The 122,356-nt window shown below is 48.3% G+C and overlaps 3 protein-coding genes and 1 pseudogene across 18 annotated transcripts; 3 read left to right on the forward strand and 1 right to left on the reverse strand.

Annotated features, from left to right (window-relative positions):
- Positions 1–27,778: 27,778 nt before the first annotated feature.
- TEX44 (testis expressed 44) lies at positions 27,779–28,879 on the reverse strand. Its single transcript, XM_068543661.1, is given in 3 exon segments — positions 27,779–28,116; positions 28,119–28,371; positions 28,373–28,879. Coding segments are annotated over 3 exon segments (1,098 nt in total).
- A 41,124-nt stretch (positions 28,880–70,003) lies between these two features.
- On the forward strand, positions 70,004–79,852 carry NMUR1 (neuromedin U receptor 1). Of its 2 annotated transcripts, none has more exons than XM_068544222.1 (3): positions 70,004–70,193; positions 72,452–73,321; positions 75,983–76,353. In XM_068544222.1, the coding sequence occupies exons 1-3, from the start codon at positions 70,191–70,193 to the stop codon at positions 76,259–76,261; spliced, it is 1,152 nt and encodes a 383-aa protein (XP_068400323.1). In that variant the 5' UTR covers positions 70,004–70,190; the 3' UTR covers positions 76,262–76,353. The 2 variants fall into 2 exon arrangements, with proteins under 2 accessions (XP_068400323.1, XP_068400322.1); XM_068544221.1 differs by having other exon boundaries at positions 70,005–70,193; positions 72,452–73,337; positions 75,983–79,852.
- A 5,040-nt stretch (positions 79,853–84,892) lies between these two features.
- LOC137765055 (nucleolin-like) lies at positions 84,893–106,282 on the forward strand. 15 transcript variants are annotated; one of them, XM_068544231.1, is made up of 7 exons: positions 84,893–85,440; positions 85,663–85,771; positions 88,593–88,800; positions 90,509–90,595; positions 94,665–94,788; positions 102,714–102,871; positions 104,089–106,282. In XM_068544231.1, the coding sequence occupies exons 1-7, from the start codon at positions 85,370–85,372 to the stop codon at positions 104,223–104,225; spliced, it is 894 nt and encodes a 297-aa protein (XP_068400332.1). In that variant the 5' UTR covers positions 84,893–85,369; the 3' UTR covers positions 104,226–106,282. The 15 variants fall into 15 exon arrangements, 8 of the variants coding, with proteins under 8 accessions (XP_068400332.1, XP_068400324.1, XP_068400325.1 ...); XM_068544223.1 differs by having other exon boundaries at positions 104,618–106,282; XM_068544224.1 differs by having other exon boundaries at positions 85,666–85,771; positions 104,618–106,282.
- On the forward strand, positions 105,233–106,282 carry LOC137764586 (general transcription factor II-I repeat domain-containing protein 2B-like; annotated as a pseudogene).
- Positions 106,283–122,356: the final 16,074 nt, after the last annotated feature.

A 122,356-nucleotide genomic window follows, 5' to 3' on the forward strand; every position in this document is an offset into this window, starting at 1 on the left:
CTGAGTGAGAGCGGTGGTCTCCTCAGCAGAGGATGTGCAAGGCCGCATTCCCGTGGCCAAGTCGGTGTAGCGGTTAAGGGCACACGCAGGAGCACTGACTGCCGAGGTCAAACTGTGTGTTCTTGGGCAAGATGTTCAACTTCTCTGGGCTTCCTTCTCCTACTTGGGTAAAAACCCTCATAGGATTGTCCTGAGGATAAGATTAGATAATGCATTTAAAGCACCTCATACAGTGCCTGGCACATAGCAAGTGCTCTGTTACCACAGCTAACTTCTCTGGGTGCTGGGGATACAGCGCTGAGAAAAACCAAGCCCCTGCTCTCCTGGGTCTTCCATTCTGGAGAGGAACCTGCTAGACAAAGGAACACAGGCCATTATCAGATGACAGTGCACACTAGGAGAAAAGGAAGCAGGTGAGGGGCAGAGAGGGAGAGGTGCGCCGATTTGGCTGGTCAGGGAGGGGACATCCGCGCAGAGACCGGATGAAGTGGTAACCATAGGAACCGTGGTTGCGTTATGCTGATGTCCCTCCTGCACGTTCCCCTAGTGCTGCACTTGGTCAGCCCTTTTCTCGTCTGACGGTGAACGGGGACCACGATGCGGACATAGGGGTCCCAGGTTCCAAAATGTGAGTGAGGGTGGTGGATTAATCTGCCTTTGATCTTTCTTCCATTCCTCTCTGCCTCACGATTCCACAGCGCCACAAAACAATTCTTAGGACACTCCTCCGGGAGAGGAGCTTACTACACACAGCCTGAGAGGGGCAGTTGTGCTTAGGGAAACTGGTTGGTTCTACAGCTAGAGGGTGAGGCCCGGGCTGCAAGGACCAGAATAGAAGGTCTAAATTTAAACTGTGTCTGGAGGCTTCAGGAGCCAGGGGCCTACGGGCCCTGGGGCGGCTCCCTTCCAGGCCGGCCTCCAGGAAGGCAGTGTGGGCCTCCTGCCCTCCTCCCTCCTCCCTCCTCCCTCCCTCCTCCCTCCTCCCTCCCTCCCCCCTCCCTCCTCCCTCCTCCCTCCCTGCTTCCTCCCTCCTCCCTCCTGCCCTCCTCCCTTCCCCCCCACCCCCCCGGAGTGGAAACTGTTTCCTTTCTGGCTGCTGAGAGCTGGTTTCCTCCCAAGGAAATAATGTCTCACCGCAGCTGAGGCAGGATCTGCCCCCTGGAATTTCCCTGGTGGAGAATCACCAGGCTGGCAGAGCTGCTCCGAGATGGGACACACCTAGAGCCTGCTTGTGCACCACCCAGAGCGGGCCACGCCCAGAGACACACAGATGTAAACAGAAACAAACACGCTGGGGAAACCCTCAGGGACCCTCAGGAGCCCCGTTCTAGTTCCAGCTCTCTCTCCACTCCCTGTGTGGCCTGAGCAAATCAGCTCCTTTCCTGAACCCATTTTTCCACCTCTACAGTATGAAAATAGATCTCTTGAAGATCAAAATAGAACAGAACTCTAAAGGAATCACCCCAGAAAGTTCTCTATTCCAAAGATGTTGCTTTCATTGTGCAACATATTTTTAAAGTCTTTTTTTTTTTTTTTTTCCTGAAAAATTCCTTTAGAACCAGTTTCAGGCACTCACAAGTCTGCCTGGTTACGTTTCCAGACATTTCATTTTTGCCTGGAGGGATCAGTGCCCACGGTACGGAGAGACTTTGGGCTCGTTCCAAATATCGAATTCAAAAGATTCCTGGGAGGATGGTGAGAAGTGTCTGGAGGGGCCCGTCCACTCTGCAAACTCTCAGCCACAAGCAGAGTCCTGCTAGGGTCTTAAACAGTCTACCACTCAAACAGAGGGGTCTGCACACTTACGGCCAGATGGAAACTTGCAGTTTTAGTCCCAACCTCCAGGGTCGGCAGCTTGGGAGAACCCCAGCTATGCACCACGTGTGCTTTTGGGCATTTATTCACTGAGACCAGAGGACAGGAGCTGTCACAGACCTGATTCACGTGGGGATGGGCACAGCCCAGATGCTCACGTGCAGGTTGTACCCAAAGACTTTAGCAGGAGAGTGCGCGGCGTGCTAAGGGGACACACCCAGACACACTGGGTTGCCCGGCAACACGGAATAACAGACCCAGGGAAACACACCAGCCCTGGGATGACACACACATACTGTTTCTGCACAGGCAGAATGCATGAAGCAGGCTGCCCCATGCACACCCTCCTGCCACACGAATATGCCCCCAGGGAAAGCCTTCAAGTCAGAAACAGCTGTGTGACTAAAGAGCCTGCCCGCCCACCCACCCCCCAAAACGCTTACCCAGATTTAGACACTGCTGAGGCAAGCCCCCCAAAACTTCTGGTCACACCTCAGTGACACACACACTCTTCTGAGTGGCTAGAGTCTAGAAGCCTCACATCCTTTTGTTTCCTCTCGGAAAAGCTTTGGCTTTTCCATTTTAATCAGCCAGTGACCAAACGGTCTATTTCTGTAACATTAGCTAGAGATTGTTCTTTTGAAGTGCCTATAGTAAGTTGCAAAGAATGCCTCTGACCTTCGTTTTCAAATTCAACTATGCAAACACAAAACACACAATGTGAAAACTTAGAGGACAGTTTTAGATTTAAAATTCACAAACTGTGCTGGAGATTTTTTTCAGCTTTTGGATGTAGGAGAAAGGCAAGTTTACCAACTTTTAAATGATTCTTAAAATTCCACCCAGGTAAACAGGAAAACAGCAAGAACTTTGGAGTCTTTGAAAGTGTAGAGTGAACAACAGGAAAAGACTCCTGGACAGCACCCGCCACTAATTAGGAATTGAAATGAGGATTTGACCTTCTGGTTTTCACAGTCTGGCCTCATTTGTGATTAGGCAGAACTTCCGGTGTGGTGTTTAGACTGCCTGTCTAGGGGGCAGCTGTGCCCTCAGTTGGGTCCAAAGACTACCCCCTCCTGTAGATTCTGTCCCCTTCCCGGGATGTTTCAGACACTGTGTTGGTTTTTGTGTTGTTTTTTGAGAGAGGCCTGGGCAGGCAGGCTTCTCTCCAGTCCCATCACTAGGCGGGACCAACCTAGAGACGGATCTACACACTGGGTCTGGCCAGGCCCTGCCCTACCATCAAGAACCTTCCTCCCTCTGTCCTTTCCCCCTTTTTCCCCCCTCCCTTCCCTCACCTCGGGCAGGAAGTCCTGGGTGGGCGTGGAACAGCTACCTTTAGTGAGCCACAAGCAGCCTCTCCTCCCAGAGACTGTCACCCCTCCCTCAAAATTCCCTTCTGTCCTTACTGTTTATACCTCAGTGCCGCACCCAAGACTGAACTAAAGCAAAAAAAGCCTATTAGATTCAACTTTTTTAATGAAAATTTTCTATGTGTCAAAAACCACAAACAAAACACATTGAAAAGGCAAAAGACAAACTTGAAAAATATATTTTCCAGAGAAATGTGGCAACAGAGGCAAATATCCTTAATATACCAAAGGCTTTTACAAAGCATAGGGCACCAAAGAAAAGATGGGAGATGTGAGCAGGCAGATTCATCAAAAGAGTGAAACAAATGGTTATTAAGAGAAGAAAAATTTCACCTTCCTTAATACTCAAAGCAAGGCTAGATAAAACCCTTCGAGATAACATTTCCCCTTATTATGTATCAGACTAGCAAATGGATCCCCACTGTTGGGTAGGGGCTTCCTTATTAATTACTTCTCGGAATGCCCAATAATTGGAAGAGCTTTTTTTGAGGGAAAATTAAGCCTTAAAATTAACCGGTACCTTTTGACCTGTCAATTCTACTTCTGGAGGTTATCTGGAAGGAATCTTCAAGGTGTCCAAAATGCACGGCTACAAAAGTGCTTGTTGCAGTACTGTTGTTAAAACAAAAAGAAAAAAATGCATTTATAATTTTGTCCTCACTTTCTTGATTGTATACCCAATGCTCCTGGGCCTGTTTTATGTTACATTTATTTAAATTCTGAACACGTGTGCCAGAACCGTGATACTGTATTTCACTGTCTTAATGAAAAATTCAGTTGATAACTATTCTGAGCCAGGGTGAACCTGAGGGCTAACTCGGCCCCTCCCTGGTCCTGTCGTCTGTGGAAAGGGTCTTCCTCTTCAGTTCCTGCTCTGAGGTATGTGGGACCTTGGGTTGAATGAAGCCCATGGGATGGGCAAGGAGGCTGTGTGGAGAGAAGTTGCCAGAAGAGCAGGAGGGGGGCTCTTGGGAAGAAGCTTGGCGGTTGGATTACCAGTAACTGGAGCCGTGGTGCTGAACCCTCTGTCTGGGGTGAGAAGTCCTTTACAGGAGGGGATGGGCTTGATAGGCTGCATTAGGGTCTCACACCCTCTGCCTCTCCTGTCACCCACGCTGCTGTCACCGTGGTGCTGGGCTGTCCCAGGCCTTCCCATGGTGAAGGTCTCTTGGAAAGGAAAGGGAACACAGAGAAACCCTTTTAGTGGAAAAGCTGCCCCATCACCCGAACTTTCCTCTGTGAGTTCCCTGAGTTCCCTCCTCCCACTGTCCTCCTGGAGCTCCCTACTACGGCCAGGACTCTCCAGCGGCCTTCTCCCCATCAGCACAGCTGCATCCTCAAGGTGGCCGTGAGAGCAGATCTACCCTGGCCTAGGGTTTGAACTGCCGTTCCCTGTCATCCCCTAACTTGGAATCTTCCCCAAAATATGGCTGCCTCCGGACGGCTCTGCCTGACAAAGCCCAGCTCTGAGGCGCAGGCCTAGGGCTCATCTTTCTCACCGCCCTTTGTGCATCCCCAACAGTCAGTCATTTCCTCTGATTCTTCTCCTAAAATGTCTCTTGGCCTGGCCATTTCTTTTCCCCTCATCCTCCGCATCCTGGCCCTCCTTCCCTAGGGCCCAGGCTATCTCGTGTTGCCTCGCTGCCCAGAAATGTGCTCATGCGCAGTACAATCCAGTTTACTTCAAAGTGACACAACCACTTCCATTCTCTTATTCTAGCCTAGCGGTGTTCACACTTTATTTTTAGCCGTAGACCCAGGTTTTGGCTGCCCCCCACGCAAAACAAAAATGCTGAGCTGCCCTGGTCTGGAGTGGGGGGGTGAGACCTGGACCCCTGCGCCCACCCCCAGCAGAATCCTTACAGAGGTGGACCCGTTACCATCACCATAGAATCGTTGGAGGAACTAAACAAACAGGAATTCCGAGCCCCCGCCAGGCCACTTCTGTGTGTGTGTGTGTGTGTGTGTGTGTGGTGTCTCTGCTCCCCGTGGCTTGTGGGATCTTAGTTTCCCGACTAGGAATTGAACCTGGGCCCTTGGCAGTGAAAGCGCCGAGTCCTAACCATTGGACCGCCAGGGAATTCCCTGGTGTCTCTGCTTGTAGACAAGCCTCCCGGAGACTCTGAAGCAGCTGCTCAGTGGCCTGCACCACCTCAGGGGCCAGTTCCTCTCCAACAGGGACCTCTCTCAGGCCATGGGGGTCCTGCCGCCTCCACGACCCGGCACACCTTCCCTTTACTCCTCAGCTCACCCCCTGGGTGAATCCTACACCTGCCTGACCCTTCTCTGAACAACTGGCGCTTACTGTCCGTGCTGCTCAGAGGGTCTAATATATTTAAGCTTATTTTATTTTATTTTTTTAAATTTATTTATTTATTTTATTTATGGCTGTGTTGGGTCTTCGTTTCTGTGCGAGGGCTTTCTCTAGTTGTGGCGAGCGGGGGCCACTCTTCATCGCGGTGCGCGGGCCTCCCACTATCACGGCCTCTCTTGTTGTGGAGCACAGGCTCCAGACGCACAGGCTCAGTAGTTGTGGCTCACGGGCCCAGTTGCTCCGCGGCATGTGGGATCTTCCCAGACCAGGGCTCGAACCCGTGTTCCTTGCACTGGCAGGCAGACTCTCAACCACTGCACCACCAGGGAAGCCCTAAGCTTATTTTTAATTTCACAAGTAATGTAGGAGCACATCGTTATTGTAAAACAATTCAGGTGATCCAGAGGGAGTGACGCTCCTTCACCCTCCCCATCCCCCAGTCCCACCCCAGGGTAACTCCGGGCAGGTGGGGTGTCCTTCCAGACCCTTGTCCATGGATTTGCTACCTAGTTTCCAGATGTGGAGAGAGAAGAACCATCTTTCTTCCCACCAAGGCCACTCTTCTGCCTGTGCTGAGATCTGGACCCTGTAGCCTCCCCGGCAGGCTGCGGCCTCGACCACACCTGTCTCTTCCCAGCTGCCCTCCCCTCCACAAGCCCTCACTCTGGGCCTCTGTGTGGGCATCTGTGCACACACACGCACACAAATGCACACAGGTGTTTCTCTTCCTGAAAATCATCAACTCTTTCTGGATCCTTACATGCCTTTAAACCCCCTCTCCTTTCAGTTTCCTCCCTCTCGAGCCCAACTGCTTCACCCGATGGGCTCTCTGCCTGGATACTGTACATCACACCTGCAGCAGGCTGATCCCGGGCTGCATCCCTCCTGCCGCATCCTCCCGGGGAGGCACTGACCCAGGTCAAGGGGGTGGAGGCTCCTGTTAGCACAGTGCTGTTCATTCCCCTCCCCCACAGGGGCAGAAGTGCTTTGGCCTTGGAAGAGGGCCTGGCCATCCAACATCTGGACTCTCCACTCCCAGGCAAAGCCCTGCGACATGGGCTGGACCCCAAACCATCCATGGCCTCTTCAGGAGGTGGATGAAGGGGCCGGGAGTGTCTTGGGGAGCTCCTTGTGCAGGGCCTCAGTTCACCTCTGCAGTCACCCTCAGACTTCTGTGAGCTTCCAGCAGCTTTTGGGGAGGGAGAGAGCAGCTCCAGACATTCTCCTGGAGTGCATCTCCCCCAAACGCCCTGGACACGTTCTGACCACCAGGCCTTCCAGAAACCCCAGGGCCCACTTGAGATGGGCATACAGCTCGGCCTCACCTAAGAAGGTTCCCGAATAGCTCTATCTCCTGTGAAGGGGGAGGGACAGGAAGACAGGGCTTAGGCCTTACCACCAGTCTCCTATGAAAACAAACAAATTTTTGAATTATGAAACATCCCCCCAGAAGTACTGGATTAGTTTCCTATTGCTGCCATACCAAGTTACCATGAATTTAGTGACTTAATACAGATTTGTTCTCTTACAGCTCCAGAGGTTCAGGAGCCTAAAATTAAGGTGTTGGCAGTGCTGTGTTCTTCTGGAGCCTTCAGGGGAGAATCTGTTTTCTTGCCTTTTCTCAGCTTCTAGGGACCTTCTTCATTCCTCAGCTCTGGGCCCTTCTTCCATCTTCAGAGCACATCCCGCCACCCTCTTCTTCCACTGTCCTGTCCCCTCTTGCTGGCTCTGATGACTCTTCTGCCTCCATCTTATAAAGACCCCTGTGGTTACATTGGGCCCACTCGGGTAATTCAGGATAATCTCCTTATTGCAGGATCCTCGACTTAATCACATGTACAAAGTCCCTTTAACCACATAGGGTAACATATTCACAGGTTCCGGGGACTAGGCCATGGATGGACATCTCTGGGGGCCATTATTCGGCCCACCACAGGTACAAAAATGTAATATGGATAAACATCTGTATCTACCACCAAGAGTAATATCTTTGTACTTGTTTTCTGGAGCACCTGTGCCAAAGACCTTGGCGGGAGACCCGCGGAGGGGGCGTGTGGCGTGTGCTATACACACCCTCAGTTTACTAGGACTGCTATGCAGTCCCCACTACCTCCTGGCAACTGTGTTTAAAAGAACCCATTTCCCCCCTCCCTCAGCAGCATCTGTTTCTTTTCAGATTTACTCTTTTTTAAAAAATGATTTTTCCTTCCGTATTTCCAGTCGATCTCATTTGCTCCCAGTCTGTTGTTGAATGTTATGCAGCTGGAACCTTTCCTCCATCTTGACTCTGAAGGACCATCCACCCAGGGCCTTCTGTGCTCTGCTGCACCCCCTTCCCAGATTCCCTCTCTGTGGAGTTTCATCTGCGCCAGCCCCGGAAGAGCCTTCCCAGGTACGGTCCTGAAGCTCTGCTCTCCCCACCGAGGCCAGGCCGTGGATGTGCAGTGGGGCTCCCGCTGGGTGGAGTGAAGTCTTCTGCATTACTACCCTTCAGCCTAAATGAACGAGGCATGTCTAACACTGAAGATGCGAGTAAATCAGGCCCAAACGCCAAAAAAATAAATGGCCATATGTTTCCTGTCCCTAAGGGTATTCTGAAACACATACCTGCCAATGAATGAAAACTGTATCCCGGAAAGCGGCAGGATGGAGGAATAAATCCAAAGGCTGACATTTCTTCCCAGGACAAGCCTCATTTCTTTATCAGCCTGTGGCTTTTAGATACCAAATCTCCCTCCCTTCTAGGTTTTTAACATCCCCCCCCCCATTTTAAGATCCAGTTAAAGTAGCGGGCTCCCTCACCACAGGGAGGTCATCTCTGATTACCTGGCCCTCAGAATGACCCATCTCTCCTCCAGCTGCTCCCTAAACAGACTGAAATGGCATTGTCCTCAGGGAGCTGTCTTAAGCCAAAGAGATTTCTTAGCTATCTGGTTCCAACCTGACAGTCTTTTGAACTTTGTGTATACCTGTTAGCTGTATACGCCCATTTTGTATATTCCCCTACGCCCATTGGCGATGGCGTTGCCCGAGATGTATCCCTGGAGAAGATGGGGCCCAGAGGATTGCTTCCCAAGGGGGCTCAGTCACCTGCTTCACGGGGAACCCAGAGTGCTGTCAGCAGTCATCCATAACCTCCTGCTGCAGAACAATGGCCGGTGGGACGAGTCTAGGGACCCTGACACCTGCACATTTTAGCCTTCGGAATGAGTCCCTTGCTCAGTTCTAAGCACGAGACGGCACGAGAAGCTATCCCTTTCCTATAAACTAATAGTTTGCGCTTCTAATGCTCAACCCTGTGCCCCCTTGGCCGACCACTCCCGGAATTGAGACGGGAGAGGAGGATTTCACAGAGGCCAGCATGGCATGCGTCCCATGAGTCACCTTCTGTCACCTGAAGGGTACACAAAACCGTTTCAGCTGTCTACGAGAAGCAGCCTTCCGGAGAATAACCCAGACCAAGAGCCCAGGTGGACACCAGTCCTAATTATCCTCCTTGTGACAAAGACTGCTGGGAACTCAAAATGCCGACAGAGGTGCCAGGAGGCAGAGTGACAGGCCAACCACAGAGGAAGTCACCAGAAACCCAGAGTCGAAATCCTCTTCTCAAGTGCTTGTTTAAAAAAAAACCAAATGTTTCGTAGTGGAGCTCGGAGGGGGTCCTGGGCAGCCACCAAGGCGGATCATTTGACGATGTCAGCCTGGGCTGTCCATGGCTTCTGAAGAGGACCCGGGAAGTTCACGGTCACACACCTGCCTGTGATCTCTCTCATTAGGCTCCGCTCTCCAGGTTTTGTAGATCCCTGAATTCTCTTTGGCTGGGAAATTTGATCATTTGAAGTTTTAAAAGGAGTTAGGTGAAGATTTTTTTTTTTTTTTTCCTGGCAGAGCAGTCTAAATCCTGTCTTGAATTAACTCCTAATTATTCGATTAGAAATTAAGATATTGTTTCTTCAAAACAAAGTTTTTATTCTTCAAAAATGACAGTCCACTAATTAGCTTCTTAAAATCACTTACCCCCTAATTTACCTCATGACCCTACCTAGTTTTCTGCCACACGCACTTCTCAATGACTCTAGGACAGACCTTCCCAACCTTTAGTCTTATATGGGGAGCAGGTAGGTCGGAGACATACATCCATTCCACTGTGGTGCTTGTTATACGTGGCTTCATCTTACTCAGAAGTTGGTTAGGTACAATACAATGTAAGAAGCAAGGTGTAATGTATTGCAATGTAAGACACCTTTGTGTGCGTCTGGCTGTGTGTTTGATGATGTGCACATAACTTTACAGTGGCGAGCTGGAGGTGGCTCTCATCCCTCACCAATCGTGTGCATTTCTTCTCAACTCCACATTCACTGACATCACATTAGTAGCTTGACATCAGCGATGGTGGGAGTATTTATACCAGGAAAATTGGCAAACATTACAAATCAGGCCATTTTGTTGGGTGGCCTGGGCGGTGGGGAGAGGAGTGCTTAAAAAATGTTTGGAAGAAACAAGAAACCCAAAATAGTTACCTGTACAGGGTGGGATTGGAGAGCAAGGGTAGCAAAGAGAGTTTCTTTCTTGCTTTTCGAACTTTTTATCATGTGCATCACTATTTTTTTAAAAGAGAATTTTCTTTCTTTTTGAACAATAAAGACTTCCTACAGTGTTTATTAATCCCATACCATCAGCTGGAAACTGTCTGGGCTGAGCTGTCTGGTTGAGGAAGAGATCAGAGCCTGGAGATGTGTCAACACAGTGGCCTCAGTGGAGGAACATCCTGGGGAATGGAGGAGAGGCAGGGCCCTGAGGATGGACAGAGTGCAGGGCGGGCAGTCCTTCTAGAACTTCATGCTAAGTCTGAGAGGGGACCCAAAGTAATGACAGGCCCACAGCCAAGATGTCAGGCCAAAATTCGGGTCATCAAATCCCAAGGATCAGAAAAATGGGTGTGAAGATAGGACACCCCAGATGGTGCAGCTCCAGGGAGGATGGGGGAGGCGGAGACCTGATAAAAAAGGATACAAGGTTCACAGGAGGAGCTTTTAGATTATGGGGCTGAGGGGCAACTTTTTAGGTCATTCCCAAGACCACTTCTCCTGCAGCCTAAGTTAAAAGGGGACATCAGCTCTGCCCAGGAGGGAAGGAAGGCAAACTGGGGCAGTGAGGAAACAAGTAGAGACAGGTTCCTCGACACTGGGGAAAGGCTTCCACAGCTCCCTGGGGGAAGCTGTGGTAAACAAGTTCCAGGGAATGAAGCACAGCTCCAGGCGGATTCCAGGAACCTCATCACACTGCAAAAAGGCCCCTAGAGGCCCTGGTCAGTGTCGGGAGGCGGGGTGGGGGGAGTGGAGGTTCCCACTGGAGGATTTTGCAGTGGCTTGGAAATTCTGAGCAGAGATAATGGAGGCCCCAGGTGCAAGGATGGGCCACAGGCAGGAAAATCCATCCGAGATGCAGCAAGAGGCAGGACTTGGTGGGCAGCCCTAGACAATGCTGGCAGGACCCCGCTGATGGGGGAACTTGAGGCAGCATCCCGTCCTTCCCTGAGGGCTGGCTACTTGGGAAAGGAGGCTCTCAGGAAACTGAGCACACGGGGGCCATACATTGCCTGCGATGGCCAGGAAATTAGGGGAGGGGCAGTGGGAGGATGGAGTGGGCTGCTCCCCGTGGCAACACCCGAATGCCACCGTCTGTGCCCTCCATGTTCCTGAGACATTTCCAAACTCCACCTGAGAGTGTGGGCAGGCAGCCCCTTTTGAAGTCTTGTCAAGTAGGGCTGCCACTAGTTACAAGGGAATTGAATATCCCACCTTATAAACACCTAAGGGTGGTAACAAGCAACAAGGACTAACAGGGCCACTACTTGGCCCCCTTTCTTTTTCTATTTTATATATTTTATTTATTTATTTATTTATTTATTTATTTTTGGCTGCGTTGGGTTTTCGCTGCTGCCCACGGGCTTTCTCTAGTTGTGGCGAGAGGGGGCTACTCTTCGTTGCAGTGCGCGGGCTTCTCATTGCAGTGGCTTCTCTTGTTGTGGAGCACGGGCTCTAGGCGTGCAGGCTTCAGTAGTTGTGGCTTGCGGGTTCCAGAGCGCAGGCTCAGTATTTGTGGTGCAAGGGCTTAGTGCTCCGTGGCATGTGGGATCTTCCCGGACCAGCGCTTGAACCCATGTCCCCTGCATTGGCAGGCGGATTCTTAACCACTGTGCCACCAGGGAAGTCCCCGGCCCCCTTTCTTTTTAACTTGCTGCTAAAGACCTTCATTTTTTATTTTAAAAATTAATTTATTTAATTTTTGGCTGTGTTGGGTCTTCGTTGCTGTGTGCAGGCTTTCTCTAGTTGCAGTGAGCAGGGGCTACTCTTTGTTGCAGTGCTCGGGTTTCTCATTGTGGTGGCTTCTCTTGTTGCGGAGCACAGGCTTCAGTAGTTGCTGCACCTGGGCTCAGTAGTTGCGGCATGCGGGCCCTAGAGCGCTCGGGCTTCAGTAGTTGTGGCACATGAGCTCAGTAGTTGTGGCTCACGGGCTCTAGAGTGCAGGCCCAGTAGTTGTGGCGCATGGACTTAGTTGCTCTGCGGCATGTGGGATCTTCCCAGACCAGGGCTCGAACCCATGTCCCCTGCATTGGCCGGTGGATTCTCAACCACTGCGTCACCAGGGAAGTCCCTTAAATTTATTTTTAATTAATTTATTTTTTTGGTTGCACCGTGAGGCTTGTGGGATCTTAGTTCCCTGACTAGGGACTCAACCCACGCCCTCGGCAGTGAGAGCACGGAGTCCTAACCAATGGACCGCCAAGGAATTCCCAAGACCTTCATTTTTTAGATAAATTAGATGCATAAATCTCTTATCACTGGCACAGGATGTTCCCTATCTCCTTCCATACTGCTGAGAATTGAGCAACCTTAAAATGCTGCTGAACCTACTGATTAATTACCATCAGCCCCGAAAGCCCCACATCAATTACAGGTAAATTAAGTCAGTTTCTGCTGACATTCTCTGTCAACATGCTGAATGTTGAGTTCACATGGACATCACTAAATCATAATATCCAACAGCTTCAGCTATCTGGGGGCATATTTCATAGTTAACTCATCCCCCAAAGCCTGTCAAGAGGGGAGGCTGGCAACTCATCAAGAGATAATCAGAGGAAGACCTGCCTAGCCTCGGTCACTCGCTTAACCAACATTGAGACTTGTGGCTGCTGTGTGTTGTGCTGAGCTCTAAGGATACAGAGAGGGCCTGGCCCTGAGTGGAAGAGTGGATGGGCCCACGACAGCCATGCCACCACCAGGCTGTAGGCCCCAAGGACAGCCCTGTGCTGTATTTGTGACTGTATCTCTTGCACCTAACAGGAGGCCTAACACTTAGTAGGTGCTCAATACATAACTAGAAATGAATAATATGACATAATGCCTTTGACAACAAACACTTGGGAAATCAGGAGGAAGCAGTTAATTCTGCTAGGGAACTGAAGAAGGCTTCACAGTAGAGGCCACAGGACCAAGCTGGTCCTTGAGTGTAGGAGTCAACAGGCAGAAAAGGGAGAAGGGCAGTCCAGGAAGAGGGTAGTGAATGGGAGGGCATGGTGTCCCAGGAGGTCAGGCAGGATGAAGAAGGATCTTGAACTAAAGGTAGGTCCAGACCCTACAGACTCTATGCTCTGGTCATAGATTCGACTGTTCCATATGACAAATTCTGCTTATAATCAGGAGCCAAGTTGCCTCTTCAGAAACATTACTTTCCTTTTGTCCTTCCTTTTGTCCAGTGGTGGAACCATGCTGTGTTTCCTTTATCACCTTGAGTGCCGGGAAGCTCCTGAAGTGCTGGGTTTGCCCCCTAACAGTCCCATGGAGGACTCTTCACCCAGTAGATCATGTGTGAGTTCTCTGTTGCTGTATAACAACATAAACACAAACATAGCGTCTTAAAACAGTACATATTTACTATTCACAGTTTCTCACAGGAGTCTGAGCTCCTCTGCAGGGCTTCTGTGAAGGTGTTGGCCAGGGCTGGGGTCTCATCTGAGGCTTGACGGGAAGAATCTGCTTGCAAGCTCACGTGGTTGTTGGCAGAATTCAGTTCTTTACAGGTGTCAGTTCTTGCTTGGTGTCAGCTGGTATCTCAGTATCTTACCCTCTCTATAGGCAGTCCACAACATGGCAGCTCACTTCTTCAAAGCCAGCAAGGAAGGAGGTATCCTAGCAAGACGGTTGTTACAATCTTGTGTAACATAATCACATGCACACGATCACACCTCTCATCACCTTTGTCCTATTTTATTGGTTAGAACAAGTCCCACATATAACATGCCTCCCTCCCACATTCAGGGCATGAACCAGGAAGAAGGGTCATGGAGCCACCTCCGATCTGTCCACCACAAGTCCTCGTCAGATAGTAACCGATCGTTAATAGAACTACTCCTTTTGGCAATTAAGGGCGTCACGTCACACAGACATACATACTGTTTCCCCAAGAAGACAGTGAAGTGAGCGCTCTTTCTGCTAAGAATGCTCCCCCTGCCTCCACGGCATCTACTACAATGTTGGGCACAGACAAGTTGATAAATATGAAATGACGAAACATTATAGGATTCCCATTACTGCTGGAAAGACCTAGACTTTTCCCCCAGCAAGGTGATTATCTGATTGTCATAAATTTCTCAACTTATGACAACCAAAAAAACCCATAAAACAAATTTAACAGCCATAAAGTGGGAACTAGGTCAGACATTACTGTTATAAATGTGGCCCTTCCCTGAAAAAATGTCTCCTAACCCCCAGCAACTATTGTTTTCCCCTACGTTACAGATGAGCTACGTACATTAATACTGTTTCCCGATTCTGTTAGGGCAAAATTTCACTAGCACAGTATGAGAGCCTAGGCTCTGAGGTCAGGTGACCAGGGTTGGCATCAAGTTTAGCTACTGACTGTGTGACCTTGGACAAGTCGCTTAACATCCAATAACGATAGCAAATGTTTGTTTATTATCTGCTATATGCCAGGCTCTTTACGTACATGAAATTCATATAAATTTATTTAACCCATATAACCACTCTGGGGGGTAGGCACCATTATTAACCCCAGATTATAGATGGGAAAACTGAGGGATAATGGTTAAGGCCAGGGCCTAAGATTCTCAACCTGAGCAAGAACATGGAGATTGAAGGGTCAGTGGTGGACAAGACAACTGGGGACAAAGGAAAAGCAAACAGAATGCTAGTGCTAGAGGATTCTCTTTCTAACCTGCTGTCCCCACTGCCGACCCCGGCCAAGGACTGGTAGAAACCCCGTGGTGCAGGGCAAGGGGCTCTGCCTCAGCTTCTGGAACTTTCTACCAAATCCACAAGGGCAAGGGCATCTGAGTTAACCCCTGAGCAGGAGGGAGCCCAGGGACCAAGACTTCCTGGTACTAGGATGACTAGTGGGTAGGGGTGGGCAAAGTTCAGCCTCTGAGAGTAGAGAAGAGGGGAAGGGGCTGGAAGGAGGGAAAGAGCGGGCACAGCTGACAAAGACAAACCTGGAGAAAGCGCCCTTTCAGAACAGTTGGGCTCCCCCTTGACTGCTTAGGAAACAAGGTAATGCACCAGGGAAGGGGTGGGGGAAAGGAGTTGGCACTCAAAGGAATCTGGGGACGCTCCCTCCCACTCTCCACAGTGAGGTGGCTTTGGGCCTCCACGGATCTGGGGGTTCCTTACCCTGCACCCTTCTCCCACCCTCATCTCCTGATCTTTAGCCACGTGAGGCTGCCTCCTGCCGGGCTGTGGGGAGGGGACCAGCCAGGGAGTCCAAAAACCCCACAGAGCCAGACACCCTCTTAATCCAGGACCCCTTCCGCTCCCCAGACGCCCCCTCACCCCTGTAACCCAGCCTGGAGGCCACGCTGGGAGTCTGGCTTCTCTGGCAGGGCTTAGCAAGCCTCACTCGGAAGCAAACACCGTGTTTCTTACACTTTTCCCGCCAACATGTCAGGGTAATAGCTGGGAGGCTCCGCTGGTCCGCAGACACATACAAAATGAACGCAGCTCAGTGCAGGATCGGGCTGCAGACACACAGTCCCACGGGGCACATGGAGACTGCGTGCCTGTCCTCACTCCCTCGAACCCCCCCATCTCCCACCTCCCCTTTTCTGCCTATCTCCCCTTCCCTCCGGGGGGAGCGGGGAGGGGATTCCAGGAGCACAGAGGAGTCCCCCGCGCTCTGGAGCGCGTACTGCCCGCGAGTGCGCCCATTTGCCCGTGGGAGCGGGCGCGTCTCTGCCCGGGAGCGGCCGGCGCGCGGTGGGACGGCGATCACACATGGCGACCTCAGGCTGTGACGGACCTTGTGCGCGCCCCTGGGTGCCCCTCTGCGCCGCCTGCCCCTTGGGAGAAATGTGAGGCCCTAACACAAGCTGGGGGCAGAGGCGGCCCGGCTCTGCAGACACCTGACCCTCGCCCCCAACGTGAAGCCCGGGAGGGACTCGGGGCGCCAAGAGCGCCTCAAGAAGCGCGGGAGCGCCAGGGCCGGCTGACGGTCAACTTTGCGCCCAAATACGGGGCTCATGGGCTGCGGGCCTTGGCGGCGGGGACAGGGTGGACGGAGCGGTGGGTCTGGAGAGAGCTCGGCTCCCTGCAGGGGATCTCGGAGTCGCGCGGGGGCCGCAGCTCGGCCGGGGCGCAGGAGGCCGGGGGCGGGGAGGCGGCTCCACAGTGCTCCAGTTGAGCCCTGGAAAAACCCCGGCGCGCGGGAGAGAGGCGGACCAGCTCGCAGGCACGGCCGGGGATGGCGGGAACAAAGACGGCCCGGGGCCGGATGCAGTCATGGAAAAACCCATCGGGGCGCCGGGGCGGGGGCGGCAGGGAGGGGCGGCGCGCGCCCGGCAGCCCTGCCACCTTCGCCGGCCGGCCCGGGCGGGGCTGCTCTCGGACCCCGCCCCGGAGCGCTCCTCGCGGGCGGAGGGGAGGCCCGGGAAAACAGAAAATGCCAGGCGGGAAGGGGAGGCCTGGGGACCGAGAACCAGAAGCGCCCTGGCTCCGGGTGCTGCGCGCCAGCCTGCCCGCCAACACACCCCGCGCTCTCGGCCGGGACGGGAGGGTGGCGAGGCTGGTGCGCGCCGGGTACACGCGGCGCTGCGCACGGCCACTTCGCAGCTGCGGCAGCGGGTGGTGGCCGGCCCCTAGGGGGCGTGCACAGACCACCCCCCCACCCGGCAATGGCGCGGACGCGTGTGTGGCGGCTCACACGCTCTGTACACACATGATCACTTACACGCCCGTGCTACCAGACACGCGAGCTTCCCCCAGCTCCCAGGACAGAGGGAAGGAAAGCGTCCTACCGAGGGGGGCGGATTAGATGCTCGTTAGGCGGTCTCCAGGGCAGGTGACAGAACCTCAGGAGCTGGGGAAGAAGGCCGAGGTTAGGGTCCCCCCTTTCCCCTACATTACAGGTGCATGCCCAGGTCCCGTCTCAGGGCTGGAGTTTCCTTCCCGTTCAGGACGCTTCCCGCCCTGTCCTGGTCTTAGGAACCCGCCTGGAGACCGGGAGGCATACTTTTTTTTTCCTTTTTAGAAAAGGAAAGTGTTGGCGCAAGTTGGCCTCAGTGACTCCTGAGGCCTTTTCCAGTTATGACTTATTATGAAGAAGGAACTGGACCCAGAGGCCATAAAAGGAGTTGGTGGGAGCTGAGAAAAAACCTTGGTGCCTGGTTTGGCCCCAGCCACAGGCTCAAATGTCCACTTGTTTATTTGTGCTTCTGCCTGCTGTGGGATGCCAGGGGGCAAAAGCTGAACCCATGGGGTCCCTGGCGTGGGGAGGGGATGTAAAATAGGACATGGTTCTGGGAGCCCAGAGCCAGATTCTGGAGCAGAAGAGACCTCAGGTTCTGCCTGAATGGGGAGGCTGCTCGGCTGGGGTGGCAGGTGAGGGTTCTTGAAGGCCAGAGGGCAATGAAGCAGGAGCCCACCACCTCAAAAAGTTCAAGTTCAAGAAGGCTGCCTTTATGAGGCCTGGCTGTTGGAATTGCGGGAATACAGTTGTGGTAGGATTTCTAGTCACCTCTCAGAATACAAGGTCAATAGAAGCAGGTACACCAACGACAGGACAGGGTCAAATGAGCTGGCATCTACCTGTGGTCCCCTTGGGAACTGAGGTTGGAATCAAACGACCCAGCTCGACCTCTGCGTAACTTCCTGGTTTGGGGGATCTTATCTAACATCTTTGGGCCTCAAATTCCTCATCTGTAAAGTGGGAACAAGAGCTTCTCCATAGGGGTGTATTGGGATTGAAAGTGGTATAAGTACCCCTTCCATCTGCCTTCCCTCCTTTCCCACTTCTCGAAGTCCTGGTGCTTGCTCACTAGGACTCCTTCCACGTCCTAGTTTCCAGAGAGCAGGTGGGGTCCAGTGGGACGAAGGCTGGGGAGCAGCGCCCCCTGGTGGTCGATGTCAGGAGAGCTCGGTTATTCCGTGAGGACACACCCGGGCTAACCTGCTTAATGCCTGACGGTCTCTGGCAAGTTAGAGCCTCCGTGGGCTGATCCTGGGGCTCCACTTAGGGAGGCTTTTCCTTCTTGCCTCAGTTACCCCCTTGAGCAAGCAGAGGGAATTCTGCTTCCCCACATCATCTGCCCTCTCACAGTCCAGCTTCTCCATCTTTAACAGGCTTCTCTCACTTCTGCCCCAGAGGAATCCATTTGGCATTTATACTGTGCTTTACAGCTTACACAGCACTTTGACACACATTACTCGTCCCTGAGGTGTGCTGTTTCTGGGTGGTGACGGCACTGGATGGATAGAGGATGTTGGTTTGGAGCGTGGCTCCAGCATAGCGGGCTGATTTGGATCCTGCCTCTTCCATCCAGCTGTGTAACCAGGGCAACGTTCAAAACATTGAATAACCAGTGGGACAGTCAGCGACCAATCAGAACAGACCCTGCCCTAAACAGCAGGTACAGCCAAATGTGTGTACCTGCTGAAGATTCTGGAATAATCTCAACTGCACGGGGCCTCGGTTTCTCTATCTGCAATACGGACACGATGATCCTAATAGTACCACATTATAGGGCTGTTGTGGAGACTAAAGTAGTTATTGGATGTAAAAGGTTGAGAAACCAGTGTCTGGCACATAGAAAGCACCCGAAAGTTAGCTTTATTATTGGTCCCGTCTCTTCTCAGACTCAGTGACTCAGTGACTCAGGGTGATTGCCACTCTTAAGGGAGACTCCCCAGGTGAGCCCTCTATATGCGCCCGAGCTCGCCTCCTGCCTCACTTCTGACTTCCCACACCTCCTCATCTAGCCCTCTAGTTATTCTACTCACCAGAAGTGCTTCTCAAACTTTACCATGTATCTGAATTTCTGAGATATCTTGTTAAATTGCAGATTCTGATTGAGGAAGTCTGCGTGGGGCCTGGGATTGCATATTTCCTACTAGCTCCCAAGTGGTACTGATGCTGGTCTGAGAAGCAAGACTCCCGGAGATCACTGCAGAAACAGAAGTGTCAGCTGATTGCGATCTGTAAATATTTATTCAGCACCTACTCAGTGCAAGGCCATGCAAGGATCCAAACAGTCCAAGGGCTGGGTTCCAACCTCAAGCAGCAGACACGTCATCTCGCACAAATACAGGTTAAAACTAACAATCAGGCCGAAGGGTTAACATGTGCCCAACAGTAGGCGATGCAAGTGGTGAATCCATTCTCTTCACTGTAGCCAGAGTGATGCTTTAAACAGGTGAAGATCTTGGCTTTGGCCAAGGCATTTTATTTTCTTCAGTAGAGGGGATCTCCAGAGAGGGCTGACAGCTGAGGGTCCTTGTGTCTGCAGCCTGTACTCCCAGCACTGGGGCACCCTAGTCCTTCAGGGCTGCAGGGGACCTGGATGGTGCAGCACAGTGCCCACATGGGGGGACTCACTTTGGCAGGAGGGTAGGATTCAGAGAGGCTGGCAGAGGGAGCGGGGAGTCCAGCAGGGGCATTTGCAGGCCCTGATCCCAGGGTGGAGATGAAGCAGAGGGGCTGAGGCAGAAGTTCTCTCCCTTGGTTCCCTGAGGATAGAGTGGGATGAATCATGGGTGTGATGTAGACCTTAGGAGGCCACAAACACATCCTTGACTTTTGTTCTTGTATACTGTTTTAGTGTTAACCAGTGCCAAATTATCATCAATCAGCTGCTACACTTCATATTTCATCATCTTATGTAGATGACCCTCAGGTATTTTTTCAAGAGCAAGTGTTCCTCAGCTGAAAATAGAGAATCAAACATCCAGCATTTGCAGAAACGGGCATTTCTGGAAGTGTTCTGTGGTTTTGGCACTTTGATAAGAAAGCACTGGGGGACTTCCCTGGTGGCGCAGTGGTTAAGAATCCGCCTGCCAATGCAGGGGATACGGGTTCGAGCCCTGGTCCGGGAAGATCCCACATGTCGCGGAGCAACTAAGCCCGTGCGCCACAACTACTGAGCCTGCGCTCTAGAGCCCGCGAGCCACAACTACTGAAGCCCACGTGCTTAGAGCCTGTGCTCCATAACAAGAGAAGCCACCGCAATGAGAAGCCTCTGCACCACAACGAAGAGTAGCCCCCGCTCGCTGCAACTAGAGAAAACCCCCGCGCGCGCAACGAAGACCCAATGCAGCCAAAAATAAATAAGTAAATAAATAAATTTATTTAAAAAGAAAAAGAAAGCACTGGGTACATCTCCCCCCCGCCCCCGCCATGTAATATCTTGTGGGCCTCTTTGAGGACCCTCTAGATGCCCACATTGTGTTGAATGGATGGTTAGGACAGTGGTCCTGGAAGCAGCCAGCAACAGTGTGGCGAGAGGCCAACAGATGGACCCTGAGAGAGGGAAGAGATGGGCTGTGCCCGGGAAGGAGGCTTGCTTGGTGTCTAGGACACACCAGCTGGCCTGGCTTCTTGAGCCTGCAATCGGTGCAGTCCCACAGGGCTCCTTGCTTGCTTTAATGCTTTGCTGTCCCTGTCTTGACATTTTTAATACTTTTTGAAGAAGGGGCCTTGCATTTTCATTTTGCACTTGGGCGCCATAAATTATGTAGCTGGTTCTGCTCAACAGCTTTGGTCCCTAGGCCCAGGGCCCATTCCCGAGGGGTCATCTGGGACAGACCAGGGAACCTGGGCGGTGGGGAGGTGGGCCTGGGTGAATCCTTGAACATGTCCTATGTGTGAATCTGGGATCATGGAGCCTGCTTCACCCAGAGGGGAGGAGAGGATGAGGGCTGCAGGCTTTCTCAACTGAGAATCCGGCTGTGGAGATTCACTGCCCGGGAAAGCCAGCCCTGCGGCTGCTCTTTCAGAGATGCCAGATGCCTCCTGCCCTCTGAGCCCCCAGTCAGCTGTCAGACTGTTGACAAGAGACATGAAGATTCACAGGGATGGAGCAGATGCCTCGTTTGGTGGGACAGGCAGAGTGTGCCCTGGCTCCTGGGTCAACAGCTGGTCTGGATGTCGATGCTTGGCTTGTTCTCTGTGGCCTGGGTTCATAAATCCATGTCCCTGAGTCCAGCCTGGCCTGGCCCATTGGACAGGGGGAGGTGGTGGTGTCTCCCTGGAGATAGATTGTGAGAGGCTTGGGTGTTACCCTGTTTTGACGGGTGCCATAACGAGGGAGGAGCCTGAGAGGCCTGGATAGACTGCGTCACTTAAGTCCCAAGACCCAGTTACAATGCTGAGTTCTGAGGGGTCCCCCAGGCGGGCCCGGGCCAGCTCTCAGGCCCAAATTTAGGTCACTGCTTTGTCTTTACGCACCCGCTGCTCTTTCTGCACCTGTTGTGCCTTGTCCCTCACCTTCTGCCGCTCCAGGTTTGAACGTTATCCTCTCTCCTCTGTGACTGACGCTACCTGCCTCAGTTTACCCATGTACTTGTCACTTTCACTCTCTTGCAGTTTACTCTCAGTGGGCAGCACTGGGGCCTGTTCCCTACCTTGTCCCACCGTCATTTTTGGACAAGGGGCCCCTCATTTTATTTTTGCATTGTGGCCCCCAAATTATGGAGCCGGTCTGCTGATCGGCTCACCAGGGCTCGAGATCAGAACCTGACAAGGGTTTCTGAGTGCTGGAGGCGTCTCGCAGATCTGAAAGGGGAGCGAACGTCCACGGTCCCACGGAAGGGCCGCGCTGAGAGCCCGCTGTGTGCCAGTGAGGGTGACAGTGCGGGCCGGGATGCTACAGACAGAAGCGCTTTACTTCAAGGAGTTTACCCAGCAGGGCGTTTATAAGTAGGACAAAGCCTGGCGGTCCAGGGGCCGCCCGGGCAGGAGCGGGGAGAAAACCCCGAGCGGCAGGGAGCGGAGTTGGGGCGTCCGGCTTTGGGCGCAGACCCCGCCTCGCCTGGGTCGCCAGTCTCCGAGAGCTGAAAGGGCCTCTGTGTTCCGTCTCCCGCCTGCCCGCGGGCCAGGAGCGCATTTCCTCAGCTGCGCCAGACCCCGGAGGCTCCGCAGACCCTCTGGGGACAGACACAAATAGTTCCCGGCCCAGCTGCCTGGTCAGTTACCTTGGGAACCAAACTCAATCGCCTGACGTCACTGGGCCGTTGCGTAGCAACCGGCAAAGACTCTCGCTCCAGCTCTCCCAGCCTCCGCGGTGAGGTAGCCGTCGCCATGGAGACGGCGGGACTGGGCAGGGCGGTGGACGACCCCGCCCGGCCGCGCGGTCCTCGCCGCCCCGCGCCCGCCCGGCCGCACCCTCTGTTCCGATCCGGAGCTGCTCCTCCCCGCGACGGAAGGGGACCAGCCCCAGCCGAGGAAACAGCGCCGCCTGGCCTCGGGCCGGCCGGTGAGGGCCCCGTGGTGGCCTAAGTGAGTCCCGCAGCCAGCCGGGACTTCTCTCTCCCCCAGAGAAAGGCCTTTGTTCACCGTCACCCATCTGACTGACCCCTTTTTGGTTCCAGTGTTTCTCACCAGGCCCCAACCTGGGTTCCTGCTCTGGAAACAAGGAGCAGGTGGCAGCCCGGGGCGTTTCCATTCCCCTCCCCTCCAGTCGCCTAGGACATCTCAGCCGCGCTTGGCCACCTGCCTTGGCAGAGGAGACAGTGGGCCCTGCTCACGCCACTCTGCTCCCATCCTTGGTTCCCTCCTCCACTCCTGCGCCTTCCCCTGGCGTCTGTGCTGAGGCATTCACTTCCGTGCCTGCCGTGCTGGGCGCGGCTTGGCCAGGCCACCCCTGGGTGGGGGGAGTGGGGAGGGAGGGACCTACCTGACCACTTCGCAGAGTTTCTGGCATGGGTGTTGGTTCCGAGGCTGCCCCATCACCCCGCCCATCTCCATTTCACACCATAGCAGGTTATAAAGTGCTGAATCCCCAAGTGCAGACTGGGAGATGAGGCCCAGAATTGTTCAGGAGCCATCAGAAACTGCATTTTGACAAGCACTCATAAAATACAGGTGGTCAGAAACAAAACCATGTGTTTTAGGTGAATCCTATTTTCTCATTGATTGATATTTAAAATTCAGAGATCCAGAGGAATAATTTTCAATCCATGGAGCTGGAGGGAGAACACTTCACAATGCCTCAGATCTTTCCAAAGCACATGGTTAAAGGAAAGTTCTGATTGTGGGCAGAACATTCACAGACAAGCTCACGTGTAGCGGTGGGCACTCTGCAGGGCTTAGAACCTAAGACTGGGCTCTATGTGGTCTTGTGCAAACAGCTGATCTCATCCGGAGCGCCAGCCTGGTTTTGTGGGAAAAGTGACTATTATTTGCCGGGGGCCTTTCAGATGCAGGTGCGGAGGGAGGTCAGGGCTGTGCCACCTGCCGTGGGGAGCCCAGGCGGGCCGGGAGAGGACACGTTGCCTGGCTCCCTCGTTTTGTCTCTGGGAGGGGCGTGGCTCAGGGTGCCCAGAACTGCCTGTTCAGAGAGGTACCACGGGCACTGGCTGAGGAAGGCCTTTCCAACATGTGATCCAGGCTGGGCCAACCAGAGTCCTTCCCCTTGGGATTTATCAGACTGGAGCAGGGAAACAGACCTTTCCTCTTGGTCTGGGAAGCGCAAGGCTGTGGGCCCAGAGCCTCTAGGAACCTCATTCCCCACGAGAAGCAGAAGCTTGGGGGAGGGGCAGAGTTGCCATGGAGGCAGAGGACACAACAATGGAGGCGTCCTGCTAGCTTTGAGTCCCTGACACCAGGCATCTTGAAAGCCGGTTCCTTCTCAGCCCTTCTCTGCCCAGCCCATCAAATCCATGGGTTTTTGTCACTTTCCGTTAACAGACTCCTGCCCAATATATAGATGATGGAGGTGTCCTGACAGCTTTGAGTCCCTGACACCAGGCATCTTGAAAGCCGGTTCCTTCTCAGCCCTTCTCTGCCCAGCCCATCAAATCGGTGGGTTTTTTGTCACTTTCCGTTAAGAGACTCCTGCCCAATATACAGACAATGCAGAAAACCACAAGGAAGGAAGAAAACTAACATGTGTCACATGCCTACTGTTAAATGTTATTTTTTTATATGCATTCTTGATCACAGCATCCCCGTGAGGCATTCTGTAGATGAGGAGCTGGAGGTTTGGCCATCTTCTAGGACCGCAGTGCCCACTTGAGGACTCCACAGGGAGGGCCAGTGCAGGTTCAGTGGATACTGCCCATCCAGAAACTCCTCGGCCGAGCCCTACCCTTGAAGCCACGGTGTTCCTCTGCTGTCTCCCAGGACTTGTCGGTTTCCTTCTGTTAGCCATGCCCCAGCCGGGCTCAGAGGTTAGGATGTTGTGCCTGCCCCCTGGCTCTTAGCTCAGCCTAAATGTTTCTTTAAGCAGAACCTCTGCTTACTGGCCAATCTCTCAGTGGCAGAACATACAACCAAAAAGACTGTTGTTGATCCTAGAGAAACGCTGATGGCTGTCAGGTGTTAACCCTAACATATAAACCAGAAGGGGTGCGGAGGCACCAGCTTTGTTGGGGTGAATTTATAACTTTGTTGTGCCTCAATTCTCCACACCAGAGAGTACCCTACACACGGCCACCCTGTTATTCTGCCGACTGCTCATTCTTTTTCCCCTTACACACCACCATCTGTCTCTACTAACTGCCTCTCCCCAGTGGTTCAATGGTGGTTCAGTTTTTATTCATCCAACATGGTGGGCTCACAGGCTCGTGATGGGCTGGGTCACCCGCGCTGGCTGATTGCTCCTGTGTCTTATGTATTGCTTCCTCTTGCCTGTAAAATGAGGAATTTCTCCAAGCTCCTGCCTCTGGGCCTTTTCTTTCTCTCTTTGGCCAGAGCTGAGGTGCACCCACTTCTCTCCAATTTGGATTCCTCAGCCCTGAGTGCACAGCCCTGACCTTTGGCCCAGGTACAGTAGCACCTGGCTGCCTGCAGGTCCCACCTGCAGAGAAGATGCGTTGCCAGGCATATTTGCCAACACAATTGTTAATCCCACCGCAAAGAGGAAGGGCAGGAGCAAGCAGGGAAATTCCGTTCTTAGTACATAGCTCCATAGAACCCTTCCGTCCTAATAATCACAATGATCGTTGACACTTATACTGCACTCAATTGTGTGCCAGGCACCTTTCAAGCACTTGACTCATTTAATCCTCACAGCAGCCTGACGCGGTAGGTGTATTGTCATTTTACAGATGAGGAAACCGAAGCGTGGGGGGATGAAAGTAACACAGCTAGAAGGAGGTAGAGCCAGGATTCAAGGCAGCCTGACCCCCAAAGCCATGCCCTTTACAACTCTACTGGCTTTCACACACAAAATGGTGTTGGTCCAGCAGCCCTTCCTGTGGGGAACCCCATTTCTGGGCTGACCCTGGCCTCAGAGGTGGACATGAGGCCCAGGCCAGGTAACGAGGTATTTCACTCCCACAGCCTCAGTGATTGGTTCAGCAGAGAGCATGGGAGCCAAGCCAGGCCTGGCAGTGTCCTCACCTGGGACTCTCCTGCCAGATCCAGTGGAAACAAGGGCCTCTCTCTTTCCAGGAAGGTGGCTGGGTGCCTGAAAATGGAGCCAGCACAGAGGGGCTGAACTGGAAAGACAGAGCCCTGAGGACACGGCTGAGCCCTGGGTCCAAACACGCCTGCACTTGGCAGTTGTGCTAGTTGGCTCAGCCCTTCCCCTGACCTGGGTTGAGCTTGGTTTCAGTCTTTCATTCACCTTTGCAGTCTCAGTATCTAGCAGTGCCTGGCGTATAGTGGCACTTACCTGGTTCGGAAAATATTTGTTGAAAGCATTTGAGGGCCACCCTGGCAGCTCTGTCTCCCATGCTCTGCTCTGGGCTCCAGGCAGATTGAGCTGCTCAGCCGCCCTCCCCCACCAAGCCCTCATCACGCCTGCCTCGACTTTTGTTGTCCATGCCTCTGTCGGGGACACCATCTCTCCTCTCTTTTTAGGTCTGACTCAAGGAGGCCCTGATACTGGGGTCTGAACTGACAATCTCCCTCCTCTGAATTCTTTGCTTTCACTACATGGGGACAGTTCACATCTCATCTACAGAAAGTGGCAGCTCCTTGAGGGAAAGGGATAGACACACCTGGTTGTCTTTTCATCCCCTTGGGGCCTGGCATCAGACTTCCTCACAGGAGCCATCTGCCGGGTAGGGGTGGTAGGGTGGTAGACGCATGCCTCTGGGGATCAGGCAGGCAACTCAGTACTGACGTAGGCCAGGTAGTTCCCTCTAAAGTGGGCAGCTCAGCTGCTGGTTGCCCAGAAGAAATAAGGCCCCTAGGTTTCTCAAGAGAAGCAGAAATCCATGTTTCTATTTAAAATCTCCTGGCTTTTCAATGTTAGCAACTAATTCCCAATTTAAGAAACACTGTGTAGGGGGACTTCCCTGGAGGTCCAGTGGTTAAGACTCTGCGCTCCCAATGCAGGGGGCCCAGGTTCCATCCCTGGTCAGGGAACTAGATCCCGCATGCTGCAACTAAAGAGCCCGCATGCCACGACAAAGATCCCTCAAGCGGCAATGAAGATCCTGCGTGCCGCAACTAAGACCCGGCGCAGCCAAATAAATATATAAATAAATATTAAGAAAAAGAAAAGAAAAGAAACACTGTGTAGGGCAAATCCATCAGTGGGCTGGTTTCAGCCAAGGTCTCCCATTTGGAGACTCTGCAGGGAATGAGGGATGGATGAATGAAGGAATCCACAGCCAGGGCTGCAGCATGAAGGTGTGTGGGTTGTGACCTGTATGAGGCACCCAGCCAAGGGCAGGAGTCGGGGTTGATGTCCAGCCAGATCTTCACTCACCAAGTCATGTGGCCAGCATGGCACTGTGTCTAGCCAGAGGGTGGGCTGGTGGCTTTCCACAACTACTGAAGCCCGCACGCCCTAGAGCCCATGTGCCGCAACTGCTGAACCCATGTGCTGCAACTACTGAAGCCCATGCGCCTAGAGCCCGTGCTCCGAAACAAGAGAAGCCACCGTAATGAGAAGCCCGCATACTGCAATGAAGAGTAGCCCCTGCTCGCCGCAACTAGAGGAAGCCCACACGCAGCAACAAAGACCCAACACAGCCAAAAAAAAAAAAAAAAAAAACCATGTAAAGAGACCCGGGTCTAGGGTGACCAACTTACCCTGGTTTGCCTGGGGTTGTCTTGGTTTTAAATCTGAAAGTCCCATATCCCAGGAACCCCAGGCAAACCGGGCTGGTTGGTCACCCTACGTAGATCCCTGATCCCATTGTGTCCCCAGCCTGCTGGAGGATAATAATCATGGCAGCTGACGTGTGTGAGCTTATTAAGTGCCAGACATCATGCGTTAGGACCTGTGTTGTTTCCCTTACATCTCATAACATCTTCATGGTGTGGGTTCGTTATTTGTTCTACAGAGGAGAGTTGGAGGTTCAGAGGGTGAAGGGATTGGCCGACGGCCAGCAGCCATGCTGGGGTCTGAGCCCACACTGGTCTCCTTCCCGACTCTCAACCCCACACTCTCAATCCCACGCTCAGAGAGCCCGGCTGGGCATCCTGAGCCTGCTAAGCCAGTAGGCCCTGGGGAAGGATCAGATCTTACTTCCTCAGAAATGCACTTACCTGGTTAGAGGTCCAGCCAAGATCAATTTCTGCAGGTCTGAGCCCCCCAACGCCTGGCCTCCCAGGCCTGCCCAGGCCCCTCTCTTTCTGCACTTTGGCCCCCAGCCCCTGAATGGAACAACCCGAGAAGCCCCCAGGGGACACCTTTCTGTTTCCAGAACACTCTAGCCCCCTCCTGTCCCTCCACCCTGTGCCCGCTGCACAGACAAGGTATGAGGCTGGCGCTTGGAAAATAAACGCTCGGCGGTGATTTATTGCCCAGTCTGGGGAGAGCCGTCCAGGGTAGGGATGCGTGAGAGAGTGGGGCATGAGTGTTCCCGGGGTCTCAGGAGGCTGCCGAGCACGGGGCCTCGTCCGAGTTGGGGCCGGCATGGGCCTGGCGTGGGGTGAGGTGGCTGGTCAGGTAGTGCATGGCTGAGCGGATGCCCTCTACGGTCCTCCGCTCCACCGATTCGAGCATGTGGGTGATGGAGTGCAGGGCCGAGTTGGTCCCCACTGCCAGCCCGGGGGACGAGGCAGAGCTGGCACTCCCCAGGACGCTGGAGATGGAGCGCAGGCTGGGCCCCGTGTTGTGCAGCAGTTCTGTCACGGAGCCGTGGCCGGAGGCCAGGATGCCCGTGGCCATGCCCATGGCAGTATCAGACCACACCAGGATGTCTGCCGGGAGCTGATGGACCCCTCACCCCCGCCCAGCAAGCTGGTCATGGAGCGCATGTAGTTGTTCTCACTGGCCGTGGAGCCCAGGGGCCTCCTCTCCACGGCTGCCGCTCGGGGTCCCGGCGAGGCAGGGGCTGATGGCAAAGCATCAGTGTCAGGGTTCAAGGCCTCCTGACCCTCAGGTTTCTCCTCAACAGCTTCAGCAGTGTCAGCAGCCCGAGTGTCAAGCTGGTCATTGGCATCTGCTGTGCTCACGATGGGCTTGAGCCTCCACATTTTGCGGGGACTGTACCTCAGCGCTTGGGGTAGATGGAGCTAGTTCCTGTTCCCTGTCTGGGATGCCTGCCGCTTGTGGTGTCTCTTCCTTAATCAGGGAGTAAAGTTGGAAAATCTGAGGATTCTGAGTCATACTCGAATCCTGTACCAGCACTTTCTGCGCTAGGTTCTGGAAGCCCATGGACCTTTGCAGGGCACCTGGGGCCAGGGGGGCAAGCAGGGCTGTGGGCTCCTTGGGCTCCTGGGCATGCCCCGCGGAAGCTTCATGCTTGTCCTTATCCCCAGACGCTGACGTGGCCCCCAAGGTGGCTGGCTTGGAGGCCTGACCTACATCCTGCTGTTCAGCCGATGCTGCAGTGTCGTGAGCTGTTGGGACATCTACAAGGAGGGGGACCTGACTTTGGGATCTCACTGTTGGGATGTCTATAGAACTGCTATCACCATGTGTGGAGTTGCTGGAGGCTCTGGCCTCTCCCGAGGGCATGGTGGTCATCTAGGCCCTCTGTCACTTGTGCTGGTTGAGGGAATGGCCATGGCCCCACTGGGCTGAGTTGTCCAGGTAGTGAGGTCACAGGGGGCTGTTGAAGCTGGCGATGTCACAGGCACCTGCAGAGCAAGGGTCCTGAGCCTCCGGAATGGCTGCCCTAGAGGGCTGAGTCTATGGGACTATTTGTAGCCAAGTTTGCTGGTATCTAAGGAGAGAGAGGCAAATGTCTTGGAAAAGTATGGAGGTTATATACAGGTGCAGGGCCCACAAGGAGTCCGGATGGCTGTGACTCTGATGAAAGAGAATGGGATGCAGGTGTTGATTTATAATAAATGTTATAAGGGACCACTCCCAGCACCTCTCTGTCCACACTGGTGAATGATTTGGCCAGTCTTTCTGCAGACACAGTTTTGCAGCAGTGGTGAGTAGGAACAAGTGAAGGCTAAGGGCCTAGGCAGCTCCCAGCCCTGACTGTCTTTGGTTGTGGGGAGCTACAGACTGAATGTTTGTGTCCCACCCCAAAATTTATATGTTGAAAGCTAATTCGCAACGTAATAGTATTTGGAGGTGGGGCCTTTGGGAAGTGATTAGGTCATGAGGGTGGAGCCCTCATGAATGGGACTAACGCCCTTATAAAAGGGACAACACAGAGCTCCCTGGCCCCCTCCTCCATGTGAAATGCAGTGAGAAGACTGCTATCTATGAACCAGGAAGCAGGTCCTCACTGGACACTAAATCTGCAGCCCAAATGAGCTAAGACAGAGTTTTACCCTGTGACTCAGGATAAACAGTCTCCATCTTCTCCCTGTTTAACTAAGCTGGGAGGGCAGAGAATAACAAAAGATCTGTAAACCCTCCAGTATTCTTTGGAAACCTGTAGACCCAGATAAACCTACTTGTGCTTGTGTTCTTCATTAAGAAGGTGGTTGGAGTGAAGTTTCTAGTCTGTTGTGTCTGTGCTTCCCCTGGGGTTATCAGCTAACATTTCGTGCCTGCTTATCATGGGCAGGAGAAGGAGCTAAACATCTAATCCTTCCAACTACCCCGTCATCTCTAGGTAGTTGCGGATCCATTATTATACCCATTTTATACATGGAGAAGCTTAGCCTCAGAGGGAATAAGTGACTTATTCAAAGGCACACTATTAATAAGCACTGAATCTGGGATTTGAACCTTGTCTGGCTTCAGAAGTCAAGCTCTCCAGCACTATTTTACACCCAGAAGGGATATTAAAATATTGAATGACTGGCGTGCTAAGGATACTGGCTAACACAGAGAGAGGCCTGCCATAATCCCACCACATCAGTAGTTAACAGTTGCTGTCACTTCTCCCAGCACCAGGCTCAATGCTCAATAAGTATTTCTTCTCCCCATGTATACTCTGTGGCCATCTCAGAGGTCACAGGGCAAACCCAATTTTGTTGGGGTGGGACAACCCTGTACTTTGTGAAAGAATCATGGAGAAGACTGCTCGCTGCTCATTTGAGTAGCCCTTCTTCCTTAGGATCAGAAACCCAGTTTTATTCAGGGTGGCTATGTGCTTTGACAAATAATATATTTCCCAGTCTCTCTTGCAGCTAGGTAAGTTCTGGTCAATGAGATGTAAGCAGAAAGTATTGAGAGGAACTTTAGAAAGGATCCTTCAAAGAGCAGAACACCTTTTTGCTCTTTCCCCTTTGCCATCCTGTTATCAAGAATGTGAAGGCTGGAGCACCAGCAGCCATCTTGATACATGAGGTAACCTTGAGGTTGCAGGGACACACAAAGTGCCACACAATTTGTGGAGCACAAAGATAGAAGGAATCTGGGCCCCATGGTTAGAGATGCCACAACAGCCACCAGACTGTTGCTGTCCTCCAGAATTCCTTTACATGAGGGAAAATAATCACATATATGCTCAAACTATTGTTATTTTGGGTCTTCTATTACATGCAGCTAAAGTTAATCCTTATCCAATTCTGACAGTTATGAGATTCCTGTCAGGTGGTTGTTCAGTGTTTTTTGGGATATCTTCTTGTCCTAAAAATCAAGGTCTGCATGTTGTATTGAGTACCTGGCACTGTACAGGCGTTATTCTCCCACTTTTCAGGTGAGGAAGCTGAGACTTAGAGAAACTAAGTACACAGCAAGTTCTTGATGTCACCTAATGGACAGCCTGTGACCCACTACAACCATCAGGCACTCTTCATAGGCATTTAGGTCAAACTCCTTGTCCTCACCTTCCATTTGGAATTCGATTTTTGATTCTACATGTTGCACTTTACACTTACCCTTGTTAAGTTTCACATGTCTTAAAAATCTGTGCTGAGGAAAGACAGAGGAGAATAAAGAGGGATTCATGTCAGAGAGCAGAGAGGATTATTAAAATTTGGGGACAAAAATATTGTCTGTTTATAAATAAATATTAAGTAATATTGGTGTAGAACATGATGTATATTCTGTTGTTACATGAAATATACATATATACACACAGATATAAAAGAAAATATATCTAAAAGAGCTTTTTTTCTTAGTTTAGTTCAAAAATTGCCTGCTTTTGTTACGTAGTGTTCGGAAGAGGAAATTTGTCTCAAAAAATTTGTCTTTGATTCCTTTTCAACTCCTGTCTCATAGAGACAATGAGTCTCCTATTAAATAGATATTCTTATTTTAGGGTAAACCCAGCTTATGGAGTATTATGCCACTGTATGAAGCTTACGTAGACACATGGCAAAATGCTTGTATATGATATCACCCTAAACACAGGATATAATATATAATGTGCACTATGTAGATGTGTTAGTACTCTCAGCTGGAAGGAATGGAAATCAACTCAAACTGGTGTGAGCAAAAATAATCCAAATAAAGGAATTTATTGGTTCACAGAAACTTAAAGTCTAAGGGAAAGTTTCTGCACAGAGTTCAGTCATGCTGTCAAGATTCAGTCTTCTCACTCCCTCTCTTGGTTCCCCTTTCTCACCGATGTCTAGATTTTTGGGAAGATTCCTCCGGGTGCAGGCTGCTAGCAGCTTCAGGCCAGTGCAGACACCCTGGTCCTCACTAGTTACGGCAGACCTCAGGCCCTGAGTCTCATGGGTTCCTGTGGCCTTCTCTGAAGAAATCTGTACAGCTTGGGGACCAAACCCTGGTTGGTCAGGCCTGGAATGGGGCATGGGGTCAGCTCCACTGAAACATAAGGCCTGTAAGTGGTAGTCAAGTTGGTCCCCAAAGGAAATTGGGGTGCTGTTACCAAAAGAAGGCAAACTGGATGCTGGGCAGGAAACACAGACAAAACCTGCTCTATGATGATTACAGATATTTAAAGAAAATCTATTTATTGGGGAAAAGCATGGCAGGAGATAAAGCCCAGAAGAGATTCTGATTATTGTAACAAATCAGAAAATACATATAAGCAAAAATAAGTAAATAATGGAGTTCCTTGGTGGTCCAGTGGTTAAGACTCCATGCTTCCACTGCAGGGGGCGTGGGTTCGATCCCTTGTTGGGGAACTAATATCCCACATAACGTGTGGCCAAAAAAATATTAAAGAAAAAACGTAAATAACAGTAAAAATAAAAATCACCCTAAGCAATACGGTGGACCGAATTGAGTGGGAAGCCTGTTACCCCAGCACACTCACATTTATACATACACACACACACACTTACACACACATTCATATACACTCCCATCCTTCCAACACATGGAAATGCTGGGTAATAACACAGCCCACGGTGGGTTAAATGGATAGCTAAGCTACAAAACATGGGAGGTCCCCAGGTTCCAGAAAGGGTAGAAGGACTGGGCTGGATGTAGGGTGAGGTCAGGGGTTGAGGACTTTCTAATGTCCTTGTCAGGACTGCCGCTGTGGCCCTGGGCAGGCCTCCCCATCAGTGGGGAGGGCTCCTACAAAGCTCTGCCCATGAGCCAGAGACAATCAAGGCTGCCTGCTCAGCCCAGCTGAGTGGGCGTTAAACTCACAGCATAGGAGGAAGCTTCTACCTGACGCGGTGTTCGGGCGTCCTGCAGTCAGTGCAGGACAGGCCAACCCAGTACGTCCAACTCCACACTCAGTGACAGCAGATTGGTAGCTTAACATCTGCCTGGGTGGGATTTTTAAAAAAATTTTTATTGGAGCATAGTTGATTTACAGTGTTGTGTTAGTTTCAGGTGTACGACAAAGTGAATCGGTTATATATATATATCTCCATTCTTTTTCGGATTCTTTTCCCATATAGGTTATTACAGAATATTGAGTAGAGTTCCCTGTCCTATACAGTAGGTCTCTGTTAGTTATCTATTTTATACATAGTTTATATGTATTTTATACTATATTTTATATATAGTGTGTATATGTTAATCTCAATCTCCCAATCCATCACTTTCCTGGGTGGGATTATTTACACCACAGAGAGTGGCTACAAATCCGGGCTTTGTTTTTCTGCAGTAAATTGGTTGTTTACCCGCATCCCCACTGTACCCGATTATGCTCTGTTTCCCCGACAGGGAGGCTGTCTGCCCTGCCTTCTGATGGGAGCTACACTTAGGGTTCCTTTCTGAGCAAGACCACGCTCCATGATTCCCCAGAGTCCCACACAGCAAGGCAACTGGTGTTGTGGAGCTGGAGCTGAGCTGCCTGGGTTCAAATCCTGCTGTTGCTATACCTAGCTGTGTAACCTAAGGCAAGTTACTTAACACCTGTTCCTCGGCTCCTCCATCTGGAAAATGGGGATAGTAAGAGTCCTTACCTGTGGTATAATGAAAAATATATACTTGCTCCTTGTCCTAGGTTTCTGGCACAGAGCTCCTAAAACCTTTGGAATTTCCCGATAGGAGTGTCTTGTGTTATTCATAACTTTTGGCCATACCTGAGTTTATGCTAATGAGGTGACTAGGTAGCTTCAGGATGGGATCTGGTTGCCAGAGGAGCCAGTCATGTAGTTACAGGGTTGGAATTTTCAGCCCCATCCCCACAACTCTGAGCAGGGAGAGGGGCTGGAGGTGGAGTGAATTAATCATCAATGATTGATTCAATCCTACCTACATAATGAAACTTTAAAAAAAATTAATTTATTTATTTTTGGCTGCGCTGGGTCTTTGTTGCTGCGCGCGGGCTTTCTCTAGTTGCATCGAGCGGGGGCTACTCTTTGTTGCGGAGCACGGGCTCTAGGCAGGCGGGCTTCAGTAGTTGCAACACGCAGGCTCAGTAGTTGTGGCACGCGGGCTCTAGAGCACAGGCTCAGTAGTTGTGGCGCACAGGCTTAGTTGCTCCGCGGCACGTGGGATCCTCCCAGACCAGGGATCGAACCCGTGACCCCTGCATTGGCAGGCAGAGTCTTAACCACTGAGCCACCAGGGAAGTCCCCATAATGAAACTTTGATAAAAACAACAGGACCAAGGAAGCTTCTGGTTTGGTGAACACATCCGTGCACAGCGAGTGTGACCATCCTGGCTCCACAGGGGCAGGAGCGCCCACACTCGGGACCCTTCCTGACCTCTCCCTACGTACCTTCATCTGGCTGTTCATTTGTGGTTTTCGTAATAAACTCTAGTCCTAAGTACAACATTTTCCTAAGTTCTGTGAGTCGTTCTATTGAACCTGAGGTGGGCCTGGCAGAAGTGCAGTAGTCTGGGGACCCCATTTGCAGCTGGCACCTGAAATGGGGGCAGTCTCGCAGGATTGAGCCCCTAACCCATGGGGTCAGTGTTGACTCTGGTTAGTGTCAGAACTGAACTGAATTGTTGGCCATCCAGTTGGGATCGGCCCAACAGCACTGATGCCCGAATGTGGGGAGGTAACAGAGATACAGCTCTTGGGCAGTACAGTCTGGGGAGTGTTAGACAGCATGATGGCAATGATGGCTTCTGTTTTCGACAGGCTGCCTGCTGTCAGGGGCTCATGGATCATTTGCCCTTTCAAGGGTCTCTTCACCAAGTGAGCCCAAGATTCCCTTGGCTGGGACAACTGCCTACGGTGACCCCCCGAGTCATTTCCCAGACCTCACTCACTAGAAATTCAGCCCCTGCCCCATGAGTAATATTATTGTAGTTGCTGCAGTGAATGAATAATTCACTTGCTGGTAGAGCACCTGCAAGAGTGCTCCAGGGCAATGGCCCTTTCACCAGGTTCCCTGGGGATTCTGGCAGTGTCTCCCAGTGCCTCTCCCCTTTGAGACTGGCTTGCCCAAGACCCTCTGCTGCACTAGCATGTGGGTGATGGGAAGCATCGATTTGGAGTACCCGTAGTTAGGAGGATGCATAGTGGGGTTGAGGGTCCAGCTCTGAGATTGGGTCCTGATGGTCTAAGCCATTTCCCTGAGGGGTGACTGGATCAGGCACAGGCTTTCCTGCAATGCTGGCCATGGAGTCATGAGAGCCAGTGATCTGCCAGGACCTCTGGGAGGTTCTCATTAAGAGACACAGGAAGATGTGGTCCTGCTCTGCTCTTGTACATGAACATATTTAGTTGGGCCTCTTAGGACCACGAGGGCACCTGGCCTGAGAAAAATCCTCACACAGAGAATGGTGGAGTCAGGCGGATCAAAGGAAAGTAGGGCAAAGCCTTGATCAAACTGTACCTGCAGTCACTCAGCCACCAGATTTCCTGTGATGGGAGGTGATTTGTTTCCAAGTTGTTTCAGCAAATTGAGTCAGGGCTTTCCATTACAAACAACCGAAGGTACCTTAAGGAATAGCAGCCTATTCCTTAAGGTAAGTCATCCAGGGAACCTGAGCCATGGAGGCCCCACCATCCTATCCCTTCAGAGCACCCTGGATCCTCTGACCACGATGACCACTGCTCTTGTGTCACCTCCCTCGTGCCTGGGCTTCAGACCTCTCCATCGTAAGCAGAAATCACCCCACAGGGTCCCTCCTACGCCCTCCCTTGGGCTCCTCCCTGGCACTGGCACTCAGCTAAAGCCATCACAGTGGAGGAAGAACGGCAGGGCCCCTCATCAAAAGAAGCAAAAACTGGGGCTTCCCTGGTGGTCCAGTGGCTAAGACGCCGCTTTCCCAAAGCAGGGGACCAGGCTTTGATCCCTGGTCAGGGAAGTAGATCCCACATGCATGCCTCAACTAAAGATTCCGCATGCTACAACCAAGACCCAGCACAGCCAGATTAATAAGTTAATATTTAAATATTTAAAACAACCACAAAAAAAGCAAAAGTTGTCTTTTCTCCCCCAGAGTCTACACTAATGAGTAGATGGGAATTCCCTGGCAGTCCAGTGGTTAGGACTCTGTGCTTTCACTGCTGTGGGCCTGGGGTTCAATCCCTGGTTGGGGAACTAAGATCCTGCAAGCCTTGCTGCAGGGGCAAAAAAAAAAAAAAAAAAAAAAAAACCAGAGAGAGAGAGAGAGAGACACTAATGAGCAGAAAACTATAAACCAATCCAGCCAATAAGCATCTGCAGTGGGATGAATTGTGACCCCCCCAAAAAGATATGTCTATATCTTAACCTCTGGAACCTTTGAATGTGATCTTATTTGGAAGAGTCTTAGCAGACATAATTTATGGTCTTGAGATCATCTGGAATTAGGGTGGGTCCTAAGTCCAATGATTAGTGTCTTTATAAGAGAGGAGGAGTGTCTTAATTGTGTTTTATTAGATTCTGTGTGTCTATTTGGCATCCATTCATCACCAGGCCAAACTATCGACCAAAGAATTTACCTCTCTCCTGCAAGTCAGCTTGCCTGGAACTCTCCTCTCCTGGCAGGCGGGCTGATCCAAAGCTTCTTATCTGACTCTCACACAGCACCCACCTTCTTATCTGACTCTCACACAGCAAGCCCATGCTGCCCCTGCCCCAAGTCATCCCAGGGCCAGGTACCAGGCAGCTAGAGACCACCCCTGTAGCTCAAAGCCCGCTGGAATTATTCACACCAGCCAATCCTAAACTGTTAACTCTGCCTCGCCTTCCCCACAGAAACTCCAGTATAGGTTCTGCCTGTGTCTTCCCCTCTCTCCTTGCCTTCTGTGTGCCGACCACGCGGACGTTTCCAGTGTGTCCTGTGTGGTGGGGCATGCCCCTTCCCTCAGGACATGTAATACATTCTTCTTTCAACGACGTGGACCTCTCGGTGTCACCATTCAGTCACCTCCATAAATTAAAATCCCGTGGGTATGAATGACACAATAAGGGAGAAGGAGAAGGGAGAGGACACAGATACAGGGAAGAGGGCCACGTGAAGACAGAGGCAGAGACCAGAGTGATGAAAGTCAAGGAAGGCCTGGCGACCCCAGAAGCTGGAAGAGGCCCTCGCCCGGAGCCTTCGGGGGGAGCGCGGCCCTGCTGACACCTTGATTTCAGACTTGGGGCCTCCGAAACTGTGAGAGGATAACTCTCTGTGGTTGTCAGGCACCCAGTACTGTCACCCCATTATACAGACGAGGAAACTGCAGCTCAGACAGGGGAAGAGCTGGGGTGTGAGCCAGGCTTTCTGGCCCAAGCTCGCGCTCTTAACCGCTGCACGATCGTGACGTTGAGGAACCAGCGCCCCGGTCTGCTCTGACCAGAGCAGGTCAGAACTTTGTTCCCACAAACCTGTGTGATCATATCTGGGGCAGCACGCCTCACCCACTGCCCCTGTACCTGATGTTGCCACTGGCTTTCTTGCTTGCTTTTTAAAAAATCATCTTTATTTATTTGGCTGCACCGGGTCTTAGTTGTGGCAGGCGGGCTCTAGTTCCCTGGCCAGGGATGGAACTCAGGTCCCCTGCATTGGGAGCGCTCAGTCTGGACCCCCAGGGACATCCCCTACTGGCTTTCTACACCTGCGGTGATGAGCCCGCGTTAGCATGGTCACTGCTCTAGCTGCTGCCACCTTGTGGTGGCCACTGGGATTGGGCCGCTCCCCAGCCTTCCGCAGCTGCTCCCGGGAGCGTGTGCCGGGAGTCTTCCGGAGCACTGCAGCCCTGCGCACGCATCTCCCCCGGAGCCCTGTGCAGGATGACGGTGGTGCACGTGGCCTCTGCCCGCCAGTGAGACCACTTGGGCTGCTCCTCGGGCGGGGTGCTCCGTCCCAGCTCTTGCTCCCGGGGCAGCCCCTCTGAATATCAGCGCTCTAAGGGGAGACTCCAGATTCTGTGTCTTCCCAGAACTCCGGCTTCCTCCATTCAAGACACTTAAGGACTCAGAGCAACCTGGGCTCCATTAGCAGGTGGCATGGGATTCTACTTAGAAGCTACACTGGATTCGCTTGGGAGAAGCAGGTTAATAAGGCCCATGGGGTGGGGGCTGAGACCCCAAAGGCATTCTCAAATGACAGAGGACGTTGCTGCGCCGCTTTCTAGGAGGTGGACGCTGTTACCCAGAGAGGAGAGCCTGAGTCTGGAGAGAGCTGGGTTTGGGCCGGGGCCCTACAGCCCAGCTGTTCTGCGGGAGAGAAGGGGTAAGGGGTTTGAGGTTCCTCGGCTGCAGTGAGAAGGGGAGGAAGGTCAGGTCTCTCTGGGGATGGAGCGGATGAGGCGTGGGGTGAACAGAAATATCTAGGGGGAATTTTTAAATTGTTTGTGTTGAGGTCTCCAAGGTAAACCCCTCTCCTCCACATCAAAAATCACACCTTGTTTGCAAGTGGTTTTGTGTGAATTCTGGCAGCCAGGGAACTGCAGGCCCAGGGGAGGGTTTTCTCCTGTAGGTTGACTTGGAGCAGACTGCCCTGGGGACACAGAGCAGGGACTGTGGAGGGCTCAGTTACAAAATGGTGCTGGGACAATTGGTTAACTGTTGGAAAAACATTGGGTTAGTTTCACTTAAACAGGTAAATACAAAGAAAGAGAGAGAGGTCATAAGTAAACTGAAAATACTTGATTTTGGGAAGAAGTACTTTCTTAATTTAATTAATTAATTTATTTTTGGCTGTGTTGGGTCTTCATTGCTGCACCGGGCTTTCTCTAGTTGTGGCGAGCAGGGGCTACTCTTCGTTGCGGTGCGTGGGCTTCTCATTGCGGTGGCTTCTCTTGTTGTGGAGCATGGGCTCTAGGTGCACGAGCTTCAGTAGTTGTGGCTCGCGGGCTCTAGCGCGCAGGCCCAGTAGTTGTGGCTCACGGGCTCAGTCGCTCCACAGCATATGGGCTCTTCTCGGACCAGGGATCGAACCCGTGTTCCCTGCACTGGCAGGCGGATTCTTAACCACTGCACCACCAGGGAAGTCCCAAGAAGTACTTTCTACATATAAAAGCCAGTAAAGAAATGCCAAGGTGGAAAAATCGATGTAGGCCAAAAAACAATCTAAAACTTTTAAGAACAAACCACAAACGGAAAAAAAGCTTGCTACAGATACCACAGAGGGTTAATATCTATACTATATAAAGATCCCAAACAGATTGATAAGACACCATTATATTCCAAATAACACAATATGCAAAGAATGAGAACAGACCATTCACCAAAGAAATGTAAATAACTAATAACCATGGGACAATATTCAAAAGTACTAGTGGTCAAAGAAATACAAGATAAAAAAAACAAGATAGGGACTTTCCTGGTGGTCCAGTGGTTAAGACTCCATGCTCCCAATGCAGGGGGCCCACGTTCGATCCCTGGTCAGGGAACTAGATCCCGCATGCTGCAACTAAAGATCCCGCACGTGGCAACTAAGATCCTGCCTGCCGCAACAAAACCCGGCGCGGCCAAATAAATAAATAAATATTAAAAAACCAAACAAACAAGGTATCTTTTGGTAGTGGGATTATAAGTGACTTAAATTTTTTTTTTTTTTTTTTTTGGCCAACTGCATTTTCTGATGTTTCTCTAGTAACATTTAGTACTTGCATTAAGAAAAGATTCTGAAAGTTAAAAGCACACGGTTCGGTTAAATAACAAATGAGGAGCCAGTATCAGAGACTTTCAGTTGTGGTGGATCATGAGCAAGTTTTTTCTTTCAAGCTTTTGTGCATTTTAAAATGTATACAATTCATCTGACCTTTCAACAATGAGTAAATATTACTTGACGCATTAGAACAAATTTGCAAGTTAAAATAAATTCCTTCTCCCTAAACTTCCAGAAGCCTGGGCCCTGTATGCAAATAGGATTCCTGGGGCCACCCAAACACCCACTCTGAGTGGGAAGGCAATTGAACTGAGAGGCCATCTCTCCCACCTCCATCTCCAAAACAAAGGGGTGCTTCAGCCCTCCACACACCACACACTCCCCCCTTGGACTGCCCCAGCCCTTTGGATGCCTTTTCTAGTCCGGCCCCCATCTTCAGGGTCCACCCTGGTGTCTCCCCACCCTCAGGTTTGGCCTGCCGGCTGCTATGAGAGGACTCAAGTCCCTCAGAGGCCTGGTTGGTGGCAGTGCAGTGGCCTGAGGGGGCCCTGAAGGGACTCTGGGGCAGACCAGCTTTGAGAGGCTGTCAGTCAAACCATTATCCCTCTGCCCATGCGTCCTTCCATCCATCCTTCTTATATTACTCCTGGGTGTCTGTACTTCAGAATGTGATTATATTAGGAGATTGGGCCTTTAAAGAGGTCATTAAGTTAGCAGGGGATCATTTGGGTGAGCCTTAACTCAACATGACGGGTGTCCTTTTAAGAAGAGGAAATGTGGACCCAGACACACATACTGGGAGAACGCCATGTGAATGTGAAGACAGCCATCCATAAGCCAAGGAGAGCAGCTGGGGACAGTGCCTTCCTTCACAACCCTCAGAAGGAGTAAACACTGCCAACATCTTGATTTCTGACTTTTGCCTCCAGAACCGTGAGAAAACACACTTCGGTTGTTTAAGCACCCCCAAATCTGTGTACTGTGTTCTGGCAGCCTGAGCGGCTGGATACAGTGCTCTTGAGCACAGGATTAGACCCTCGAATAGAATCACAAAGAGGTTAAAGATAGGTGTCTACCTGCAAAACATTTACCATCCAATATGAGAGACAAGTCACAAATTTGTTGTCACAACGTGGCCTAGTGGGCCCAATGCACATTCCCCAAAGTGTGTGAGGTCCCAGGTTTGGAAGGACTTAACAGGACCGCTAGAGGCCAAACCATGGTGGTGGGGTCACAGGGTTTTGCCCTCAGGTTCCCCAGCTCCCTCCCAGCTCCAGAGATCTGCTAGTCACCTATGGTGTGGGTGGGGGGTGGTGGTAGGGTGGGCGCTGGGGTGGGTGCAGGGCCTTGGGCCACCTCCTGCTCCCAGCTGTGACTCTGCACAGAGCCAGCTTTGCTCCATCCCTGGGGCGTCCTGCGGATGGTTGACCTGCTTGGATGGTCTGTGCGTCCCAGGGCTGGGACTCACAGCTGCTCCTTCTCTCCTCCCACCAGGGCCCCCTCAACACAAGAAAGAGTGGGGAGAGGGGTTCTTCCACCTCAGGTGGGCTTCCAGAAAGTTATTGCTCTACGGAAGTTACTCACTGAGCCTTAGCTCTGAACTAGTGGTTTTAGCGTCCTTAGTCAGGAAGGAACAATTCGGGGAAGTGATGAAAGGTTTGGGCCCTTCCCCAGAAAACTGCACATGCGCAGATGCCCTGAGCCCCACCTCTAAGATTGGAGCCGTGTCTGGTTTTTGCATTCCAGGGACCAGCAGACCCTTAAAATTCACCTGCCAAGTGGCTTGTAGGCCCAGAGTTGTGCACAAGTGGAGGGGAGGGTGGTCAGGGGTGCAATCCAGGTGGAAGACACCAAGGCGGCAAGAGGGCGCCCTGTGGGGAAGCAGTGGGAACACCCTGGCTGATCCCGGAAGGAAGGCCGTCCCTGGAGGCAGAAGGTGTCACTTTCTCCTGGAGGCCGAGGGAGTGGTGGCGGGTTCTGGGCAGGAGACAGGCATGGAGGAAGTGGGCTTTGGGAAGGTTTGGGGAGGAAGCCTCTAGAAGCACAGTCCTGTAAGATCCTGCCTGCCACATTGCTGCGTGAATGAGCACTGCATTTTGCAAACATTCCCCAGAAAGACAGCCTCTGTCTTCCAGAACAAAGCAGGAAGAGCAGGGCAGGAGGCCCAGTCAGGTTTGTGCTTAAAACAACAGAACAGAAAGTCTCCACCTGTCCCAGACAGGAATGTATTCATGGAGGACGGTCAGCAAGGAGTTTAGGGAGGATGGTCAGCAAGGAGTTTAGGAAACGAGGATTTGGTGCGCCAGCGTTATCCAGGGGAGAGGGTGATGTACCTAGCGTATCCCCTGGAGGGGAGGGACCGCCAGCTTGCAGGTACCTAGACGGGTCCCACTCGCCCTGACTCCACGTCCATGCTCAGCCGGCTACCTTGGGTGTCCCTTAGCTTCTGTAGTGGATTGAACTGTGGCCCCCAACAGACATGTCCACTTGCAACCTCAGAATGTTACTTTATTTAGAATTTGCAGATATAATTAAGTTAAGGATCTCTTGATGAGATCATCCTGGATTTAGGGTGGGCCCTAAATCCAAAGACTGGGTCCTTATAAGAGCAAGTGGAAGATGTTAAGAACAAGACACGGGGGGGGGGGGGCGTGTGAAGATGGAGGGGAGATGGGAGACAACAAGACACAGAGGGGTGGGCCATGTGAAGATGGAGGGGAGATGGGAGACAAAGAACAAGACACGGGGGGGGGGCCATGTGAAGATGGAGGGGAGATGGGAGACAAAGAACAAGACACAGAGGGGGGGGCCGTGTGAAGATGGAGGGGAGATGGGAGACAAAGAACAAGACACGGGGCGGGGGGGCATGTGAAGATGGAGGGGAGATGGGAGACAAAGAACACTAAGGGTCCCCGGCAGCGAGCAGAGGCTAGGAGAGAGGCATGGAACAGATTCTCCCTCAGGGCCTCTAGAAGGAACCCATTCCTGCTGACGCCTTGATTTCTAACTTTAGGTTTCTAGAACTGTGAGAGAATAAGTTCATCAAGTTTGTGGTAGTTTGTTCTGACAATCCTAGAAATAAATACAGCTTCCCATGGTGATCATAGGTGTTGGGAAAGGATCTCATGTTTAAATAAATTTGGGAGACACTGTGTTAAACTAGAAGTTTCTTTGCTGAGGAACTTCTCAGAGCCTTTAATAGGCTACAGAGCCCTCTGAATTTTCAAGGAGGGGGATCAGTATTGAACACACATTTCCCAAACTTATTTAACCAAGGAACACTTGTGTATTAGTCAGCTTGGGCTGTCAGAATACCACAGACTGAGTGGCTTAAACAACAGACATTTGTTTTCTACAGTCTGGAGGCTCCAAGTCCAAGATCAAGGTGTCAGCAAGGTTGGCTCTGGTGAGGCCTCTTTTCCTGACTTGCAGATGGCTGCCTTCTCACTGTGTCCTCACATGGCCTCCTCTCTGTGCATACACGCAGAGAGAGAGAGAGAGAGAGTGCTGTAGTGTCTCTTCCTTTTCTTGTAAGGACATGAGTCCTAATGGACTAGGGTCCTATGCTTTTGACCTCATTTAACCTTGATTACCTCTTTAAAGGTATCTCTAAGTACAGTCACATTAGAGCTTCAATATATGAATTTCCGAGAGTGGAGGGTACACAATTTAGTCCAAACATCTTACCTCGTGAGACTGGTTTTCCCCCAGATCTGGGGAGATGCGGATTTAATTGCCTTGAACTTGATCCCAGGGATATAGGGTGGCAGGGGGCACTGTTAGTTGGCAGGTGGCTGTCATTCATCTCTGCCTGTATAAGGATGTCCTTGGTATGACAGGAGAGGAGAAAGAAGATGTGGTAGATATTTTCTGAAGGTCACAACATTTTGCAGCTCCTCCTGTCAAAAGAAGGAGTCTGTTTTCTCCAGCCCCTTAATCAGGGCTTGGCCATGTGACTTGCAGTAGTCAAGGGGACAGTAGGAAACATGACACAAGCAGAAGCTTTAACAGTGTTTATGCATTGGGGCTTGGCTTCTCTTACTCCTTTTGGAGCCCAGCTGCCAAGCGAAGAAGTCTGGCCGGCTCGCCAATGAGATTCATGTGGCCCAGTTGCCTTCATCACCCCAGCCAAATGCCAGACATGTGAGTGGGGCTGTCTGGGATCTGGACCCTTCAGCCCCCAGCCCACCTACCTACTGACTGCAGCCACGTATTGTACCCAGGTGAGAACAGCAGAAGAACTACCCAGGGGACTTCCCTGGTGGCACAGTGGTTAAGAATCCGCCTGCCAATGCAGGGGACACGGGTTCGAGCCCTGGTCCGGGAAGATCCCACATGCCGCGGAGCAACTAAGCCCGTACGCCACAACTACTGAGCCCACGTGTGACAACTACTAAAAGCCGTGCGCCTAGAGCCCGTGCTCCGCAACAAGAGAAGCCACTGCAATGAGAAGCCCAGGCACCGCAACAAAGAGTAGCCCCTGCTCACCGCAACTAGAGCAAGCCCAAGCGCAGCAACGAAGACCCAACACAGCCAAAGACAAATAAATAAATAAATAAACCAAAACCACCCCCCCCAAAGAACTACCCAGCTGAGCCCAGCCCAAATAATAATAATAAAAAATAACAACAACAACAACAACAATATTTTCTTTAAACTTCTTGGTTTTGAGGTGTTTTCTTTCATAGCAGTAAAGCCACCTTAGAAAAGACATATGACTGTCACTGCTTTATATGGAAGTCTTCTCAGGATACTGCTCTCTGTACCAAGTTAACCTTCTCAGTACTGTGGGGAAACATCTTTGCCACCAGTCTTGCTATTAAAGTTTTCTAGTCTTTTAAAGATCAGCATGATGAATATCTGGTGAAAAATCTTAAACTGATACACCACAAAAACAGGATGCGAGTTTTATTAGTTCAGTCCCTGGAATTAGCCATAGATTGGCTACAGAGAAATTGGAAACATGTTTCAAACGATGGAATGCATCAAACATGTAAAAACTGACCTATCTTGAATATTCTTGAATATCCCACTGGAAGGAGCTGGTGAAAAACATAGGTTTGCTTGCAAAGCAATTTCCTCTTGAGAAACGGCACCATCTTCTGAAAATCAAGCTGAAACGACTGTCTTGGTTAGTCTTGGTGTCTTGGGAGAGTCAGGGGCAGGGGAATGCGGGGGAGAGAGCAGTGGATGTGGCGCAGCTCCCAGGAGCCATCTCTTCTTGACCTGGCTCTCTGCTGCCACCCAGTGTTGGTTCTCTGGCATTGCAGGAGGCTGCCCATCCCTTATTCAGGCCCCTGGCTCTGCAGGTGACACCCCACCCAGCCATGTGACAGCATGAGGAAGAGGTTTGTGGTCCACACCTCACTCCTACCCCCACTCTAAAAGCTGCACATTCACTGTTACTCCACAAGGTGTCCAGTGACAGGAGAATATGGATCATTACCAACCACTGCCTCTTCTGGGGCAATTTTATTTTGGGGTCCCACTCACGTTATATTAGATACACTGAAGGCCATCCAAAGTCCACATCAAATGTGAGTTCCATATAATCACAGAAGACTTGACTTTCATTGAAGTTGAGGGTTTCTTTCCCCCCAGTGGTCAAATACACATAACATAAAATTTACCATTTTAACCATTTGAAAGTGTACAATTTAGTGGCATTAAGTACATTCACAACGTAATATGACTATCACCACAATCCAGTTCCAGAACTTTTTCATCACCTCAAATGGCAACTTGTACCCATTAAGCAGTCACTGCATTGAACTTTTTGATGCGTGGTTACAATTTTTAGACATTTAAACATTTATTAACTTTTATTATTAACATCTACTACCCCAGAAGTCACACTTTTATTTTTATATTTGGAGCCAATTTATCTTTTTTAAAAAGTTGCACATATTCTCATAGGACATTAAAAGCTGCTAGGTTTAAGCCTGTGCATGGGGTGCCTGGGTTTAAGGAGACCATGAGAAGTCTCCCTCCACTCCCACCTCTGTGCCCCTCCAGGACCTACTGGGACTCTGGGCCCTGCTGCCTTCCCAGGGCACCCTGCCCTCTATACTGCCGTTGGCTATGGATTCTTTTAAACACACCTGTACTATTTATCTAAATTATAAAAGCGTGACACGTCATTATGGATGAGTTGGAAAATGCAGATGAGCATAAAGGAGAATACCCACCCTTTCTAACTCTACCACCTTGAGATAACCACTGTTAACATTTAGGTGTCTTTTTCCCCCCCAATCCTTTTGTTTCTAGGCAAAATTACCACCCAACTTACCTCAAGCAATATATACAACATATACTTTTATTTACAAAATTGGGATCCTGTACTTTCAGTTTGAAACTTTGCCTTTGTTCCCTTATTAAAAATGATATTTTGAGGGCTTCCCTGGTGGTGCAGTGGTTGAGAGTCCGCCTGCCAATGCAGGGGGCACGGGTTCGAGCCCTGGTCTGGGAAGATTCCACATGCCGCGGAGCAACTGGGCCCGTGAGCCACAACTACTGAGCCTGCGCGTCTGGAGCCTGTGCTCCACACCAAGAGAGGCTGCGATAGTGAGAGGCCCGTGCACCGCGATGAAGAGTGGCCCCCGCTTGCCGCAACTAGAGAAAGCCCTAGCACAGAAACGAAGACCCAACACAGCCAGGAATAAATAAATAAATAAATAAATAAATAAATAAATAAATAAATAAATAAATTTAAAGCACTGTAATTATTTAAAAAAAAAAAGATACTTTGAGAAATTTCCTATATTCTTAAATTTAATATTAATAGCTGAATATATTTAAATATAAATTTTAATTGAAAGTATGACTACATTTAATAGCTGCATTCCCATCATTTAGACACACCATACTTTATTTAGCCAGGCACCTCTTTTTTTTTTTTTTTTTAATTTATTTTTATTTATTTATTTTTGGCTGCGTTGGGTCTTCATTGCTGCGCGCAGGCTTTCTCTAGTTGTGGCAAGTGGGGGCTACTCTTTATTGCGGTGTGCGGGCCTCTCACTTGTGGTGGCTTCTCTTGTTGTGGAGCACAGGCTCTAGGGCGCAGGCTTCAGTAGTTGCGGCTCGCGGGCTCTAGAGCGCACGCTCAGTAGTTGTGGCGCACAGGCTTAGTTGCTCTGCGGCATGTGGGATCTTCCTGGACCAGGGATCGAACCCGTGTCCCCTGCATTGGCAGGCTGATTCTTAACCACTGTGCCACCAGGGAAGTCCCTAGCCAGGCACCCCCTTGTAGGATGGTTTTAGTCAGTTTTCACTAGGTATAGCTGCAGTAACAACGTATCCCCACATCTCAGTAGCTCATGGCCATCAAGGCTCATTTCTTGACCCTCTTACATATCCTTCACAGCTTGGCTGTGGCTTGGCACCTTTTGGCTGTGGGTCAGCTGTGGCTGTAATTCTCCTTTGTTCAAGCCGAAGGAACAGCTCCCAGGGGGGACATGTCAACCTTGTGGCAGAGGACAAGAGCAAGCGAGCGGGTGGAAAAAAGCAACTGCTTTTAAAGTCTCTGCTCTGATGTGCCACAGGTCCTGTCTACACACAGGCCGTTTGCAAACGCAGTCATGGGGTCAAGGCCAAAGTCAGTGGGGCTGGGCGAATAGTTCTTCTCCAGGAGGCACCACAGGTCACACGGCAGTGGGTGGGGTTGTATAATACTCTTTCAGGAAGGGAGAGTGAATAATTGGAAATAATAATACAATTGTTTACAGATGTTTCCATTTTTAAACTATTAAAGTGTTTTGTGCTCTCTTTTTTAATGATATTAAAAAAGATATGCAATTTTTAATGCAATTTTAAAAGTTAAATTTTCACTTTAACCAAGGTAGCACATGTACATGTTTTTAAAAGTCAAATAATTCTTTAAGGCTTACAGAAAACAACCCCCCCCCCCCCAAAATAGCAGCTTCCTTCCAGCCAAATTCCCACACCTCAACAAATTGAAAGAGAACTTTTCCCTAGTCTTATTATGTGCCAGGAATTGTGCTAAATAATAATTTACCCAGGTTATCTCAACTTGATCCATACAACCACCTCAGGAGGTAAATATTATATTTATTTCTCTCTCTAGTAGAGAAGAAATTTAGGCTGAAGAAGCAATGTCTTTGGCCTAAGGGGCCGCTTGCCAGCAGGGGGCAGATCTGCGATTGGAACCCAGGTTGCCCGAGACGCCAGAACCCGGGGAGACAGACTTCCGCATTAGCGGTTCTCGACGCGCGGTCCTCACCCGCAGCATCCGCCTCTCCTGGGACCTTGTTAGAAATGCACATTTCTTGGGCCCCACCGCACCCCTGCTGGCTCAGAAACTCTGGGGTTACGATCAACAGTTCGGTGACCCTGATGGACACAGAAGACTGCCAGCTGGGTTCCACCCGGATCCTCCCCACGCCGGCTTCAGTCATTTGGGGCTATTAAAAACGTTACTTTGCAGGCAGACTTAGGAGCCCCTGGCCGTCCGTGGTCCTCCCCACTGCGCCCCCTTCCCCTACCCCCCACCCACACCTCCACCTCCAGCCAGACGCAGAGCCGAGTGACAAGGCTGCTCCGCTTTCCCCTTTGAGGGGCGAAGGTGTGCACGTGTGGCTTGGGGGCCCGGCTGGTTGCTCGGGGAGGTCTCTGCAGCCCTAACCCGGACTCAGAGCTGCCTGCTGTCTGGTCTGGAACCGGACAGAGGCGTCTTTGCGCTTTTCACCTAGGAAATAAGTGGGAAAAAACCCCCCAAAAACCAAGCCTACAGATGTCAGAGATCTCCAAAACAAGTTCGTCGCTGAGCTTTAGAGCATATATAAAGCTCAGTCGGCTTGCTTAGTTTCAGCCCCCAGCCCGCATGCTGATGGGTTTCACCTCAGCCCTTTGCAGGGGCACCCTCTCCCACTCCACGCCTCCACACACCATTCCACAGAGCTGAGGCCAGGGTGGGAGGGCAGAGGGTCAAGAACCCACCCTGTGGCTGCAGGACTCCTTTCGTCTCTCTGTCGACCCCTGGAGGGTGGCTGCGCCCCACAGCTTGGGGCTGCCCTTGGGCTTGGCCTCTTACCTGATGCTGCCCCGAGGCCCTCATCCTGGGGGCACCTGGCTAGTGGCATCCCCCTCTCGGTCCTGCCGCTCCCCAGGGGGCACTGCCAGGACACAGGAGATGGGGCCCCCTCTGCCCTCAGACCCACTGACCTCCTCTCTCCCCTCCCCTCTCTGCCCATCTCTCCCTCCCGTCCTCTAATCGGGGGAGGGGGAAACCTTGCCCTCCTTCTAGCTGTTACTCTGCCCTTCTTCTCTTTTACTTCCTCAGCAAACCCTCCAAGTTCTCCTAAGGAGGACCTTCGGGGAGAAGGGGCCCTGCCCGAGTGGGTCCCCAGGGGTGGAGTGGAAGGGCAGACATGGGAGATAGTTTGAAGGCTGAATCAACAGGATCTGGTGGCTGATGGATGGTGAGGACAGGGAGAAGTCAAAGCCCAGCCACGCTGGGAGAACAGGCCTAGTCCCCAGAGATGGAGAGGTGACAAATTCGTTCATGTTAAAGATGATGGGGGGACCAGACAGTGGACAGGTCCAGAAGGCCATTTGGAAGGGCTGAGCCTGGATGCTGTTCATGGAGGGCATGGGAGACCTCGGTGAGGACCACTGCTGGGGAGTGAGGTGGTGATCATGCAGAGGGAGGGCAGAGGATCAGGCCGCAAGGTGGAGATGGCTTTATTTAGGGGACTGAGGCAGAGGAGAAGCAGGCAAGGAGGATGGAATGTTTACAAACAGCTAATGGGGACCAGCTGGCCCACAGCCCCACCACAGGCCAAGCAGTCAGCAGGAAAGGGAAGCAGGCAGGCCTGAGAATCAGGCATCAGTGTATCCAATGAGCCTGGTGCATAGTAGGTGCTCAATATGTGTGTTTCTGACTGTAAGGAACAAATGCAGGACTGGAGTGTATTAGTTTCCTGCGGCTGCCATAACAAAGTACCACAGGCTGGGTGGCTTAAACAACAGAAATTAAATTTCTCACAGTTCTGAGGTCTGGAAGCACAAGATCAAAGTGTCATCAGGGTTGGTTTCTTCTGAGGCCTCTCCCCTTGGCTTGTAGAGGGCCATCTTCTCACTGTGTCTTTTGCACGGTCTTCCCTCTGTGTCCTAATCTCATCTTCTTATAAGGACACCAGTCATATTGGATTAGGGCCCACCCCAATGATCTCATTTAACCTTAATTATGTCTTTAAGGAGCCTACCTCCATATATAGTCATGCTAACTGGAGGTTAGGATTTCAACATATGAATTTTGTGGGGACACCATTCAGTCTGTAACAGGGAGCAACTACATATAGTTGGGGAGACAAAATATACACACTGAAGTAATGGACAAAATGGTGCACAATTAATTGTTAAATTGTGTGCTAGAAAGGAACAAGAAAATAAGACTATATATAAGAAATGACTAAAAGTTCTAGAGAACCGACTCCCTCTTGCAAGAGCACCAGAATCGCAACTAACTGCTGAACAATCATCGACAGGAAGACACTGGAACTCACCAAAAAAGATACCCCACATCCAAAGACAAAGGAGAAGCCACAATGAGATGGTAGGAGGAGCGCAATCACAATAAAATCAAATCCCATAACTGCTGGGTGGGTGATTCACAAACTGGAGAACACTTATACCACAGAAGTCCACCCACTGGAGTGAAGGTTCTGAGCCCCATGTCAGGCTTCCCAACCTGGGAGTCCAGCAATGGGAGGAGGAATTCCTAGAGAATCAGACTTTGAAGTCTAGCGGGATTTGATTGCAGGACTTTGACAGGACTAGGGGAAACAGAGACTCCACTCTTGAAGGGCATACACAAAGTAGTGTGCACATTGGGACCCAGGGGAAGAAGCAGTGACCCCATAGGAGACTGAAGCAGACCTACCTGCTAGTGTTGGAGAGTCTCCTGCAGAGGCAGGGGGTGGCTGTGTCTCACCATGAGGACAAGGACACTGGCAGCAGAAGTTCTGGGAAGTAGTCCTTGGTGTGAGCCCTCCCAGAGTCCGCCGTTAGCCCCACCAAATAGCCGGGGTAGGCTCCAGTGTTGGGTTGCCTCAGGCCAAACAACCAACAGGGAGGGAACCCAGCCCCCCATCCCCCACCCCCGCCCATCAGCAGACAAGCAGATTAAAGTTTTACTGAGCTCTGCCCACCAGAGCAACAGCCAGCTCTACCCACCACCAGTCCCTCCTATCAGGAAACTTGCACAAGCCTCTTAGATAGCCTCATCCACCAGATGGCAGAGAGCAGAAGCAAGAAGAACTACAATCCTGCAGCCTGTGGAACAAAAACTACATTCACAGAAAGATAGACAAGATGAAAAGGCAGAGGGCTATGTACCAGATGAAGGAACAAGATAAAACCCCAGAAAAACAACAAAATGAAGTGGAGATAGGAAACCTTCCAGAAAAAGAATTCAGAATAATGATAGTGAAGATGATCCAGGACCTCGGAAAAAGAATGGAGGCAAAGATCAAGAAGATGCAAGAAATGTTTAACAAAGACCTGGAAGAATTAAAGAACAAACAAACAGAGATGAGCAATACAATAACTGAAATGAAAACTACACTAGAAGGAATCAGTAGCAGAATAACTGAGGCAGAAGAGCGGATAAGTGACCTGGAAGACAGAATGGTGGAATTCACTGCTGTGGAACAGACTAAAGAAAAAAGAATGAAACGAAATGAAGACAGCCTAAGAGCCCTCTGGGACAACATTAAACGCAACAACATTCGCATTATAGGGGTCCCAGAAGGTGAAGAGAGAGAGAAAGAACCCGAGAAAATATTTGAAGAGATTATAGTCGAAAACTTCCCTAATATGGGAAAGGAAATAACCACCCAAGTCCAGGAAGCGCAGAGAGTCCCATACAGGATAAATAAACCCAAGGAGAAACATGCCGAGACACATAGTAATCAAACTGGCAAAAATTAAAGGCAAAGAAAAATTATTAAAAGCAAGGGAAAAGACAAATAACATACAAGGGAATCCCCATAAGGTTAACAGCTGATTTCTCAGCAGAAACTCTACAAGCCAGAAGGGAGTGGCATGACATATTTAAAGTGATGAAAGGGAAGAACCTACAACCAAGATTACTCTACCCGGCAAGGATCTCATTCAGATTCGATGGAGAAATCAACAGTTTAAAGACAAGCAAAAGCTAAAAGAATACAGCACCACCAAACCAGCTCTACAGCAAATGCTAAAGGACCTTCTCTAAGTGGGAAATACAAGAGAAGAAAAGGACCTACAAAAACAAACCCATAACAATTAAGAAAATGGTCATAGGAACATACATATCGATAAGTACCTTAAACGTGAATAGATTAAATGCTCCAACCAAAAGACACAGGCTTGCTGAGTGGATACAAAAACAAGACCCATCTATATGCTGTCTACAAGAGACCCACTTCAGACGTAAGGACACATACAGACTGAAAGTGAGGGGATGGAAAAAGATATTCCATGCAAATGGAAATCAAAAGAAAGCTGGAGTAGCAATACTCATATCAGATAAAATAGACTTTAAAACAAAGACTATTACAAGAGACAAAGAAGGACACTACATAATGATCAAGGGATCAATCCAAGAAGAAGATATAACAATTATAAACATATATGCACCCAACATAGGAGCACCTCAATACATAAGGCAACAGCTAACAGCTATAAAAGAGGAAATAGACAGTAACACAATAATAGTGGGGGACTTTAACACCTCACTTACACCAATGGACAGATCATCCAAAATGAAAATAAATAAGGAAACAGAAGCTTTAAATGACACAATAGACCAGATAGATTTAATTGATATTTATAGGACATTCCATCCAAAAACAGCAGGCTACACTTTCTTCTCAAGTGTGCACAGAACATTCTCAAGGATAGATCACATCTTGGGTCACAAATCAAGCCTCAGTAAATTTAAGAAAATTGAAGTCATATCAAGCATCTTTTCTGACCACAACGCTATGAGATTAGAAATGAATTACAGGGAAAAAAACGTAAAAAAGACAAACACATGGAGGCTAAACAATACGTTACTAAAAAACCAAGAGATCACTGAAGAAATCAAAGAGGAAATCAAAAAATACCTAGAGACAAATGACAATGAAAACACGACGATCCAAAACCTATGGGATGCAGCAAAAGCAGTTCTAAGAGGGAAGTTTATAGCAATACAATCCTACCTCAAGAAACAAGAAAAATCTCAAATAAACAACCTAATCTTACACCTAAAGGAACTAGAGAAAGAAGAACAAACAAAACCCAAAGTTAGCAGAAGGAAAGAAATCATAAAGATCAGAGCAGAAATAAATGAAATAGAAACAAAGAAGACAATAAAAAGATCAATAAAACTAAAAGCTGGTTCTTTGAGAAGATAAACAAAATTGATAAACCATTAGCCAGACTCATCAAGAAAAAGAGGGAGAGGACTCAAATCAATAAAATTAGAAATGAAAAAGGAGAAGTTACAACAGACACCGCAGAAATGCAAAGCATCCTAAGAGACTACTACAAGCAACTCTATGCCAATAAAATGGAGAACCTGGAAGAAATGGACAAATTCTTAGAAAGGTAAACCCTTCCAAGACAACCAGGAAGAAATAGAAAATATGAACAGACCAATCACAAGTAATGAAATTGAAACTGTGATTAAAAATCTTCCAACAGACAAAAGTCTAGGACCAGATGGCTTCACAGGTGAATTCTATCAAACATTTAGAGAAGAGCTAACACCCATCCTTCTCAAACTCTTCCAAGAAATTGCAGAGGAAGGAACACTCCCAAAATCATTCTATGAGGCCACCATCACCCTGATACCAAAACCAGACAAAGATACTACAGAAAAAGAAAATTACAGACCAGTAGCACTGAAGAATATAGATGCAAAAATCCTCAACAAAATACTGGCAAACAGAATCCAACAGCACATTAAAAGGACCATACACCATGATCAAGTGGGATTTATCCCAGGGATGCAAGGATTCTTTAATATACGTAAATCAATCAATGTGATACACAGTATTAACAAATTGAAGAAGAAAAACCATATGATCATCTCAATAGATGCAGAAAAAGCTTTTGACAAAATTCAACACCCATTTATGATAAAAACTCTCCAGAAAGTGGGCACAGAGGGAACCTACCTCAACATAATAAAGGCCATATATGACAAACCCACAGCAAACAGCATTCTCAATGGGGAAAAACTGAAAGCATTTCCTCTAAGATCAGGAACAAGACAAGGATGTCCACGCTAGCCACTATTATTTAACATAGTTTTGGATGTTTTAGCCACAGCAGTGAGAGAAGAAAAAGAAATAAAAGGAATCCAAATTGGAAAAGAAGAGGTAAAACTGTCACTGTTTGCGGATGACATGATAGTATACATAGAGAATCCTAAAGATTCTACCAGAAAACTACTAGAGCTAATCAGTGAATCTGGTAAAGTTGCACGATACAAAATTAATGCACAGAAATCTCTTGCATTCCTATACACTAATGATTAAAAGTCTGAAAGTGAAATTAAGGAAACACTCCCATTTACCATTGCAATAAAAAGAATAAAATTCCTAGGAATAAACCTATCTGAGGAGACAAAAGACCTGTATGCAGAAAACTGTAAGACACTGATGAAAGAAATTAAAGATGATACAAACAGATGGAGAGATACACCATGTTCTTGGATTGGAAGAATCAACATTGTGAAAATGACTTTGCTACCCAAAGCAATCTACAGATTCAGTGCAATCCCTATCAAACTACCAATGGCATTTTCCACAGAACTAGAACAAAAAACCTTATAATTTGTATGGAGACATAAAAGACCCTGAATAACCAAAACAATCTTTTTTTAAAATTAATTATTTTATTTATTTATTTTTGGCTGTGTTGGGTCTTTGTTGCTGCACGCAGGCTTTCTCTAGTTGCAGTGAGCAGGGGCTACTCTTTGTTGCGGTGCACGGGCTTCTCATTATGGTGGCTTCTCTTGTTGCAGAGCACAGGCTCTAGGCACGTGGGCTTCAGTGGCACACAGGCTCAGTAGTTGCGGCTCAGCGGGCTCTAGAGCACAGGCTCAGTAGTTTTGGCACACAGGCTTAGTCACTCCACAGCATGTGGGATCTTCCCAGACCAGGGCTCAAACCCGTGTTCCCTGCATTGGCAGGTGGATTTTTAACCACTGTGCCACCGCTAAGGTCCAAGTTAAAGCAGTCTTGAGGGAAAAAAACAGAGCTGGAGGAATCAGACTCCCTGACTTCAGACTATGCTATAAAGCTACAGTAATCAAGACAATATGGTACTGGCACAAAAGCAGAAATATAGATCAATGGAACAGGATTGAAAGCCCAGAGATAAACCCACGCACCTATGGTCAGCTAATCTATGACAAAGGAGGCAAGGATATACAATGGAGAAAAGACAGTCTCTTCAATAAGTGGTGCTGGGAAAACTGGACAGCTACATGTAAAAGAATGAAATTAGAACACTCCCTAACGCCATACACAAAAATAAACTCAAAATGGATTAGAGACCTAAATGTAAGACCGGACACTATAAAACTCTTAGAGGAAAACATAGGAAGATCACTCTTTGACATAAATCACAGCAAGATCTTTTTTGACCCACTTCCTAGAGTAATGGAAATAAAAACAAAAATAAACAAATGGGACCTAATGAAACTTAAAATCTTTTGCAAAGCAAAGGAAACTACAAACAAGACGAAAAGACAATCCTCAGAATGGGAGAAAATATTTGCAAACGAATCAACGGACAAAGGATTAATCTCCAAATATACAAACAGCTCATGCAGCTCAATATTAAAAAGACAAACAACCTAATCAAAAATTGGGCAGAAGACCTAAATAGACATTTCTCCAAAGAAGAGATACAGATGGCCAAGAAGCACATGAAAAGCTGCTCAACATCACTAATTATTAGAGAAATGCAAATCAAAACTACAATGAGGTATCACCTCACACCAGTCAGAATGACCATCATCAAAAAATCTACAAGCAACAAATGCTGGAGAGGGTGTGGAGAAAAGGGAACCCTCTTGCACTGTTGGTGGGAATGTAAATTGATACAGCCACTATGGAGAACAGTATGGAGGTTCCTTAAAAAACTAAAATAGAATTACCGTATGACCCAGCAATCCCACTACTGGGCATTTACCCAGAGAAAACCATAATTCAAAAAGACACACGCACCCCAGTGTTCATTGCAGCACTATTTACAATAGCCAGGTCATGGAAGCAACCTAAATGCCCATCGACAGACGAATGGATAAAGAAGATGTGGTACATATATACAATGGAATATTACTCAGCCATAAAAAGGAATGAAATTGGGTCATTTGTAGAGATGTGGATGGATCTAGAGACTGTCATACAGAGTGAGGTAAGTCAGAAATAGAAAAACAAATATCCTATGTTAACGCATATATGTGGAACCTAGAAAAATGGTACAGATGAACCAGTTTGCAGGGCAGAAATAGAGACACAGATGTAAAGAACAAACATATGGACACCAAGGGGGGAAAGTGGTGGGTGGGGGGGTGGTGGTGGGATGAATTGGGAGATTGTGACTGACATATATACACTAATATGTATAAAATAGATAACTAATAAGAACCTGCTGTATAAATAAATAAATTAAATTAAATACAAAAAAAAAAAAGATCCTGCATGCTGCATGGCATGGCCAAAAAAAAAAAAAAAAAGAATTTTCTCATAAGTCCCACTCAACAATTTCTACTGAACAGTATCTCCTGTTTGGGAAATGCAATTATTTAGCTGGATACATGCTGTATAAATGGTCACTTGGAAAAGCAAAGAAACTAGGATCTGGGAGTGAGGAAAGAGCGAGAAAGGAAAATGGATATTAGGTGGGCAGCTTGCGTCTCTGTTGCAGGTCCCAACCCAAATCCCCTCTATCTCTTACAGTCCGGCCTCCACCTAGCAGTCAGAGCGATTGTTTGTTTGCTTAAATTTTAAGGCAGTACCTTTACAGAGTGGAAAAAAGAAATCTAGCAGTGTAGCTGATACTATAGTAAAAAATGTCCCTCTCTCACCCCTACTCCCCACTCCCTCAGTCCAGAAACAATCTCTGAATTTTCAACATGTGAACCAGACCATAGCATTTTCCTACTGAAGACCCTTCCCTGGATCCCAGAGTCTGCTCTCAGGCCCTGCCCTCCTTTCTGCCCTCAGCTCACGCGGCTCTCCTCCTGGCTCATAGGGGGAGGTCCTCTGGCTTCCAGTCAGTTACTGAGGGCACTGCCCCACAGCCTTTCCCCTGCTGTTCTCTCTGCCTGGAACACTCTTCAGGGCTCATTTCAGTTCCATCTTGTTCGGCAGCAAGTTTTTCTCTTTAGGTCCAACCCTGTTCAAGGTATCCAAGTCCTGTACCCTCCAGTGAGGGGCCCAAACCCCTGCACAGCTGAATTCCATGGCTGTACTGTCAACAACCAAGGGACATGATGGGGCTGGTCCAGGGCACTGTGGGAAGCGGGGAAGGGCTCCTGACCAAACATGGATGAGCTTAGGAGCTGAGGGATCATTCATTTATTGAATATGTATCAGGGGAATTCCCTGGTGGTCCAGTTGTTAGGACCCAGTGCTTCCACTGCAAGGGGCATGGGTTCGATCTCTGGTCAGGGAACTAAGATCCTATAAGCTGTGTGGCATGGCCAAAAAAAAAAAAATTAAAAAAAAAAAAAAAAGAATACGTATCAGGTGCTGTCTCCTATGACCTGGTATCGGGAAGATATAAGAGAATGAGATGGGCATGTTCTCCTGGAACCTCCAGACCAGATCGAGGAGATGCAATAAACAAGAAAATGAACAAATAAGATCATTCCAGGCTGCAATAAGTTCCATGAAGGGCATAAACAGGGGATGTAGCAGAAGGTTTGGGAGTGGAGGAGGGCATGCCAGAATGTGTGATCAGGGAAGCCAACTCAGAGCCCTGAGGATAAGATGCCAGGGAAAGAGCCAGGGAAAGGGAGTCCTAGCAGAGCAAGCAGCACGTGCAAAGGCCCTGAGGTGGCAGAGAGTGGTCTGGCCAAGCACAGGGAAGCAGAAGGTGAACAGAGTTGGGCAAGGCTGAGCTGCAGGCTGACTTAAGCTGGGGTTTATTCTAGGAGGCTTGGGAGGATTTTCAGGAGGACAGTGGCATGATCTGGTTTAATTTATGAGGAAGCTGGCTATGGGACCTGAACTTCATGAGTCCTTTGAGTGGTTTCTGTAATTTTCCATTTGCAGCGCTGTCTTGGGATAGCATTATGGGGGTTATTTTTGGTTTTCTGGCCATCTTGGTTAAACCAACAGCAGGATGCATTTTATGAGTGCAGAGCAGCAGCGCGAGTCTCAGCAAATCTCCTACCTGCTTTTCTATGACCTTGGGGGTTGTCTCCCCAGGAGTGACACTCATGCCCCCTGAATGGGGCACCCTTATCCTTGACATCCTGCCACTCAGCACCTCTCCGGCTTGCCTTCCACTGAGAGTAGATGCATCAATCAGGGCTCTCTAGAAAAACAGAACCAATAGGAGATAGGTGATCGATAAATAGATAGGTAGGTAAGTAGATAGATGGATGGATGGATGGATAGATAGATGGGTAATGAAACCTTTGAGCCAACCTGGGCTCTTTGGCTCTGTTGCTCTGGGCAACTCAGTGTATGTTGGGAGTATTAACATCCACCAACTATCTTTTGCTTGAAGATGAAGGCATTTGACTGAGGCTGAGCAGGTCTGAATTTGGGAAGGAATAAAGTTCCGGGCACCTGGTTCCCAATCTGGGCCTGGAGGCTGGTGTGAGAAGCCTGGTTGAGCCCAAACCTCTCCCCTCTGCTGTTTGACTCTCAGCCTTTGCTCAGTGACTGTTGGTGAGGTTCACTGCCAAAGTGACCTGGGACTCGCTGGGCAGGAGATGCCTCACCACACTGGTCCCTTTGCCTGGGGGACCTCAAGCGGTGTTCCTGTCTCCCTAATTGCAAGTCTTGACTGTGCAATCTTTGCTTTTTCTTAATCAGATACCTCAAGATCACACTCGAAGGGTCTGACCCTTCCCACAGAATCTGCTGAACTCTGACCCCACAGCCCTTCATAACCTCCTGCTTCTCTGTCTTGGTGGTTTGTGTGGTCAGATGACGCCCAGCCACAGAGACAGGAAAAATAAGCCCAAGGGGAAATGAACACGTCCTACATATCCCATCTCGGGTAAAGGGCAGAGGCAGGCCCTGGTTGTTTAATGGTCCCACCACTGTTCCCAGGCCTGAAAGTGTGTGTGTGTGTGTGTGTACGTTAGCATGTGTGCAAATCACACCAGGCTCATGCCACGCATGCTGAGGGGATGACGGCCAGCTCTGTGACTATTTTGGACTTTGGTTCAAGCCTTTGCCCTGGACAGTCAGCCAGTGGGCAGTCCCCCCAGCTGAGGTCCGTATGGATGGGGCTCAGAATCAGCCCCACCCCGGGGGACCTTGACCCTCAACCTGAAGAACATGATCGCTTTCATTTGGGTTCCCTCAAAAGCGAACCTTGAGACAAGAATTGGGTGAAGTAGTTTATTTGAGATGTGATCCCAAAAAGCGTGGGGTGGAGGAGTGAGACAATGACGAGAGGAAAGAAAATCAAGTGTTTATTAACAGACCAGCTCTGGCTTTGGGCAACTAGTGTTCAGTCCTACTGGGGACCCTCTGAGAGACTCTGTGGAACATGCCTCAGAGTTGTTCCACCAGGAGGAAAGGAAGCTGTGGTGTATTCGTTATCTGTTGTTTTTAAATATAAGTTTTATTAAGATATAACTGCCAGGACTTCCCTGGTGGCGCAGTGGTTAAGAATCCGCCTGCCAATGCAGGGGACACGGGTTCAAGTCCTGGGTTGGGAAGATCCCACACGCCGTGGAGCAACAAAGCCCATGCACCACAACTACTGAGCCTGCGCTCTAGAGCCCTTGAGGCACAACTACTGAGCCTGTGTGCTACAACTACTGAAGCCCACGCGCCTAGAGCCCGTGCTCCGCAACAAGAGAAGCCACCGCAATGAGAAGCCCGCGCACCACAACGAAGAGTAGCCCCCGCTCGCCACAGCTAGAGAAAGCCTGCACGCAGCAATGAAGACCCAACGCAGCCAAAAATACAAATAAATAAATAAATAAATAAATTTTAAAAAAGATATAACTGCCATACCATACAATTCACTCATTAAAAGTATACAATTCAATGGGTTTTTTGTATATTTACAGACATTTGCAACCATCACCAACCATAGTCAATTTTAGAAGATTTTCATAGCCTCAAAAAGAAATTCCACACGTTTAACTGTCACACCTATCCACCACCACCCCACCTCAATCTAAGCAGCCATTAATCTACTTTCTGTATCTATAGATTTGCCTATTCTGGCCATTTCATATGAATAGAATCATATAATACATGGATTTTTGTGACCGGCTTCTTTCACTTTTCAAGGTTCAGTCAAGCTATAGCATGTATCTGTACTTCTTTCCTTTTTATGGCTGAATAATATTCCATTGTATGAATATACCACATTTTGTTTCTCCATTTGTCCATTGATGGACATCTGGGTTGTTTCCACCTTTTGACTATCATGAATAATGCTGCTATAAACATTTGTGTACAAGTTTTTGTGTAAACAAATGTTTTCATTTCTCTTGGGTATATACCTAGGAGTGGAATTGCTGAATCATATGTAACTCTATATTCAATCATTTGAGGAACCACCAAACTGTTTTCCAAAGTGGCTGTTCCGTTTTACATTCCTACCAGGAGTGTATGAGACTATTAGTTAGCTACTGCTGCATAACAAATTACTCCAGAACTTAGCAGCTTAAAAAAACAAACATTTACATAACACACTTTTTTCAAGGGTCAGGAATCCAGGAGCAGCTGAACTAGAGGTTCTGGCTCAGGGTGCTAGCTACTGTCTCTCATGAGACTGGAATTATCTGCAGGTTTGACTGGGACTGGAGGATCCCCTTCCAAGGGGGCTCGCTCGCTTGCCTGACAAGTTAGTGCTGGTTGTTGGCAGGAGTCCTTAGTTCCTCACCACATACACCCTCCCCTGAGCTGCTTCAGCATCCTCATAACATGGCAGGTGGCTTCCACCAAGAGCAAGTGATCCAAAAGAGAGAAGGGCAGAAGCCTCAATGCTTTTATGATCTAGCCTTGGATGTCACACACCGTCATTTCTGCAGTTGCATAGTTCAACCCTATTCAGTGTGGGAGGGAACTACATGGGGTGTGAATACCAGGAAGCAAGGCTCATTGGGGGCCATCTTGGAAGCTGCCTACCATGTGGAGCATTTATCCATCCATTCCCATCCCTCCATAGGAGGGTCGTTTCTGGGGAGTTAAGTCCCTGGCACTTTTGGCCTAAACCAGAACACCCTGAAGACACCATCATGCTAAAGAACACCCTCAGGCAGAGAGAGAGATTCAGGAAATTGTCACTGTGTATGAGCTGTATTTGCAGATATTTACAGGAGATAAGGGCAGGGTGCTGACTTCACCTGTTATAGTGATCAGACCCATCCCACGTCAGGTCTCTTGTGTCCTCCTTCCTTGCCGAAAGGCCCACCACCACCCAACACTTGCCCTCATGCTAACATCCCTCCCCTCCCCTGCCTGTGCGTTCTTATCTGTTCCTCCCTTACTTGGTCAACAGCTGTTTCAGCAGATTCCACAGACTTCTTTGACTATTTACTTGATTTTTGTTTGTTTGTTTTATGATTATACAAGCAATACACATTGCTGAAAATACAAACAACACAAAAATATATTACTTAGGAAGTAGAAGTCCCTTATAATCCCACTCTCTAGAAACGATCAGTGTTGCCTGATTGATGTATGTTCTTCAACAATTTCCTGGGCATGAAAACCTACCCTAGTTTTTTTTTAAAAAAACAACAACCAAGTACTATATGTGCCTGGGATCCAACCCTTCCTGCTGCTATGTTTCTTACAGGCTCCTCTTGGCAACATATCTTGCCTGAGTGCCTTTCTAGGGCAACATGTGTAGATCAGCTTCCATCTTTCACATGCATGCACAGTGCCAATTAATATGCGTGTTCCACCATTTATTGTGCCCATTCCCTATTGACAGAGATAGCAGATGTCTTTGGGGTCTCCTGTCTCCTCCCCTTGGCCTGACTCTGATTTCAGCCTCAGCTGGGGAGGGAGGGTCCCTGCGCAGGCACATGCTTTGCATCTTCCTCTTTCTGCTCCAAGACCTTCTCTGGCACACAGGAGCCCTCTGGACTCTTGTACAAACACAGTCAGGAAGTACAGGGGGAGCTAAGAGCTCTGGAGGAAGTCAATTGGAAACCAGTTGTCTGGTCCTTCAGGCAGATGACTCTGGGAGGCATGCAGGGCACTCTGCTTTCAGGAGCTAAGATAAAGAAAATTTAGGTTGTCTCCAATTTTTCATTATTACAGACAAAATTATAACTCGTACCCTCTTACACTTATCTCAGTATTTTAGCTACTATTCTTTCCCATAAATTTTTGGAGGTAAAGTTGCAGGGTCTAAGGGATAAATCTCAATATTTTGGTAGCTATTGCCAATTTGTCCTCCAGAAATGTTGCAATACTCATCCATGGTGAGGGAGCCTGTTTCCCTCTATCTGGGAGGCTGAGTGCAGTGAGGAGGGTGTCCTGCACGCCTCTCAGCTAGAGGAGGGGAGAGGGCAGGGACAGCTCAGAGCTAGATTTGAGTGGGTGAGGCGGCGTCAGCAAGATTGGTTACATACTGAGGGGGGTCCACCTAGTAAGTAAATATGCTGAAAATAACAGAAGGCACATTTCTCACTGTCAGGGAGGGATAGTAAAGGATGAATGCTGTGGCGTTGGGTTGGAATTAGGGGTACTGACGTCAGTTCATGTTTTTCAATGTTTATGGCTAGATATACAAATAAATATTGATGTGTGCATACATGCGTGTTATGTTTACCTACATGTATATTCATGTTTATACATGTATTCCCTAGTTGGGCTTCCTGAGATGGCCTGGGGGCAGCAACACCCTAGTAGTAATGAGCACACATGGCACCCAGATCTTGGTTTCTAAACTCCAGTCTCTGCTAAAAAGAACCAGAGCTCCTTGGAAAATGGCTGATTCCAGACTGGTGCAGGGAAATACATGATGAGCCTGGAATATCTGATTGGGCCAGAAAACACAGAAATATTTATGATGAAGACATGTGAAAAGGATATAGCAGGCAACTTGAAGAGGTTCCCACTGGCCAAATCTGGGACAATTTAAACATGATAAATAATGATAATGGATTATTATTCATTGAATACAATAAGAAATCTTGAGTCCACAAGGATAAAAATAGTGAGAGGAAAATTTTTTATCTTACAGTACAATGCCAACTGATCAATGAAGGAATGATAGAATTAGAAATACCATTTGGTAACCAATAATTAATTCATCTAAGAATCATAAATAAATGCTAAAATTAGTGGGTAAGAGTTTGATGAGAAATGGGATATTTACACAATCTCAAAGTACCCTCCACAAAATACAAACTAATTCCAAAAGGAAACGTACTAGCTTTCCAGAGGAGCAACCTGGCAGGTACCACCTTAATCAAGGGGATAAAATTACCATTTTCAGTAACAGGGCCAATCAAAACTGAGTGCTACCTCATAGGATGCGATGAAAAGGGCAGATCTCCCTTTCTATGATATTCCCGCCCAAAATGTATAACCTGAATGTATCGTAAGGAGACATCAGCAAGCCCTAATTGAGAGAAGTCCTACTAAATAACTGGCTTGTAATCTTAAAAAATGTCAAGGTCACGAAGTCAAGGGATGATTGAGGAACTGTTCCAGACTGGGACACCTGGCAGAACTTGAAAGGGTTTGTGGATTAGCTGGCAGTAATGCCTCAATGCAGTTCCTGAGGTTGATGGCTGTGTTGTGGTGGTGCAGGAGAGGGTCCCCGTTTGCAGGAAATATGTACTAAAGTATTTAGGGAGACTGAGCTTCAGGCCAACAACTTACTCTCAAAAGGTTTTTTTTTTTTTTTTTTTTAACCCCAGCTGAACCGTGCAGCTTGCAGGATCCTAGTTCCCCGACCAGGGATCGAACCCGCAACCTCAGCAGTGAAAGCGTGGAGCCCTAACCACTGGACGGCCAGGGAATTCCCTTTTTGTACTATTCTTGCAAAATTTTTCTGGAATGTATTTTGTCATTAAAAATGCCACATGTACCCCGGAGTCTGTAAGAATTATTTCATCCTCACAGCAGCTGGGGAAAGATGGTTAATGAGGCCCTGCAGCTCACACAGGCAGTCGGGGCAGCAGGGGTTTCAGCCAGGCCTGTGCTGTCCTTTTAGGTCATTCAGTGAGGGATGTGGTTGGTCAAGATCAGGGCTTTGCACTGGGAGTGAGAAGTAGGGAGAAATAGAGAGGATGGCGCCCTCCCCACGGAAACAATACTAAAGCCTGTAAGTGCTCACAGGCCCACGCTGTTAGGCACGATGGGTCCCACCCCGACACAGGGACAACATAGGGGATGGGATCTGGGTCCAGGCTCCTGGCCAGAAGCTCCTGTGTGCCCCTGGTGGCCAGGAAGTGCCCATGCTGGGCCTGGGCAGAGGTTGCCCTTCCATCCCGGCCCCTGCACCAGGACCAGGAGTGGGGGACCATAGGGCAGGAGGCCCTGTACCTGGGGGCGAGGAGAGGGGAGCAGAGCAGGCTGGTGTTGTGGCTCCTGGCTCCTCACACAGGGCCTGGGGATCCTGGGTGCATGGTAGGGCTGACACAGTGGAGAGGGTGACAGTTGGGGATGACAAAATAGCAGCGATACGGAGGGGGCCTTGGGGGCACCAGGGCATGTGACCAGCTGGAGTGCATCTCTGTGTCCAAGTTTTCCCCACCTGCCCTTGGAAGGCTTCTGACCAGGCTAGGCCTGACCCCAATGAAGGGCTTGGGCAGAGACAAGCTACCAGGATTAAGCAAGGAACTGCCTTTTAAAATAAAAAAATATATATGTATCTACATATATAATTATTATAAGAAAAACAAATGTTGACTGTTGAAAAAAATCTGTTTAATGGAAAACAAAAGGAATTACCTCCCCTCCTCTTACCCTAATCCACTCCCCAGAGATAACCACTGTCAACTTCAGAATTGAGGGCTGCTGGGTTATAATATCCGTCTCAAGGCAGCTGGGAGGAGAACTGACATTGTCTACTTGAGGACAGGCTGTTTATAAGTGCGCCATTTTTTAGTCCAAATGGACCAAAAAGGGTTTAAACTTTCAGTTCCTGGATGTGGTTCCCTCACATAGGAGTGTGAACTGGTCCTTCCAACTTTGCATAACTGGAATCTCTTATCTTCTTTGCAGACACGTGTTCTCCTGGGCGTAGTTTTCCAAAAAGGTTTTGTTGACACTTGTGAGCCTGTTGGGACAAGCCACCTCACCCCCAATGCCAGGCTCCCCTGTGCCCATGTGAGCGCCAGCGCCTCTCTCTGATGCTGGTGCATTTGAAGAGGCCTTGAACCCCTGGGTGGCAGAGACTTGTGTGCTTTGTTTTGGCTGCTTGGCAGCTGCCCTGTCTGCCAGGCGCTGTGGATGCCCCTCTGGGCAGGGCATCTGCCTTCTTCCACTCCAGAAGTCCTGAAGGCTCACCTGTCCCAAACAGTGAGAGTGCTGGGGTAGGATCCAACTTCACAGCATCCGGAACGTCACCCCGGGGCAGGGGTCCATCAAGTGTCTCAAAGAAGTAGGGACATGGTCCTGGACTGGGGCTCATGTCCAGGGGACACAGGGCCACACCACCAGCCCTTTCAGCTGCAAGGGGTCTTCAGCTACCTGATGGTCTTCAGGAAACCGTGCCTAAATTAGCCAGAGCCAGTTTTGATATTTGCAAACCAAGATCCTCATCTGGCACAGGAGCCCACCATCACCTGCGACAAGAATTTCAGCAGCAGTATTTCTGGCACGCTGCCTTCAAGCCCTCAGACTCCTGGCCTTCTTTAACTTTGGGCCAACTGTACCCACACTGATGCCTAACCCCCAGCACACACTCTCCGTGTCCCTGTGTTTTGTGCCCTTCGCCATGTCTAACGATTGCTGGTGGATACAGCCAGCACTTTTCACTTACCTTGCGATAACCCTAGAAAGACTCACGCACATGCACAAAGAGCTGTCACTTTTTCACTGCTTTTAGGTTCTTTAATTTATTTCCTGCAATTTAATGTTATTTCCTTTGTAATCCTGAGCCTCTTTTTGCTAGCACTTTGAATACTGCTTTTGTATCTATTGGCTTGAAAGCAGTCTGCCTCGGGAATGGCAATAATTGGGAAGAAAGGTAAAGTGGTAATCAGACCAGCTGGAAGTGGTCTGCTCTCTATAATCACAAAGTGCTGAGTGGAAAGATATTATTCCTGCCAGGCTGACTGTTCCTTCCACCCTCACCCCTTGGTACGCCACTGCCTGTGGGAAGGTAGAATTAATAATATTCATGGAACACTTTGAAACTAAACCAGAACTGAAGTATTAAGTGGTAAAGGGGCATTATGTTTGCAACTGACTCTCCTACAGTCCAGAAGAATTGCATACACATGTATACATACACACAGAAAAGGATTCAAGAAATGTAAAATTTTAACACTTGATGAATCAGTGTCAAGGGTGTATAGGAATTCTTGGTTGTATTCTTTCAACTTTTCTGGAAGTGTGAAATTGTGCCAATATAAAAAGCTGAGAGACTGGGGTAGCTCAGAACCAGCTCATGGCCCTTTGGCAGCAAGGGGCTGGACGGTCCCAAGTGGGCCTCTTCATGGGCAGGAGAGGCGGAGGTCTCCGAGGTCCAGCTGCAGGGCCTGGCCTGCCCATGCTCCCCACAGCTTTGTGTTCTCCTTCCCTCCCACTGGGGACAGCTCTCCCGCCCCAGCTTGCTGGGGACCTTCCCCTCCAACCTGCTGAGTGAAGCTCTCCTGTTTTCCAGCTCCCACACCAGCCCTGACTCCTGGCAGTTTTCTGGTATCTCCCAGAGAATTCTGAGCGGAGTTAAGACCACCATTTCTTGAGCGTGTCAGCCGTAAGTGTTTTAACCCACGTTATCCCGCTGAATCCTCACAGCACCCTGACAGGCAGGTGCTGTTCTTGCTGGTTTACAGACCAGGAAGCTGGGGTCTGGCATGCAGTCTCTGGCAGAGTGGGGGTTCTCATCCAGGCCCCGCTGTCCCCTGCCTTCCTTTACTGTCTCTCTTCTTGGCAGTAGGCCAGTTTCTGTGAGCGGAACCAGGTATGGGGGCTCGGCAGTACGGATGACCACACAAGCCGCACGGCTTACTGAGGTGCATCCCAGCCCCCCACCACCTTGTGGGACCCAGAACTCTCCTCCTCTCTCCTGGCCATGGCCTGGCTCAGAGCCAGCCGAGCAGAGCCGGGTCGAAAGGGCTCTGACCTGGGAAAGTGCCCAGGTGAGCACAGCGGCTCTCCTGCTCGGACGTTTGCCGTTCGCAGCTCTCCGTGTTTGCTGAGCCCGATTCCTGGTGGGTCCCGGGCTGTCCCCCCTCCGTCCCATCCAGCGCCTCAGTGTCCCCAAGCTCACCTCACCCTCCTTGTCTCATCCCCGGGGGCAGTAAAGCAGGGTGGGGTGGGGTTTCTGGACCTCCCAGGAGTCAGCAGGGTGGGGAGGGCTATGGGACTCATCACGTGCCTCAGGCCCAGTGAGCCCTGTACACGCTCCAGGACCTGGGAGGTGAGCCCACCGGCTCCTGGAGGTCCCAGTGGCACACGCTTGGCAGATTTGCTGTCGTGTGGAGTTGGGCCCCTAGCACCCAAGTCTGGGTAGATGTCCACCGGCTAAGCTCAGGAGACTGAGGTATATACCCAGGAAACCTGGCACCCATCTAGTCCAGGCCTCAGCCTTGTGGGAGTCCCCGGACGGACATGGCCCTGGGAGAGCCACCTCAGGATGGAGAGGGAGGCAGTAGATGTCATGGGGTTCTGATGGGACTTGCTGCCGTGGTGCTCTCAAGCTCCAGCCCAGGGGCTGGGACACCCAGGGCCCTCTGGACAGTGCTACAGCCATGATGGCCACTGGGCCTCTCCTTTTGGGAGGCTACCCTTTTAGCCTGACATGGTCTTTTTTTTTTTTTTAATTTTATTTATTTATTTATGGCTGTGTTGGGTCTTCGTTTCTGTGCGAAGGCTTTCTCTAGTTACGGAGAGCGGAGGCCACTCTTCATCGCGGTGCGCGGGCCTCTCACTATCGTGGCCTCTCTTGTTGCGGAGCACAGGCTCCAGATGCGCAGGCTCAGTAGTTGTGGCTCATGGGCCCAGTTGCTCCGCAGCATGTGGGATCTTCCCAGACCAGGGCTCGAACCCGTGTCCCCTGCATTGGCAGGCGGATTCTTAACCACTGCGCCACCAGGGAAGCCCATGACATGGTCTTTGATGGCTGCTAATGCTGTGAATGATGCAGCCAGCTGTACGAATTCCTAACAGGCGGGAGCCATTCTCCCTCTGTAAGACAGAGATAAGGTCCTTCCCCATCCTTTCCTGGGCTCTGAGCGCCTCCAAAGGGTCCACAGTGGGTTTCAGGCCACTCAGAGTCTGTACGAAGTGGTCACAGTGGGGTGCGTGAGTGTGTTCCAGTGAGGGGGGGTAGGGGTCGACAAGGCTCATCACGTGCCAAGTGCGGTCTGTGACCCCATGGTGGGCTGTCTTCCCCTCACTGCTCATCTGACGTGATGGCAGCCCCGATCTTGAAGTTTCCATCCAGCCAGTCTCACGCATCTGAGGTTGAGTAGTTAAGTCTCAGGGACACCCCAGAATCCTTTCCCCCAGCGACATGGGCACCGTGTGTCCCTGCGCTGCCTGCAACCTCTCTGTGCCTGGGGCTGTGTTTACATGTGGAGTTCCTGGGAAGGCAGCGAGGCAGGCAGGGTCTAACTTCCAGTCTCCAAGGCCAGGCAGTGACTCATGGGGAGGGGGTGGGGCAGAGAGAGTCTGAGGGAAGAAGGTTTTGCCTCCAATTGTCATTAAATAGAGATAATCCCACCCGAATCCCACCTGATGTTCTTGAGTGCTGGCCCTGTGCCAGCCCTGGGCTGAATCTTTGCAGTCCTCGTCTCACAGCGTGCACACAATAGTGGTAAGGATGGTTACACGTTCTACAAGGCACAGAGGGGCTGAGTCTTTTCCCTCTACACAGCTCACAGCAGCCTTCCTGGGGCCTGGGGCTTTATACTTAACCCTTCCTGGTGCTTGTCACAGTGTGATTCTGGGGCCTGGGGCTCTCTGGAGGGTGTGTGTGTCAAAAACGAGGATTTCTGGATCTCGCCCAGACTAAGTAAATCAAACTTTGGGAAGAAGCCCAGGAGCCAGCATTTCAGCCTGTGAGATCCACGCTTCTAAGCTCGCTAGCAAGTTCCTGATGAAATAACTTCAGCTAAGGAGCTGGTTGGAGGAGGTGGGCCAAGCAGGGAAGGTGCTCCCTGCTGGGGTGAACAAGTGCACACTTTGGGGGAGCAGGAGGAGGCCTCTTCCCTCTCTACAGTTTCCTCCCTCCTGTGGACACGCTGTGGTAGGGAGAGAGGAGCAGGGGGAACATTTGAATGGCTGAGAGGTATTTGGGGTATTTGGGGTGGGAGAACATAGTGACGGGGGAGCAGGAAGGCAAGTGGGGTGGGGAGGTCCGAAACCAGGCTAGACTTTGGTGTTCTTTTTCAGAAGGGAGTGGGGGGCCCTACAGAAGGTTTTCAAGAAGAGGAGTGCCATCGTTGGGGGTTCAGGAAGATGACTGGGCTGGGGGAGCCCAGACCAGAGGGAGAATGGAGGTTCCGGCAGCAGTCCTGTGGGGGGCGGTGAGGACTGGACTCAGGGGCTGGAGGACCCGAAGGGAGAGAGCGTTAAGGGAGAGGACGTGGAGACTGCTGTCCTGGGACTGAGATAGAGGGGGAGGAATCCCATGTGAAGCCTAGGAGGGGGGATGAGACCTTTTGGGGCTTGTTGACTTGGAGGGGCTGGTGGGACGTCCTTGGAGGTGCATTTGAAACGTGGGGCAGGAGGAGGTGGGATCTGGAGGGACACCGTAATAAGAGATTAAGCTAAGAGTCAGCACGCTGGAGCGCAGGGACAGGGCGTGAGACCCAGATCATTTGAACTTCATCTCCCTGAGGTTCAGTTTTCTCATCTGTAAAATGGGCTGTTGTGAGGGCTCCATGAGGTAAGGGTGTTCCTGGGAGCGCCCCATCAGACACTTGGAAACACAATCGCTACGGTTTGGGTGGCTGTGGGGGCCCCAGACGAGCGTGTCTGGGTTCAGCGGCCGGGTGGGCTGCAGGGGCACCACTGCCCCCTGTTGGCGGTCTTGGCCCGAGCGTCCCCGGCCTCTGACAGGCGGGGCGACCCGGCGGGCTGCTAGTGCGCCGGCCGCCCTCAGTCTGCCCGTCGGCTTGCTCTGGCGCCGCGTCTGTCCGTCGATCGATCCGCGGACGCCCGCCCCACGCTCGGCGGGTGGGCTCCCGGCCCCTGGATCTCGCGGGGCGCAGACTGCATGGTAGGTGAACGGGATGCCGGCGTGGGCACGGGCGCGACGGGAAGAGCGCGCGGGCAGGATCCCCCCAGGGCTGTAGGGATCGGAGGGGCCCGTCGGGACGCCCCCCTCCCCGGGGACTCGCAGCCTCCTGGGGTATTTCTGTCTTTCTGTCGGCCGCGCACGCCGCGGGGCTGGGGGCTCCGGTGCAGCGACCTTTCTCGGGGGCGTAGGGAACCTCTCTCGAACCTGGGTTGGCGCCTGCGCATTCCCAGGTCATCTCCTCGGTCCCCGCTCGGCTCCCGCAACAGCCGGGGTAGGGAGTGAGGGTGCGGCGGGCGCGGGCGGAACGTTTGAGTGGATGAAGATGCCCCTCGATTCCAAAATGCGGGGATTAGGTGTAAGAGAGGCAGGGAGGCTGGGGGAGGCTTCTGGGTGGAGGCTTCGGTGAGGAGAAAGATACTCGGGATTAGGAATACTTGGGATCTAGGAGAGAGACCGACCTGAAAAAGAAAGTCGAGTGGTAGGTGCGGAGGTACGTGCGTGGGCCACGGGAGCCCCAAACCCCCATCCGAGGACAGGAAATGGAGCTGAAAAGAGAATCCAGGGAGAGGATCCAGGAACCGAGCCTGAAAATCCGCGGTTGCTCAGAAGGGAGGGGAGGTGGTGGTGGCGAGCTTGGGGAATAGGCTCAGAAGGGCAGCTCCCGATCTTTCGCGCGAAGGCGCATGCCCAGTGGAATCCCGTTCAACCCCTGCCCCATGTCCCTTAGACTGTCCTTCCCTTGCCAGGTGGGGAATAAGGATCATGTCACTATGCATTGAAGTTGAGCACCTGAAATGTGTCAGGCACACTCCTGAGAACTTTATTCTTTCATTTAATCTTCCCAGAAACTATGAGGTAGGCTCTACTTACCCATTTTACAGGCGAGGAGACTGAGGCACAGTGAGGGCATGTCACAGAAGAGGATAGCAGAGCTAGCATTTGACCCCAGGCCAGTCTGTTTAGTTCCATGGCCTGGGTCCTTAACTACTATATCTGGTGGACTGGCAAAGAGATGGGAGCTGGAGAAAGGAGAGGGAACCCCAGAGCTGGCAGTGTCAAGGGTGTCAAATATTTCTACTTCAAACAGTTCAGGTGATAGAAAACAGAAACAAGAACCAACTTTTGGATCAGCATTATAGTTTTTGGCCCTTTCACTGCCTTGCTTGATCCCCACAGTGACTCAGTCCTCACAGTGAGGTGATGTAATCAGGCCCTTCTGTGTGTCAGGCAGGCCCTGTGTTAATACCTTTCATGTCTTAAATTCCTGGATCCTTGTAATATGGGAACAGCCACAGAGAGGTTACCATGCAAATAGTCCCACAGCTCGAAATTGGGGAGGCTGGATTTGAATCCAGGCAGCTGTTTCCAGAGACCTTGCTCTTAAAGACCATGTGATACTGTGCATTGTGCCCATTTTACAGATGCCCAAACTGAGTGTCTCTCCCAAAGTCCATGACTTGAAAGTGGAGAGACCCAAAGGATGACTGCTGATGGCATAGCCCATGCTTGAGAGTCTCCATCTCTGTTCAAAGGTTTCAGTAGATCGTGAAATTTAAAATTGAAGTCCCACACTTTATCATTTTAAAGATATACTTGTTTTTGGGGCTTCCCTGGTGGTGCAGTGGTTGGGAATCTGCCTGCCAATGCAGGGGACATGGGTTCGAGCCCTGGTCTGGGAAGATCCCACATGCCGCGGAGCAACTAAGCCCGTGAGCCACAACAACTGAGCCTGCGCATCTGGAGCCTGTGCTCCACAACGGGAGAGGCCGTGACAGTGAGAGGCCCGTGCACTGGGATGAAGAGTGGCCCCCACTCGCCACAACTGGAGAAAGCCCTCGCACAGAAACGAAGACCCAACACGGCCATAAATAAATAAATAAATAAATAAATAAATAAATAAATTTATTTAAAAAAAAAAGATATACTTGTTTTTGGTTTTTTTGGCCACACCACGCGGCATGCGGGATCTTATTTCCCCAACCAGGGATTGAACCCGTGCCCCCTGCAGTGGAAGCACACGGTCTTAACCACTGGACTGCCAGGGAAGTCCCTCAGATGTACATTTTTCAGATGAAATTGTGATGCATCTTACAATGGGTGGCGGAGTTTTTCCTTCTCAGCGGCACATGATATATCGGCCTTCTTGGTGTCGATGGCATCTTTGGTTTGACGAATAACAACAGAAGCAGATTCCCTGAGTGACTTTTCTGGGTGTCTCTCTCTCTTCTGTTCCACAGGCCCCTCTCTGCCTCAATTGCTCCACCCTCCCTGGAGACAGGCCCCTGGGTGCAAGGAGCCCGGTGCCCTGCAATGGCAGCAGGGCCCTGGGGCCCTTTGACCCCCAGGACTTGAACCTGACTGATGAGGAGCTCAGGCTCAAGTACCTGGGGCCCCAGCAGACGGAGCTGTTCGTGCCCATCTGTGTCACGTACCTGTTGATCTTTGCGGTGGGCGCCGTGGGCAACGCGCTGACCTGCGTGGTCATCCTGCGCCACAGGGCCATGCGCACGCCCACCAACTACTACCTCTTCAGCCTGGCCGTGTCGGACCTGCTGGTGCTGCTCCTGGGTCTGCCCCTGGAGCTCTACGAGATGTGGCGCAACTACCCTTTCCTGTTGGGCGCCGGTGGCTGCTACTTCCGCACGCTGCTCTTCGAGACTGTCTGCCTGGCCTCGGTGCTCAACGTCACCGCCCTGAGCATAGAGCGCTACGTGGCCGTGGTGCACCCGCTGCAGGCCAGGTCCGTAGTGACACATGCCCACGTGCGCCGCGTGCTTGGGGCCATCTGGGGCCTCGCCCTGCTCTGCTCTCTGCCCAACACCAGCCTGCACGGCATTCGGCAGCTGGACGTGCCCTGCCGGGGCACGGTGCCCAACTCGGCCGTGTGCACCCTGGTCCGCCGGAGAGCCCTCTACAACCTGGTCGTGCAGGCCACCGCTCTGCTCTTCTTCTGCCTGCCCGTGGCCACCATCAGCGTGCTCTACCTGCTCATCGGGCTGCGGCTGCGGCGTGACAGGCTGCTGATTCTCAGGCAGGAGGCCAAGGGCAGGGCCAGGACTAGCGACGGCCGCAGGCTCCAGCCGCTGCAGGATAGGAGTCGGACACAGGTGACCAAGATGTTGTGTAAGTGTTGCTGCTGGGAAGAGGGGCGGAGCCAGGCACTGGGTATGGGGCTGGGGCTTCCAGGGGCCTGGGGGAAGGGGCCGGCTGTTTCGGTTTAGGATGGAGGCTGAGTGTGAGGTGTGGAGTAACCCCCCCACCCCTCACTCCCCCGTGTGTGTGTGCATGCACTGCATGTGTGTATACTCTTCTAGATTACCCTTGAGAAAGTGACACCGAAGGTAAATGCTAATGGTTCATGGCAGGATCAGCTACATAATTTGTGGGGCCCAATGCAAAATGAAAATTCAGGGTCCCCTGTTAAAAAATCATTAACAATGTCAAGACAGCAATAGTAGAGCAGCTGTCTTTTTAAAAATTAATTAATTAATTAATTATATTTATTTTTGGCTGCGTTGGGTCTTCATTGCTGCACGCAGGCTTTCTCTAGTTGCGGCGAGCGGGGGCTACTCCTCGTTGTGGTGCGCGGGCTTCTCATTGCGGTGGCTTCTCTTGTTGCGGAACATGGCCTCTAGGCGCATGGGCTTCAGTAAGCTGCAGCACACGGGCTCAGTAGTTGTGGTTCTCGGCCTCTAGAGTGCAGGCTCGGAAGTTGTGGCGCACGGGCTTAGGTGCTCCACGGCATGTGGGATCTTCCCAGACCAGGGCTTGAACCCATGTCCCCTGCATTGGCAGGCTGATTCTTAACCACTGTGCCACCAGGGAAATCCCAGAGCTGCTGTCTTGAAGGTTCGAAGGTCAGGGCTCTGTGCAAACGCACAGGTGGCACCCATGAAGCCAGCCCTTGCTCATGGAGCCAACCACAGACAGGGCAGAGGCCTGCGGCTGGGCTCCAGGATGACAGAGCTGTTCATGGGCTCTGGACCCTCCAGGTCTCTCATCTTTGCTCCTAAATATGTTGGTTCTGTCCTTCCCTAAGTAGCCTGGGAGGCAGGACCACGGGCACAGAGTTCCCCTTTCCTGAGGAACTAACTGTCCTCTTCCCTTAGTGGCTATGGAAAATCCCAGGGAAGGATTCTGATTGGTGGGCTTGGGTCATGGCCTGCCACCGGGCCAGAGTGGCAGGATGCTGAGGTGAGCAGCCCCCACAGACCCACATGGTGGGATCCGTGGGGAGCAAAGCTCCCAAAAGAAGGGGAGCAGGGTGCTGGAAAGGCAAGATGGTGAATTTCCTGCACACCATGTCTGCAGTTCCCTGGGGACCAGCGGAGGGATCATGATCTAAAAGAGGTCGTTGGAGGCATGTTTGTGAAGGTCTGTGTGCAGCGCACAGGAGAATCAGGGCAGAAGTGTGGATTGGGGCCGGCCAGGGTACGCCCAGCTGGCTTGAGGCTCTGGATCTTACTGTGGCCTAGGCCTGGTGCTTTTTCAAAAACAGTGGCCCTGGGGAAACCAGGAAAACTGATGCTAAGCCAGTCATTGATTCCCTCCCCATCCTGCCCGGTCCCACAGAGCCTGAATCAGGTAGATGGGGTGAGCCAGGGCAGGACAGGGCTGGTGAGACCTTGGTCAAAGCCATGGGATTATGGCCAGCTAACTGGGGACTGCCCCATTCCCAGAGAGAGACTCACTCCTCTCACCCCCCAGAACAGTGTCCCAGAGCCCATGGTCACTTGTACAGCCCCCTAAGATGGGACTGACCTGGAGCCTTGTGCTTGCCTCCTGCACTACAGACCACCTGCCCCTGTCTGCCTCTGCTGCCTCCTACTGCCCTGCCTAGCCGGGCCGAGTCTGCTCATCTGGGATGGCTCTCGCCCTGGGAAAGTGGGGGTGTTTCCTTAAGGCTGCCTTGCTGGCTGGCCCGGGGCTCTGGCTTTCTTCTCTCCCTCCTTCTCCTGTCTTCTCTTTCTGAGGGCCTACTGTGCACCAGGCTGTGTGCTGGGGATGTAAGCAATGTTCTGATTGAAATCCGGGATTATGAGGAAAACCACGCTGGAATGTAAGGGGGAAGACACTGCAGGGGAAGGATTGTGAGCTGGAGACGCAAACATGAGAAACAAGAAACAAAAATCAATGCAGACCTGATAGCAAAGACCCAGGAAGGGTAGGGTGAAAACCAGGGCTGGAGGGAAGCTCCGGATAAAGAGTGAAGGATTGGCTGGCCTGTCCTGCCTTTTACTGGGGCTTGGGGTGGGGCTGTCGAGGAAAGGGGAGGCAATGCAGGGCAGGATATTCAGGGGCGCCCAGGAGAGCTGGGGGCTGGGGCTGGGAAGGCTTCTAGGGCCAAGACAGGCAAGTGCGTGGGGGGGTGTGTTTGTCTCGCTCTCCCTGTTACTCCCTGGCTACTGCTGTCTGACCACAGGCCGCATCCTCCTGCTTCTCTCTGCTTATGCATAAGCAGGCACGGCCCCCGAGTGGCACCCAGAGTGGGCCTTAGCCGCACTGGGCCATGCTGGGGCTCAGCGTCCACAGCTGTCTCTTAGTTCCAGTTCCACGGTGAGAGAAGCGGACCAGGCCAGCTTGGCCCGGGTGTCCACACCTGGTCCAGGGCGCACGCCCACTGCCCAGTCGGTGACAGGGGCGAGAGCAGCCTCTCCTATAGGGGTGCGGCCAGGGCAGGCAAACTTCCAGAAACCTCCAGATGGACAGTGGGTGTGGGTGGCCGGTGGGAGAGGAGAGGAGAGAACAGGCTCCCTTTCTGCCCACAGTTGTCCTGGTCGTGGTGTTTGGGATCTGCTGGGCCCCGTTCCACATCGACCGCCTCATGTGGAGCCTCGTGTCCCGCTGGACCGAGGGCCTGCACCTGTCCTTCCAGTACGTGCACGTCGTCTCCGGCGTCTTCTTCTACTTTAGCTCGGCCGCCAACCCTATGCTCTACAGCCTCATGTCCAGCCGCTTCCGGGACACCTTCCGGGAGGCCCTGTGCCTGGGGACCCGGTGTCGCCGCCACGGACCCCGCCGCAGCTCCCACAGCCTCAGCAGGGTGACCACGGGCAGCACCCTGTGTGACATGGGCTCCCCCGGCAGCAGGGCCCAGCCCCTGGCTGAGAACGGTGGCCCAGAGGGGCAGCAGGAGACGGACCCCTCCTGAGAGGAGCCTCAGGCAGCTTCACCCTGAGGGCCCAGCGGGCCACGCCAGCTTCGGGGGCCACACCTGCCTCCTCTGCAGCGTGTCTTCGCGGCCTGTCCCCCTTCGTGCCCCGTCCCCACTTCAGCCTAGAAGCCCTGACCAGCACCTCAGTGATTCCTGCCCCACCCATGGATCTGAAGGACTGTAAGGTTGCTGTCTGTCCTCCAGACTCTCAGGTCCCCAGTTACAGCCCTTCCCCTGGAAGGGGAACTTCGTGGTCGGATAACCGCGCACGGCAAGACTCCATCTGGGGACCCCCCCACCCCCAGCCCGTTTCTGAAGTGTTTCCGTGGCGCCCTACCTTTCCTTCCCATTTCTTGCCGAGCTTCTGCAAGTCCTGGCCCATTCTGTCCCTCTCTAGCTCTTGGCCTGCACCTGGGATTCTGACCCGACCCCCCTCCCTGGCCCCCCGTCGGCTTGTTTTGCTCTGGGAGCTCCACCTGGTGGAGCCACTAGGCGGCAGGTGTGTCAGGGATCCAGGAGACCTGGCTCCGGGTCTCAGCTGAGCCACCACCACCTTGTCCCGGCATCAGGCAAACTGCGTCGCCTTACAAGCCTCGGGCCCTGTTTGCAAAATTAAAGGGGCCGTGACATTCTGGAGTGTCGCGCTTTGGCACTTCAGCTGTGGTTTTCTGTGTGCGTGCCTAAGTCCCTGCTTTCAACAAAACAGATACCCTCAGATTAGCAAGGCGGAAATTACTCTTTACATCCTCACTAACCCCAACCCTTACTCCCTCCCTGGCCTCTACGAGCCCCCCACCCCACCCCCTCGAGAGCCACTCAGGGAACATTCTTTGCTTGTCCTAGAGCAAGTGAGGCTTGGCACCGACTGAGGGTCTGTGTGTGAGCAGAGGCCCCTGCCTGCCTCTGTCTTCACCTCCTCCCAGGCTGGCTTGGGGGCCTGAGATGAGCAGAGCATTGGGCCTGACTGGCCAGAGAATCTCTGGGGGCAAGAGACATGGGCCAACCAAGGGCAACGAGTGACTCCGTGAGAACTGCTTGGGGCTCAGTGAGGTGAGAAGAGAGACACGTGAGTCCTGAAACGGAGCTCCATCCCGAATCCCTGTGGGTAACTGGGTGCTCAGTCAGGACCCAGTTAATGGCCAGAACTTGTCCTGCTGCAGTCCCTGACCTGTCCTCCTCCTAAGAAGGGACTGCAGCAGAAGGAGCCCTGGCCTCCCTTGCGGGGAGCTGCAGGGCGCCCAGGGAGCTACAGATTCTCCCTGCAGACTCTCCGCAGCTCAGGCCCCAGGTCCCCTGACTGCAAAGTGGAGAAGATTGTACAAAAATGTCCTGGAGTTTTTGAAATTCAGTTGTAAAAATAATAAATACTCATTTTAGAAAAATTGGAAAGTACAAATGAGCAAAAATGAGAACAATTTAAAATAATTAAAAACCACCCTTGCTAGGGGATGGGGGGAGGGGGAAATAGAAAGTTGTTTAATGGGTACAGAGTTTCAGTTTTTAAGATGAAAAAGTTCTGGAGATTGGTGGCAAAACAATGTGAATATGCTTGAACAATATTGAATTGTACAGTTAAATGGTTAAGATTTAAATTTTATATGTATTTTACTACAGTTTTTTTTAAAGAAAGGATTAAGTCTAAAGGAAAAGGAAAAATTAAAAAGCCACCCATAGCTTTACTTTCCAGGGGTAAGCACCACATATAGGACAGGATGGGGGGATTTGAGAAAGGAGCTTGTGAAAAGAGGCTGTGCAGAGCTATGAGTGCCCAGCGTCACCTCTGAAATGAGCTCCCAGGCGGCCTTGGGGTGTCGTCGGGGGAAGCAGCTGAGGCCAGACTTCAGGCTGGAACCTGCCGTTGTTCCCAAACTGGACTCCCCGGGGCCTCTCTGAAGTGACAGAGACGACATGCTCCTGAGGCTCTGGTCAGTATTTATGAAGGGACTACTATGGGCAGAGAGGCACTGGGCAGGTTGGGGAAGGCGGGGCATGTGAGTTATCGGAAGGCCTGGGCTCTGTAAATTTGATGTCTCTCAGGTGTCTCCACGGCATGTCAGTGGCTAGGTCCCACTTGTCATGAGTCACTGGTTACCACGGAGAGTGGAAGCAGCAGCTCTGGGCTCAGCCCTGGAGAAAAAAGGGTGGAGGTGGAAAGGCCAGCCAGCAAGATCCCACTCTCTCCTGGAAGCAGCATCCCCTGCCGCTTGCCCTTCTGCACTGGTCAGGGGGACAGCAGCATTCCCGAGTGCCCCGTGCTACTCCCAGGACAGGAGTCCTGGCTCATCTGGGGCTCGAGTCACCTCCCGTCCTGGCTCTGGCTGCAGTCACACTGATCCCTCCTCCTCCCATGTTCGAGAGGTTGGGCCCGCTCTACTTCCCGTCTGCTCCACTCCTGCCATTATCCTGGGTGATGCTGAAGTCCCCGTGGTTGGCCCACTGCTGCCCTGGTATCAGCTCCTGGTCTTTCCTGCAGCTCTGGAGACTCTCCTCCACCCTGGCCTCTTGGCCCCTTGGTAATATCCTGACTCCCAGGACCTCCGGCGTTTTTCCATTTCTGGAAGTGTGAGCTCTTGACCATGATTGCCTCCTTCCTGCTCTGCTGCTCTATAAATGGTACATTTATTCTTTAACCTCATCTAACCTTCCCAGTTCTCGACCACTCTGCTTTCTCCCCATCCATCAGCTTCCTCTCATGTACACTTCCTTTCTGATGGGTCCTAGATCCCATGGTCTATCACACACAACCCTCTCTGCCAGTATTTCTGAGGGCCAAGGTGAACATACTGGGATCACCCTTTCCTTCTCAGAAAAAAGGTTTTCTTTGGGAACTCGCCAAGACGAGTCTCATCAACAAAGCTGCGTTTGCCCACCCTTCCTTCTGTGAAGTACCTGCTCTGGAAATATAAAGTGTGCAACACTTCACATCTATTCTTACATAGTCAGATGGCGTCTCCAAATCAATCCTGACATCTGGGAGCCCATCTCATTTTGTACACTTCTTGGTGTCTCCCTCTTCCCCATCCTTGTCTTCTAGTCGATCCACCAAGTCTTCTTTGTTCCATGTCTTCCCTGTATAGAGGAGTTGCCTTTTTGGAGGGCTTCCTAGTATTTGCACTCCCTTCCCATTGAGGGGAATCCCTCTGTGTGTGACTCTTATGGTGAGACCAAGCCCAGGCTCCTACTAAAGACGCTGAAAGGGTTCTGGACCCTGCATCACTGACATCACTGTGTGACCCAGGACTGGCACTCAGGCAGCTGGATGATCTGACCTGGGACTTGCACTGGGAGTGATACTAAGACCCATGACAACAGGGGCCGACACGTCCAGGGCAGCAGTGCTAACGGCGGCATCCCACCCAGGCTGCTCCCGGGGCTCCTGCTGCCCAGCCGGCCTTGGCTTCTGCCCATTTTCTCTGCCGGTTTTTCAACCTTCTTGTTGTTCTGAGCTACTAAGAGCCTTTCAATAAATTCCTTTTTTGCTTAAGTTGGCCAGAGTTGTTTGCTGCTGTTTGCAACCAAGAACCTTAACAGATCCATCTACCACTGCTGTGAAGGTTACACATTCTGTCTGTTCTACTAGTGGTTGTCTTTACATATTTCTAAGATGAGCAGATATTATCACTGTTTTGAAACCCCAAACTACAGTCTGTAATACTTAATCATTCTCCTCTTTCACTCTGTTTTTAAAACTTTAAGAGGCAAGAACGATGAGGACAGACTTAAGGAATTTGATCCTAGAAACACATTTACATTTTTCTAACAACAGTCTAATCCTCTTCAGCGCAAGAACTTTAGTATGTTTCTTCTGACAAAGCAGTAGGTATAAAGGTGGTGAGCAGGGACTCTAGTCAGGCTGCCTGGGTTCAAATTCTGACTCAAAAGTCAGACTGGCCTTAGGCCAAAGTCAGACTGGACTGAAAGGTACTGACATTTCTAAACAAAGGATGAGCAACCTGCCTGCGCACAAATAAGAGACTCAGAGGCCAACACTGACCGCTGCATCCTTTCAAACAGCGTCCAGGTTCCTACGAGGTTTAGTTTGAGGATGGTAGTTACTAAGGTAAATGTCCCTTTGTGTGGCCTCTTTAAAGGCAACACCCCAACTTCACCTTCTTTCAAGCTTCTGCACAAGGCAGGGCAGGACAACTGGGGGGCTGTTTAGGAATAGAGGCCACGGCCCAGGTGAAGGACAGTGGGGATTCAGGGAAGGCCGCACCTGGCTGGGTAAGAGTGCCCTGGCTCAGGAGAGGTGGCCACAGGCTAGGGCTAGGCTGGAGGGCCTGAAAGCTGCTGCCGCATTCTCTGGAACATCTACAAGAGTACCTGGGGTCTTTTAATCTAATATTCAAGTACCTTCATCAGCTCTAAGCAGTGTGGGCACCATTCATTCAGCTAACATGTATTGAGTACCACGTGCCAGGGACAGTACAAGGCTGGGAGCGGGGGCATACAAGTGTTCTGACAGCTGGAAGTCTGGGGGCACAGAAGAGAGGCAGCTGCCCCAGTGGAGGGAAGGTTTCCAGGAGGAGGCGATGTTGCTCAAAGTCCTGGGAGAAGGGGTTGGACTGGCCCCTGAGCTTTGGCCAGGGAAGGGTGGAGCAGCTACAATGACAGTTCCACCAAAACTGAATCCAGGGGAGGAGGGGGAGACCCTAAAGGAAACAGGGGCCGTCAGGAGGAGGAATGGACACTGGACAGGCAAAAACAATAGCAAAGCAGACTGTGGTCCAAGTTCTTTGCTCTCATTCTCTGGACTTCCCTGGTTGCTCTTCCTGGAATTTGGACTTGGAACCTTCCCTCCAGTCTTTTTCCTTGTCTGTCTGGCCTTCATGCATAGGCAGGATTTCTTTCCATTTTAGTAAATTTGAAGAAAAAAAAAATGAAGTACAAAAATAATTACTTTGATTCCCAACACCTAAATTAACCACTATTAACATTCTGGCAATTTGATCCCTGTCATTTCCCACACATATACCCTCCCCTCATTAATGAATAATAGATTGTTTTCAATCATTTGCTTTATGAGAGAACTGCCTTGAACCGTCCGGTACAATGTCCATGGTTACGATGGATGGATGAAGCTGACAATACCCAAACTGTGAGATCAATTTTACCATCACTAAAAGTGGCGACTTAACCAGACATTAAGTGCCTTCTAGAAGGATGTAACAAGTACACAAAACCAACCATAAGTCTTTTTTTTTTTTTTTTTTTAATTTATTTATTTATGGCTGTGTTGGGTCTTCGTTTCCGTGCGAGGGCTTTCTCTAGTTGCGGCGAGCGGGGGCCGCTCTTCATCGCGGTGCGCGGGCCTCTCACTATCGCGGCCTCTCTTGTTGCGGAGCACAGGCTCCAGACGCGCAGGCTCGGTAATTGTGGCTCACGGGCCCGGTTGCTCCGCGGCATGTGGGATCCTCCCAGGCCAGGGCTCGAACCCGTGTCCCCCGCATCGGCAGGCGGATTCTCAACCACTGCGCCACCAGGGAAGCCCCAACCATAAGTCTTGCAAAAAAAAAAAAATTGAAGCTGAATGTACGGAAGCCTCCGGATCTAAGTGGCAGTTTACAAGATCACTGCGGATGAAGCGTGTTCAAGACACCTCAACGGGGAAAGCCAAATCTAGTATAAGGACAAATTCTGTAAGACTACGGCTTGGTTTCTTCAACAGATAAATGGTATTTAAAAGGGGGTTTCTACTACAGAGTAAAAAAGATTTAAAAGATGTATCAACCAAATGTAATGCATGGAAATGTTTGAATCCTAATTCAAACATGCCAACAGCAAATAGACATTTCTGAGACAGAAAACTGAACACAGACTAGATATTAGATGATATTAATCCTGATAGCCTGTATCAGTACTTAAAAAGTGTTTACTGGCGAAATAATAGGATGCCTGGGATTCACATTAAAATACTCAAGCCAAAAAAAAAAAAAAACAGGGAGAGAGGGAGAGGAAAAAAAAGTGGGGCAGGGAATAACTGAAAAAAGAACTGCAAAAATATTGAAGTGATTGAGGTGACGGGTAAAAAGGGATTCATTATATTCTAATTAGTAACGTATGTTTGAAAATGTCCATAATAAATTTTAAGTTTGCAATAAAGAGTCACATATTTGTATCTTCATCAGCGTGATCCCTTATCTCTAGGTGAGAAAAGTGGAATTCCTAAATTTAAGGAAGGAGAATTTTTACCTCAACAGGAAGTCGCCAAATTTCTCTCCAGGTGTTTGTAATGAGGGGGTTCAGGATATGCTACCCCAAAATACAGCACCTTGGCATACTGAATATTTTAAGCCAAATGCATTGGTAATACAGCATGTGCAGAGAGGACTCTCTGACCTTCCCCTGAAGCAGGTCATAAGACCCTCACGTGAGAGGTGCTCTCCCTCTACCCAGAGGAAAGCATTCTTTTCTCCAAGACTGAGGACACCAAGACCACACTTACCTCATACTCCTTTCCAGCCTATCACATTTTGTGACACCCTCTACTCTTCATCAAATCTAGCAAAACACTCAGGTTTAACCCATTCTTCAGGTCTTCATTTCCTTATGAAGGCTCCTGTGTCACATCAAACAGTATGCTTTTCGCTTGTTAATCTGCCTTTTGTTACAGGGCCCCAGCTAACAATTTAGACAGGTAGAGGAAAGAGATATTTTTCCACCTCTACAGTAACAATTTGCCTTCTCACCAGTTTCCCCACGATCCCCAAACACTTGTTTGATGTTTTAATTTCTGTTAATCTGATGATACAAAATAGTATTGTATTATTGTTTTAAATGATATTTTCCCTGGTGGTTGTGTAGCTGAGCATCTCTTATCTTTTCGTGCCACCTAAATTTCTTCTGAAAACTACTTTTCATATCCTTTGCCCATATTTGTTTGCCTTTTTTTTTTTTTAACTTTTGGCCACACCCCATGGCATGTGGGATCTTAGTTCCCCAACCAGGGATGGAATCAGCGCCCCCCCCCCCCGCTCCCCAGCATTGGAAGCACAGCATCTTAACCACTGGACCACCAGGTAAGTCCCCGTTTGCTTTTTTCTTATTGTAGTTTTTCATATTCTGATACTAACTTTTTATTATATATGTTACAAATATTTCTTCCCAATTTGTTCCTTATATTTTAAATTTGTTTATAGAGACTCTTGCATCCAAAGGTTTTAAATTGTAACATGGCCAAATCTGTCATAATTTTTTTGCTCTGTCATAATCCTGCTGTGTCCTAAGAGTGACATTCCTATGCCAAGTTCTTATTACAGATTTTAATAAGAATGCTTCTTAATTTTTGCCATCAAATGTTTATTCTACATTTTCAGATAAGGTTTATTTAAAAGATATGTATTTTTCTTCCTTTAGCCTCTTAGTTTGACATTATTAACTTACCTTGCGACATCTTGCATTCCAGAGATAAATCCTATTGGTTAATATTCTTTTACTATATTCAGCCAAGTACCAAATCTAAAATATGTAGGCAAATCGTTCTTCTTACTCTTCTTCCTTCCCAATTTGGGACTTTCTGAAGCTAGGACAAAAGCAGGGCCCCTTACTCAGGGCCACCCTTCCCCACCCCCCAAAAACACACACATGACCCGAAGTGCTCATTTTCAAATCCCAGTGTGGGTATTATTCCTAGAATTTTGATCCTACTACAGGGCCTAATGGTGCTAATGGTCGTTGAGAGAGCACATATTAAAGATGGCTTAATTCAAAGAAACTAAGAGACCATATTAAGTCATTGAGGATGCAAATCAACGGCCTCGGACGAGTTCCTTAACCTCACTCTGTGAGCCTGTGAAACCAGTAACCGATTCTAAGTCACAGATTTGTTTTGAAAAGCCCATGATAAAATGTATGAAAAGCAACCAGTATAAGACCTGGCACAAAACAGATATTAATGTTTTAGTTGTGACCATTACTACTATCACTAACTGCTTTGAGGGCAGCTTCAGACGCGGGTTGGCAGCGAGGGAAGGTTCCCCGGGGTCAAGAGGCCGACTGCCGGGTTCTGGTCTCCGCTCCACCTCGCGCTGTAAGGTCTGCGCCTCCTTCTAGGCTGAAAACGTCGAGAGTACTATCACACACCCCAATGAGGGGGTGGCTGCCTAACCGGATTAATGGATGTGAAAGCCTGGAACCGACCCTGGTTTACCAGCCCGCAATGAGTGGCTGTTTTTATGACCCCTGTTTACTTCCTACAAGTCCACTAGTAGGTAAGCGCCGAGGTGTGTGACCGCCCGCCAGGTCCCCGCATGTAGCGGAACCCGTGCCTCCTTCCACGGAAACGGTGCGCTCACGCCCGGCGCCCACCTGACCCACTCACGAGCCTCCCGGGCCCGCCCAAACCAAAAAAAAAAAAAAAAAAAATCTCCGCCCTGCGCGCAGGCGCAACACGTGCTGCCCCGGCTCGAGACCCCGCCCCCAGTCTCGCGCACTGCCCGCCCCACCCAGGATTGCGGCTCGGGATTGGCCTAAAGGCAGCGCGGGCTCTGATTGGGCGAGGCGGAGTCACGAGGGCGCCATTCTCTTCCGGGCTGTGTTCCGCTTGGGCCTAGAGTTCTGGGAGGCTGGCTGGGAGGGCCGTCCCAGCTTGTCGGCGCCTGCGGGCTGCTGCACGCTCTTGCCGGGCGTGTAGTCCGGGTGGCCGCGCGTGGTGGCCCGCGGGGCTTTGAGCGGGCGGGGCCCTACACCAGCGATAGCTTTAAGGGGAGGAGTACTCGTCAGGGACAACACTGTGCGGGTTAATTTGGGAAGTGATGGTTAAAGGTCCTGGCTTGAGACTCATTTGTGTCGTTAATTTGGATGGCGGTAGAGGTGGAAGCTACTCCAGTTAACACTGAGTTCTGTCTGGAGAGGTAACGACACTTGAATTGTAGGTACTGATTTTGTTCCGCCATCGGGGCTTTATTTTGGTCCCGTGTGCTTCCGTTTGAGCAGTCGGTGGTGGAATTACTAATTTTTAAGAGCATCGGAGTTATTTGAAAACGGTGGTGAAGGGAGCAGAATGAGAGGAAAAGGGAGGAATTCCTTTTTTACCTCGAGGAGTTTCATTTCTAGATCGTGGCAAAAGAGAAGGTATGGGAGACCTAACCTACAAATATCTACCGGAAATTATCTGTGTAATATATTTTGGTATTAGCTGGTGAGAGTAAAAGATTCCCAATGAAAATAACTAGGATGAGGCCTAACACGGACTTATTGCAAATGGAAACTTAACACGAATACTAGAGGCAAAAGGTGCATAGCCTGGAATGTTGAAGTCCCTGTGATGTGCCTAATAATCTTGTCCATTTGAAGCAGGAAAACAAATCAAGGTGAACTGAAGAAAATGAGTCTTTCCCCAGAGGAGATAGAAGATGGGGAAGATGAGACGTCAGAAGATAAGGACAATGGCAGTAGAGATGAGGTAACTATATGTACAGTGGGCGGAAGAGTAACTTACTAATGTCAACAATCAGGATCCAGAGGAAAGCAGTTAAACTGCATCATTTGATCTGAAAAGTGGTTTTGTGAACATTTTCCGACTAGTTTCACAAGCTCACCCTAAATTCAATACCAAAATCTGACAAGGTCATTTTTAGAAAAGAACATTACAGACCACTCTCATGAGCATAGATGTAAAAATTCCAAAAAAAATATTAGCAAACTGAATATTAGTGTTATGCAAAAAGAAAAATACATTGTGACTAAGTGCAGTTTATTTGGGGAACACAAAAGTGTTCTTTGTTTGAAAAGTGATTCTGATTGCCTGGGAATACCAGTTTGAAAGAAAATCTCTTGATTCTTAAAATTGCTTCCTTAAATTCCATTAATTTGTGTGTCCACCAAACATATGTTTCCATATTTATCCTCTCGGCAAATATTTAGGTCCCTAGTATGTTCTGATTCTGGCTGGGAGCCTCTGCATTAGTATTCCAATATAGATAGGTTTAAGTTGGGCCCTAAAAGAATTGAGGTGGGTGAGTGGGTACACAGTTAATGAAGAGTGAATGCTTCATCTCTGTAGCCACTGTGCTAGGACTGGATGCACTATCTCATTTCATCCTCACAGTGACCATGTTAGGTAGGGATCCTTAGCGCCATTTCATAGACAGCAAAAGAGATTTAGTCATTGACTAACTTGCTCATGGTTTCATGAGCTAATAAGTGACAAATAATAAGTGACAGAACCAGCGTTATGCATTTGGTTCTGCCGAATCCAAAGCCCCTACTCTTTCCTGGTTCATTTCTCAGTCTTCGCCCAAGCAGCTCTTTTGGAGAGACAGATAGGTATTCAATTGCCAATCTTTTGATATGGGGCTAAGGCTTTGTCTTTGACTTTGAGTTCACTGTTGCAGTAGCTTATCTTCTCTGTATAAAGTATACCCATTGTGTATCTTTTGCAATTTAAAATTTGTTTCTTTAAAACAAAGCAAAACTTGAACCCTAGGAAAGCAATTCGAATACAGACGCCTACATTTTTACATTTTTTCCCCCCATTCTTTTATGGTTCCTCACCCACGCCTAATTTGACTGCACTTTTTGAGCTTTATTGAGTATGTCCAAAGCGTTCAACTTTGTTTTACTAGATTCAATAACTTCTTGCATTAATCTGATTGGTTTATATGACATTTATTATGTAATTGAAACTGCAACTACAACGGTCATATATAGGTTTGCGAACAAAAGACTGAGGCTTATTAAGGATACAGTTCAGCTTATAGGATCAGAAATTTCCAGGTGTACTGAGTACCACTTAGTAGCCCATTAGCCGCATGTGCTTTTCCCATGCGTTTCATAGGCATCAAGTTAGTAAATCCTGTTTGGAATTGAGATGGCCATTTAATCCAGCCACAGACTAGCTTAATGTGACATAGTTAAGTGGACATAGTGAGTAGACATAGTTAGGAGAGTACCTACTGTACTGTGATGTCCTCAACACAGTGCGTTAACTATAATCAGAGCCAAAACATTCTTGGTGAATGCAACTTTTGTTTCGGAACCCAGACTGTGTTAGCTCAGAGGAAAATAGGAGTAGTTACGTTATATTTTCCTTAAACTGAGATGCATGTGGTATGGTTCTAGACTGTTCACACTGGCAGCCCTTGGTCATTCCTCTTTAAAATGTGATGCCTGTGACCGTTTACTCTGATTGGTGCAGCATATAGTGGTAGTATCACAGTTAGATTAACTTCTAGGCTAACCATACCCTACTGTGGGCTCGTTGAAATTATTTAATTCAAACCCTAGTCTCTTTCACGTGCCTTCCCTGATCCCATGTCCTTCCTATGCCAGATGAACTGGTCCCTCATCCGTTTGCCTGTAAATATTGTTCATAACCAGTAATGCTAGTCACATCATATTATAGTGACTCATCTCTTCCTGTGATGTGGGTTGAGGTCTGTATGTGTGTATGTATATATACACACATACATATACATACACACACACACCAGATGTGTTTTTGCTGGGGCTGCCATAATAAAATATCACAGATGTATTGGTGGCTGAAACAACAGAAATTTACTTTCTCTCAGTTCAGGAGGCCGGATTAAGTTGTTGCCAATTTGGTTACTTCTGAGGCCTCTCTCCTTGGCATGTAGATGTCTGCCTTCTTGCTGTGTTTTCACATGGTCATCCACCGCCCATAGTTCTTCATTTTCTCCTTTTGTATGTGGCGAGACTTCATTCAGTGTTCTGCTAAAATTTTCATCTTTAGTCGTTTAGTTTTATAATACTGTGCCCAATTTTTAGTAGCTCTGGGATGGGAATCAATGGTGTAATTAGGAAGCATGAGGTCCGGTTTTGGGGGCCTGGCTCTAATTCCTGTGTATGTTTCAGGTGCCTGCGTGGGGGTCCTCTCCTTTGGTGTTTTACTTGAATGCAGAGAGTTGGGACTCTACAGACACATTGAGCCACCTAAACAGTAGTTGACTTGGTATGTTTTCCTAGGGCAGTAGCTTGCATACTTTTAGAAACCTAGATCCTTCCCTATAGAGATTCTGATTTCAAAGCTCCAAGTGAAATCCAAGAGTTTTCTTTTTCTCTTTTTTTCTTAGGCAAGTGTGCCAGGTAATTCTGTTGCTGGGAGCTCTTTTACTGCACACTGAGAAATTGGACCTGGAGAAATCAGCACAGATGTTGACACGTGGGCCTGAGCAGATCTTGCACTTGCTGACTGTGCAGTGTGACTGTCACCTCCCGGCCACAGATGAGACATCTCTTCATTGTTGTTCTTCCTCCTCTAGGTTGATGTCCCTCAGAAAAATGGTAGGAAGATTACTACTGCTCCAGGAAATAAAATCGAGAAAAAAAAGTTTCTGGCTCCCATGTTTGCTGAGAAATTCATATCACCATGCAGGAAGGGAGCCACAGGGGCCAAGTTGCCGAAAGACAGGAGGAGTGCCATGCTCGAGAACCATGAGAAGAGACATGAGAACCCTGAGGAGGATGAAGGTAAGAACTGTGAGTTGTGTCAGGATGAGGGACATAAAGAGTCCCCTCTGGGGACATCCCTGCTGGTGGCTGTCGGGGTCAGCCCTACATGCCATTGCACATGGCTCTCGGAAGGGTTCTGTGGAAATACCACCCTTGGCATCCCTGGCCGATTTTCCAGGCTTGGCTTGAGGCGTCCCAGTGGACATTTGACTTCTGCTGTCCACATGACCAGAATCAGAGTTTTCTTTCTCTTTGAATATTGTACACTCTTTCTCTCTTTGTGCTTATGAGCCAGGCAGGTTCATTGTCCCCAGGTTTGACTCTCAGTGATTTTTTTGTCCTGATGGCATCTGCGTAACCTTTTAAATGGTGTTTCTTCCAAAGCAGTAATTCTTAGCATTGTTATGAAAATACAATAATACATTTTAAATTATTTCAAATAAAAGGTTAAAATGACAGCGAAGTTTTTTCTTAGATTTGTGTAGACAGTCAGACTTATGAGCAGTTTCTCTGAAAGAACAACTTGTCATTTTCATTCTTAACAAGTCTGTGTGGCAGTAATTGATTAGGTGGGTTTTCATTTAGATTCTGAAAAAGAAGCCCTGTATCCTACATGGGCTAGGGGGAGAAAAGCCTTTCCCCTGGGGGCAGAGGAAGATGGCAGGATCAAAAGGGTGATGACAAAGGCTGTGAGGAAGAGGAAGGTCAGAATGACCTAAACCAGTTCTGTTAAGTGGTGGCCAGTATCAAGGAATTAGAGTTATAAGCGAAGCCCTTGGGCAGGGCTGTTGAAGTTCTTTTATGAACTTGAAGAACTTTGCCTAATTAATTTATAAATGCTTTTTTTGTTTTTTTTAAAGATTTATTTATTGATTGATTGCTATGTTGGGTCTTCGTTTCTGTGCGAGGGCTTTCTCTAGTTGCGGCAAGCGGGGGCCACTCTTCATCACGGTGCGCGGGCCTCTCACTATCGTGGCCTCTCTTGTTGCGGAGCACAGGCTCCAGACGCGCAGGCTCAGTAGTTGTGGCTCACGGGCCTAGTTGCTCAGTGGCATGTGGGATCTTCCCAGACCAGGGCTCGAACCCGTGTCCCCTGCATTGGCAGGCAGATTCTCAACCACTGCGCCACCAGGGAAGCCCTATAAATGCTTTTAAAAGTATTCTGACCAGACCTAACCCAGGCGTCTTGTGGAGAATAGGCACAGTGTAGATATGGTATTTGTGGACAGTGTAAAAGCTTCCACTTTACTCATTAGTGGCACAGACAGATCATTAAAAATACTATATTCTGGGGACTTCCCTGGTGGCGCAGTGGTTAAGAATCCGCCTGCCAACGCAGGGGACACGGGTTTGAGCCCTGGTCCGGGAGGATCCCACATGCCGCGGAGCAGCTAAGCCCGTGCGCCGTAACTACTGAGCCTGCACTCTAGAGCCCGTGAGCCACAACTACTGAGCTCGCGTGCCACAACTACTGAAGCCCGCACGCCTCGAGCCCGTGCTCCACAACAAGAGAAGCCACTGCAATGAGAAGCCCACGCACCGCAACAAAGGGTAGCCCCCGCACGCAGCAACTAGAGAAAGCCCGCGCACAGCAACGAAGACCCAATGCAGCCAAAAATAAATAAATAAATAAATAAATTTATTAAAAAACCACAAAGAAACAAAAAACTGTATTCTGAAAAAACAAAACAAAACAGAAAAACTATATTCTGGCTTTTGCCCACAGAGCCTATGAAGAAAGCACCTGATAAACAGAAGGAGGAAATGATCAAACAGAAGGCTTCCCCTGAAACCAAAAATCAGAAATTAGAAGGTAACTTCTTTGCTGCGTTTTAGAGCACGAGAGACACATGGAGAATTTCATATTGGCGAAAACCAAATCTCTGTTAGCCCAAGTGATGGACAAAGGGATTTTAATTGCAGCCTGGAGTTACAATATGCCAGATTCGTCAATGGAAATTTTTTTTAGCGTCATTCTTTCTGAACTGTTTCTTTGAGTTCTTTCTCTCTCTCTCTCTCTTTTTTTTTTGCCTTTTTGTATGGCAGCTAAACCACCTGTAAGTTTCAAACTATTTGTTGGAAACCTGAACTTCAACAAAACTGTTGCTGAACTAAAAACTGGTCTTAGTGAACTTTTTGCTAAAAATGACGTCGCAGTCATTGGTGTCAGAGTTGGCTTGTCCAGGTAAATACTGATAAATTAAGGGTGTTGTTAAGAGTTTATCAACCCAACAATTATTATTCTTGTCACATCCTTTTGTTACTTGTTCTTCGCCCTTTATAAGATATTACCTCAGCTTCTTGCAGTTCAGAATGAGCATTTAAAGTCCTTCAGTGGCTCGTTTAATAAATCCATTATACTAAATTTTGCTATCCCATTTTTCCAACCAAAATACTAAACTAATCACAAGATCTTCCAAGTCTTTACAGAAACATATTTTCATGATTTTCCAACTGTGAGCAGTGTTATTTGCCTAGAATTATTTTAAACGAACACAGATTTAATCACAAAACCCCTAGCTTTGGTGGCAAATATAGGTTCTGTATCAGTTCTGCTTTTTTGCTGAGTTGAATTTCATCCTTTCTTACTTCTTTCTCATCAGAAGCATATGTCTTGGGTGTGAGCATGCTTATTTTATGGTACTCAGAATTTCTTAGGTAGAAATGAAAAGATAATAATAATAGTAAACATTCATTGAGTACTCACTGTACCAGGCATTGTTCCTTGTTTATTTAACTCATTGAATCCATAAGACAATCCTCATCAGTAATTATTGTCATTATCCCCATTTTACAAAGGAGGAAATTGAGGCACAGAGAAGTTAAGTGATGTACCCAATATCACACAGTTAGAAAGTGGCAGGGTCAGGATTTGAGCCCAGCATTCTGGCTCCAGAGGTAATGCCACAACTTTTGACACATTGCTCTGCTTACACTTTTTATTAACTATATCGTGAAATATTGTTGTGTTTGTAGTAAGTAAAGATTCCTTTTGCATTAAAAAAAAATTCTTGGGACTTCCCTGGTGGCGCAGTGGTTAAGAATCCACCCGCCAATGCAGGGGACACGGGTTCGAGCCCTGGTCCTGGAGGATCCCACATGCTGCGGAGCAACTAAGCAGTGCGCCACAACTACTGAGCCTGCGCTCTAGAGCCCACGAGTCACAACTACCGAGCCCACGTGCTACAACTACTGAAGCCCGCACACCTAGAGCCCGTGCTCCACAACAAGAGAAGCCACCACGATGAAAAGTCTGCGCACTGCAACGAAGAGTAGTCCCCGCTCACTGCAACTAGAAGAATGCCCGCAGGCAGCAACGAAGACCCAGCACAGCCAAAAAAAAAAAAAAATCTTACTCTAATAGCCTTTGAGTTTGCCAACACGTTCTATTTTAAGAATGATATTTTTGGGAATTCCCTGGTGCTCCAGTGGTTAGGACTCCGTGCTTTCACTGCTGTGGGCACGAGTTCAATCCCTGGTCAGGGAACTAAGATCCCACAAGCCGGGGCTTCCCTGGTGGCGCAGTGGTTAAGAGTCCGCCTGCCAATGCAGGGGACACAGGTTCAAGGCCTGGTCCGGGAAGATCCCACATGCCGCGGAGCAACTAAGGCAGTGCGTCACAACTACTGACCTTGCGCAAGCCCGCGAGCCATAACTACTGAGCCCGTGTGCCACAGCTCCTGAAGACTGCGTGCCTAGGGTCCATGCTCCACAGCAAGAGAAGCCGCCGCAATGAGAAGCCTGTGCACTGCAACGAAGAGTAGCCCCCGCTCGCCGCAACTAGAGAAAGCCTGCACAGAGCAATGAAGACCCAACGCAGCCAAAAATAAATAAATAAATAAATTTATTAAAAAAAAAGATCCCACAAGCCACATGGCATGGCCAAAAGAAAAAAAAAGATATTTTTGTTTCAATTCACAAGTGCAATGGCTGTTTCTTAAAACAGAAATTCAAAAACGTGTCCTTTCAAGTTTCATTTTTTATAGCTTTTGGTTAAATCTGGCCAGTAGTTAGAAAACTAATAATGATTTCAGTGGGTGAGTTTGCCCTGACTCTCAGTCCTTGCCCCAGAGGAGGGCTTCTCGACTCTTGCACTATTAAAATTTGGGGCCAGCTAATTCCTTGTTGTGGGGGGGTGCTGTTCAACAGCATCCCTGGATTCTACCCACTAGATGCTAGAAGTAATCCCCCAGTTGTGATGGCCAAAGATGTCTTCAGATATTGTCAGACTGACCCCAGGTGAGAACTGCTGCTCTCCGGTTACTTCATGGCACCGATATTGCCAGTTGGTGGAGCCTTGGTTTTTTTATTTTTTTAATTTTTAAAATTTTAAAAAAATATTTATTTATGTATTTATTTATTTATTTATTGGCTGTGTTGGGTCTTCGTTTCTGTGCAAGGGCTTTCTCTAGTTGCGGCAAGCGGGGGCCACTCTTCATTACGATGCACGGGCCTCTCACTATCGCGGCCTCTCTTGTTGCGGAGCACAGGCTCCAGACGCGCAGGCTCAGTAGTTGTGGCTCACGGGCCCAGTTACTCCACGACGTGTGGGATCCTCCCAGACCAGGGCTCGAACCCATGTCCCCTGCATTGGCAGGCAGATTCTCAACCACTGCGCCACCAGGGAAGCCCTGGAGCCTTGGTTTTAATTTGTAAAATTTGACAGCTGCGTTTGACTCAATGCTAATTTCCACTCTCACAACCAGTGTGAGTAGCCAGCTGGAAGGCATATGCCTTTTGACTCTACTTGTGTTCTTCTTTCCTTTTCGGCTGCATCTCTGTAGGAGATTTGGTTATGTGAATTTTAAATCTGCTGACGACCAGGAAAAAGCCCTGGAACTTAGTGAGACAGACGTCCTTGGATATGAAATTAAATGGAAGAAACCGAAAAGGGAAAGGAAACAAAGAAAGGTGTGCAAGCAGGGTAACTTGTTCAGAGATACCTGCGAACCTAGAAGACTCTGCATCAGGCAGGAATATCGTATTCTTTCTTACTCCGTGCAAGCACTCCTCAGTTTCTAGCAAGTTGCCTACTTCCACAGCACAGACACTCTCTGCCGTGCTCTCACTCCTTCTGCTCTAGCCGCATGGCTCACCTTCTCTGTCCTAATGTTCATGACTCATCCCCTGGCTACTGACAACCCATCCAAGAGTCTCAGCTTAAAGGTCACCTCTACAGATCAGAAAAATTTTCCCTTACCCCCAGACTAGGTTAAGTCTTCTCTACTTGATGTTCTCATTTCCCTTTTTACTTTTCCTTCCTGGCACTTACCACAGTTTGTAATTATGTGACTATTTGTTTACTAGCCTTTTCCCCAACAAGACTACATTCTCAAGAGTGGAGGCCAAGTCTGTATTTTCACAGCCCGCACGTAGCACAGGCCGTCATCACCCAGACGCTGTGTGCAAATGTTTGGTTTTTTTAAAATATTATATTTATTTATCTTCCTTATTTATTATTATTATTTTTTTGGCTGCGTCGGGTCTTAGTTATGGCACATGGGATCTTTGTTGAGGCATGTGAGATCTTTTTGTCATGGCGTGCATGGGCTTCTCTCTAGTTGTGGCGTGCCGGTTTTCTCTCTCTGCTTGCAGCGTGCGGGCTCCAGGGCGTGTGGGCTCTGTAGTTTGCAGCGCGTGGGCTTAGTTGCCCTGCAGCATGTGGGATCTTAGTTCCCCCTACCAGGGATTGAACCTGTGTCCCCTGCATTGGAAGGCGGATTCTTTACCCCTGGACCACCAGGGAAGTCCCCAGATATTGTTAAATGAAGGAATATGTACTACTCTCCAACTCTTTGAGAAGTATTTTTTCTCTTTTAGAGAACTCTTGATGCTTATGAGATCTAAACTCAGACTAAAAATACTCTTTTGTGTTTATGAAGATGGAAATGCCAAAACACTTTTGATCAAGAACTTGCCTGACAGAGTCACTCAGCATGAATTAATAGAAGTGTTTGAGGATACTTTTCAAATCAGATTGGTGAGCAAGGATGGGATGAGTGAAAGGTATGTCTTTGTACCTTGTACTGAAAAAGAATATATGTCTACTGGATTCAAACATAACAGAATTTCATTGTATTCTCCCAAATCACTCATGCCGGATTTTAGAGAAGGAAAAAGTAGTTATCCAGCCTTTCTACCAGCAGGCATAAAAAGCATCATAAATGGATAGCCAAAGGCTTCTAGAAGACTGTAGGGCTGTCACAGAGAAATGAAGACTTTATTCTATCAAGTACAAGATTGAAGATTGGAAGAATCCACTCATAGGTTATCTTCATCCTATCTCTCCAGGGCTGACTACAGGAAAATAACACCCTTGGTGACTTGTCTGGACAGGTACCAAAAGAGAACATTAACTTGGTCTGTTAGAATTATGTTGTAGCCAATTAATGAAACACTGTCACTATGTATCTGGGCTTTGGTAGCCTAAGAGGGTGAATATGGTGAAATTAGAAAGGGTGGAAGAGAATGTATTTTGAAGGGATTCTCAATGTGGTAAAAATTGGGTATCAGGATTACAGATACATTTGAGCTTAATTTGTTGGTGTAGGTGAACTCTAAAATAATCTATCCCAGTGTATTCTGATGAACATAATCTCTGGAAAAGAATCCCACAGATTTAGAAAACAAGTCTGAAAAGATAAATCCCAAATTTTTAGCAGTGTTTACTGTGAGGAGGTTTGGGGGCACTCTGCTGGGCTTGCATGCCATACCCAAAAATTAACTCAAAATAGATCAAAGACCTAAATGTAAGAGCTAAAATAGAAAACGATGAAGAAAAGACAGGAGTAAATCTTTGTGACCTTGGATTAAAGTCTTGCACAAGCAATGAAAGAGAAGATTGAGAAGTTGGGCTTTATCAAAATTAAAAACATTTGTACTTCAAAGGACACTATCTAAAAAGTCAAAAGAAACTCTACATCCTGGGAGAAAATATTGCAAATCGTATATATGAAAGAGACCTGTATATATAAAAGACACATAAAGAACTCTCACAGCTCAATAATTAAAAGACAACCCAATTAAAAAATGGGGAAAGGACTTGAATGACCGTTTCTCCAAACAAGGTGTACAAATGGCCAGTAAACGTGTAGAAAGATGCTCAACATTAGTCACTGAGGAAGTGCAAATCAAAACCATGATGTGAAGGAGGGCTGAGTCAAGATGGTGGACTAGGAGGACGCGGAATTCGCATCTCTGCACAGCTAGGGAACCTACCAGGCACCGTTGGGGGATCATGGACACCTAAGGGGATGGGAGGAACCACTAGCGGCCGGCTTGTGGGATCTTGGTTCCCAGGCTGGAGGTTGGGCCTGAGCTCCTGTAGTGGGAGCTCCGAGTCCAAACTGCTGGACTAACAGAGAACCTCAGACCCCAGGGAGTATTAATTGGAGTGAGGCCTCCCATAGGTCCGAATCTCAGCACCAGGACCCGGCTCTATCCAACTGCTTGCAAACTCCAGTGCTGGACGCCTCAGGCCAAACAACCAGCAAGACAGGAATACAGCCCCACCCATCAAAAAAAAAAAAAAAAAAAAAGAAACGACAGAAAAATATGTTACAGACGAAGGAGCAAGATAAAAACCTACAAAACCAAATAAATGAAGATGAAATAGGCAACCTACCTGAAAAAGAATTCAGAGTACTGATAGTAAAGATGATCCAAAATTTCAGAAACAGAATGGAGAAAATAAACAGTTAACAAGGATCTAGAAGAACTAAAGAGCAAACAAACAGTGATGAACAACACAATAACTGAAATTAAAAATACCCTGGAAGGAATCAATAGCAGAATAACTGAGGCAGAAGAATGGATAAGTGAGTTGGAAGATAAAATGGTGGAAATAACTGCCAGGGAGCAGAATAAAGAAAAAAAAATGACAAGAATTGAGGACAGTCTCAGAGACCTCTGGGACAACACTAAACGCACCAACATTCGAATTATAGGGGTCCCAGAAGAAGAAGAAAGAAAGGGTATGAGAAAATATTTGAAGAGGTTATAGTCGAAAACTTCCCTAACATGAGAAAGGAAATAGTCAAGTCCAGGAAGCACAGAGAGTCCCATACAGGATAAACCCAAAGAGAAACACGCCGAGACACATATTAATCAAACTATCAAAAATTAAATACAAAGAAAAAATATTAAAAGCAACAAATAACATATAAGGGAATCCCCATAAGGTTAACAGCTGATCTTTGAGCAGAAACTCTGCAAGCCAGAAGGGAGTGGCAGGACATATTTAAAGTGATGAAAGGGAAAAACTTAAAACCAAGATTACTCTACCCAGCAAGGATCTCATTCAGATTGAACGGAGAAATTAAAACCTTTACAGACAAGCATAGTTAAGAGAATTCAGCACCACCAAACCAGCTTTACAACAAATGCTAAAGGAACTTCTCTAGGCAGGGAACACAAGAGAAGGAAAAGACCTACAAAACAAACCCAAAACAATTAAGAAAATGGTAATAGGAACATACATATCAATAGTTACCTTAAATGTAAATGGATTAAATGCTCCAACCAAAAGACACAGGCTCGCTGAATGGATACAAAAACAAGACCCATATATATGCTGTCTACAAGAGACCCACTTCAGACCTAGGGACGTATACAGACTGAAAAAGATATTCCATGCAAATGGAAATCAAAAGAAAGCTGGAGTTGCAATTCTCATATCAGATAAAATAGACTTTAAAATAAAGACTATTACAGGAGACAAAGAAGGACACTACATAATGATCAAGGGATCAATCCAGAAGATACAACAATTGTAAATGTTTATGCACCCAACACAGGAGCACCTCAATACATAAGGAAAATGCTAACAGCCATAAAATGGGAAACCGACAGTAACACAATAATAGCAGGGGACTTTAACACCAATGGACAGATCATCCAAAATGAAAATAAATAAGGAAACACAAGCTTTAAATGACACATTAAACAAGATGGACTTAATATTTATAGGACATTCCATCCAAAAACAACAGAATACACTTTCTTCTCAAGTGCTCATGGAACATTCTCCAGGATAGACCATATCTTGGGTCACAAATCAAGGCTTGGTAAATTTAAGAAAATTGAAATCATATCAAGTATCTTTTCTGATCACAATGCTATGGGACTAGATATCAATTACGGGAAAAAAACTGTAAAAAAATACAAACACATGGAGGCTAAACAATATGCTACTAAATAACCAAGAGGTCACTGAGGAAATCAAAGAGGAAATCAAAAAATACCTAGAAACAAATGACAGAACACGACGACCCCAAACACGACGATCCTATGGGATGCAGCAAAAGCAGTTGTAAGAGGGAGGTTTATAGCAATACAATCCTACCTCAAGAAATAAGAAAATCTCAAATAAACAACCTAACCTTACACCTAAAGCAACTAGAGAAGGAACAAAAAAACCCCCAAAGTTAGCAGAAGGAAAGAAATCATAAAGATCAGATCAGAAATAAATGAAAAAGAAATGAAGGAAACAATAGCAAAGATCAATAAAACTAAAAGCTGGTTCTTTGAGAAGGTAAACAAAATTGATAAACCATTAGCCAGACTCATCAAGAAAAAAAGGGAGAAGACTCAAATCAACAGAATTAGAAATGAAAAAGGAGAAGTAACCACTGACACTGCAGAAATACAAAGGATCATGAGATATTACTACAAGCAACTATATGCCAATAAAATGGACAACTTGGAAGAAATGGACAAATTCTTAGAAAAGCACAGCCTTCTGAGACAGAACCAGGAAGAAATAGAGAATATAAACAGACCAATCACAAACAGTGAAATTGAAACTGTGATTAAAAATCTTCCAACAAACAAAAGCCCAGGACCAGATGGCTTCACAGGCGAATTCTCTCAAACATTTAGAGAAGAGCTAACACCTATACTTCTGAAACTCTTCCAAAGCATAGCAGGGGGAGGAACACTCCCGAACTCATTCTATGAGGCCACCATCATCCTGATACCAAAACCAGACAAAGATGTCACAAAAAAAGAAAACTATAGGCCAATATCACTGATGAACATAGATGGAAAAATCCTCAACAAAATACTAGCAAACAGAATCCAACACCACATTAAAAGGATCATACACCATGATCAAGTGGGGTTTATCCCAGGAATGCAAGGATTCTTCAATATACGCAAATCAATCAATGTGATACACCATATTAAGAAACTGAAGGATAAAAAACATATGATAACCTCAGTAGATGCAGAAAAAGCTTTTGACAAAATTCAGTACCCATTTATGATAAAAACTCTCTAGAAAGTAGGCATAGAGGGAACCTACCTCAACCTAATAAAGGCCATATATGACAAACCCACAGCCAACATCGTTCTCAGTGGTGAAAAACAAACCATTTCCTCTAAGATCAGAAACAAGACAAGGGTGCCCACTCTAGCCACTATTATTCAACATAGTTTTGGATGTTTTAGCCACAGCAGTTAGAGAAGAAAAAGAAATAAAAGGAATCCAAATCGGAAAAGAAGAGGTAAAACTGTCACTGTTTGCAGATGACGTGATACTGTACATAGAGAATCCTAAAGATGCTAGCAGCAAACTACTAGAGCTAATCAATGAACTTGGTAGAGTAGGAGGCTATAAAATTAATGTACAGAAATCTCTTGCATTCCTATACACTAATGATTAAAAGTCTGAAAGTGAAATTAAGGAAACACTCCCATTTACCATTGCAATAAAAAGAATAAAATTCCTAGGAATAAACCTACCTAAGGAGACAAAAGACCTGTATGCAGAAAACTGTAAGACACTGATGAAAGAAATTAAAGATGATACAAACAGATGGAGAGATATACCATGTTCTTGGATTGGAAGAATCAACATTGTGAAAATGACTGTGCTACCCAAAGCAATCTACAGATTCGGTGCAATCCCTATCAAACTACCAATGGCATTTTTCACAGAACTAGAACAAAAAACTGCACAATTTGTATGGAAACACAAAAGACCCCGAATAGCCAAAGCAACCTTGAGAAAGAAAACCGGAACTGGAGGAATCAGGCTTCCTGACTTTGTAGTATGGAAGTATGTGCTCCCATACTACAAAGCTACAGTAATCAAGACAGTATGGTACTGGCACAGAAACAGAAATATAGATCAATGGAACAGGATAGAAAGCCCAGAGATAAACCCATGCACATATGGTCACCTTATCTTTGATAAACGAGGCAAGAATATGCAGTGGAGAAAAGACAGCCTCTTCAATAAGTGGTGCTGGAAAAACTGGACAGCTACATGTGAAAGAATGAAATTAGAACACTTCCTAACACCATTCACAAAAATAAAGTCAAAATGCATTAAAGACCTAAAAGTAAGGCCAGACACTATAAAACTCTTAGAGGAAAACATAGGCAGAGGACTCTGACATAAATCACAGCAAGATCCTTTTTGACCCATCTCCTAGAGAAATGGAAATGAAAACAAAAATAAACAAATGGGACCTAATGAAACTTAAAAGCTTTTGCACAGCAAAGGAAACCATAAACAAGACGAAAAGACAACTCTCAGAATGGGAGAAAATATTTGCAAACGAAGCAACTGATTGAAGGATTAATCTCCAAAATATACAAGCAGCTTATGCAGCTCAATATAAAAAAAACAAACAATCCAATGCAGTAATGGGGAGAAGACCTAAATAGACATTTCTCCAAAGAAGATATACAGATTGCCAACAAACACATGGAAGGATGCTCAACATCACTAATCATTAGAGAAATGTAAATCAAAACTACAACGAGGGGGCTTCCCTGGTTGCGCAGTGGTTAAGAATCTGCCTGCCAATGCAGGAGACACAGGTTCGAGCCCTGGTCTGGGAAGATCCCACATGCCGCGGAGCAACTAAGCCCGTGCGTCACAACTATTGAGCCTGCGCTCTAGAGCCTGCGAGCCACAACTACTGAAGCCCACGCGCCTAGAGCCAGTGCTCGCAACAAGAGAAGCCACCACAATGAGAAGCCTGCGCACTACAACGAAGAGTAGCCCCCCGCTCACCACAACCAGAGAAATGCCCGCGTGCAGCAACGAAGACCCAACGCAACTAAAAATGAAATACATTAAATAAATAAATTTATTAAAAAAAACCTACAATGAAGTATCGCCTCATACCAGTCAGAATGGCCATCATCAAAAAATCTACAAATAATAAATGCTGGAAAGGGTGTGGAGAAAAGGGAACCCTCTTGCACTGTTGGTGGGAATGTAAATTGATACAGCCACTATGGAGAACAGTATGGAGGTTCCTTAAAAAACTAAAAATAGAACTACCATATGACCCAACAATCCCACTACTGGGCATATACCGTGAGAAAACCATAATTCAGAAAGAGTCATGTACCACAATGTTCATTGCAGCACTATTTACAATAGCCAGGACATGGAAGCAACCTAAATGTCCATCGACAGATGAATGGATAAAGAAGATGTGGCACATATATACAATGGAATATTATTCAGCCATAAAAAGAAACGAAATTGAGTTATTTGTAGTGAGGTGGATGGACCTAGAGTCTGTCATGCAGAGTGAAGTAAGTCAGAAAGAGATAAACAAATACCGTATGCTAACACATATATATGGAATCTAAAAATAAAAATGGTTCTGATGAACCTAGGGACAGAACAGGAATAAAGACGCAGATGTAGAGGATGGACTTGAGGACGTGGGGAGGGGGAAGGGTAAGCTGGGATGAAGTGAGAGAGTAGCATTGACATATACACACTACCAAATGTAACATAGATAGCTAGTGGGAAGCAGCTGCATAGCACAGGGAGATCAGCTCGGTGCTTTGTGACCACCTAGAGGGGTGGGATAGGGAGGGTGGGAGGGAGACGCAAGAGGGAGTGTATATAGGGATATATGTATGCATATAGCTGATTCACTTTGTTATACAGCAGAAACTAACACAACATTGTAAAGCAATTATACTCCAATAAAGATATTTAAAAAAACCAAAACAAGACAAAACCATGATGTGATACCACTGCACACTTGTTAGATTGGCTGTAATAAAAAAGACAATAACAGTTGTTGACAAGGATGTGGAGAAATCAGAACCCTGATTCATTGCTGGTGGGAATGTAAAATAGCACAGTTGCTTTGGAAAACGGTTTGGTAGTTTCTCAAAATGTTAAACATAGAGTTGCTGTACGGTCCAGCAATTCTACTATTAGGTATGTATCCAAAAGAAGTGAAAACGTATATCCACACTTTTCTACAAATGTTTGTATCAGCTTTATTCATAATAGCCCAAACCGGTAACAACCCAAAATGTCTTAACAGCTGATGAATGGATAAACAAAATGTAGTATTTTCATGCAATGTAATGTTACTCAGCCATGAAAAGGAATGAAGTACTGATACATGCTACAACACAGATGAATCTCAAAAATATTAGGCTAAGTGAAAGAAGCCAGACACAAAAGATGGCATATTTGTATAATCCCAGTTATGTGAAATGTCCAGAATAGACAGATCTACAGAGACAGAATGTAGCATAGTGATTGCCTGCAGCTGGGGGATGGGAGTGAGTTGGGGGGGATGAGGAGTGACTGCGGCTGGGTGCTTAATTGTCCTAAAATTAGATTATGGCGATGGTTGTAGAATTCTGTAAATATACCCTTGTACACTTTAAATGGGTGAATTTTATGATTTGGAAATTATATCTCAGTAGACCTTTTAAAAAAAAAAACCAGTGTGTGTATGTGTGTACGTTTGCTTTTATTTATACAGCATGTTGCCTCTAAGGATAGAAATTGGGCAGAAGGAAGACTTCACTATATCCTTTCTACCTTTTGCATTTCGAATCTTGTATGTGCATTACTAATTCGAAAGACAATACAGAAGAGTACTAAATGTTGACTCTTCTTCCTTCTCTCCCCTACCCTATCCCCACAATTGCAGGATTGCCTCTATTGACTTCAAGTCACAGGCCGATGCAGAGAGAGCCTTGGAAGAGAAGCAAGGAACAGAGATTGGTGGGCTTGCTGTAGTTCTGAACCTTGTCAGAGCAAAAATCCAAGGCCAAGATGAGAGAGACAGAAAAAAGTGCAACTGGAGAAGTAAGGGTGTGACAGCTCTGTAGCTGGAGACCCAGGTTTCCCAGGGAGGGGCTAGTATGAGGTTAGGGGCACTTGGCACTGTTTTGTTTTTTTGTTTTTTTTTGGCTGCGTTGGGTCTTCGCTGCTGCACGCGGGCTTTCTCTAGTTGTGGCGGACGGGGGCTTCTCTTTGTTGCAGTGTGCGGGCTTCTCATTGTGGTGTCTTCTCTTGCTGCAGAGCATGCTCTAGGTGCACGGGCTTCAGTAGTTGCAGCACATGGGCCCTAGAATGTGCGGGCTTCAGTAGTTGCAGCGTGTGGGCTCAGTAGTTGTGGCTAGTGGGCTGTAGAGCGCAGGCTCAGTAGTGGTGGCGCGCGGGCTTACTTGCTCTGAGGCATGTGGGATCTTCCTGGACCAGGGTTCGAACCCATGTCCCCTGCATTGGCAGGTGGATTCTTAACCACTGCACCACCAGGGAAGTCCCACTTGGCACTTTTAAATACAGTTTCTCACTCTATCAAAAATGTGTAAGTCATCCTCATAATTCTGTCAAGCTAATAAGTATTGTCCTAGTTAACTGTAACCTTGATGACTGCAGAAGGCATGGCACTTTGAGAGACATCAGTTTAGTTCCCCCTTTTGGGGTATCTTCTAGGATTCTGTTTCAACAAGCTCTTAAACCTGTGGTTTCAGAGTTAGATATTTAATTCTCTTCAAGTTGTGTTTTTTGTTTTTTGGTTTTTTAAAAAAATATTGGCTCTGTTGCGTGGCTTGCGGGCCACGGCAGTGAAAGTGCCGAATCCTAACCACTAGACCACCAGGGAACTTCCTCAGGTTTAAAGACCCCAAACCTAATCTGCCTAATCTGATTTCTAGATGTGGTGGCTTATACAGAAAAAAAAAATAAAACAATAGAATTTACCATGAATATTTTTAAAAATCAAGAGATTTCACATAAAAAACTGGATTTCCAGCTTCTTTTGCTACATCAGAAAGTCTGGTGGCCCTGGGGCTGCGTCCCTACACGTCCACAGGCGTCTGGAGAGAGGCAGCTGCTTCCTCTCAGCTGTGGCATTTGCTCTGCTGGCTGGAAGTTCTTACCAACCCTGAAGGAGTGAACATCATGCTGACACTTTGAAAAAATAGTTAATACTTTTTTTTTTTTAATCACAAAGCCATACTTTTGTCTTCTTGGTAAAGATATTTTTATATGTCTTATGCATTTGTCTCTTTCAAAAGTGGGAAAACGAAAGTTAGAACAAGAAAACCATGCACTTCAAGAAAAATGGGAGAGAGCTTATTTCTTTGTGGAGGTAAAAGAACGTTCCTGCATGTTTAATATGCAAACAAAGTCTGTCTGTGTCAAGAGAATGTGACCTAAGACACCATTATGAAAGCAACCATCGTAGGAACCATGATGGATTTGCAGAAACGATGTGTGATAGAAAATTCAACGAACTGAAAAAAAGACTGAAATTTCAACATGATTTGCTTTTGAATGTGAATAAAATAAGTGATGCTGCTATGAAATGTAGTTACATATTAAGTGAGAAAATTGCCCAGGCAGCCAGACCTTTTGCAGGTGGTGAGTTTATCAAGGGCTGTCTGTTGAGTGCAGCAGAAATCATGTGCCCTGAACAGAGACAAGCGTTTGCCAACATAAGACTAACTGGTAGTGTTGTTGCCCAGCATGTTGACAACATGACTGAGAACTTGCAGGACAAGTTGCAAGAAAAAGCTGAATCATTTGTGGCTTTTTCCATTGCAGCTCAGGAAGGAGTGGATGGAAATAACGACCCCCACATAGGTGTATTTATTCGTGGTGGCAATGAAACTTTTGATGTGACCGAAGATCTTCTGGACATGGTCCCCATAACAGGCACAACATCAGAAAATGAATTAGTTTTACATGTTGAGAAAAGTCTTAAAACATTTAACGTGGACTGGTCAAAATTGGTGAGTATTAGCACAGATGGTGACTCTGCGATGGTTGGTGTTAAAGAACTAGTTGCAAAACTGAAATCTAAAGTATCAGGGCTGGGCTTCCCTGGTGGCACAGTGGTTAAGAATCCGCCTGCCGATGCAGGGGACACGGGTTCGAGCCCTGGTCCAGGAAGATCCCATGTGCCGTGGAGCAACTAAGCCCGTGCGCCACAACTACTGAGCCTGCGCTCTAGAGCCCGCGTGCCACAACTACTGAAGTGCGCACGCTTAGAGCCCATGCTTCACAACAAGAGAAGCCAGTGCAATGAGAAGCCTGCACACCGCAATGAAGAGTAGCCCCCGCTCACTGCAACTAGAGAAAGCCCGCGTGCAGCAACGAAGACCCAATGCAGCCAAAAATAAATAAAATAAATAAATTTATTAAAAAAATAAAAAATAAAAAAATAAAGTGTCAGAGCTTTGCCAAGACACAGAACTTAAGTCTGTGCACGGCCTCATTCTCCAGGAATCACTTTGTGCTAAAAGGTTAAAAATGGTAGTTAAAAAACTACCGTGTCATGGACATAGTAGTTTATACCATAATCTAGATACGCTCCCATGGCTCGGACCGCAGAAAGTTCGGTGCTTTGTTTAATGAGTTAGATGCACCATATGGAAGCATGTTCTGCTCCATGGAACTTAAGTGGCTGAGTCGTGGTGTGGTCCTAAGGCAGTTTTTTGAATTGTTGGAGGAAATTGACTTCTTTCTGTCTTCTAGAGGAAAATTTGTGCCTCAGCTTACAAGCAAAGATTGGGTCAGAGACTTAGCCTTTTTGGTTGACATTATGACATATCTAAACATGTTGGATATTTCTCTGCAAAGGCGTTCTCAAGTGGTGACACAAACGTATGATTCAGTTGGCTCATTCCTAGTGAAATTGTGTCTTTGGGAGACTCATTTGGCAAGGAACAATCTGGCCCACTTTGCTACACTGAAATTAGTTTCTGAAAATGAAAATGACAGCCTGAACTACATTCACCAAATTAAAGAGTTGAACGCTGAATTCCAAAAAAGGTTCTCTGATTAAAACTTTATGAGAATGAACTAATATTGTTCAGTTCCCCTTTCTCAATTAGTATTAATAGTGTGAATGAAGAGCTACAAATGGAAGTTATTGAATTGCAGTGTAATACTATACTGAAAGCCAAATATGGTGATGTTGGGATCCCAGAATTCTACAGATATCTTGGGAATGGTTACCCTAAATATAAAAACCATTGTGCAAAGATTCTGTCCGTGTTTGGAAGTATTTATGTTTGTGAGCAGCTATTTTCTGCTATGAAACTAAAGAAAACTAAATGTTGCTCCCAGTTAAAGGATTCAAAGATGAATGTTGCAACACAGGATTCACAGCCTGACGTTGATTGACATCTTGGGGCATAAGAAAGGTGTGTCAGATTTTGAATTTCAAATTTGAGGAGTAATAAATTATGGAACTTTGAATAATTATTTCTATTTCCAAATTATGTTTTTTTCAATGTCAGATTTAAAGTATAATCTCTGGCGTCGTATGTTTGTACCTTATAACATATAAAATAATGTTTGATAATATCCTGGCAGCTTATTTTTCCTATACTTTGCTTTTCTGGCGCTTAGGTTATTCAAGTTTATAAACCTGTGCCCTAAAAGCAGCACATTTTCCCAAAAGGCACTTGTGAGCCAGCGATGTGAACCAGGGAGTCAGCTGGATGAACGGAATGTTTAGATGCCTCATGCAACCCTGTCGCCTAGGATGACAGATGTGCCACAGTGATCGTGGGGCTCAGGCCAGAGTAACCCGCTTCCTTAGACAGAGCTGGGGCAGCATAGCCAATTCTGGCCTCTGGGCTTCTTTTTTGGTGCTTCCATTTTGCATTTAAACACATTTCTTTTGAAATTTCAATATTGTTGGTCAGCTCACAGTCAGTTGTGTCTGGACCTGGGAGCCATTCTACCTCTTACAGACAGGGATGGGCATTCCTTTGGCATCCTGGTCACCCCAAGGGGATGCAGAATGGGGTGTCAACACGTCTAAGAGCTTATGAGCACTATTCCAGGGAGAAGGCCCATAGCTGCCTTCAGAGTCTTAAAGAGGTCTGTGATCCAAAAGGTGTTTTTCTACTGTGAAATTGGGACAGGACGGCTCACTGTTGCAGAAACTATATCTTGAAAAGTTAGTCATATTATAGAAATGATATGTACTTACTGTAGAACATTTGGAAACTCTAAAGAAATAAAGGGAGGGCTTCCCTGGTGGCACAGTGGTTAAGAATCCGCCTGCCAATGCAGGGGACACGGGTTCGAGCCCTGGTCCGGGAAGATCCCACATGCTGCAGAGCAACTAAGCCTGTGCACCATGACTACTGAGCCTGCACTCTATAGCCTGCGAGCCACAACTACTGAGCCCGCGTGCCACAACTGCTGAAGCCCGCGTGCCTAGTGCCCGTGCTCCGCAACAAGAGAAGCCACCGCACCGCAACAAAGAGTAGCCCCCACTCGCTGTAACTAGAGAAAGCCCGCGTGCAGCAACGAAGACCCAACGCAGCCAAAAATAATAAATAAATGAAAAGAAATAAAGGGAAAAACCTATAATCTCAACAACCAGAGGTAACGCCTATAAATATTTAGGTATGTTTTCTCTGTCAACTTTCTGTGCATTATTTTATATGGTTGAGTACATCATGTATTCTGCTGCCTTCCCCCTCACTCCCTCACTTAGTAAATTCTAAACATACGTCAGTTCTTCCAAGCTCACGGTTGAGTTTATTTGATTGTGTCAGGTGTGCCCTGATGGGCCTTCGCCAGCCAGAGTGAGTTCTCTGGGCATCGTGTGAGCCACAAGGTTGATTTCCAGGGGTGGGATTCCTCTTCCATTCTGCCAGGCTCTGCGAAGGCCAGAGAACTACCCTGTTGTCTAGGGAGGCAGAGGCAGATGCCACCTGCTGACCCTGAAGACAGCCTTCTAGCAGAGGTCCTGGGACCACTACTGAGGAGAAGCTTAGCTGAACAGCCACAGCAGAGCAAAGAGGGAGATGGGGGCTTTAGGACGGGGCCACACCCATGGCTCTAGTCTTGGCTGAGCCATCAGTGCTTCCTGAAAGTCTTCCGTTTCCCTTGTCCCATTGTCCATATGACCCCCTCTTCTTCCTACAAGTCAAACCAAATTTACCACTCTTCTCTCCTTCTCATTCGGTAACTTCACCTCCTAAATAAAAGCCATTTGAGAAGGACCCCCTCCTCTCCTGTTCACCTTTACACACTTGCCAGGATCTGCAGCCTCCTCCCTTCCTAAGGTGCCTTCTCCCTGCCCATGGCCAGTCCCTCCCCCTGTGCTCCCGTCTCCATCCCCTGCCTCTGTAGGGCTTTCCTCCATCCTCTACCTTTCTGTACTTCTGGGATTTTTGTTTGTACTGGCTCCTTTCACCAATATATATATATATATTTTTTTTTTAGTTTTCTGAATTTTTTAAACATTGAATAATTTTTGAATATTCACATAGTTGAAAATAATACAAAAAAGTATACGGTGAAAATTATTGCTTCCTTTCCAGCCCACACTCATGTTCACCCTTCACCTGTCCTCCATCTTACTAGTTTCTTGTGTTATCTTTTTTTTTTTTTTAACATCTTTATCGGAGTATAATTGCTTTACAATGGTGTGTTAGTTTCTGCTTTATAACAAAGTGAATCAGCTGTACATATACATATATCCCCATATCTCTTCCCTCTTGCTTCTCCCTCCCTCCCACCCTCCCTATCCCACCCCTCTAGGTGGTCACAAAGCACCAAGCTGATCTCCCTGTTTCCACCAATATTTAAACATGCCCATGTCTCTGGCACACTCTTTTTAATTTTCTAATTAAAATGTTAAAATTAGGACACACATTTACTGGTTCAAAATTTAACAGGTGTAAATTGAAAGGCCTCCTCCCCCATCCCTTAGCCACCTAGCTCCTTTGTATGGAAGTAACCAGCATTATTGGTTTCTTGTGTCCTTCCACTGTTGTGCATGGTCAAGGAATCATGTTTACGTTATTTTTCCCACCTATTTTTTTTTTTTACACAAAAAACTAATAGGTTATACAGGTGTATAATAGGTTATACAAGTGTAACCTATTAGTACCTTGCTTTTGTTTTTTCATTTAAAGTATCTTGGAGATCATATCAATAACAAAGAGATGCATTGTTTGTTTTTACAGTTTTAGTGTTGTATGGATGTACAAGGATTTATTTGCCAGTGTATTAGGTTAACTCTAGCTCCACTCCCGTAACAGATGGACTCCAAATTCTTAGTAACTCAACAGAGTAATCGTTTATTTCTCACTCGTGACACAGTAGGGAGTGAGTATTCTTGGTCACATGGCCTTCCATGTGATCATTTAAGGACCTAGGCTACCTCCACTTTGTGCCTCTGTCCTGGTTCTGGGCCGTTGGAAATCTCTTCATTCAGCAAGTGGATAGGAAAGAACAAGGAGGGTCCAGTGTGGGGACTTTTTATGGCGGGCCTAGGTGTGTGTTCACCACTACCTTTGGCTAGATCTTGGTCAAATGACCGTACCTCTAGTCCCAAGGGAGGTAGGGAAAGCTGGACCACAGCTACGCATCCAGGAAGAAGGAATGGGTTGGGCGAGCAGCTCACCAGTCTGCTGCCACTAGTCTTCTGCTGATGCTGCCTTTGTTTCCGCAGAATCCAAGACAAAGCCTTTCCCTCATCCCACATCTGCCTTCGAAGTCCTGCTCTCCTTCCTTTTACAGCTAAATGTATCTTGAAAGTGTCTCCCAATTTGCTGCCTGCAGTTCTTCTCTGATTCCTCCGTGCACCTGTGATGGTGCTGAGACTCTTCCCAAGGACACCAAGGACCTCTGCGGCAAAGGCTCCTAGATGCTTTTTGGTTCATATCTTACTGCCTGCAACGTTTGACACCACTGACCACCCCTTCCTCCCCCTTTGAAATCTCATTCTTTTTCATTTTTCTCCTCCTCTCTGAATGCTTCTTCTCAGGCTGTCCCCTTCCTCTGTCCCTTAAATGTTGATGTTCCTCAGATGACTTTTCCCTCTCACAACGTATCAGTGGCTTTTAACCTTTTGGGGGAAGGAGAAAAGGGAGGGCAGTCAGGGATCTCTTGGAGCATCAGTTAAAGGATGTCAACCCTCTTCCAAGAATTATGCACATGTGCACCTACATGTGTATTTTTGTTACACTTTCAGGAGGTCCCCAGATCCCAGAAGCCTACCTTGATATCCAGGTTAAGAACCTCTATTCTGTGTGTCCCCTGGGTGATTCTGTCTACTCCCACAGCTTCCGTTGTGTGCAGAGGCTTCCAGAATAGAATCTCCAGCCAAGCACTTCCTTCTAAATGCCAGCCTGTAAGTGCTGGACCTCTCCATTAGGAGATCCTCCAGGCCCTGCCACTGTATGGTGTTGATAATTGAATTCATCATTTCTCTCCCCAGCTTCTAAACCAATTCTCCCCTGGCTTGCTTTATTTTAGTGAATGGTACCACCATCCATCCAGTTTCTGGCTCAAGTCAGAATCTTGGGAGTTGTCTTGTACTTCCTTCTACTTACTCATTTCCCATTTCTATCTAGTTGCTAAATCCTGTTGACTGTACTACTTAACTAAGCTTTTGAATCTTTCACTTCTCTACAATCTCATCGGTAGTGAACAGTACCACTCTTGTTGGGACCATCGTCATCTCTTGCTTGAACTTCTCTGCAAAAGCCCCCTAACTGGTCTCCCTGCCTCTCCATCTCTAATCTTTCTGCCTTCAAAACATTCTCCACCCAACAGAGTGATCAAAAAGTAAACCCAAATTAGGTCACATTAACCCCCTGCTTAACATTCTCCAGTGATTCCTTAAATCATTTATAATAAAACCCAAACTCTTCTTAACAGCAACAACAACAAAACAAAAATGGGCAAAGGACATGAATAGACATTTCTCCAAAGAAGATGTACCAAATGGCCAATAAACATATGAAAAGATGCTCAACATCACTCATCATTAGGGAAATGCAAATCGAAACTACAACGAGATACCACCCCACACTCATTAGGATGGCTACTATAACAACAACAACAACAAACAAAATAACAAGTGTTGGTGAGGACGTGGAGAAACTGGAACCTTTTTTTTTTTTTTAAGGGAACGCTATTTATTTATTTATTTATTTTGGCTGTGTTGGGTCTTTGTTTCTGTGCGAGGGCTTTCTGTAGCTGCGGCGAGCGGGGGCACCCTTCATCGCGGTGCCCGGGCCTCTCACTGTCGCGGCCTCTCTTATTGCGGAGCACAAGCTCCAGACGCGCAGGCTCAGTAGTTGTGGCTCACGGGCCTAGTTGCTCTGCGGCATGTGGGATCTTCCCAGACCAGGGCTCGAACCCGTGTCCCCTGCATTGGCAGGCAGATTCTCAACCACTGCGCCACCAGGGAAGCCCGTAACTGGAACCTTTGTGCACTGTTGGTGGAAATGTAAAATAGTACAGCCACTGTGGAAAACAGTATGGTGATTAATCAAAGAGTAAAAAATAATCATGTGATCCAGTAATTCCACTTCTGGGTATATATCCAAAATAACTGAAAGCATGGTCTCTAAGAGATACTTGTACACCCATGTTCACAATAACTAAAACCCAAGTGTCTCTCAGTGGATTAATGGGTAAGCAAAATGTGATATAAATATACAATGGAGTATTAGTCCTCCTTAAACAGGAAGAAAATTCTGACACGTGCTACAACATTGATGAACCTTGAGAACATTATGCTAAGTGTAAAAACCAGTCTCAAAAAAGCAAATACAGTATGATTCTACTTACTTGAGGTGCTTAGAGTAGTCGAAAATCAGAGAAACAGAAAGTTGAACAGTGGTTGCCAGGCCTGTGGGGAGGGGGACTGGGGAGTTGTTGTTTCATGGATATGAGATGAAAAGAGTTCTGGAGATGGATGCTGGTGATAATTGCACAACATTATGAATGTATTTCATGCCATTGAACTGTACACTATAAAAAAATTAAGATGGTAGATTTTGTTATGTGTATTTTACCACAGTAAAAAAATTTAGGGAAAAAAACCCCCAAACTTCTCACCTATCATGTGACCACAGAGCCCCATGTAATAGGCGTTTCCCTGTCTTCCTGATCTCTTCTCCACTTTGCTCCTCACTGCACGCCGGATACTTGCCCTCTTTCTGTGCCGTGCGTGAGTCCTTTTACATAGCTGTTCCTGCTACCGGGAGCACTCCTCTCCAGATCTTCTGACCACTCAGGTCAGAGCTTAAATGTTGCCACTTCAGAGAAGCCTCTCCTGACCCATCTTGGAATGACCACCTCTGCCCTGTCACTCCTTGTTTTGTTTTCACTTAGGTGATGTTCTTACGCCCCAAATGTCATATCCTTCTCAGTGCATCATATCAGGAGGCACATGTTGTCCATCTGCCCCTTTCCGGGCGATGTTCACTTTGGTCATTTGGTTAAGATGATTTCTGTCAGGTTTCTTCATTGTAAAATTACTCATTTTGGGACTTCCCTGGTGGTCCAGTGGTTAAGAATCTGCCTTCCAATGCAGGGGATGTGGGTTCGATCCCTGGTCAGGGAACTAACATCCCGTGTGCCGTGGAGCAACTAAGCCCACGTGCCGTGACTACTGAGCTTGCGCACCTCAACGAGAGAGCCCGCGTGCTGCAAACTACAAAGCCCATGTGCCCTGGACCCCGTGGGCCACAACTAGAGAGAAGCCTGCCCCCTGCAACGAAGAGCCTGCACACTGCAACTAGGACCCGATGGAGCCAAAAGTAAATATTTTTTAAAAATTAAAAAAAATAAAATTACTTGTTTATAAGTATCTTATGTAGAGAGACTTTGCATCTCTCTAAATATTCCTATTTCTTATCCTACTTATCCCCACTCATTTTAGCATCTACTGGTAATTTTTGTCTGACACAGTTATTACTGGGGTATTTGCCAAGTGGTGGTTTTCAATTTTCCTTATTTTACATTTATGGGTTAGAATTCTACTATGAGGAAGGCTTTTCCCTTCACCTTTCTCTCTCCCTCCCTCCCTCCCTCCCTCCCTTCCTTTCTTCATTCATTTACTTATTTTTTTTTAAAGGAATTCCTTTATTTTTATTTTATTTTATTTATTTATTTATTTTTGGCTGTGTTGGGTCTTCGTTTCTGTGCAAGGGCTTTCTCTAGTTGCGGCAAGCGGGGGCCACTCTTCATCGCGGTGCGCGGGCCTCTCACTATCGTGGCCTCTCTTGTTGTGGAGCACAGGCTCCAGACGTGCAGGCTCAGTAGTTGTGGCTCACGGGCCTAGTTGCTCCGTGGCATGTGGGATCTTCCCAGACCAGGGCTCGAACCCGTGTCCCCTGCATTGGCAGGCAGATTCTCAAGCACTGCGCCACCAGGGAAGCCCCTACTTACTTACTTATTTATTTATTTGGCTGCACTGTGTGGCTTGTGGGAATCTTAGTTCCCCAACCAGGGATTGAAACTGGGCCCTCGCGGTGAAAGCACGGAGTCCTAACCACTGGACTACCAGTGAATTCCTCCTCCTTTATTTCTTCATTCATTCAAGTATTTATATTGATACGGACTCACAGATTCTTATTTTATTCTATAGGTTCTTATTCTATGAACTATCATCCATTACTGTCATTGCTTATTTTGTCTGTCAGATTGTCCCTGATTTGGCATGGGGACATTCAGATTGCCTCCTGTATCTATTGACATGTCCCAATATGTCCCCATCACTGTTTGAGCTCTTCCTTCCCTTTTGGCACCATAAAATGTTGGAGGCTCCCCTCATACTTTCCTTGCTGCAGCCCTGGAAATAGCCATTTCTCCAAGGAGTCTTGGTGCCCTTTATTGGAGAATGGGTTTGGATACCAAGATCCAGGAGCTGGGTGAGTTCACTGGTGTTGGGCGTTACAACTTTCAGGCCCTCTCAGTGGACAGTTAGGAAGCGTATGTGCACACACATGCACATCCAAAGCTATTTCTATATCTATTGATACGTATTTTGAAAACCATGAGTTCACACTGATGCCCCTAGTTCCAGTTCAACACCACAGTGTTTATTTTGGCCTACCCCCTTCCTTCTTTCTTTTTTTTTTTTTTTTAATTTATTTATTTTGGCTGCGTTGGGTCTTTGTTGCTGCACGTGTGCTTTCTCTAGTTGGCGGTGAGCGGGGACTACTCTTTGTTGCGGTGCACGGGCTTCTCATTGCGGTGGCTTCTCTTGTGGAGCACGGGCTCTAGGCATGCAGGCTTCAGTAGTTGTGGCACATGGGCTCAGTAGTTGTGGCACACGGGCTTAGTTGCTCCATGGCATGTGGGATCTTCCTGGACCAGGGCTCGAACCTGTGTCCCCTGCATTGGCAGGCGGATTCTTTTTTTTTTTTTTTTTAACATCTTTATTGGAGTATAATTGCTTTACAATGGTGTGTTAGTTTCTGCTTTATAACAAAGTGAATCAGCTATACATATACATATATCCACATATCTCCTCCCTCTTGTGTCTCCCTCCCATCCTCCCTATCCCACCCCAGCAGGCGGATTCTTAGCCACTGCGCCACCAGGGAAGCCCCCCTTCCTTATTTCTAATTCATTTTTCTGACAGTGAGAAAGCTGGCTCTCATTAGTCACCATATATTTATTTGCTTAGTGCTAGAATACACATAAGCAGTTTCTGAATTTCTAACTCACAGCTCTGAAAAACAAACCTACTACTTAGAGTACAATACTGTGCAGTTTTTTCCCTTTAGTCTTTTTTTTTTAAATTTTTATTTATTTACTTATTTATTTATGGCTGTGTTGGGTCTTCGTTTCTGTGCGAGGGCTTTCTCTAATTGCGGCAAGTGGGGACCACTCTTCATCGCGGTGCGTGGGCCGCTCACTATCGCGGCCTCTCTTGTTGGGGAGCACAGGCTCCAGACGCGCAGGCTCAGTAATTGTGGCTCACGGGCCTAGTTGCTCCACGGCATGTGGGATCTTCCAAGACCAGGGCTCGAACCCGTGTCCCCTGCATTGGCAGGCAGATTCTCAACCACTGCGCCACCAGGGAAGCCCTCCCTTTAGTCTTAGAGTAGATGGTCAGATACCCTTTTCTGAAGTCACTTAGCTGAGCGTCCCCCGGCATCCTCAGTGTTGTGATGCTCTTCATTTGTAGTACAGTTGGGTTCATTTGTTTATGTTTATATTCCACTTTGGGTTGTCTCCACTCCCCCTTTCCCAGTTCCTTGTTGATTAAAATTTTTAAAAAATTTATGAAACACAGTAATGATTCTAAAAGTCGGAACTACACAGAGATACTCAGAGGAGTGTCACGTCCCCTACGCCTTCTACCCGCTCCTGTCCTTCACACCCTGCCTCTCCCGGCAAGTAAGCAGTCTCACTAGTTTCTGGTTTATCTGTATTTATTACTCTTTTTCCTTTTGCACGGTGTGTATTTTCTAGTTCCTCTCGTTTACGTGGTAGGTAGCCTGCTAGAAAAGCTTTTGCACTTTGCTCTTTTCCCTTCACAGTTCCTTGGAAATCATTAGCAAACATTTTGGGCTGTTATGGCCGTGCTTACTCACCAATGGTTTGTTTCAACAGTGTCCCCCATCTTAGAAGGGGATGTGGAGAGAGGTCAGGCTGGAGAGGCAGGCAGAGGTCAGATCTTGGCCAAGGCCATTGCTTGCTGCACTAGTGAACTGGTACAGGATGGGTGGGGATGAGGCCAGGGTGAGGAGACAGGGAGACTGGCCAGGAGAGCCTGCCGTGGCGTCGGCCTGGACCAAGGCAGGGACAGAGGAGCTGGAGGGAAGGGGACTGATTGGGGAGGGCAACATCTGGAGCTGGGGGACAGCAGACAAAGAGGCAAAGATGCCTCCCAGATTTCTAGCTTGGTGACCGAGGGAGAGAATGAAGGCAGAGGAGCTGGTCTGAGGGAACCTGAGTGAGTGGTTGAGTTTCAGGCAGAGCTTAGTAGAGGGCCGGAGTAGGGGGTGTGTGCCATCAGCAGAGGGTGGTGCCCTCCCTCCCTCCCTCCCTCCCTTCCTTCCTTCCTTCCTTCCTGCCTGCCTGCCTTCCTGCCTTCCTTCCTCCTTCCCTCCCTCCCTCCCTCCCTCTCTTTCGCCACGCCATGTGGCTTGTGGGATCCCAGTTTCCCCACCAGGGATTGAACCCGGCCCTCAGCAGTGAAAGCGCAGAGTCCTAACCACTGGACATCCAGGGAATTCCTGAATGGTGCTTTAAATGATGGCTGTGCAGGGAATGCCAAAAAATGAGATTCAAAAATGGGTGTGCGGACTTCCCTCGTGGTCCAGTGGTTAAGACAATGCGCAGGGGATGCGGGTTCGATCCCTGGTCTCGGGGAACTAAGATCCCGCATGCCTCGTGACCAGAAATGAAAAAAAAGGGTGTGGCATGATGTTAAGTGAAAGCCGCCAGACTCCGAAGCCCACCTGCTATATGATTCCACTTATGTGACACTCTGGAAAGGGCAAAACCAGAGAGACAGGAAGTGGATCAGTGGTTAGTAGGGTGCGGGTGTTGGGGGAGGGAGAGAGGGAGGGAACTGACTACAGAGGGAGTGCGGGAAATTTTGGGAGGGGTGGAAATACTCTGGATTATATCATGACTGCATACGTTTACTAAAACTCATTGAACTGTATACCTAAAAGTAGTGAGTTTTACTGTATGTAAATTACACTTCAATAAGGGACTTTAAAAAAATGGAAGGCAGCCTAGGGGACACTGATGGCTGTGGGGCAGTGAGGAGCGAGTCCAGAGGAGAATGAGGGCCCCTGAGCTGAGTCCTGAGACGCTCTGGAACAGAGGAATTGAGTGTCAAATACCAAAGGGGTCAAGTAAGGTGGGACCTAGAAGGTTTACTCACCAACAATTTGTTGGTGAGGGAAGGTTTCCCTTGGATGTGACAACCAGGCCACCGATGACCTTGACCAGAGCAGATTTTTTCCCCCCATTTAGGGTCCTCATCTTCCCCCCCCTCACTATGTAGGGCCCCATCCTTTCCAGGCTTCCCAGCAGACAGTGAGCTGAGGAGACAAGCATGATAAGGAGCCCCAGGAAGGCTGAGCGAAAGCACAGTGAAGGGAAGGGCCCAGCACATTTCTGGGAAATAGCAGTGATGGGGATCCCCGAGGCAATGTGAGTCCTGCCACCAGCACCATAATTTAGGGCCGACTGCAAAGTGAAAATGCAGAGCTCCTGTTCAAGTTATTAAGGTTTCAAGATGGCAACAGTAGAGCATTAAACCAATCCCAGGGCCCTTCTAAGTGTGGATGGCATGCCTATGAAGCTGGCCCTGCTGCCACCTGAGAGTTGGGTTCCCAAGAAAGCACAGTAGACCACAGGATCTCGCTGGGGAGGCCCAGCCTCTTTCTCTGCAACTAGGACTCCCAGGCTTCGCCAGAACCAGGACATGCCTCAGGGCTGCCACCTGCTGGCCATGTCAGGCCGCTGCACCTCGCTTCGGAGAGAAGGACCTTGGGTGGAGCGGGAAAAGCGGCTTGGTGATCTGCAGGTGACCCAACCCTTCCTTTCACTGAAGAGAAAACAGCCCCTGAAGGGGCATTCTGTCTGAGGTCACACTGGCCATAACTGTCGCGCTTGAACCTCTCTGTTCTTTACAACCTCACAAAGTAGAGATGATACTCCCATGTAGATGAGGAAAGGAAAGTAACAATTTGAGTTTTCTGGCTATTGTGGTTGCCTCCCATGACCCTTCTCTTGTCTAGGCACTCCGCTGATGATTCTTTGGGTACCCACTAGCCCAAGTGCTGACCCACCTGGGCCTGGGGCTGGGAGAGGCAGCATAACCTCATTACCTGGCCGCAGAGTGGGCCCATAACCCAAGGACAGTGGAGGGGACTTCTTTTTGGCTGGGGCTGCTGGAAAAGACGTTTTCTAGCTCCCTCTGGACACTAAGATGTGTAGACATGAGGGTCATTGCTTGAACTGCAGCAAGAGGTTTTGCCACCAGGACGAAAGCTGGTCTGAGCATGAAACTGACATGGGGAAATGGGGAAAGAAAGACAAAAAAGCAAGTACTGGATGACATCTTTGAGCTGCTGGATCAAGCCAGCCCTGAAGAGCTGAGAGTCAGGGTACCCAGCACTTTGCAGTGCTGAGAGCCAGTGAATCCCTTTGTGTATTTAAATAGTTTTGAGCAGCTGCTTGCGATGAAAGGTGTCTAATGCAAAAGTTCCTCAAACCTCCATCTGTCTCTAGCCCCATCTGTTATGATCACGAGTCCTCAAGCCCTTCAGTCTCCCTTGAGTGTTCAAAGGCACCAGGCCTCTCTCTCCAGGGCCTTTGCACAGGCTGTTGCGCCTGCCCAGGGCGCTCTCCCCTCCCCCATCTAGCTGACAGATCCCATGGGCCATTGTGGTCTCAGCCTAGATGGCATCTCCTCAGCGAGGCTCTTCCTAATTCCGGTTCGCTCCAGAAACATTTGCTGAGCTCCTGCTCTGCCAGGCACCAGGCCAGGCCCACCTCTACCCCCCACCCCCCCGCCCCTCATGGGGAGCTCTGGAGATGCAGCAACATGAATCAAAGGGTCACACTCATGTCCTCAGACGAAGAGAAGAGACCTGGGCCTGGAAGTGAGAGTGTGGCTGGATGACCTGGGGATTTCAAAGAAAGCGAGTGAGACTGGAAAGCAGGGTCAGGGAGTTGGGAGCGGATCTTTCTGTCGTAGGAGCACGGAGGTGGTGAGGAGGGTTAGGGTGCTAGATACATTGTGAAGGTAGTCAACTGGCCTTCCATGTTTGCCAAGCTACCTTCTGATTCAGCTTCCATTGTAGGTCTGCAAATAAGCTGGTGCTGGTCCAGTGAGAGCTGTATTTGTCCCTGAAGGTTAATATATTTTTATATGGATTTTAAAATTGTGATACAATTCACATACCATAATATATACTCTTTTAAAATGTACAATTCTGGGTTTTGGGGTTTTTTTTTTTTGGTATCTTCACAAAGTTGTGCGACCATCACAGCTGTCTAATTCTAGAACATTTTCATGACCTCAGAAAGAGACCCTACGCCCATCAGCAGTCACTCCCCATTTCCCTCTTCCCCTAGTCCCTGGAAACTACTAATCTCCTTTCTGTCTCTAAAGATTTGCTAATGTTGGAATTATAAAATACGTGATATTTTGGATCTGTCTTCTTTCACTGAACATATTTTCAAAGTTCATCCATGTTGTAGCACAGATAAGTACTTTCCTTTTATTGTTGAATAATACTGCATTGCATGGAGAGACCACATTTTGTTTCTCCATTCATCAGTTGTTAGACATTTAGGTTGTTTCACTTTTTTGTCTAGTGTGAATAATGCTACTGTGAACACTCATGTGCAAGTTTTTTTGTCATGTGTGAGTTTTTGTATGGACGTACGCTCTCATCTCTCTTGGCTGTATACCTAAGAGTGGATTTGTTGGATTACATGGTAACTCTATGTTTAACCCTTTGAGGAACTGCCAGACAATTTTCCAAAGCAGCTGCCCCATTTTACACTCCCACCAGTAGTGTGCAAGGCTTCCACTTTCTCCACATCCTCACCAACACTTGTTATTATCTGACTTTTTGATTATTGCCATCCTAGGGGTTGTGAAGATGTATCTCGTTGTGGTTTTGATTTGCATTACCTTGTTGGCTAATGATGTTGAGCATCTTTTCATTATTCAGTATTTGTTATATCTTCTTTGGAGAATGTTTATTCAAATCCTTCGCCCATTTTTTAATTGGGTGTTTTGTTTTTGTTTTTGTTGTTGAGCTATAGGAGTTCTTTGTGTATTCTGGATATTAACCCCTTATCAGATGTATGATTAACAAATACTTTCTCCCATTATGCATTATTATCTTTTCACTTTCTTGATAGTGTACTTTGCAACACAAAAGTTTTTTTTTATTTTCCTGAAGTCCAGTGTATCTCTTTTTTCTTTTGTTGCTTACGCCTGTGGTGTTATATCTAGGAAACCATTGCCTACCCTAAGATCAGGAGGATTTCCGCCTATGTTTTTTTTTTTTCTTTCATTTTTGGCTGCGTTGGGTCTTCGTTGCTGCGTGCGGGCCTTCTCTAGTTGAGGCGAGCGGGGGCCACTCTTCCTTGCGGTGCACGGGCTTCTCATTGCGGTGGCCTCTGCTGTTGCGGAGCATGGGCTCTAGGTGCACAGGCTTCAGTAGTGACTCGTGGGCTCTAGAGCGCAGGCTCAGCAGCCGTGGCCCACGGGCTTAGCTACTCCGCGGCATGTGGGATCCTCCCGGACCAGGGCTCGAACCCGTGTCGCCTGCATTGGCAGGTGGATTCTTAAGCACTGTGCCACCAGGGAAGCCCCAGTTAACACATTTTTAAAAGCAGTTACCTGTGCAGGTAGAGGAATAGGAACCAGGAGAATGGGAGACAGGAGTGCAAGAGAGACTTTTTACTGTATATTCTTTTATATTTTTTGGTTTCTTGGATGTATTTATTCAAAAATGAAATTATCTTTTAGAATATTGTGGCAACATAAGCATAATATAAAATTTACCATATTAAACATTTTTAAGCATACAGCTCAGTAGTATTAAGTATATTCACATTGCTGTGCAATCTCCAGAACTTTTTCATCTTGCAAAACTGAAACTCTATACCCATTAAACAACAACTCCGCATTGCCCCTCCTCCCAGCCCCTAGCAACCACCATTCTACTTCCTGTCTCTATACATTTGACTACTCTAAGTGCCTCATATAGTGAAATCATACAGTATGTGTCTTTTTGTGACTCACTTATTTCACTTAGCATAATATCTTAAATGTTCATCCATGTCGTAGCATGCGTTAAAATTTCCTTTCCTGTGTTTATCCATTCAGTCATTGATGGATATCTGGGACCTTTGGCTATTGTGAATAATAGCCAAACACGGCTGTTGAACAAGGGTGTGCAATGTCTTTCAGACCCTGCTTTCAATTCTTTTGGATATACACCCAGAAGTATTTCTGGATCGTACAGTAGTTCTGTTTTTAATTTTTTGAGGAACCACTATAGTGTTTTCCATAATAGCTGCACCATTTTGCATTTATACCAGCAGTGCACAGGGTTCTAAATTTCTCCACATCCTTACCAACACCTGGCTTTTTTTAAATAGCAGCCATCCTGATAGGTGTGAGGTATAAATTATCTTTTAAAAGTTCAGGTTTCTGAATCTACAGAGCTGAAGTCCAGACCCTCAACTACTTTTAATCTTACCTTCTTTCAATATTCCATGAAGGCAGGGCCCTAGACCCAGCTTTGACCCTCCTAGACCCAGGAGGACAACTGGAGGGATGGACAGGAACAGAGAAGGAGGTCCAGTGGGGGACAGTGGGGATTCATGAAAGGCAGGGTGTCCCAGCTCAGGCAAGGTGGCCATGGGCTGGGGTTAGACTGGGGGACCTGGAAGCGGCTGCCTTGTTCTCCACAGTCTCTGGAAACCCATCAGAATTCCTGAGCTCTCTGTGGCTAATCCTGGGTTCCTCCAACAGCTGTAAGTCACGTGGGCATCAGTCACAGAATCAGCATTTATTTATTTATTTATTTATAAAATGCAAATTTTTTTAAAAAGTATATTTTTCTTAACCATATTTGCTTATTTATTTTATTTATTTTTATTTTATGGCTGTGTTGGGTCTTCGTTTCTGTGCGAGGGCTTCCTCTAGTTGCGGCAAGCGGGGGCCACTCTTCATCGCGGTGCGCGGACCTCTCACTATCGCAGCCTCTCTCGTTGCGGAGCACAGGCTCCAGACGCGCAGGCTCAGTAATTGTGGCTCACGGGCCTAGTTGCTCCACGGCATGTGGGATCTTCCCAGACCAGGGCTCGAACCCGTGTCCCCTGCATTGGCAGGCAGATTCTCAACCACTGCGCCACCAGGGAAGCCTGCAAATGTCTTTTTAATATTTATTTCATTTTTGGCTGTGCCGGGTCTTAGTTGTGGCATACAGGATCCTCTGCTGTGGCGTGCAGGCTTCTCTAGTTGTGGCATGTGGGCTCTGTAGTTGTGTGTGAGCTCTGTAGTTGTGGCACATGGGCTCTCTAGTTGTGGCCCGAGTGCTCATTAGTTGAGGGTGCGTGGGCTTAGTTGCCCCGTGGCATGTGGGATCTTAGTTCCCTGACCAGAGATCAAACCCGCGTCCCCTGCATTGGAAGGCATATTCTTAACCACTGGACCACCAGGGAAGTCCCTGAATCAGCATTTATTGAGCACCACCTGTTTGCTGACACTGTGCAGAGCCCAGGATTAAAAGAACGAATTCCACATGACCTCAGGAAGCTCACTGCAGAGTAGGAAAACAGACATGGAAGCATACTCACCCACAGGCACTGTGACAGCTGGTGCTTTACCAGTAGAAATGAGTTTCCAACCCAGTCTGCAGATAATGGGGGTCTCCAGGAAGAGGTGGCTGAGTCGGAAGGTCAACCAGGAGGCCAGGGGTGGGGGGAGGTTGTCTCAGTCAGGGGAAGGAGCACAGGAGAGGGTGCAGGTGGGACAGAGGCCAGAGGGCCCATTGGGGGAAGGCCAGT

This window comes from Eschrichtius robustus, chromosome 5, assembly GCF_028021215.1.
Source record: "Eschrichtius robustus isolate mEscRob2 chromosome 5, mEscRob2.pri, whole genome shotgun sequence".
NCBI lineage: Eukaryota > Metazoa > Chordata > Mammalia > Artiodactyla > Eschrichtiidae > Eschrichtius > Eschrichtius robustus.

Bases quoted from the DNA above. Each gene is read 5' to 3' on its own strand.
- NMUR1 (XM_068544221.1), top strand. The intron at 73,338-75,982 runs GTAAGTGTTGCT...TTCTGCCCACAG, and splicing joins ACAGGTGACCAAGATGTTGT to TTGTCCTGGTCGTGGTGTTT.
- LOC137765055 (XM_068544223.1), top strand. From the start codon at position 85,370: ATGAGAGGAAAAGGGAGGAATTCCTTTTTTACCTCGAGGAGTTTCATT. The intron at 85,772-88,592 runs GTAACTATATGT...TTCCTCCTCTAG, and splicing joins ACAATGGCAGTAGAGATGAG to GTTGATGTCCCTCAGAAAAA. The intron at 90,596-94,664 runs GTAACTTCTTTG...GTGTTTATGAAG, and splicing joins CAAAAATCAGAAATTAGAAG to ATGGAAATGCCAAAACACTT.